Here is a 103721-nt window from a genome sequence, read left to right as displayed (position 1 = left end):
ATAGTGCGAAACGAGAAACAAGCGGTCGGGCGGGTCCGCATGGCACCAGTTTCCCGCGCGCACGTCATGGAAGCGGGCCGCTGTCATTGGTCTCCTTCATCCGCGGCACGCGGCAAACAGCAAGAAATCGGTCCAGGAGCGATAGCTGCCGCGGCAAGAAAAACCCGCTTCGCGGCTGCTTTCGCGGCGCGCGTCTTGCCGCCGGCGGCGCGCCGCGCGCGTTTTTCCTAAAGCCCCTATATTTATAAAAGTAGCGCCATCCACTGCCCTCCTCCTCCGTTCCACTATCGCGCTCGGCGTGACCAGCGCGATCGAGGCGCGATATCGACAGTGGCGCCGCCTGCGTCGGGCCTGCCGTGGCAGACGACAGCTAACGCGCTACCAGAGGAAATCCGAGGAAAACTTCGATCGCGCCCTGCGGAGACGTTTTTGAGGCGTGATTTTGCTTCGTCAGTCAGTAACTGGTCTTAATAATGCCGTTTTGGAAGTAGCAACGCGACGATGCGAGACGGCGCAAATATCAAGTGTGCAGCAAGCGTTTGCGCACGCCGGATGGTAAACAAAAAAAGCCTTTTGCCCTCGCCTTGTCGGTTGCGGCAACTTAAGGCGCAGCAGCATGCCATCACAACGAAGTTCTTGTCCCTAACACGTTTGATCGGTTTGTGCGTACAGCACTTTCGTCGCACAGGCCCGAGAATGGCAGTCGGAGCGCGCTGGAAAGAAAAAAATATACAAAAGCGCGACGCGAACTTCCACGTGACACGGATTGGCCAATGGGGGAGCGGAGGAGGCTGGGGCGACAGGAGGCGGCTAAGAGAGGGCGAGGAGGAAGCGCCGGGGTGAGCGCGGTGGCGGCAAGATCTAAGAATGGCGCTACTTTTATAAATATAGGGGTTTTAGTTTTTCCGCTAGTGTGTACGTGGCATAACAATACCAACGAAGGCGTTGCGGCTATCGCGTTATCGGTTCGACGCCCTGATTTTCTCGGTGCCGTCGACAAGAAAGCCCGTCGCAGTACCAAAGCCAGTCTTACGCTACGCACACTTTCAGTACTGCACTGACGTCGAGCTACCAGTGGAGTTTCAGCGCGGTACACGGCACGAGTTGTCAGTAGCGCGCGTCCGAGCGCTTTTTTTTTTTTTTTTTTTCGGGGGACGTTTCCCCCAGATGGGGCCGCACGGCCGCGCGCGCGACCCTTCCAAAACGTTTCGCGACTAATCCGCCAGGGCAGGGCGCATGCGCCGTCGGGCCGTGAAAAAGGCGGAATCCGTCTGCTAGCAGCTTACGGTTCGACGGACTACTCGGCGGCATCGGCGGCATACCCGGCGCACGTGTTTTCAACTACGTGGTTTCAACTGCCAGTCGTGCGAAGCTTTCCGTCCGCTTTGTCGACCATAAATGTCGTACCATTCATGCAGCTGATTTTTAGGTTTCAGTTTACTCTGGGCGCGACAAAGACGAGCCAAGAAAGGCAAGGATACGCTTTGGTTTTCGGAACTTTGGTTTTCGTTTCGGCGGCCTTTTTTGTTTCTGCCAGGTTTAGCTCTATAGTGACGGTGCGTCCAAGCAACGGAAAATGCCGTATACGGCATTTGCCGTTGCTTGGACGCACCGTCACTGACTGCTGTGCCTGCGGATCAGTCAGACAGGTGAAAAAGTTATCGTTATATATCCGATAATTTATCAAGCGTATAGAAGCATTACTTAGAAAATCAGGTGCTGAGGCTATGGCTACAGCGGTGCATGCTGCTCTGTGATCGTAGTTAACCGATATTGTCGGGTTAACGACGCAGCTAGCGCTGAAAATGATAGCTTTGCGCGCTGCCAACGGAATTTCTTGGTCGAAACTCTATAGGTTCATTTTTAGTGGTACGTAGTTAGACGTTCTCGCTTTTTTTTTGTCAACAATGGCCGTATCGCCGTCATATTACGGCTGCGCATTATCTCTATCTGTGCTGAAGGAGCTAAGGTGGGCTACTTGGTTACGAGTATGTATCTCGCTGTGTCCCGCTTAAGTTCTCGCCGTAAAACCTCGTTTCGTAATACCTCTATATGTGCATGCGAGTACTGAAATAGTTCTGGTTGCCTGAGGCAATGTTAGAGAAATAAATATCTTGGGGAATCATTCCGTGTCGGCCCTTGCACAGCTAATCGCCGCCTGATAAGTGGCACTGTACGTTCATTTTCTTATGGTTCACGGATAGTCTCTGCCTTGTTACAGTTTTGGAAGTGGCAGCCATTCCTCTCGTGCTTGTGCATAGCTGACTCAGCGAGGGTTGCTGCAAGGCAGTAGTTACATGCGTTCACCTTTAACGCTTGAATTTGAGCAGCACGGCTGAACAGCCGACGATGGTTTTGCGAGGCACCTGTAACCACGTAATCTTCGAGTGGGACAAAGCCGGACTGCAAGCGCAAGTGGCTCAGTCAGCTGAGGCGTTGCGCTGCTGAGCACGAGCTCGCAGGATCGAATCCCGGCCACGGCGGCCGCATTTCGATGGAGACGAAATGCCAAAACGCCCGTGTGCTTGCGTTGTAGTGCATGTTAAAGAACTCCAGGTGGTCAGAATTAATCCGGAGCCCTCCACTACGGCATGCCTTACAATCAGAACTGGTTTTGGCACGTAAAACCCCAGAAAGAAGAACCGACTGCAAGCGCATCAATGGGCTTCAACGGCGAAGCGGTGGCGGCGGCGGCTGCGCTGACTCGAACCGGAAACAGCTAGCAGACAACGCATCCCAGAATCCCTCGCTATTTTACGGCTCACCTATTGAATCAGGATTATAGTGTTTTGGTCTTCGTTCTTTATTTAGCAAATATTTTGAATTAGCGGCTTGTCACGTTTCTGACTCGGTAAGGTTCCTCGGTGCGGTCACTATCGGACTATTTTCTGTCTAGCTGCTCGTGGGTGTTCGCAGTTCCGTTAGATTTGTTCTTGTTGCGCACAAGGCTTGAAACGTAGCTGTTAGGCACATAATAATACATTGTAGCAAAGACGCATTATCGCTAGTAACTCGCTTACTCTTATGGACCGGCACGAAACATTCAGCTTCGACCATTCGTGCGCTATCGGTGTAGTACCGTCACTTAATGTGCGTAAATAGCGCGCATATATTTAAGTGCGTGCCCATTCACTGATTCTAACCCGCCGTGGTTGCTTAGTGGCTATGGTGTTGGGCTGCTAAGCACGAGGTCGCGGGATCGAATCCCGGCCACGGCGGCCACATTTCGGTGGGGGTGGGGTGAAATGCCAAAACACCCGTGTTCTTAGATTTAGGCGCACGTTAAGGACACAGGGCAGGGCAAAATTTTTAAAAAAATTGATTTTTGGTTTTTCACTTATTTGGAATGCTCAGGCCTTCCTCAACAATATCCAGTACCCCACATGTTTTTCCGCGTTTTGATTGAGCCAAAAAGACCCGGTTTTCGAAACCAAGTGACGAGCGGCCACGCCCCCTTTTTTCACCTAGCAAAACCTAGCAATCGCTCATGCTTCTTCGAAACGTAAATTTTGTGGAAATCACGAAAGAAGAGTGCATTGATTGGGCACGTACAAAAGAGAGTGGGTGCCAGGCTAAGAAAGTTGAAGAAAGCAAGGGCACAAAGCTATCTGATGGCAAAGGTCTGTCAGGATGGGGGCGGTTGACTGACACTTGCATTGACAAAAGACAAACCTATTATGGCTTAGCCATAAGAAGAAACACTGGAGACTTGGAAAGCATGCGGAAAGCTGTTTGGGCAACATATTTTCACATGTTGGCTACGGATATCGACCCAAGTCACGGGCTCTGCCCAAAAGATGCCGGCACTTGGTGTGCATACAACAAGGCTCAATTGACACAGGAACCTTTTGTGCACAAAGAATACTTGCCTGCACCAGTCCTTCATGCCATTAAGCCAATATTCCAACAGTTCTACCCAGACCTGCTGAAAAAGTGCTTACACGGCAAGACACAAATTGCTAATGAGTCATTTAACCATGTCGTGTGGGAGCGCGCACCGAAAATGTGTTCCTCCTATGGAGATGCTCAAAACTGCCACCTTTGATGCTGTGCTAATGTTCAATGAAGGTTGGATGGCAAGAGTTAACGTCCTGAAGGCATTTGGCATATCACCAGTGCATAACACTGTGATGTGGTTGGGTGAAGTGGACCGTTGTCGACTGTATTTTGCCAAGAGAGAGGCCGAACACATGACAAAACAAGCCAGGGAAACAAGACAACAAGCAGAGAAGCGAAACGCTGTCTGGCAATGACTATGTGGCTGGTGGCTATTAGGCAAATGGTTCAGTGCATCTTGTTTTTGAAAGAAAATGAAGTGAACATGTTTTTTGTCTTTGACCCTCAATATCTCGAAATATTTTTTTTGTTACATTTGCCCCATTTTTATAAAAACTTCAAATGACAGCACGCTGATTTTTAGCCAGCGTAAAGTAGACACCTATGGACAGCTACTGAACTAGAATGGTACACATGTACTCAACAGTTAATTTTCTCTGAATTGTTTTCTTTGGAAAAAACAACAAAAACTGGCTGTGTTAGTAAAAAAAAATTGCGAAACTCTTGATCTTTGACAAATAATCTTAGTTCTAGTTCCACTGCAAGACGACATGATCGCGAATCAAATGAAACAAACCCGAATGCGCTAGCACGCAGTAGTTGCTGAGAAAATGGGTCTCAAATAAGGTTCAATATACATAGGAGGTATAGGGCCTACCCTTTAAAGAACCCCAGATGGTCCAAATTCTCGGAGTCCCCCACTACGGCGTGCGTCATAATCAGATCGTAGTTCTGGCACGTAAAACCATATAATTTAATTTTAATTCACTTATTCTTGACACGTTGCCGAAAGAGTGGGCGTGTTTCCGTGTAAGTTGGCGTAGATGTGTGTAGATAGTGTGCGCGAAACCTACTATAACAGGAAGTGGCGCTACTTCCTTTATCCCTTAATTATTGTTTAACGAGCGGTATTCACTCTTGCCGACTTACCGTGGCTGAAGCTCCTTCTTTGAAGGTGAGCGATACAACGCTGTCGGATGAGCAAATTTCTGTATCCTCGAGGAAAGCCGTACATCTCGAAGTGCCGGACACACGTACGGACACGTACACATATTCATTACATTTCTTAATATGCCAATCACTATTTTTGCAGCCAACTACTGCACACGTCTTCAATCCACATGAGTCAAACCAGCATGATTGGAGCACAGTGCGTTAGCGAAAACTCAGTTGCATTTCCGACAGCTGATCACACAGAAGCAAGGTAGAAGCGGTAATGGTTTCGGATTCGTGCGCGGTCGCTGAGGCGACGTATGGCGCGCCGCCGTAAGCGCCATCTCGTTTCTCTAGAACAAACTGTTCTCCGAAAAGGGTCAATATCGGAAAAGTACCGCCATCTACTCTCTCCTCCGCCGTCTCCTCTCCTAAAACGCTCGCCTACTCGGCCTGGTAGTAGGCGTTAGTTCGACCGCGAGCCTCTATAGGCGCACTGTCAACCGAGGCATCGTTAAGGCATCGCGCCCCTTCTTTTTGCTAGTGAAAATTGCGTCCGCGCGGCAAATAAAATATAACACATATATAATACGGATACTCCAGTGATATGTCGTTTGAACATAGTGCGGCGAAATACAATAAATTCTAGCACACACAAAAGTCGCTGTTTCGCCCGAAAGGCGATGCATCGATTGCGATAGCAAATGAGTGGACGGAGTAAGGATAGTATATAGTTTTATCGGCTGTATTAACTTGTAAACATAGGCATACTAACTCAATGAATAAGCACGGTGCCACGCGCGCACAGGTAAACATGAACACATCTCACTCGATGACCACGGGAACTCGCTTTCAGAACGCTGTAGTGTGTAAGCGCGGCGGCAGCAACGAGCGAATTGACCTTCGTGCCGCCGCTCGCATCAACGCGAACTTAAGCCGCGTAAACACAGCGCAGGGAGGACTATGCACCCGCCGCAGATGGCTTTCAAGATACATCCGACCGGTAGGGCGCGCGCGGAGTAAACCCCCCCCCCCCCCGAGCCTTGTGCGCGACTAGCAGACGGCGCGCTTCCTTCCCGCCCTTGCGTGCGCGAGACTTAGCCGCGATCGCCGGCTCACCCTCGCGCACGCCTTCAGTCGCACATACAGCATACGGCGCGCGGCGACGATTTCATTGCCGGTGGACCTTTCGGTGACGCCGACGGCAGAAATGCGCCTCGAGTGTCCGTATAATTGCTATAGCAATAAAAAAAAAAATATGGTTGATCCCTCTCTCATAGGAATCGGTAGAACACGAAAGTGAAACGTGTCTTCACAGAAGCTGTTGCATGTTTGCTTCTTGAACTCACGGTCCGCTGTAGCGAAAGGCGCACGATTTGCCGGTCGGCGACCGTGTTGCAGGTTTGCTTGGCGCGCGTCGTCCTGTTGGCGAGCGGCGTCCTGCTGCCGAATCGCTTCGGCGTAGGTACGAGCATTTTGGTCTGGTTCCGTAGGGTCTTGGGCAGCCAGTTAACTTCAGGAATGCTAGTGGCCGAGTTCGCAACGTGCGCCGCGAACGCGCGAAGGCGTTCTGCTTCACGCTGGCGTGTCTGGCCGCACCAAAGCCAGATTCGCCCGTCGACGTCGTTGCCTTCCTGCGCCGCTTAGCGCAGCAGTCTTTTTGGTGCCACCACAAGCGAAGCAGTAGGCGCCGTGCAAGCACTGATGATGCATGTTGAAGATGTTGCGATCCGTAGGCGACGAGAAGTCACAGGCTAATCGGACGCGAAAGACAAACCATGTGCGGAAACTGCGTCGTCACTTCAAGGCCTACACCGCTTACACCAGGCTACACCGCCTTGGAGCCTGCGCTGCGCTGAGACTACCGAAGCGCTCACTGTCGGCGCTCGTTAGTGACGCGATGCAGTACTTCGCTTTACCGCTCCTATATGACGGCGCCATCCCTGCCAAGACCGAGCATATTTCACGCGTTGGCGCCGACGTCACATCCATTACAGGAAGTTGATGGTGGACACCGGCATATAACACTTTCGTGTTAAAAAACGGAGCACTTTTTGTTTTGTTTTTTGAACGAGCGTCCTGGTTTTGGTAAAAAACATTACCTGGGAAAATCACACAGATAACGCATTGACAAGATTATAGACTTCGTAAAGTTAACCTGAGCAAATTCTTTTAGCAAAGGTTTTGACAGCACTGCTGTACTTTTCTTTCTTTTAATTGAACGTCCCGTTTTGCAAATATTTTATTTACGTGCACAAATTCCACAAATACCATGTTGACATAATCTCTCATCTATGAGAATGAATCTTGCGATATTGGCAGGGAATCGTCGTACAACATATTTTTGACAGCGCCGGTTCTATTTTTCTCTCTTCTCTCTTTTTGAAGCTGCATTCCAGTTTCGGCCGAGCAATTTGTTCTAGTGAAACGAGATGGCGCTTTTGGCGGCGCGCCGTACGTCGCCTCAGCGACCGCGCACGAATACGAAACCATTACCGCTTCTACCTTGCTTCTGTGCGACCAGCTATCAGAAATACAACCGAGTTTTCGCTCACGCACTGTGCTCCAATCATACGGGATTGAATCATGTGGATCGAAGACGTGTGCAGTAGTTCCCTACAGAAATAGTGACTGGCATATTAAGGAATATAATGAATATGGGTGGCCAAGTTCGCGGACCGCTGCTGCAACTGTCCGTACGTGTTTCCGGCACTTCGAGATGTACGGCTTTCCTCGAGGGTACAGAAATTTGCTCATCCGCCTGCGTTGTGTCACTAGCCTTCAAAGAAATGGCTTCACCCCCGGTACGTCGGCAAGAGTGAGTACCTCTCGTTAAACAATGATAAAGGAAGTAGCGCCGCTTCCTGTCATATAGTATATGTTTCGCGCACAGTATCCTACACACGTCTACCCCAACTGGCACGGAAACTTACGTCCTCTTTCGCCAACGTGTCAAGAATAAGTGAATGGGTGCACATTTGAATATATATGCGCACTATATACGCACTCCAAATGACGGACTACACCGATAGCGCACGAATGGTCGAAGCTGAATGTGTCGTGATGGTCCACAAGAGTAAGCGAGTTACTATAGCGATAATACGTCTTTGCTACAAGGTATTACAATGTACAGAACAGCTACGTTTCAAGCATTGTGCGCAGCAATAACTAATCTAACGGAACTGAGCACATGTACCCGCGTGCGATTAGGCAGAAAATAACTATATATATATATATATATATATATATATATATATATATATATAGTGACCGCACCGTGGAACGTTACTGAGTCAGAAACACGACAAGCCGCAGCTCGAAAATATTTGCCAAATAAAGAAAAAAGAGCAAGCTATCATAGCTTGGAATACATATTTAGCCCCGTGATCAAACATGGCAGCGCCCATGGGATCGCCGCGTAAAGGGTGAATACAAATTATTTATGCGCTCAAATCCAATGGATACCACCGTTCGAATGCATAATCAACAGTTATTTATGACGCAAGAAATTTTTTTATAGCACCGGTGTTTTCTATTTTTTAAAAATAAGCTTTCTGGTTTCAGTACATTTATTTATTTCAATATACTGAGCTCATGCTCCGGCTCAAGCACTAGTGGATTCATGAAGAAAAAATGACACCATTAAGAATAACAACAGTATAGAGACAAGCGCTAAAACAAACAAGCAGAAAGAAAAACATTTTCTGGGAAAAAGTAAGCCCATCGGATTGACAATTACGCCTGTTTCCGCGTGAAGATTCTTTAACAGGTTGCGTGTAGGCTAGTTTAATGAGTTTTTAGTCATATATGCGAAATTGCGCTGAATAGTTCTTAAGGACGCGCACGATGAAAGCATGGCCACACACACCCATCATCTTGTGTTTGTGATCGTGTTTAAAATCTTCGTGTGTTCATTGTTAAAACTATGCAGCGCAACCTAACATTCATGAAGATTATTTGCAGATTTTGTCACCTGAAACATTACCAGACATTTACTTTCAGTTTTCCCATAAAAGACGAAGTAACAGGAGATACACCTTTGGCTGTTTAAAGTAAAAAGAAAAAAAATTAAGCAACTAAAACGGCAGAAGGAACAGCTTAAAAGAAACTGAATAGTATCAAGAGGTGTCGGCTGGTTATGAATAAAAAGAACAAATGGTAAATGAAAGCTTTCAGTAAAAATAGTTGTATTGTCGAAAAATAAGAGAGCGATAACAGAGTTATGATCGAAAAATGAAATACCCCAAGAAATATAAGAAACGCTATGCAATATAATTCAGTTAAACATAAATAAATAATAAAATAAAATACGGCTTGTAAGAAAAACATATTAATGGGTCCGGTGATGAGATTAGTTTTGTGATTTTTAATCAGGTTTCTTTCTAATTTGATGTACTACTTTTGAACAGTCGAAGCCCTACCTCAGGTTAATTCCTGTTTCCCGGGGAAACTAAGCGCGCACCGGATTGACAGCGCCTGCGGCCACGCAAAGGTTTCTTTCAGTTTCGGTCAAATATACTTCTTGGAAGAACCGGCAGGCCATACACTTTTGGTACTGAGGCGCCAAACACTTCTGCCTGAAAGCTTTGTTCTAGTGCGGAGTCGAGCAGCTCATGCTAGCAGCCTTGCTTGACAGTCTCTACGTTAGACTACTTCTGTACGCCGATATTAACAAAGCTCAGCGCAATTAATGTCGTCCAAACTAACAATATACACCGCCGATGTATTTTGTCGTAACAGTTCAAAAGCGCGCGCAAGCTGTTATCTGTCTATATATATAAAAAAAGCCCCAATCTGTGCCCGCGGAGTGTATCCAGCCGCTACACCGGGAGGGGCGACGTTACTAGTCTAGTAACCTTGGGGAGGGGCAACGTTACTAGACTAGCTAGTCTAGTAACGTTGGGGAGGGGGAACTACGCTCTTCGTACGAGTGGGACGGTTCGGAGAAAAAAAAAAGTAAGAGCTCAGGGTGCGCCGCGCGCCGTCCTTTTGTTGGAGGCCATGGTCCGCGAATCTCTTCAGAGCCATGCTTTGCCGGCGTGGTGTTTGCTACGCGGCTATGTTGAAGGTCTATTTTGAGTATTGCGGTATGACTCGGCGATTTACAGTGTTTTAATTAAACGATGCGTTGTTTTCATAACTGGGGCGAGCAAGATAGCGCAGGGGTTACGTCCCAAAGGGCAGCGTGTGCGGCCTCGCTCCGGTGGCCCGGGTAAGCGACGCACCAATTGGGATGTGGGGCAGCAGGCAAGATAATGTAATGCAAAAGCGAGAGCGTAAACAAAATTATTTGCGCCGTATTTTGCTTTCAAGGACAACGACTGAACTGCAGTAATTATGCTCGGCGACTGCTCCGCTTAATGTTATGAGTTGCTGACTGTTACGTAATTTTATTCGCCAGTGTTTTAACTCTGGCTTTGCTTATCACGTGGTGAAGAGCGTAATCAGTGCGCGTAAGGGGCGCACCAGAAATGATTGCGCCACTTCTGCGTGCTCGTGTCGAACTACCCATCCCGGAGCATGAAGATGTTTAGGGTCAACGACTGTGCTTTGCAATGAACTTCGCCGTGCCTGGACGGGGCCCATAATAAATATGTACATTCAACATTGTGTGGAAAAAAAAAAAAAGAGCCAAGGCCTACACAATTTATTTCAGCACACCTCCATGCTTATAGGTTTATTCACTCCGGCGGTAGTCCCATAAAAGTAGAGAATTACAAATAAAGATATAAATACGACATACTCAGCAGCTGTTTATAACATTCATTAGATACATTCTTTCCAGAAGAAGAAAAATTCTACAAAAATGTGGCCAAGCAGTACACATACGCAAACGATAACATGAGATAGGTGCGCCCTTAGCGCGGCATTTGTAAATTTAACTTCAAAAAATTGTCCCCGAATGAAACCTAGCGCATGAATAATAAAGATATGTTATAAAAGAATTCAGTTGCGATTTAGCGGTAAATGAGAGAGAAATGCGTTAGAATCACGTAACACCGCATTAAAGTGACGGATCCATGTTTTAAACCTCGTTCATCACAATGCAAAGTGTTGTTCAGGAGCTTTCTCGACACACGTCCTGCCTACATATACATGTACATGCTCTCTTCTAAGCTCTGCCATCCCCTCTATGCCACGTGACCGGCTTCCCACACTTCAGACACATGTTTATACACACATGTTTATACACTCCTAATGCTACCGCATTAATATAGGACTTTACAAGGTATCAGATCTGACGGGGCTTCTATCCAAATGAGACTTAGTACGTATAGAGCTGTGAGGGCTGCCTTGAGCTGCCGACGAAGGCGCTCGACCATATCGTTAGCATACGGACGGTAGCAGTAGTGCGACAGTGCTTGACGCAAAGAATTAATGCAGAGAAGGGCAGCGAAAAGGGCAGATTCAAAATGCCGTCCGTGGTCTGTCGTGAGGTGATCGAAACGCGAAATCCAGCTGAGACGAAGGCGCATGCCCCCGTCTATAATCTCCACAGTGATGACGATGGGGACCGCGGAGTGGTCCAACTATAGTATGTCAAGATGCATATATGGTCGAAGCGCTGGTCGGGAGGCAGGAAACGCTAGTGCCGCCCAGTGTGAGGGGTCACTTCGGTCGTTTAGTGTACGCAATGCAGGTGTGCAACCATTGACATGAACGAGGCCAGACGTAGCACTGAGTGACGAGGTGTTGAGTGACCCGTGTACCAGGACGAGCAATGGCATGCAGATTGGATGGATGGAAGTAGTAGTTTATTGATTGGAAAATGTAGAGAGGTCGGCCGGAAAATAAACATTATTAAGTCTATTGGAAGGTGGTTGGGCCCCTAGATGTCCGGGAGTGCCCTGGTCAACATCTCCAGACGGGCTGGGAATTTACTCGCTGGAATCTTGCGGGGATAAAATGGCGCGAAATAGACGCTCACACCAATTTATCTATAGGGACCTTAGATGACACGTCACACCACACTACAGTGAGTGGGGGGGGGGGGGGAGGCAGACGGGAGAGGGGCGAGCTCGAGACGCAGGGAGCAAGGGTCTTCTTGCAGTTCAGCATCGTTGGGCTGTGCCTACGCAATGGCATCTCAGTCTGTCATAGTCGATGTGGAATCGACCGCTGCATCTCGGGAGAGGGCATCGGCAGCTCTGTTGTCAGCTCCCTTGACATGCTGCAGCTGTATGCCAGTGGTGAACTCGGAAATTTGTGCGAGATGTCGAATCTCCCCAGCGGCGTTCTTCGAGGTGTTCGTGCTGAACACACAAGGCGAAGGCTTATGATTGGTCAGCACGTGCAACTTACTGGAAGACCAATAAGTAGCGAAAGTGATGGTGGCGTGGATTACCAGCAGCTCGCGATCGAATACGCTGTAGCTTCTCTCGGCAGATTGTAGCGTCCGAGAGTACACCTCAGAACTAATATACTTTTGCAATACAGCTCCGGTGGCAACAATGGAGTTCTCCATCATCGTTGCCATCATCACTCTATATAGCTGGCGCGTCAAACCGGAGATGCACAAGGAGTGATATCCTGGACAGTGTCAAATTCCGCCATACTGTCGAATTCGCCATGTTGTCAGCTCTGACTGGCTCCGAAGGATGCTACGTCCTCTGATTGGCTCAAAATGGCGTCATTAATTATACAGAATTTTACAACATGGCGGAATTTGATGACGTCCAGAATAGTACCCAGGAAGAGTTGCATTGCCGATAGCTTGTTTGGCAGCCAAGGTATTGCCGAAGACGGTCGGCACCCTGGTGCTTTCAATAGGTCCGTGATCGGCTGTATGAAATTTACGAGGCCCAAGAACTGTGAAAATGGCAAAGGGTGTTGGGTTCCAGAAAGTTCTTGACTACCTCGATGTGGGACGGTAACGGAAGGACGCCGAACGCAGAAATGCGATGGCCCAAGAAGTCTTGCTTGGAGGCTCCGAAAAGGCACTTTCGTGCACATGGGTTCATGACGAAGCCGTGCTGTTGTAACATACGAAAAAGCTCACGTATAGGTGACGCTAAATCGTCGTCCTCCGGAGGAGCGCTGGCTATCAGGATGTCGTCGATGTATGCGAAGACCACCGTCAAACTACATGGCACCTCAGCGATGAAAGATTGAAATGTCTGTCCGGCGTTGCGTAACCCAAAGTGCATGTGCGCAAACTCAAAGCGAAGGGTGTCGAGATGGCAGTCGTTGGAATGTCGATGGGCTCAACCGGTATCTGGTGGGAAGCCATGACCAGAACTGAGGCGGCGACATCAGCGAGGACTAAAATCCACCTGTGCATGCGACGCCATCCCAGGCTGATGGTGAGTGAACTACGACGCAATGTTGCAAGGAATGAACGGCACGCAGCAGCGGCTGCCCATGAGGCTGGGAATCGCGGTCAGTCCTAGATGGAGGCACTATGCTGACCTGAGTGCCAGTGTCGGTGAGGAAACGTGTGCCCGAAATCCTGTCCTTAATGGTGAGTATATATAGTCGGCCAGGTCGAGGGGCGAGGTCACATGTGGCCGTGATCTGGCGTGATTAATAAAAGCAGGTCCGCTGGCGCTGACCGGTCCTAGCGCGAGTGTCACTGGACCCCTCAGCGTTGGTGGAACGTTGGCGCTAGCTGTCGAGACGCATGAAGCAAAGTGATGGTCGCGGAGAAGTGCTCAATGCGCGCCTTGAGCTGTGCGACCACTGAGCTCTCATGCGTGTGCCTCAACGGCAGAAACCGAAGTGGCGGCGTCGTGGATCTTGTCGGCCAACTCGGCTAGGTGGCCTAGCGTCGTGCCGTCAGAGGCGGCGAGGACGAGGCGAACAGGCTGGGGTAAGCGCTACAGGAAAAGTACACCGAGCAGAGCGCCGTGAATGTTTGCATTGTGCACACCAAATAGTTGCGGCATCCTGTGGAGCATCTGGGAAGGGCGTCAGTAACTGAGCTGTTCGCTGGTGAAAAGCTGTTGTGGGCGGGTGCGTTCCAAAGGTACGGTACGCGTTGAGATGTTTTCCTTGAGGCGTTCGTACGGGGTTTCGCTCAAAGGCTGGTTTTCGCATTTTTGTTCATGCCGTGCTACGACTAATTAAACTCGATTAGCTTAATTCCGTGAGAGAGGTGGTATAGATGTAGAGTAAAACATTTAATGAGTAGAAAACTGTATTATCTATACCAAGCGCTTTTTAAGTTCCAACATTTTGCATCTTGATAACGACATTTTAGCACCTTGTTTCAGTTAAATTTTTTTTCCGAGTAAAACAAAGGCGTATGTTGAAAAAGTAGTCTTGGTTCCGTTGTGTCGAATGTTTATTCTGCCCAATATAACATATTTGGTGAAAGTGAAAAATATTCGGGATCCTTTTTGCGACTGTCCTGATCTAAACAAATCCACCTGACTCCTCCACTGCAGTGGCGTCATCGCACTTTCCTCCTAGACTGGTGCATTGCTCATATACATGGAAGACATTTCAGATAGCGGGTGTAGTTAGAGAGCAGTGTCAGAGGTAGTTTTCCCAGACCAGCCTTAAACAGCTCGCTGTGCGCGCTCTCGCGTGCTTACTACCTCAACGTACCCTAGGAAAAATACTGACTGAATACAGGCCCTGGAAACCCAAGCCGACTCATTTCGTGGCACAGCAAAGACACAATCTGAGTCACTTTTTTTTACTTCTTCAAAAAGAACGACCACGGAGTGCAATATGAATGTAATTTTGATTTTATTATCAAAACTGCAGTCATCATTGGGATGCCCATACAGAAGTGTGAAAAAAATTCCGCTTAAAAAAATCAATATGAATTGAAAGCTTCTGCTTTCAAAACTTTCAGCTTCGCCGCGCCACCGAAAGGATGTGAATGTACAGTTGTTGCTGTAACTAGTAGCTACAAGTAGGTAAGCTATAGGTAAAGAGTAGCAAGTCGGAATTTGTCAGTATACGCTGGGGGATCAGATTTTCCAAATACATCTTGCAAATCTCAGCACCGTATACCAGTGGCGTAGCCAGGGTGCCTTTCCTTGTAAAGTGGGTGCCCACTCCTCCCTCCCCCCTACCCTTCGGAAAAATTTATGGCTAGTCCACTTCCGCATCGCAGTTGGTTGCAGAGCCTTTCTGAACAGATGATCCACAACAAGACTGAATTTCATTGCAACCTCCCCGTGCAATCAAAGAGCCGATTTCGGCAGTGTCCACTCGCGTTTGTCAGATCCACTGTATGAGTACTTCCGAGTTTCGTGCTACAATCACAGGCCGCGAGGAAACTCATTTCTTTCGTAGTTTCTGCGTACCAATGAACTCTGTAGCAGCAGTCAGGCCCGTAACAAAGGGGAGGGTTATGGGGGTCCTGACACCCTCCGAAATTATTGCTGTGGTGATATACCTCTCAGCACAACTTAATTGCATTGCGTAAGTCACTACATGTATGTACACCCGGCGACAAAATAAGCCGGGGCATGAAATCTGATGAAAAGCTGAATATTTCCGCAGCCTCACAACGAAGCTTGGTATTTGCATTTCGGGCTTCGCCTAGAATATGCTAACAGCATTGTCGTACAGTGTTTTACGGGCTACTTCTACAGGCTGCGGAGATATTCAGCTTTTTCTCATATTTCATGTCCCAGCTTATTTTGTCGCCGGGTGTACATGTAAATATATATGCATTATGCGTATACATTATAACATATGTCAGCGATTTGCTTGATTCACACGTGAGAATAAGTTAATAGGAGTCTTTCAAAATGGCCACTGTTGTTCCCGCAAAACCCCTCTAAAAATAATTCCTGGGTATGGACTTAATTGGTAGCTGCATAACAGTAGTTCTTTTTGGAAGGTTCGAAGACTTGGGAGTAGCCAAGAATCGGGTCGTGCAAACGAAAACTAGTACGAAATCAAGGCTGAAAACAGGAACTATGCGAAATTGAATGTAGAAAAGCTATCATTAGCCTAAGAGAAAATGAAACAGCGACATTTGCGAGATCGCTGCCTTGAATCAAAGTCCGTAACAGCAGCGCGAACGTTCCCGTGACGATGCTCAAGAGTATAGGTTCTCGAAGAAAGGATGATGATGATAAAATGTATTTATTGAGGGATGGATAAAGAGAATGGTGAAGTTTGGTTTTGTTTTGTTTCCTTCTGCTGCATGACACATACCCACTATTGGGTATTGCCGAAGAGTCGGGAGGAATTAAAAAAAAAAAAGTTCTGACCAGTGACCATGTTTTTCTCATTCACGTGGCGCAGCATACTTACGGTGGAGGATTGGACAAACAAAAGTAGTTATATAAATTAAGCTTATGTTTATTTTCGAGAATGCGAACTTGGACGTGATCCCCGGCCGCAAGTAGCAACATCCTTATCCTCATCGCCGTCGTTTGCAAGCGGCACGCGCGTGATTCACAGGGTGCGCCACTCACGCTGAGGGAACGATGTTCCGCGACTTTCTCGGGATCGACGTTTCTGCCGGCCTTGTGTGAGCGTTGAGCACTCCGTGTTTACCTGGGCGCAAGAACCGGGCACCACTTCGTCCCGAATGAGTACGCGGAAGCTGTAAGTCGACGCTTTCTCAAGCGCCTCGATATAGGCTAACTGGTTGTATGCAGAGCACCGTTTTTGACAAACAGCCAGTTTCTCTGGCTTCCCGCTTAGAGACGTCGCTTGTGATATACACTGCGTGCCGCTTACCGGCGCGAATTCGACCGTTTAACGCGTCGTGCTTGTTCACTGCAACCGCGCTATAGGACATGTAAAGCATAGCCGTGAAGGCCGCGAAAAGCAAGAGAGGTTACAAAAAGCGATGCTGCCTTGGACAAAAGAATGGCGACCATGTTCACGCGTCGCAAGCTCGATTATATAGGCGATCTTATATAGGCGGTAGGCAAACGTGAGCACCTGAGACGCATAAAATCCACGCTTTCAAGACCCGAGGGGTGTACCGCGAGCATGAGACGATGCTTAGTTTTAAGAATCGTACGCTTCTTAATGAAGACGTCAGCGATGAATTATCGAGCTCCTAGCTTTCTTGCATTAGCTGCACACCAAGTGGCGGAGTTAGATTATACGCAGAGGCTGCATGCGTATACATATCCTTTAAACGGAGAATATTTTCTAAAAGTTCGAGTATTTGCTTTCTCTCGTTTTTCTGCCTGCTGTTTCTGCAGGTTTATTCGTCCTGGATTCTGCCTAACGCACGCGGGCGCGCGCGAGTTGTTTTAACATGATGTAATTCGTGCAAGCTTCCTGCAGCTATAGTTCAACACACTGTGCAGTATTCTTGAAATGTGGACATCGATCACAAGTCAAAAGATTCCACCTTCTCCTTCGCTTTTTCTCGAACACGATGTTTTACAGCGCGAACTTAGACAAAGGACGGCAAAAGACGCGACAAGCTTTGGCGACACTACATTCCCGTCGAACAACGGGAATGCAGTGTAAACCGCAGTTTCTATGCAAGACCGCCGACTGCAAGCATTGCGTTGTGATTCAATGAGGTCAGCTCGCATATAGTTAAAAAGATTGTTAGCATTGCGGTATGTTTTCACAAGAACATAGCTGAGCGCTTGAAGGTCCCATCTAACCGTTTCTCGTGGTACTTATTCGTGTGACTGAGGTACATTTTTTTGTTGCTTTGTTTTAGCCACGCGAAATCGTTCCTGAGTGAATTTTCGGACGATGACTTCGTCTCCGCTCTTCTCACGGACGACGACGACGACGAACAGAGCAGCACCGTGTGAGTTGAGTAGTTCTGGAGCAATCCGTCACATGGCGCTGCGCGTTGAGTCACTGTTGAATTCACGCTGGAGAACGCATCTTTTTACTGTTATATGCAGACATACGCGTCAGAGCCACGTTGAAAAAAATGTGCTGCCAAATGACGGCTCAACTTTAGTTGCCCGTCTTTTATTTGCCATTATTGCGATGCTGTTAATCGAAAATCGAGAGACGTAAACTGGGGCCGTATTCTGAAACGTTCCACTTCGGCGAAATTTCTTTTTCGCTTTCAGGCGCGCGCTGATTGGCTGGCTGAGCAAAATGGAATGACGTCGGGCTCAACCAGCCAATCAGCTCATCCAAGTTTACTAAAACAGTCAATCATCGCGCGCATGAAAGCGAAAAAGAAATTTCGCCGAAGAGGAACGTTTCAGAATACGGCCCCTGAATTTAATTTGTTGCTCTTAGCGATTTTACGTAAGAATTGCTACACTTAACTCATGTCGCTGAGGCAAAGGTTCATATACATTAAATACATTTGAAGTTATTATTAAACGGTTATAACGAATGCGTGTTCGACTTTAACTCTCAAAACTTCGCGCGGTGGCCTGCATGGTGCTGCTTGCATAACAATGATAGCCTGGACGCCACAAACTAAATTAATGTCATTGCTCCTATCTCTTGATACGACAATTACGCTTGCATTATGGCACTGTGAGACTGGAGAACGCACGCTTACTTCAAGTATATAGTATCCTGTTGGCATTTACCAAATGAGATTATCTCCAAAGATCGGGCGAAGTGTGCATCTCATTGGCTGCCGCTCCCGGATACCTTGGAGGGTCCTCCTACCACCGTACTGAATAGCGAATTACTGAAAAGCAAGTAATTTTGAAAGTTCGACAGAAATCGATAAGAACAGAACCAGGGTTCAGCGTTCCGATTAGCTTTTCATTACCCCGAAATTCCATGCAATTCTTTCGGTTTTTATTTCCACCGGATTTTTTTTTTTGGGGGGGGGGGGGGAGATAAATTTTGCTTGATTACCTTTCGTTGACTCTTTTCGGTGATTATCTGGTCCGCTAGTCGACACTAAGACGTGTTGCATGACTGCACATACTGCTCTTCAACAATGTAGTTGCATCCAATACATAGATTAACACAGTGGTTGAGAAGCACTCTATAGGGGCACAATGCCATACAGTGATACGACTGTGAAAGAATTACTAGGTGCAATATTATTCGAGAATAAATAGACACTTTATTTCTAACATTAAGCGGGTACAAAGTTCCAACAAATGATACAAAAACAGATAACGTATAGGCAGGACCTCGCGTTACCATGGCCGAGCCGTGACGAGACGCATCTTTGCAAAAACTTAATTTATTTACATGATGAGAGTCAGAATGAGAACGAGAGAGAGAGAGAGAGAGAATACGGCGGGACCGCTTATTATATGCCCCTCTGGTAGATGTGGGGGTCAGTCCCTTGCCGGTGTCCGAAAGTCCATTCTTCCGGGCGACCGGGAGCATCTTAGAAGTCCCCACAAAGGTGCAGCAATTGAAATCAGTGAGCATCACGTCACACCTAAGCACACAACGCATGATTCACGCACACCAAATGGTGTCAGCGTATACGCCGAGTCGTAACACTATACGTTATTACTGTTACAACAATACGCGTAACACGTATACACGTAACTTGACCCCAACATTAAAAATATGCAAATGCCACGTAGCTAGACAGAACCACGGTAATGTTGTTTGCCGTCGCTTGGAGGTACTCAGATTATTTTTTGCATTCCGCCTAATTACCTAATATAGTATTAATTAATTAATCAACTTTTCAAATATTATAATTAGGTGAAAAGTGTCAATGAGAGAATTATACAGCAACATGAAAAGCTCCCGATACAGTTTTATCTTGCTCAATACGTGCTACATAAAAGTGTTTTTCAAAGCGTGAAAGAAGCCCGCGAATACACGCAATGTACCTCGAGCGGCCAGTCGCGCGCCAGTTTTGGGTGTATTCGCGAGCTTCTTTCACGCTCGGAAAAACACTTTTATGTAGCACGTATTGAGCAAGAGAAAACTGTATCGGGAGCTTTTCATGTTGCTGTATAATTCTCTCATTGACACTTTTCACCTAATTATAATATTTGAGAAGTTGATTAATTAAGACTATATTAGGTAATTAGGCGGAATGCAAAAAAAAAATAATCTAGTATCTCCAAGCGACGGCGAACAGCATTGCCTTGGTTCTGTCCAGCTACGTGGCATTTGCATATTTTAAAGGTTGGGCTCAAGTTACGTGGGATCGTCTTGCTGCCTCTCGCAGTGGTGGCTGTGGCGTTTCGCTGCTGAGAACGAGGCCGAGCGTGTCGTTATGGCGTATTAAGCTGTCTTATTATTATAAGTGGTAGCTTAGCGCACCAGTCAGAAGATGTAGCACTTAATGACAATACCGCTAAAATGGCGCAGACAGAGGCCATCAAAGTAATTTCTCTGACCGCATGCTTCTGCGTCCCCCGCATTCCCGCTGCTGCTGCCTGTGCCACAGTTTGACACCGTGCGTCCTATTTACCTAAACCCGCTCGCTCGCCAGTGAATTCACGTCACCGAGCCACGCTTCGTTTCCTCCCTCTGTTCATCCTGTCCCGAACGTCAGTTCAGTATCGGTCAAAAGATGAGCTCCGAAACTTCTGAACCCTATCTAAACGCGGTCAATCTCTGGGGACACAGATGACCGTGCAAGCTTGCCCCGCTTGAAACTAGAGGGCATTGCAAACCTTTAACGGGTAGGGTGCCTCAATACCATGTTATATACACATCAATGACACCCACGTATCACTCATCGTGCGACATCGGGCCGCGCACTGAGTAGCAGACTACCAAGCGAGCCGGAGCGAGTGCCATAACATCGCGATGTCCTGCTCCCACGTGACCATCTTCTATGTCACGACGTCACGACACTTACGCCTTCTGGGAAACGAAGCCGAAACTCTTTCGTAGAAAAGCGGTTAAAATATATTTAAAGCGCTCTTGAGGCCTGCATGCCTGAATTTTTGCGGGGATTTCGAGGTACAGGACCTTCACTTCACCTCACAAAGCCCAACGTATTGTTTTTGAGTCGCTGAATTTGATGCCTAAACACTCCGATTTAAGCGCTGAAAACCCAATGTAGAGCCCATACTAGCGTTGTTGGTGTGCTGCAGGGAGTTCTCAGTTGTGGATCGTTCACGAAATTAATTACTAAATAATTAATTACCTACTAATTCATATCTAATCAATTATCATTTCACTCTCTCCTTCGTACCATTAACCCCTTCAACACCATGGATAAATGTAAACCAGTTATTTTAATTTTTCTTTGATGTGAAATGGTGTTTGAGCTTTGTGGGATTAACGTACAAAATGAGAAGTCGAAAATGTCATGTCGGTACTCATTCAAAGTTTAGTACGCTTGTAGCTCCACTACTTGCTGCATGAGCTGCTAAGATGTATCTATTATTAACGGGAGGTCCAACTGACCTGTTAGTGCATTGGAACTGTGTATGCACGCCTTTGTATGCGAATTAATGAATCATAAACCTCCAGTTCAACTCTCACCGCACTCCCTCTCTTCAAAGAAAAAAAAAAATAAAGGAAAAAAAAGGGAAAAAAAAGAAAAAGAGAAACGTGACTGTAGAATGGTCGCCCGTGGGAAGAACAGTGCGGAGTCCTGTTTTAAAAGAGGAAGACAACCGAAACGGGCCACAATGGGCAGCGTGTTACGAGCGGGGATTAACCTCGCGAAAATTCCAGGCCGTGACATTTAGCCTTGCCCCCATGAAGCTGGAATAGGCGGCATCTTTCATTCTGTCATTGCGAGCTACAGTCGGCCGAAGTGATCGCGGGGAGAGAAAGACAGCTTCGTAAATTCGCTGTGCATTTACTGCTTCTGCGGCTTTTGCTAGAATAACTTGCCTTAAAAGACTTGCTTTAAAAGAAAATAAATTAAAATGTACCGACTTTGGGAAGCAGCGCTTTCACAGACCTGCTAGCCTTAGCAGCTGAGAAATACTGCGGTATAGAAGCCAGAAACTACTAATATTTCCTGAAAATGACTAAAATGTGTCTTATTACTCAAGATGTCGACTGTTTGTTAAAGAAATTCGGGAAGTGCGTTCTGTAGAGACTCCCGTGAATAGGCATTCTGCCCTGTATGTCGCAGCAAGGATGATCTGCGTCACCGACAAACGAAAATGTTCATGCTTATTCATGAAGCATTCACGTAACGGTGGCCAATATTTTGGTTCCCATTCTATGAACAAGTGGATGCTGGCTATGTCCGAATAATCCAGCAGGTCCGGAAAATCAGGCTGAGAAATTGCGTTAAAAAATTTTACCCTCAACTGAGCGCAAATGTAAAATAATTTATTATTATCCATAAGCCAGTCGTAAACGAGCTTTAAATATCGGGCAGCTTACGATAAAATCGTAAAATTTAGCAGGTATGATTGATATAGGCCGCCAACTTTTTACAAAAACTGTTTAATATTGCAAATATACCGCTAACTTGTGAATAAAACGTCTACAAAACTTGCGTAAGTATTGTAAGGATTTCACGCAAGCAGTAAATTAAGTCATATATCACATTTGTCCGCTTGAGGTGCTTTTACAAATGCAGTTTACAGAACTGCGATATCTGTTTTTGGTCACAGAGGTACAGTTTTGTGAACTGCGTGCTTCCATTTTTTAAACCCTACCGATTTTTTGGCATTTTTTTAAATAAAAAAAGAAAAGAAAGCACTAAAAAGAGGCTCTAGATCAGAATTTTCCTTCCTATGCTCGGTAAAATTCAGCCTTTTTCTCTTAAATGCAAGAAATGTCATTGAAATCGGTTGAACAGTTTTTCCAATAAGAGCATTTATGCGTTTCACGCGTGTTTGAATAGGGAAATCCAAGTTGACTCCAAGCTAAAGCTTCATCAATTAACTTTCGTTTCTCCTGCATAGAACGCCCAATGCGGTGCTTGATTTGTAAATGAATGCGCTTCCTTTGTCGTTGCCGTTCGTCAATAATACTATTTCTGACAGCTAGTGCCTGGCATGCATAGAAGACGCAGTTCTTACGAAATTTGGTGTTGTCTCAGTGTCATGTGTGAGTAAAGCAAGCTGTGTCGATCTTGCGCGAATAATCTGCGCAGGTCCATTTCGACATTTCTGCTCGAATGTTGTAATCAGAGCGATCTTCCGATGATGACATTCATTGCGGTGTGGCTTCGAGCTCATTGCGCAGTGGTTAAGGTGCTGATGATGGGTGGGCGACGCATCATCAGCAAGCAAGTGATTAAGCGAGCAAACAAACAAACTGATAAGGAGATTTACTGACGGCAAGCGGCAGGCGAAAAACCAGTACAGTCGCAAGAGAGCAACGGTCTCGGCGCCAAGAGCTCGTGATCTGCGCTCACGCCCTACATCTATGAGAGCGCCCCACTACTGCTTGCTCCCTGTTCTTCTTCTTCACTACAAAACAAACAACCAAACAAATAAGTAAAAAAAGTAAATAAGTAAATAAATAAATAAATAAATAAATAAATAAATAAATAAATAAATAAATAAATAGAAGCAAACATGCAAGCACGCACGCGACCAGCGTATGCCGCAAAGCTATGCGCTCGACTATAGCACATACGCATACGCGCTGCCTTTAGGTGATGCAGCGCGGCGGGAACAGCAGCAGCGGTGGCGTTCTGGCAAAGCAAGTATGTAGCAAACTGCAGCCGATCATAACGCAGTAGTACTATGGCCTGTACTGGGCATGTTCAACAGGTAGCGCGGACTGTATTATGGGCCACTCTCTGCGGCTGTTCGCATTCTATTTGTACACTACGGGCACCGGACGCACAAGCTTTCCATACTGATAGCAGTGCCCGATCACATAGCCCATACAACGGAGGAACCATATTCTGCAGGAAACTTTACGCGTTACCGACGCTCTCTAATCAGCGCTGATATCGGGGCAAGTGTTTCCTCGTTCTGCATATTATACGCATATCTGTATATACGTATATCCTCTCGCATGCTTGCTGCCAGGGTTCGTTCGTCATGGCTTTGTCGCCAGCTTCCCCGTCATCAAACGCGTATACTATAGTCCTTGCGTGGGCCGCACCTACAGATGGTGACTGGGGTCGATCTACACGCGCGTGCGAGAGTAAAGAAATTGTGGTCTTAATTACGCAAAAAAAAAGAAAGACTGGTGGTCCAAATGAGCCCGGAGCTCCTGCTTTGAACCCGGAGCTCCTGCTACTCGAAGATGAACCCTTGAGTAGCACGTAGCAGTATGTATACGTAATCAACGGAATACAATCATAGAACACCTATAACCAACTGTATGGTAAACACACTTTGGTTTACGAGTCGGGAATTGTAACCGCTGCACCATGGCGCTTCCGCTGAATTGACGGCTTATTCAGCACCTTCCAGGATGCATCGTAAGAAGTGAGTTGTCTGTAGCGTAATTATAATCTATCACTGCTGAACGACGCTGCAGCATTGTGGAGGCGCAGCATAGGCGTCAAGCGTGGGAGACTATCGAACAGCGCCAGGCTCGCTGAAACAGTGCCGCTGAAGCTAAACGTTTGTCGGACAGTTAAGATGTCTCACTGTCCAACCCGCTGTTATGAAGTACAACTATATAGATTTAGAGCTCTCTAATCGTTAAAACGGATTTTGCGAGTTCATTAAACAGTCAGATTTCGCATACTCCCACGTTTCGTGCTCTGCCTTTGTGCCACCGGATTTGGCGATTTTTAACGATAACGATTGAACGATTTTAACGATATTTTGCGCTCTCGTTGTGCAACTGGATCTGGCGCCCTCACGGCGCCCGCCGTTACGCCTCGTTCGCGTCTTATATGTGAGGAGTCGCGTAGTTTGTCCCTCTCTCTCTCTCTATTACAGTGTATCAAGCTGATTCCTTGTCTGGCACGTCATATCAGAATCCAGCCCGCTTCACTGGTCCGAACGGTTTCGATGAACATTTGTGGATACGGGAAACTGTCTTGCCACCTTTAGAACTTGTCTGCATGGAAGTATCACTACAGCTCGATATTATTGGCGTGGTTCAGTCGATCACCGCTGGCCAATTAAGAGCCTTTGCTTTTCTCGCTGTGGCTCGACGTTGACGGGAAAAAGGAACAACTTTCATCGTTTTCCGACATGAAAAGAAGTGGGGCTTTCCTGGCTTATATTTTTACGCCGCTCTCGTAAGGCCAAATGTCAGTTATGTGTCGCTATGCGTAATTCTAGAGCGACAGGTCATTGCGGTTGCGCTGACCACTCGATCTTGATCGCAGGTCGACGAGCACTCGAGAGCAGCGACGGCGCGAGTGCCCCAAAGCGCTCCTCATTGCTGGCCTGGCCCTCACACTGCTCGTTCTCGCGTTGGCGGCCATCGTCTGGAAGAAGGTCGAGAAACCGGAGTTCGTGCCACCGTCAGGTTGGTCGGCGAACACTGCACGTTTTTGCGACAGGGTGATGAAAATTCGAGCCTGACACGCCTGTGTTATAAGCAAACCTGTCGATTATGTTATCGATAGCCACCACTCGAAAAAACACACACTGCTAAATGAAGAACTGGCCTCGTTCTTTGCGTTGTGCGCTCACGATTGTCCGAAATGTGTTTATTAGTAGACAATCACTATAGCTCGTCAGTGCTTTAAATTGCTGTCATGCCTTGTTCGCTGATGAGTCCGACAGTGCATACGATAGACTGGGGTGAATAAACAAGGAACATGCTGAGAATGACTCGTTTTGCATGTAGTTCAATGTAATTGCTAAAATGTTTGTCTTTAGTAATAGCTTCAAATAACAGAGGAGCAATTTTGTGGTTGGCTTTCAGTTGTCACTTTTGACTTGTATGTCGCGTCCCGAAGCGGAATAAATGTGATGCCCTGCTGAAAAATTAGCAACACTGAGAAATTTGCGCATAATGCGATTTTACGTATGCTCACCCTCTTGAATAGCACCTATTTGAAAAAGGTGGTACAATGCTAAGGCCATCGCAGACTAGTGCGACATCACCTTGACTTGTTAGAATATTCACATTGATACCGTGGCGGCTTGCCAAACATAATGCTGCGAAAGAGAGAGAGAGAGAAAAAAGAAAGAAGAAAGAAACGGTGCTGTTAACTTAGATTTTTTGCCTTATGACCCATTCGAACAGTACGCTTTAAATTTACATTATCGCGTTCATTGTCGGAAATGTCTGCACATTTGTCTGACTGGGATTGCGTTAAAGAACGGATCGCAGTGTCAGAATAAGTTGCGATGAAAACTCAAAGCGGGACTGAATATCGACGACTGTTGTCATTATCGTAGTATTGTATTATACCGTCTCTTTGTTGCGCAGGTGTCGTCGTGCCTCCGTTAAAGGACCCGCCACATCGCCGAGGTTTGTGCATGTTATAGGCATATATTACTCGACTTACCTACTCTTTGAATTGCGAGTTGTTTCGTTCGACGCTTCCTTGATTCGCAGTGTTGGCCGGTCGTCTTGGCGGCGTGGAGTCGGCCCGCAACGCGTCGGCCCTGCCCCGAAACAAGCAGTTCATGGTGCCCGGGAAGCGAGCCTTCGCAGGGGAACCAACCACTGAGTTCTCCATGATAGAAATCGCAGACGTCAACTTCGATTCTCTCCGCACCACGAAGGTCGCCTCCCCGGAGACCCATACACTCGCCGAGCCGGAAGTGCACGAACCGTTCCGGCAGGAGCCCTTCACCATTCATTGGAGATCAGCTGTGGGACGCAAGGACTTTGGTCCAACCACCAAGAGTCCTCGGCTGTGGCTTAAAAATGTTAATGACACCCTGTCGGTCACTCCAAATCTAGTTCGCAGGTTCATTGGAAGAGGTAGATTTCCGGAAGTGTCCACAACACCGGCGGTAGCACCCAACGGCAGTGGTGGTCGTATCTGGGGCATCGAAAACGGCAACATCAGCATCTACGTGATCAGGGTTGGCAGGAATACGAGTGGCGGCGCCAACGCGAGTAGTGCCGGCCCCACATGGAGGATTAGTGGAACTGGCATCACCGCTAGCTCTGCCAAGGCGACCTTCGGCAGTGTGAACTGGAGCTCCTCCGCTGGGGATGCGGCCGAGTCATTCATAAGTTGGGATCGGCTCCCCGATACCTCTCACAAAGAGCAAGCTACGACGAAAGTCGCGACCTCTACTGGTGCGGTCCCTGACGCATCTGTCACCGAACGACGCTCAAAGACAGGGCGCGACGTTTCCGAATTCAGTCGGGGACAAGGGTGTTGGGCCTTTTACAGGAGCTCCTAATGCGCACAACACAAGCAGGTTCGATATGCCGTTGGTCGGCTCCCACGGAGACGGCGCGACAGGGAAGCTTGTAACAACCCAGTCATCTGTCAGTGGCCGTCGGCGGCAGGACAAGATTGACGGAGAGATCGGTCGTATCATACCAGTTTTTGACTTTGACGAGCATAAGAAGAATGACTCTTCCGAGCGCTCAGTCAACTCCAGCTTGGATACACGCTCTGTCCCGTCGCAGAAGGGTCTCAGCCATTCAACGGAGCTCACAGTGTCCCCTGCACGTGACGAGATGCGAGGACTAAACGAGAGCAAGCGGGAGGATGTAACGCCGCTTCATTTCACAGGTGCCGCGGGACAGAAAACAGCTGCTGTCGGCGCCGATGTTAAGACCCGTCGCGTCGAAGTAGATAAACCAGAGTCACTATTTAATGGTAGCGATTCCACCGAGCCTCCGGCAGGCGGTACTAGCACGAACGAAGTTTCCGAATTATCTCGGTCTGTCTCTACGGTTGCTGACGACAGAATGTCCGTCGCCTTGAGTGGAAGTAACATTACAACGCTCACCTCAAACATGTCGATCATCGCATCTCGAAACAACATTTTGAGCTCAGCTTCGTCATTACCCGAGAAATCGACGACAGCAAGTGATAGCATGCCGATTGTCGTGTCATCGTCTCCGATGGATATGGTATCTAATGGTAGCAGGAATTTGCCAACTCTTTCGACCATCGAAAATGAGAAAACGGTAAATAAAGATATTGAAGAAAATGAAGCAATTTCAAGGTCCGCCCAGAATAAGTCGAATGATTTTGGTTCTGCAGACATCGTACCAGAGCCAATCACAGTTACAAAACAGCGCGAGTCTGAAACGCAACCCGTGCCATCGACTGGCGGAAAACTTCAAGATAATATTATCCTTGATATAGGAAATCAGCCTTCGAAAGATGAAGCTGCGCTGAAAAATATTTCTTCAGGTCAACCAGCTAATGGCACACGAACCATGGTTGTGAGAACCAACCGCGAAACCGTTGCATCGGCAGGTAGCAACACCTCATTAGCCGACAACATTACTGAACACAACGAGAATCACGTCGAAACAGAGGTCACGTCAACTACTGACAGCCAGTCCAATAAAAAGTATGGCGGTCTGTTAAATGTAGGATTTGTTCCTGAAAATGCCAGTAGGGCCGATAGTTCACCGCTAAACCTCTTCCCAGATGAGGGCGCACAGCCTTCGGCTCAGCCGTCAAGTTCCTCAAATGACTCATTCAGCGTGGTTCAAATAATGAATGGCGCGAAACATAAAGAGAAGAAAGAAGCACTTGATGCCAAGAATAACTTCACAATTCAGGCGTTAACCACCACGAACGGCATGCACGAAGAAAGAACGTGGACGAAACAAAGAGTGGCAGAAGATCATCGCGTAGAACATATCTCTCGCGAGTATCTTTCCACAGTGAGCAAGGCAACCACAGGATTTGATGCTATGTCCGACGGAGGGAATACGTTAATGTCATCTGGAAGCACTAACACAGTGTCCCGTTTGTTAGGCAGCAAACCATTGACAGAACCGAACGCGAGTGGGAGCCCGCATGACGTTGGTAGATCAGGGGAGGGTGTTGGATCCAAAACAGAAGTACAAGAAACGCCATTCAGCTCACACGAAACACCAGGTTCCTCGCCGAGTGCAGTTGAATCGTCATTAAGCTTGTCCGGCAAAGTAACTCCCAGTCAAATGAGCAGCCATCGCACCAGACGCCGGATACGCATGTCAAGACGAGGTCGTTATCGCAAGCGATTAATCACGAAAACAGCGACTGTAGAAAAGTCTACAGCTCCAACCACATTGGAGAATACTGAACAAACTCGCAACAGATACCCACCTATAAAACATGCGAAGAAAAAGCATCATGCAAAACCTACCCCTGCAGCCAAACTGTCTTCAGAATATGGGAACTCTGAAGCGGACAAGCGGCACCTGCAATCGAAGTCATCAAAAGAAGGATCGTATGACACATCAGAAAACGCTGGCGAAGCTAAACTTAACACTGAACGAGACGGGGAGAACGGCTTATCTACAACCGCAGGATCGTACAAACGCAAAATAAAAGCTGTAGAAATTACGCACCGGCATGGTCTAGACGAAAAACGCGAAGTAACCGTTACAAAAAATCCGAAATCAATATCACCGAGCGAGAACATTCGGATCCCCGTCATAGCAAACAAGAGTAAAAACGATTCAGAACTGTCTTCTGACCGGGTGAACGACACCGACACGTTGGATGACACTTACCAGCACGCTGGAATGAACATTTGGAAGATTCCTAAGGATGTGTCAGGACTGCAGAAAGAGCACCCTGGTCATAAGCGGAAACCGCGACCACGCGATAACCGCAGACTGCCCCCGCGATTGATTCCAAAGCATGCTGCTTTAACCAGGCCGCCGTACAAGGCGCCCATAGAATGGTCTGCAGAACGAAAACGTCCAGCATTTGCAACATCCTCAATTTCTTTACTGAAGACAACGTTAGTGGCTGCGTCTGTCTCCTCACTAAGTTCCATGTCATTGTCACAGGTCAGCATAAAAACCACCGCGAGTCCAGGCATGGCGAATGAAGCTCTAGAAGCCTCAAATAATTCGAGGAACCATGCACCGATGATTCGCACTTTCAGCCACGAGCTCAACGACACCGACTTGAATGCTACAGAAACCTCTGGCGGAAACGTGTCGGCGAACCTCGGGCGCGAGTTAAAGGACCTCCGACCGTTGTCATTTAATTCGTCGATTGAACAAACAAACGAGACCGGAAGTACAACAGTCACATCTTTAGGCAAGGAAGCGAGCGCCCAGACTACCACGGCCACTGTTGTCACCTTGGTGCCAGTGGAAGATTCTGCTACTGCTGTGCGTTGTCCGACTGCGGACTGCATGGAGGAAGGTGAGTGTTTAGGTTTAAAATGGAGCCACGTGGCTGTTGTTTTTGTCATAGTTTGTGTTCTTATCCGTGGTTGACGAGCAAGCTCAATACAATAGGGATAAGCGATAAACTAGGTAGCTACTCTATATGGCTAGCTGTTTATAGTATACCCACTCAGATATAGCTGCGTGCGAGCTGCTGCTGAAATTTTATTAAGACTAGAATAGAGAGGCTGGTGGTATGACTTTGACGTGGTATATTAGCCGAATCAAAGGAAATCTATTTCCAGCCTCTTCTACACTTTGACTTTCCTGAGGGATTTTTTTTTTAAATTATGGGGTTTTACGTGCCAAAACCAGTTCTGATTATGAGGCACGCCGTAGTGGGGGACTCCGGAAATTTGGACCACCTGGGATTCTTTAACGTGCACATAAATCTAAGTACACGGGTGTTTTCGCATTTCGCCCCCATCGAAATGCGGCCGCTGTGGCCGGGATTCGATCCCGCGACCTCGTGCTCAGCAGCCCAACACCATAGCCACTGAGCAACCGCGGCGGGTTCCTGAGGGATGATCGCACGTATAAGACATGTACGACATACATGTACAAATAGGGGCCTTTTTGCGCCATTACAATGTATTTTTAATGCAACTATGTAAAAGAAGTTTTGTGTTGCGAATGAACATAAAGACGTAATTATTTGCGATCCACTTTTCCTGGCATCCAGGTGGGCGACTGCGTGCCTTTACAGACCTGACCCAGAAGCCCTGCACAAATTTCTACGAGTTCGCGTGCAGTGGCTGGGTCCGTAGCCACCCGTACCCACCGAACAGGAAGAAAGTTTCTGTGGATGATCTTGTGGTGCAGGTCACTGAACAGAAAACGATGGAGTTCATCTATGGTAAAGTGACACAGGCTTCTAAATAGAAGTCATTTTGGCACTTTTTTATTGCTACCCGCTTCATAACTTCTGCTTTGCAGAAAATGCTCTCGACCACGCCACGTACACAGACCCTCTTCTTCACAACGTTGTCAAGATATTTCAAGGCTGTAGCGATAAAAGTAAGTGCCGAAAGAGTAGGACCGAATGGGCGCAGTACAGAGCTCGCGGTTCTACGTTGCTCGAAAATACGTGCCAGTTGTATGCACGGCGGCGTTTGAAATCACAAAATGAATATTTGACTTTCTTATAGTAACATAATTATCGCCAAGACAGTAGATAAAATCTCAAGGAAAGGCTATTTAGTATAACACGTTGGACATAAGTAATTATAAATTGCTGCGAGATGCCTGTATCCTGCAGGGAACTTAGCTGTACTGATAATGATTATGGCAAAGCATAACCTGTAGGCAAGATAAAACAAACTGGAACTATGCGCAATACAGAAGCAATGGAAAGTAAGACAAACAGGAGCTATAGGCATAAAAGAAAAGCCAATGACTCGAAGCTGTACGTCCATGTCACTAAAGCGGGTTCTGCTGTTCCTTCCTCCTGGTAACTTAACGAGCACAAATTCTGCGGGAATAAGGTTATTTGCTTTCGTCTTGGGGAAGCATTGCTGGCAAACTGGAGTGCCAGCCGAAGCAAACTTCTATGCAAAGCAAACTTCTGTGCATAAGTGTAATCAACGTCTCCTAGTTTGCTCCTAGTAGACTTATGACTAGAAAATTAATTTTTCTGCTTCAAGGTTTTCTTATGAGAAATCCAGCCATGGCATTGCAAGCAGCGTTGGATGACGTTCGGCTTACGGACTGGCCTTACGACGAAGAACCGATGGACGTGGAAGTTCCCGAGGTCATCGCATTTGCTGCCCGCAAGCTGGCGGTGCACCCGTTCTTCGCTCCATCTCTTGAGACCGACTCCACCACTGGGTCGGGATGGGTGTTTGTGGTACGTGTCATCTGACAAAAACACGACGCGCGCTCGCGGATTCTTTGAGCGTAAGCGAGCCTTGAAGAGGGTACGAGAGTTCTGCCCATGCTTTTTCTCTATTAGTTTCGAGAGCCCAAGGCGGTGATTCCAGAAGACGCCTACGTCGCAGGCGACGTTGTAGTGACGTACCAAAAGCTGGTGACGAAGGCTATGTCGCTCGTGAACAGCGACAAAAATATACAGGCGCTTGCCGAGCCGGTCCTCGACGTAGACCAAGAAGTGTACAAGGTACGTCCGCTCTCTCGTGGCTTTCCTCCGGCTGACGATTTAGGCGGTGCCGTTACAATGACCGCAGATGGCGGAGAAGAGTCGCCGGCTTACTGACTACACCAGAGAGCATCACCGCAAGTCTCTTCCGCATCTCGACAAACGGAGAGAGGTCTGCTTTTGTTGCGTTTCTATACCGGGACTGTTTCCGCTTAGATGCAGCTATCGTGTTTTCTCTCGCAGTTTGACGTTGGATCGTTTCTAAGCACGTTGGTTGATGGAATTACGGTCTTGGATTCGGAAGTGGAGTTTGTCATCCCTACCGCAACGTTTTTGGAGGACGTGCAGAATATCACGATCGCCTTTGAGAAGTAAGAACCATCATTTAAGTTCTTTATTAGATCGCGTTACACCGCTCACTAACATTCCGTCTTTGCCCAGTGACATTTGCGCAGGCTCTTGTTATCAAAGCTAAGTCCACGAGCCTTTTCGCACTCCGCCCTCAGGGAAATGCGTCGCCGTGTTCGGGAATAGAACCTACCACCTCGTACTCTCTGAGCCACCGCGGCTGGTCTGTAGGGCAGATGCTGCCTAAAGACGCAGGCAATCAAATTGTGAAATTGCCGTAACACAGCTTACGATTCTGCAATGGCAGTGTGGCGTTATCGAGAATGCAACCAAGTGGAAATTATTTTAGGGATCTTTCGGGTGCGAAATAATAGCCTTATTCTTCCATGATAGTCTTTCACGCAACTATTTTTTTGTAGCGCTACCGGAGCGAATATACCAGAAACATGTCAGCAAACAATCGCAGCTTTGATGTTTGCGGAGGTTTGCGTTGGTGTTTTGTTTCTGAACACGAGCTAACAAGTTCAATTCCCGGCTGCAGCGGTCGGATTCCGACGCGGACGGACTGCAAAAGTACTCATCGAGTCTTTGGTGCACGTGAAAGAGCTCCGGCCCCCAGGTGGTAACTCTCCACCATGGCGTCCACCACAGCTACATTAAATCTTTGGGACGTAACACCGTATAATATAATTTGATTTATTCACTTTGTTCGGCGCACAAACGACAACACATGGAAGAGACTAATTGTCATACACCAGACCATTTCTTTCCCTTCAAATTTGGAGCTTTCTTTACGCGATTTTTTACGTGGGTTTTTCTGGTAACTTTGTGCTACTGTCGGATAGATGATAATCATTTCGTTTAATGAACCTTCCTCCATTGCGGATAGAACGAATTTGCTAAACAATTAAACATGTATGTTTAAACACGCATGTTGCTTGCGGTGCAGAAGTGTTCTAAGTACCACTTACATTTGGCACTTCATCGAACGAGGGAATCCTCACCTCGAAGCCAACGTTTCGACAAGTCTTCGTCAGCTCAAGTTCCCTTGTCGAAACGTTGGCACCCGGCTTAGACTCCCCTTGCTCGCACGCTGTTGCTCAATTGAAGTCTCCATTTTCCTGCGACCGATAAAGCCTACAAAACTGGGGCCTAATTCGCAAAGCTTTCGGCTAGTAAGAGCTGCTTGCCACTGGCCAGCCATCTGCGCAAATACGGTGCAACATCACGATTCTCTGGCATCTTGTCTTACGAGCAGCTGTAGCGTAAAAACTTTCTTCGTGAATGCGAGCCCCGTCACCATCATGCTTGCGCAGAGATGTGCGCCCAATGTTCGCACCCGAGCCCCTTTCTGCTTTGTTCTTGTAGGAATGTCCTGCTGAACTACATCGGCTTCCGTGCGGTGCTGGCCCTGTCTCCGCTGCTACCGCACAACGACGGCCGCGACCTGGCGCACCTGCAGTTCGCGCGCGAGATACCGACGCGCACGCCGGCCAAGCGCTGGCGCTTCTGCCTGCGCCTGCTCGAGGCCGTCTACAAGCTGCCGCTTCTTCAACTGCAGGTGGACTCGTTCGAGAAGAAGGACAACTTCCACACGGTGAGCCCTGGGGGCCGCAAGTAGCTATGTGGACTCCTCTCAGACTTCTGTCCCCGCAGATCAACAGGACCATGGAGCTCCTCAAGAAGCACCTCTTTCGAACTGTGCGTAACTCCAGCCGCTTCGGACAGAGCCAGAGGCAAGCGATTATCGCCAAGGTTAGTTACAGTGTCTTGTTACTTTTACTGTTGCCTCGTGAGCTTCATCTTGTGCGCACCGCTACCTTCAACGCTAGGCATTTACGTAATGAACTATAGTTACTGCACTATGGGGCACCGTGTTAGCGACCTAGCGACCTTGGAAATTGAGAAAGAAACCTGCTGATTTTTACCGCTCGCAAACTACCCTAATTACGTATGTAATGCATCTATCCGTAGCTTAAAAAGGTGCCAATAGAGAATTTTAGCTTGTCCATAAACGTAATGCCGTTTGCGGAATATCGGATTCCCGGAGAGGTGTATGGCAGATGATGACGAATATGACGATGATGACGAAGATGATTTCTTGGCATCCCTTTTGAAACGGGGCGCTGACAAATAGTCACCTAGCCTGCTTGAGCTGATCAGGTATGCTATACATGCTTATCGTTCTAGCATTTTGCCTACATCTCCTTAATATTTCCAGAGGTGCTCAAAATTCTAAACAATAACAGCGACCGTCACCGCGGGACGATCCAAATTATTTGGGCACCCGCGCACTCCTGTCTCCCCGGCAACGAGGCGGCTCACAACGTAGCTCGAGGACTTACTCGCCGAGCAAGTGAGCCCGCCCAGCCGGGAACGAGAGGAGACCGCATGGTCAGCTACAAAGAAATAACCGATGACTATCGGCTGGGAAGGGCCCGGTACCCACCAGCTCATCCCGCGCTAACCAGGAAACAGGCGGTGGCCTGGCGCCTCCTGCAAACAAACATTTATCCAAACCAGGTGGCCTGCAGCAGATTCTATCCAGGGCAATACAACGATCAATGCAAATTATGTAAAGGTAGGGCGGATCTGCCACATATTCTATGGGCATGCCCGAAGGCGGCTGCTTTCGAGGGCCGCAAAATTCAAAACCGACAGCAGTGGGAGACCTGCTGCTCAGTTAAGACCAGCAAGAACAGGTCTGGGCCGTCCAGCTAGCCGAGGCAGCCGCTGAGACCCAGGGAATCTCGGCCGTCTGCTAGGCGGAGGGAGGCTGCGTCCGCCCTCGTGAATTGCTGGTACCAATAAAAGTTGAATCTCTCTCTCTATCTTCCTTAAAACCTCTATATCTGCCGTGTATAATTGCACATGCCAGTTATAACGGATCCGGTCATATAAATGTCTTTCCTGCTTTTTTTTTAACAGCGGAGCTGTTTAAGCCAGGCGTAATGTGTCAACCGCGAACAGAAAATGTGGGCCGATCCTGGCGGGTGTGCAGAAAGGGTCCAAGCGCAATGACACATACTCATGTGAACTAGCGAAGCTGAGCCTGGCTAAGTCTAGCAAGCATGGTTCGGACTACTTAACCTTAGTCAGTCATCTATAGCCAATCGATAGTCAATCAATAGCTAATCAATAATTGATCAATAATCAGTAAATTCCGGAAAATGCTGGGGATGACTAGGTAGTGCTTAGCCTAGCCCAAAAGCCAGGACTAGCTAGGTGCCCATCAGCTCCGCTGTCTCTTTAGCATTGCGTCCCCAGTGCAAGGTACGCTTTTTTTTTTCGCATTAATACTCTAAGCGTTTCTTGCTTATCTCGACTGCTGAACGATTAAAAGGGGGGGGGGGGGGTGTATATGTTGGGCAATGTAAATATGTGCATCTCTCTGCTCGTACTCCTCACGCATATATAAATAAATAATGCGTACTACATCAGCATAAACCCCCCCCCCCCCCCCCCCCCCCCCACACACACACACACACACACACCATTACCACGCATTCCGCACCACGCTGGCCACCATATAATGCTACACGTATCTTGGACATTTACATTCAGGGAGGTACCGCGTACTTTTTTTGAAGTGAAGTTGAAAGAAGCACCTCGGAAAGAGGGGGGGGGGGGTTGTAACTGAGCCCTCCCCCCCCCTGGCTACGGGGAAGGGGGGGAAGGGCTACGTTCGTGATAAACTTTGTTTATCACGAACGTTTAGAACCAGAAAAATTTAGCGATGACGTAGGTTAGATGCATTTTCGTGCTCGGAAAACTAGGTTATTAGAACGACAGAAAGCTTAGCTAGTTGGTAAGGAATCATAATGCAAAAAAAGGTAAGGCGTGCAGACACGGACACAAGAGAAGAGACGTGGACAACACGAACGCCGACTATGAATTGAAGGCAGCACTAGGGCGAAAAAATAAAAGTCACAAAACTCATCTGCGCATGCTCTGACATGGTAGCACCACGTGTCAATCGGGTACACGTGCCGGTCTACGTGCCGGTCAACTGTTGAGGCATTTGATCTCTTCCTTATGTAAGGTAATCGAAAGCTGACTCACGCACGCACTTCCGCCATTATTGATATGCCAAGCCTCGACCATTAGACTCGTATCTTCATTCTTATGCCTACCCGCCGTGGTTGCTGAGGGGCTATGGTGTTGGGCTGCTGAGCACGAGGTCGCGGGATCGAATCCCGGCCATGGTGGCCGCATTTCGATGGGGGCGAAATGAGAGAAACACCCGTGCACTTATATTTAGGTGCACGTTAAAGAACCCCAGGTGGTCCAAATTTCCGGAGTCTCCCACTACGGCGTGCCTCATAATCAGATCATGGTTTTGGCACGTAAAACCCCACAATTTAATTTTTTCATTCTCATGCCTGTACAATATCGCGCATTCATCGAACTGAGGCGTGCAGTTACAACCTTAGCAGTCTTGGCAATGCAAGGAAAGATTGCAAGGCGATCCACCGGTTAAAGACCTTTTATGTTTCATTAGCCTCCGATTGATACACCGCCCTGTTTGCCCTACGTAGAAATGACCACAGCTAAAGGGAACTTTGTGTACCACACCCATACGACAGTGAGTAAAATTGTTGCTCTTGATGTGCTTCACTGGACAAATATCTGTTCTTTTTTTGCCCTTTCACCTGTTCCTTTTTTCTCTGCACGGCAGAGCATATCTTACCTAGCTTATTGGGAGTAGTAAAAACAACATTAACACCATATCTACTTGCAACTTTCTTAAGCCTGTGCGATACTGAATGAATGTAAGGAACAGCCACGACTCTTTTCTTGCTATTACTGCTTTCTGCAATCATGTCCATCCCCCGCGAAATCTACTTCGTTAGGCGTTCAGCTACAGGTGGCCACTGCCACGCTAAGATAACCTGCTTCTAATAGGCGCCGGACCTGTGCTTTAAAGCTGGCGCTCATTTTGTGCATGCATGATCTGGTGAGAGAAGACTTTAGGCACGACATGGCAATTCCGTTTTTTACTACTTTGGAGTGCTTGGATTGACAGTTTAACAATGGCTTCGACGATCTAGGGGAGTGCTGCCGTCGGAGTACTATTAGATGACATTACATTGCATACTAGATGACATTAAATTGTTCGAAAACACCTACGTTATTTGAAATTAATTTGACAGTTTTATCTAAAATTTACCTTTTTTGTCTCGCTTCAGCAACACGCTTAAGAAAGTTTTGGCGACACTAGACTGTAATGGCTCATACTGTGATTGATAATGAGGTCATATATATATATATATATATATATATATATATATATATATATATTATATCACGGGCAGTGCGTGAAGACATGCGGCAGGGTGAGGGCAACAGCTCACAGCAGGAACCATGCACAGAGCCGCCAAGTTTGTTGTAGGACAAAATGAAGGCAGCTAGTTCTAATGCCCTTTCGTGGGCTTATCGCTCGCTGTGCGGTTGTAGTGAGCAATAAACCTAGAAGCATTGTTCTGAAGTGAAGTAATAAGAGCACTGGAAAATGCCTGATATAGAAGCTGCGTATTCAAGCTTAGCCTGACTCATGTTTTCAGCAATTATAACTTGAGGGAAAAAAGAGCAGACGAAGAAAAGTTATGGTGGAGATAACTTTACATTTTGTAATTTTGCCACGCTTTGTTTCACTTTTTTTTTTCTTGATGACCGCTTTATGAAACTGTCGCTGTTAACAGGTTAGCGCTCTCGCGCATGACACGCTTTCCCTGTCTGAAACTTTGTGAATGTTGTCGCTAATTCGATGATAAGAACGCGTGTTTAATCAGATTGTGACGCGAACAATGTTGTGCATTCTTGAATCTACGTGATCACTAGCGATTGGTATAGAGTTTACGGTGACGCGTGTACAAAAACCGGACCGACTCTTACTGTAAAGTCGGATTCGACCACTGCCGACTGTGCTCACCGCTTTCGTTGTCACTGAAGTGTTCGTTTGCTTGCTGGGAACAAGTTCACAAAATATAGTGTTATATATATGAATGATGATTTCTGGTTGTGTTTTCTGCTTTTTCATTCAACTTATCATGTAACTTATCAGATGTTTCCTGTCAGTCTTAAAGTACCTTTTTTTAAAAAAACTTATTTCCACAGCTACGTGACTTGAAGGTCCAGTCCTTTAGCAGCCACTTTATCGGCGACTCAGAAGTTCGCGAGAGACACTACCATGGGGTAAAGTACACTCACAGAAAACTTTGCTTTCAAGTATCTGGGAGCTTTATTTCTTCGACGTCTTCACTCCCAATCCTGACAGGTGCCTGACGTCGACCCGTCGAATGTTCTTACCGACTATGTTCAAACACTGAACATCTTCCTCAAGAACTACTGGAGCTACTACGGCAGCCTGGGTCCTCAGTTTCGGTCAGTTTGATGAACTCTTTGTAGAAATGGCTTTTTACGAGATTGAGTGGCTCGTCGCTTTACACAAAAGCTTTTTCATACTTTTTCAGATGGCACGGCTCGATCTTTGACACGGCTGCTACTTACAACCACTTCGAAAATACGCTGTGTAAGCTATGCTGCTAAATGTTTAGACGAAGAGTGCCTTCCCAAGTATGTAGTTTTTTTCCTTTCTTTCGTGCTTTTTTTTTTTCAGACATACCTCCGTCATTGTTTATGGAAGACGTCAAGTACAACACCTATCATTCGTAAGTCTTCCTTCCTGGCGACAGCTTAGAGTGAAAGGCATGCACCAGCGCAAATACAAAGAAAATGTTCTGAAACTAAGGCAGAACTTAATTGCTGAGCCTTAATTTGCTGCCATTTCACCCAGAAACGCATGGAAAATCGGAGGTTAATTCTGGGTCCCCCTTTAACGGCGGAAAAAGAAGATAGCTCATACCACACTAAATTAAAGATAATTAATTCTTTTTTTTCTAAACCAGGACAGTCATGTCGGTGTTGTGCGTAATACAAAACGTAGCCCCACAAAACACATGCGAGCCGGATAACTCGATGGCAGGGCTATGACTCTCAAAGCGCACCCTGTTGACAGCTACTGCGTAAATATGCAGACGGTCCGAGCTAACGTTAGCCACGATATCAAAAAGAAAAAAAAAAATAAGTATCCATCAATCGCATTTGCGGGGATAAAGCTTATGAGATGATGTTCGCAATAACCTTGCAAAGTCAATGCTACGTCAATATATATTTAGTATCCTATCTAATGAATTGGCTAGAATTGACCATCCTTTTGAATATTGACTTATTCGGCTATGCTTATATAGAAGTTTTAGACCATCGTCTGAAACACTAAATTAAACTTTTTGTGCAACGCCTCTCTCGTTGTGGGCTTTTCCCGCGTTGAAAAAAAGAAAAAAGAAGAAAAAAAGCTAGTGAAGTGACACATTATCTTACGTCAGCCTTTTTGCGCACTGGGAACGACTGAACCTGGGTCCCAATATACATTGCAGTTCATACTTTGAAGCGGTTCTTGAGAACATGCATTGTCCGATCATGATAACATATTATTATCAGAGGCTGCTGATCAATAAATACTGCTTACGAACGAAACACTTTATCAATTCGACCCTGATTTTGTGTTCGGTTGTCCCATCAATACGACAAGGCATGGCTTATGTTTGCAACCGTGGCATCCTTCCCAGCAAGTTTCCCAGCAAGTTCCCATCGAGTTTCAAAGGAATCCCCTCAAGGAGGAGTGCGCCCAACCGGCGAGTCGGGTGACATCTTTGCCTGTAAAGCGTGCACGGCCTCCAGAAGTATCATTATGCAGAGAAGCTATCTTTACGCGTGACAGAACACACGCTACAGTCAGTGTTGATTGTCCTGCCGCGAGGCTAGATATGAATATGTCTGGGATATGTATGTGAGGCATTTACTTTCAAACAGCAGAATTATTGCTTCTAAGTCTACTTGCGGCTGGCAGCAGACGTCACCGATTGTATGTGCACTGCATGTGGAATGTGTGCAGCGCCTGGGCCGGTATAACGTAAAGATCCCTATCGTTCGGTTCTATTCTTTTCGTATCATGTACCATTCACAATAGGCGTAAACCATTGACGAAGCGAGAAAAAGAAAACATTTGGTATAGAATAGGTATGTCACCCCAGACATGGGCATTGCTGCTCAGTCACGTTTTACGTTTCAGTTGGAATTTTGTGTTTTCTTCATTAAATATCTTACATGTTCACATTACTTGTTTAGGTAGGTGTAATGCGGTATAACATATAGTACTCGCAAAATTACATCGTTCGCATTTTTGACGAATGCAACTTTTCCCTACTGTTGATTACTCTATTAAATGGGCCCCAAGCAGGCTTGAACATACCAAACAAGTACAGCGCATAGAGGACGTGGTTGTAAGGGGATGCTTGTACAGCGTTGCAGCGCTGCATGTTACGAAGAGCCCACAAATAATATATATATATATATATATATATATATATATATATATATATAGTTGTGCGTAAGGAACTCACGCTGGCCCCGGTAGTATAATGACGAAAAGAGAGTACGACATACGCAGTATTTGCACAGTATATCTTGCTAACGTTTCGGCTGGTGGACCAGCCGAATCGTTAGCAAAATATACTGTGCAAATACTGCGTATGTCGTACTCTCTTTTCATAATTATATATATATATATATATATATATATATATATATATATATATATATATATACAGGGTGTTTCAGTTAACTTGGGCCAAACTTTAACAATATGGAAATACTACGTCGCTGGATAGAACCAAGATAATGTTGTTTTCCGTCACTTGGAGATATTATACTCGGATAATTGTTTGCATTCATCCTAATAGTTAATTAGCTTTAATTAATTAATCAACTTCTCAGTTATTATAATTACATGAGAAGTATCAATGATAAAATTGTTGAGCAACATGAGAAACTCCCGATACAGCTTTTTGTTGCTCAATGCGTGCTGCATAAAAGTGTTTTTCCGAGCGTGAAACTTGCCCCCAAATACACGCAAAGTGCCTCGAACGGCCAGTCGCGCGGCAATTTTGCGTGTATTCGCGGGCTTCTTTACTCTGATTCAGACTCACCAAAATTCTACTCAGTCATGCCCTCACTCGGACTTAGACTCACGGGATGGTCTGATTCTGAGTGAGTTTACGGACTTAAGGTCTCGGTCTGTGTTAGCGCGAAGTTATTTGCCTCGATAATTTTCCTACATCTCTTCAGACTGACTAAACACTATTGCGTGCTTCGCCAAATCTTGCGTGCTTTGTGCTGGATGATGATTATTGTCTGAAAAGCGCTCTAAACACCTTACAAAATCTAGTAATCGCTATATTATCTATGAGAATTCCGAGAAAATAGCGTGAAAGACCACACATGTAGGGCGACACGATAAAGAAAAAGCATATAGACGCTTGCTGCGAAAAATGAAGGTGAGCCTGAGACAGGGTTGTGAGAGTTCATCTCGTGCAATTAGTAGCGTTATTGATACGAAAGCATGAAATGGCCCATTGAGCGAAAAAGCCGGCGTCTGTAGTAGGGGAAACGGCGTCTAAATTCCCATTGGGTGTGACGCCATGCCACGTGCGTGCCTCGATGGAGCACAGCGGGTGAAACGGAACACCTGCTGGCTCTATAGCTCGCCAGGTGTTGCGTGAGGGGAGAGGGCATCGCCGCGACGCCACGTAACCAGCGCGCCTCGACGGAGCAGATACGGCTACGCGACGCCGTGCGCCGTGACGGGTTGTCGTCGGCGAGGGAGTCTCGTGACGCGCGCGGTCCGTATCTCTCTCTCACCCCCACTGGCTGCTGCGCGCGCCTTGGCTTGGTGGCCGCTGCTGCTTCCTCGGTCTCTCGTCGCGCAGGACGTCGGTGGCGTTACACCGTCTTTGATCTTTCAGCAATATCGTCCAAATGATTCCGGCCTACAGCCAGCATGCTAACGTAGAAACTGTACAAAATAAATAACTCCCACCAATTTAATCGCCAAAACTCGATAACATACCCTGCAACAAAACTCTGAAACGTTACTTGCAGCGCAAAACTCGAAGGACCGCTGAACGGCGTTCAAATGGACATTAATGCTTACGCATTCACAACTCGTAATGAGTGCTTAGTTGACCTCGGCTTTTTTTTTTTTTTTTTGCAATAAAAGAAGTAATTCGGTAAGAAGAAGTCATGTTTTAGGCCCTAATGTTGTGTAAAATATTGCGAAAACGTTGCGCAGCGTAATGCGAAGCAGCCAGTGGGGCTTGTGTAGACATCATTATTAGTCTGACAGATTTTACTTTTCTCCCTCGCTGATCACAGCGTGTGCTGCTTGTGCAATGTATGTCAAATGTCAACTTTGCAATGTTTGTCTACTTCCGAGGAAAAAAAAATTTAATAGGGAAAGTTTTCCGAAACGTTTGACATGGTCGTCTTTTGCGTGTTCAGTTTCTGTGACTCCAAAAGCAACATTTCCGTGTACTTTCAGTTTCAATATGATGATTATTAGGCGAGCAAAGTAGCTGCAAAATAGGCCGAGCGGCGCAAGACGGCGACAGAAAGCATATTACTAACCTCGGAGCTTTTGCGTTGCACTTGGGCCATACTTACGCTAGACACTTTCATAAAACTGCCGGGCACCATAACTAGACAGGTGACAAGATGAGCGCAGTTTGCGTGTCGTATATTGTGGCGTTTCTGTTCTGGCAGATTGTTTGATTATTCGACTTACTTGACAACGAATGTATCTCGCGCATAACGCCTATTATGTTTACATAAAATGATTATGCAGGGCAGAGTGATATGTGGTGTATTTAATAAATAAATAAATAAATAAATAAATAAATAAATAAATAAATAAATAAATAAATAAATAAATAAATAAATAAATAAATCCTAATTACAAATGCAACAATAATACACTGGAGAATATGCGATGGAGGTTACAAGGTTACAAACCGCAGGCGGAACCTTCTATATCACCTCAGTAAAAAATTATAGCGAACAAATACAAAGAATAAAATCCATATGTTAGCATTTACAAGATCAGCATCACAAATTTCAATGGTTAGCATAAAAATCATCATGAAACACACACTGCTAACAAAGTTAATGTGACGCAGCTGTTAATTACTGAATAAAAACAATTTTAGCTTTCGCTTAAATACATGAGTAAGTATTACTTCTTGAAATTCTAGTGTAATTGTAATTCATAATGTAATTGAAGAAAAATTAATGTTCATATTATTATTGGTATGTGCTGTTGGCAGCAGAAGGTTATTGTTAGGCTGTGGTCTTGACGTCCGCAACAAGGATGCTTTTTTTTAATTGCCGCAAGGGTAAGCATAAGATGCATATGATTTAGATTTTGTCAGGTTCTTTAACCTGCATTTTTTGCAAATTTCCAAAGATTCTCTAGCAGGAAGCGTTGTTTTCTTCAGAGACGAGTTACTGGATCCCCCCTGTTGGATCAATGAAGCAATTTTCTACAAGATAATTTGCGGTCGACTTAGTTAACTGTCTGGCTTTTAGGCTGCCTGCAAGTTTTTTATCAAAATTTGCTTTAAAGAAGGGTCTATTTTCTAGCCGTATCACACCGTGATGTCATCACTAGAGGGATGTTCTTTTTCTCAAATATTTTAACTAGTCCCGCCTAAGAATATCGACCATAAGTTTGCCTTACACTGGGATGTTACAAACTAAACAATCTACATAATGTATGTGATAACAGGTGCAGCTCACCGCCACCGTCGATGGATTGGGCATGGACCCTTGAGGCGCTGTTGGCATTTTTCACACCTCTCTGATTTGATAGTTTGTCCTCAACATCATCGGGAAAGCTGTGCATAGGGCAACAATATTAGTTTACACGGTGTCACATTGTCTATGGGTTGTGTTACCCCTGGACTTTCCAGACGTCACGAATTTTCGTTGTCTGCCATGCTGCTTACATGTGCTCTTCTCCTCTGTTGTTGCTGTTGCTGCTCTACTGTTAAATACCGTGCAGGCCACAACGTTCAACGCCAATTCGTTGTGTCTTACCATTGAACGTGGCCGATGCTAGGGTTTTGTTCAGGTTCGTCCTCCCCGTCGCCGGCCGCAATATCCGAGTCGCTGCTCTCTAGTGGGTCAAATTGAAAATGATGGGCCACGTCTGATACGGCGGCGACTTCCACATGCAGGAAATCATCGCCGCTGGACGACGAAAACGAGGGCGACGACGACGATGATGGCGAGGATAGCGAGGACATGGCAAATCACGTGCAGGCGTAGCAGACGAACTAGCAAAACGAAGCTCGCACGCTGGCTGCGCGTCAGAGCATACGTCATGGCTTTTTGCGATCACGTGCCCACTTTGTTTACAATCCCTCTTCTCCCGTCTCGTTGCTCTCTGAAACCGAAACTGGGACTACAAAGCAGACCAGTGGGGCAACAGCAGCGCAGCCCCAATGCCTGATGCCCATTTCAACCACAGAGAAAAACAGAGAAACTGTTTTGGCACAGACGGTGTACAGTACTGTTTTTTTGTTGTTTCGTTACTGTTATCACATGATCACAACAGATCAGGCGACGTTTTTTTTTTCCAGTTATAACTTGTCTAATACCTCAGCCTTTCCGTTCTGAACAATCGCCCTGACGCATCAAAGGTTACATGAAGCTTCCCTATGCAGTCTCCATCTGTCTCCGTTAAGAAAAAAAGAAGCTTTTAGATTGAAAAATAGTTCGAGTATTTTATTCGACCAACAAATTTTATTATTGTAACACCGGTAGATTAAGGCCCTTGATTTGTTTGCGCCGTGTGACGCTGTGTCTTACTCGCGCTTCTAATTGATTTTTGTGCTCTATCGGACACTTCATAAATGAGGTTAAATAAGTGGAAACAAACAAACAAAGTCGGGAATCGCATACAGCCATTGCTCTTTGCGTTTTTAAACTCGTCATAGAACTCCAAATAATCAGTTGCGCTTGGGTGACTTGAGCTTACATTCTTGCGGTATGCGACGCGTCCTGAAGCATTGCTCCCTGACCGGTGGGCTTCCGCGCAGGCCACTCTACTTCCCTCGGAGCGGCCGGCGTATCATGGAAGGCTTGTACAGTATGCTTGAAAGAGAAGGTAAGATTCGTTTGTGGCACGTTGCCTGTATAGATTCTTGTTTGGGGAGAAGAAAGTTGAGTAATGTGTAGCGCAGTAACTGTCTCTCATAGAGGACACCTGGAACTAATCGGCCGGCACCTCACTCATTGCAAGGGAAAGCTTTTGAGATGTACAAGTTAACTGGAGCGTGCTCGTGACAAGACTACGAAAGAAAAAAAATATATTAAAAGCTACAAGGATTGAAACTTCGCGCTTATATCAGAGCGTTTCCGGGCTTTGGAGAGAACTCGTTGAGCCTGAGAAAGAATTCGTCTCGGCACATGACCCAGCCGGAGTTCTTGATTGCTCGTGAAATCCTCCTAAAAAGCTTGACTGTTCACTGTAACTGCGTGTGTACGCTCAGAAATGATTTCGAAGAAGACTTGGCTATAGTCCGGTGATATTAAGCAGATATGACAGCAGTTTGGCTGTCAGAGGCTTTGTCTGTTATTTAACTCATTGTAATGTAAAGCATGGAGCAATAATAACGCAGACGGCGTAATGTTGTGCTCTTTCCAACGGTCTGATTGAACGTTCTATTTGCTGATCAAAGACAAGGCGAGTGATTACTGTAAAGAATGAAAACTCCCGTGAACGTGACAATCCCGGGCCAATGTGCTGCTCTCCTTTATCCCTTCAAGACATTTTGTAAAGGCCGGATGACGTCGCAGGAAGATGTCTACTTTCTTTCTTTTTTTTTTACTCACTTTTACGTAGAAGAGACAGCATCTGAAAATTCTTCTAGAGCAAACATTAGTTCATGAAGACCTTTCTTCTGTTTTACTTAATAACATACTTTTATTTCATATATTTGGCTGTAACGTAAAAGCCTGTTTTCTTAATTTTTTTAGGCCTACATGCTACTGCCTATAGCAAACATCCGTCTCAGTCATTTTTCTTGTCTGCCTTACGAAACTCTCTGAACTTTATACTTGAAAAAGAAAAAAAGTGAAAGGAAGTGTCTTTCCGTTCGAACGAAACGTCCGCCGTTCCCGTCTTCATATGCTCACAACAAAGAGCCCTCCGGTGTTTCTTTGCTAGGAACTAGCGGGGCTATTGCGAGCCCCGCTATTCCTAGCAAAGATATTGCTTGTTTGTCGTCAGAAATATCTCGTGACGCACGAAGATGGGAGTGGTGGAACGGTAGTGGCAAGAGCGGACGTGGTGCCGGTCGGCGCTTCCGCTGCATTCGGATGCTCGTTCACGTTTCGCCCATTCCTTCCTTCGCTTCGCAGCTTCCTTCTTCGGGCCGCATAACGAGGTGGTCAAGACCTCGAGCTGGGATTACACCACCACCGACGGCTACCTGTCTCTGCGCGGCTGCCTCAAGGAGCAGTTCCGGAAGGCTGCCATGCCGCACCTGGTGCCTGGTTTGACGAGCGTACGCGCTGTGTTTCTCGTTGTATGCGTGGCTCGCACTGATCGTGTTCTGGACGCGTGCGCGAACATGGCGCACGCCTGTCCTCTCGACATGCCTGTCCTTGCTTCCTCCTTTCCCATTCGCTTCCTCTATTCCACGTGAGCTCGTACAGATATGCTAGTTTGGCGCCAGCAGGTCACTCTCGAGAAGGTCACGCGTACCTTATTCTTCAAGGTTAAGGCAACTATATGACGACTCTGCTTAGGCCTCTTCTGTGGCGCTTTCCGCGCAACCCTACTTGATGAATTACGCTTCCAGACCATCTGAGCTCTCCTTAGAGGGCACCGAAGTGGTGAGCACCTGAGCAGTGCGATTATTGGCGCCGAAGGCGCACACATTGAACTAGCCACCCTGCTTGAAATCGAGGTTCACGTGCAAAACACCTGGAGGACGCTTAAGCTTCGCCTTTAAGAGTGGAAATCGATAGCGTTATCGGGCTCCGTTGATGCCGACACAAACACCGGGTTTTCTGCGACACGGGGACCGATAGAAAACAATGGTGGGCCGATCCCGGCGGCTGTGCATGGTAGAGCAATGGCTCGTACCACCGTTAAGGCAGAGGCTTTACGAATTTTATTACGCATTTTACTTTGAGAAATTGAATTAGTTCAGTAACGCCTATGCGCCACGCGGAGGGCCTTCTTGGTTGTGGTTCGGGATGATGTCTCTAACGGACAACGCCACCGGCGGCGGACGCCGAAACCGGATTTCCTGCGACACGGGGCCCTTAACGCTATCGCGTTAAAATATGTGTGACGCACGGCACAGAGGAAGACGACAAGAGAGGCAGTGCATGAACGGAAAGGAGTGAAGAGCAAACTGTTCAGCTGGCCTACTTTTCTAGCATATCATTTTGTAATTACCTATCGATTTCTCTTAAACAATCTTCTTCAGTGTTAGATATCTTTCAATTTCAAGCATTCAATTTTTGTAAAATAGATTATCATTTTTTCACAAAAAACAAAGTCGTTGTATTTTTCCTTTTTTTCGCAGAATATATGTATACTAGATTCTTAGTTGTGCTACGTTGCATCCTATACTAACACACACACAAACACACACACACACACACACACACACACACACACACACACACACACACACACACACACACACACACACACACACACACACACACACACACACACACACACACACACACACACACACACACACACACACACACACACACACACACACACACACACACACACACACACACAACACACACACACACACACACACACACACACACACACACACACACACACACACACACACACACACACACACACACACACACACACACACACACACACACACACACACACACACACACACACACACACACACACACACACACACACACACACACACACACACCACACACACACACACACACACACACACACACACACACACACACACACACACACACACACACACACCACACACACACACACACACACACACACACACACACACACACACACACACACACACACACACACACACACACACACACACACACACACACACACACACACACACACACACACACACACACACACACACACACACACACACACACACACACACACACACACACCACACACACACACACACACACACACACACACACACACACACACACACACACACACACACACACACACACACACACACACACACACACACACACACACACTCACGCACGCACGCACGCACTTGTGTGTGTGTGAATTATTGAAAGACCGACTAAGTTATTATACATAAGTGACTATAAGCACGAGGTCCCGGGTTTGATTCGCGGCGGCGGCGGCAGCTGAGTGCCGTTGAAGCCGGAATGCAAAAACGCTCGTATTCTCAGGTTTAAGTTCACGTTAAGGTGCCAGCAAGTGGTCAAAGTTAATCCGGAGCCCTGCTGTGCGGCGCCCCTCATAACCCACTCACTGTACGTGAGATAAATACAGCAAGCAAAGCAAAGCAAAGCGAAGCACAGCAAAGCACAGCACAGCAAAGCAAAGAAACTACATTGTGACAAAGTGCAAAAAAAAAAAAAAAAGATAACGCAGAGTCATAACGGGACAGAAATAGGCATACGATGTTGCCAGACAGAGAAAGGCAAACCCTTTATTCATGAATCAATTAGAGTACCCCGTACTAAAATGCGGTGCTAAGAAACACTTTCAATGTGCTCTGAAATGAATTAGAATCAAAATCCCAGATTGTGCCCTGAGAATATCTTATTACTGCAGTATTCTCGGTTAGTACGTTCTGTACTATACAGGGTGTTCATTTTTAGGTTTTCGGAATTTTTAGAAATTGCTTGTGGCAGGTAGCATAATTCTTATCATTGAGCTGGGTTATTCGATGAGGCGGACATTAGTAGCATGAGAAATCGAAACACATATTCAACTAATTACCAAAATTTCACTAATTAACTTCTTAGTTAATTACTTTACGACACATATTGCAATTTACAATTGTGGCCGGTGAGCTTGTCAGGCGTATCGACTTGGAATGAATTTCCAAAATGACACCAGTTTGGAGATATGCGCTCAACCTCGCCGTAAAAATGCACTGCTCCACTTAATTTTTTACCAAAATGCTGTTTTATACAATGAAGCACAAAAGTAACTGGAACGCCCATGTATTTCGTCCCACACTTGGGAAATAATATCTCGAAACTGGTGTCAACCTGGAAATTCATTTCAAGTGGATGCGTCTTGCCAACTCACCGGCTACAATTCGTAAATTGCAATATTTGTCGTAAAGTAATTAACTAAGAGGTTCAGTAGTCATTTTTTTGTTAATTAGTTGAATATGTGTTTTGATTTCTCGTGCTACTAATGTCCGCCTCTTCGAATAACCCAGTTCAACGGTAAGAATTACGCTACCTGCCCACAATTAGTGTTGGCAAAACTAATCAGGGGTGACAAAGTTTTACAAAAGCTTTTAAATTCAAGAATTCATGTTAGAACTTCACCTAAATGAACGAATTCTCTGCATTAATCGTTTGTGGGCGACGCGTGCTTTTGAGATGTCGATAAAAATTGCATGAGTAGAAAAGTAGAAAAAAGAATACGGCAGATCCCACGCCCTGTGGGAATCGATGTTATGCGAAGCAGTGTACGGCTACTCTACCAAGTTAACGAAACGACCGTGAGAGCACCAAGACGTAGGCGGCTGTTCACTGACCTACATGACACGCATGTCATAACATTCATGTCATGAGTTCTCAGGAGTCTCTTTATAGCTAAGCCTGTAGACCTTAAGGCGAAAGCCTTAGTCATGCTCATGGCTATGACTTCTACCATCAACCTTTAGTCTTTTCTTTCACTTAGTACCACATACGAACCCATTCCATTGGTTTCTGAGGGTCAATTTTTTTCGCTGAGTCATTGTCATTTTTGCTGAGTCATGCTCATGCCTATGACTGCTTCCATCATTGTTTGGTGTTTCCTTCACTTAGCACCCAAGTCAGAAACCATTTCAGTGGATTTTGAGTGTTAATGTTTTTCGCGGAGTCATTGTCATTTTTGATAAGTCATGCTCATGACTATGACTGCTTCCATCATTCTTTGGTGTTTCCTTCACTTAGCACCCAAGTCAGAAACCATTTCAGTGGATTTTGAGTGTTAATGTTTTTCGCGGAGTCATTGTCATTTTTGATAAGTCATGCTCATGACTATGACTTCTACCGTCATCCTTTAGTGTTTCCTTCACTTAGCACCCAAGTCAGAAACTATTTCAGTGGATTTTGAGTGTTAATGTTTTTCGCGGAGTCATTGTCATTTTTGATAAGTCATGCTCATGACTATGACTTCTACCAGTCATCCTTTAGTGTTTCCTTCACTTAGCACCCAAGTCAGAAACCTATTTCAGTGGATTTTGAGTGTTAATGTTTTTCGCGGAGTCATTGTCATTTTTGATAAGTCATGCTCATGACTATGACTTCTACCATCATCCTTTAGTGTTTCCTTCACTTAGCACCCAAGTCAGAAACCATTTCAGTGGATTTTGAGTGTTAATGTTTTCGCGGAGTCATTGTCATTTTTGATAAGTCATGCTCATGACTATGACTTCTACCATCATCCTTTAGTGTTTCCTTCACTTAGCACCCAAGTCAGAAACCATTTCAGTGGATTTTGAGTGTTAATGTTTTTCGCGGAGTCATTGTCATTTTGATAAGTCATGCTCATGACTATGACTTCTACCATCATCCTTTAGTGTTTCCTTCACTTAGCACCCAAGTCAGAAACCATTTCAGTGGATTTGAGTGTTAATGTTTTTCGCGGAGTCATTGTCATTTTTGATAAGTCATGCTCATGACTATGACTTCTACCATCATCCTTTAGTGTTTCCTTCACTTAGCACCCAAGTCAGAAACCATTTCAGTGGATTTTGAGTGTTAATGTTTTTCGCGGAGTCATTGTCATTTTTGATAAGTCATGCTCATGACTATGACTTCTACCATCATCCTTTAGTGTTTCCTTCACTTAGCACCCAAGTCAGAAACCATTTCAGTGGATTTTGAGTGTTAATGTTTTTCGCGGAGTCATTGTCATTTTTGATAAGTCATGCTCATGACTATGACTTCTACCATCATCCTTTAGTGTTTCCTTCACTTAGCACCCAAGTCAGAAACCATTTCAGTGGATTTTGAGTGTTAATGTTTTTCGCGGAGTCATTGTCATTTTTGATAAGTCATGCTCATGACTATGACTTCTACCATCATCCTTTAGTGTTTCCTTCACTTAGCACCCAAGTCAGAAACCATTTCAGTGGATTTTGAGTGTTAATGTTTTTCGCGGAGTCATTGTCATTTTTGATAAGTCATGCTCATGACTATGACTTCTACCATCATCCTTTAGTGTTTCCTTCACTTGGTACCCAAGTCAGAAACCGTTTCAGGGGTTTTTGAGTGTTAATGTTTTTTTTTTGCGGAGTCATTGTCATTTTTGTGGAGTCATGCTCATCACTATGACTTCTATGATCATCCTTTAGTACTTCCTTCGCTTAGTACCCACGTCCGAATTCATTTCAGTGATTTTTGAGTGTTAATATTTTTTCGTTGGGTCATTGTTATTTTGGGCGGCTGTTTCATGACCTACATGACACGCATGCCATAACATTCATGTCATGACCTATCATTTATGTTCGTCATACATATTTGTCATGCTATGCCAATTTTGGTACATACCGAGTTAACGAAACGACCATGAGAGCGCCAAGACGTAGGCAGCTTGACAGATAGACAGACAGATAGACAGACAGATAGATAGATAGATAGATAGATAGATAGATAGATAGATACTGTCAAAGTGGCAAATGTTCGCTATGAAAGGCTTCGCATTTAAAATGTTTGTGTGTGTATTCATGCATATTGGTATAACGATTTGGAATTAACACGCCACATAATTTTTTCAACTCATGCTGTGTATTTAATGATAAGTTATTTACGTTTAGGTGATCCGTAATGTGTGTGAAGATAATGCGTTCCATAAGTTTACTGCACACTAGACTAAGTTGGATTCTACGATAGTTGGATGACATGTGCGCATTTGCAATCATCAGGAATTAAAGCAGTGTCGACTGTTGGAATATTAGTGCAAGTAAATAATACGACACATCAGAACTTAGTTTTAACCAATTCGAGGTAATAGTACCTGAAACAGGGTTACAGTTAATGGGAACTCTGTCTTTAGCACCGCCAGCATACTCTGTATGCTATACCACACGTGTGGTGCCTCGTCTTGATGGTGCTGCGCTTTCTCGCTTTTCCTTGTTCGCACCCCCCTTGATTATATATGTAGATGCGCTGTCCTGGAACAGATGAAACCTTATTGCGATATACTTTCTTTTTTCTCCAAGCGCCGAAAACAAAGCCTCTCTGAAGAAAGTCCTGGCGCTTTTTGCTACACTTGCTTTGGTCGTCTTTCCACTTTTGCCGTCATTTCTAGAACATCTTGCTTGTGCTTGCTCATCGATTGTTTCTCCCTCGCAGTTGCTTCCGCCGTTTGTGCCGATGTCTGCTTGAACTCCAAGCATTCTTTCTCCAACAGTCGTTGCTGAACTGCGCCGTCAGCGATTTCAACGACCATTCGGTCATGCAGCATTTCTTCAGGAGGCAGCTGCGTTTCCCGAAACCGCAGTTTTTGGCTACCTTCCGTAAAGCAGTCACGTAGCTGGCCACAGATTCGGAGTCTCGCTGGCCCCTATTCGAGAAGACTTACTTCGACTACAGTTCTGATGGCTTTGCACTGACATGTTTGTTCACGGCGTAGACGCTGACTTGCTGCACGTGTTACTCCAAGTTCGGCGGTCCATGAGGCTTAACGAGGGTTGCTTCTCCACTGCAGCTCGGCAACGCTCTCCTGTTTTCGGCGTCTTCCTTAAGCTTGTTCGCTGCGTAGCATGACGCAATATGCTCAACGTATTGCTCCCCCGAAGAATTTCCGCTCAAGTTGAACTCGCCAATGCAACTGCCGAAGGATACGCTGCTGGTAGCGTCCGGTGACACGAACGCGACCGTGCCTCGTCGCAACTTTTATAACTGAGGCGGTCACAGTACCAGGTTGTGCACAAAGGCGCTTATTTTAAGAAATACATGTGTTCATGTACGGTAGTGCCGACCTTTGGCGGCACGGGTCATGACGCCCTAAATGCGAAGGAATGTCACACATACGCACTATATGCGCTTATATATGCGCATATATGCGTTATTATAGGTATATCTCATACGTGTGGGCGAGTGACGCTCATCGGTGCATCGCGATGGTTGTGCACAAATGTGTACAATGTGCACCAAGTGCATCGCGATGTTGGTCGGCGCCAGTTATCAGGCGGAGGACATCAATATAATATGAAGATTTCAGGGGCTTGACACGCGATTCACACCTCCTTATTTTCCACAATTGAAATTCCTCTTTTCATTTCAGTGTCTTCATGTCAAGAAGAATGGAAATAAATATCGTCACTAATAAACGCCGCTCGCGCAAGCGTGAACCGCAATCACGAGCCCAGATAACGAAATAGGGACGCTGCCGCATTATTGGCAGTGAGGCAGTACTCGCGAATACTTGGTGACCGTTGCTTATGGCTAGGCTTCGGTGCCTGTACCAAAAGCCGCTGTTGGCATTTGAATCGATGCTGATAATAACGTCTTATTTTGAACTATCGGGCGTGACATATTAGCATATGGTGCTCAGTAGCCAACTAGCCCAAACCATGGCCCAAACATCAGCTCTGTTTAAGGTTTGTGCACTCACTGTAGGCAGTCTAGATCAAAGGGTAAAGTGTCATCCACGCGACTGTAGCATGAAGCTTCAGCGAATACTCCCTTTGAAGACAAATTTCCCTGCGCTTTTTTCTTTCATAAACCTCTCTCCACATTGCGGGTTTCCGAAGAACTGATTTGTCATGTTATGCAATGTAGACTTCGAACAAACATTTGACTTAGCACACTAATAGCAGTATTTTGTTGTGAAGCAAGAGGTACGAGCATGCGAATATCTTTAGTCCCCGGCATTTCTGGAACACGTGCAAGTAAATTACTTCTACGCAACGAATCAGGCATTTATCGCGCATACAGCTCTTCACACTAAAGATGTTTTTTAATGATGCGTAGTAACGGTCGTATCTTGTTTAAGTCACCACCGCCTTTTCTGCACAGTATTAACTGTGCTCTGCTCTTTGCAAAAACAAAATGCTTTATACGTTGTAAGCGTTTTTAACTCTGTCAGTAGTCCTGTTTACATCCGCATTTACGCATGCGCCAGGGCAACGCCAGGACTTAAAGGACACTTATAAACATGTTTATCATCTCAACTTATTATAATACGTAGTAAATATGCAGTATGCCTCCTCTCAGATGAGGATTTGCTCATGATGGACTTGTACACCACTCCAAAATTTACCCAAAATTTACCACCCTGCATTTATATTTTTATTATGTCGTGAGGTTCGCTGATAACTTTCTTTGATCTTAGGCAGCGCCATGACTGGATAGCGCTGCTGCACGCGTGCATGGATTGCTCTTAGTGTAGGGTGCCTTCGGCGGACGCTGTGCTGTGGGCGGACCTGGCCGCTTTTGAGTCGCACGTGACAACTCTTTGAAGTTTGTGCAGTTCTGCTAATTGAATGGGCAAGGGCGATCGCGACATGAGGCGAAAAATGGAAAGATGACACGCGGGACTGACAGTGCTTTTATGTCAGCCTCTGCCTGTGATGCTCTTACCGCTGCAGAGTAATGGATTGCCGGCTGTTTTGAACCTGCGGATCGTTAAATATTAAGCTTCGCTTCCAGAAATTCCTACTACCTCTTCTAGCCGGTGGGCTCTGCAGGAACGCCACTTACCGCCGTGCTTCGCGTTTGGGCTTAGTGCTGAAAGCAGAACGTTTAGTTTCGAATTATTATTTGTTTTGACGATCTACTCCAGATTACGACCGTGCATCGATGACAAGGAAAAGAAGAACGCTCGTTTAAAGACAGGGACGACATGTCGTTTCGCAGTGTAAACAACGGCGTTCAGTGTCGGAGTTTCTGATGCCACGCCATGATGCACTTTGGAAGCGTCGTGGTGCAGTACGCCCTCTGAACAGAACGACATGCTGCTGCTTGCGCAAACAGCCACCATAGTGAGAAGCGCCCGCCGGAAAAAGTATGCGATACGCCTAGAAGCGCCAAAAGACTTCTTTGAAACCCGCATATGTTAGCACAGTGTCGAGCGGTGGTTTGAAAAATAGGCCGTGAGGCGCAATGGCTTCAAAACAAGACTTCGTTCAGCCATTCGTTCGAACCAGCGTGTTAGCGGACTCTGGAATTCCACTCTTTGCTGTTTAGTTTGTTCAACGCCAAAGCGGCGCCATATCGCAGGCAGACAAAACGGGCGCGCGCGCCGTTCCTCGAAGTACACCTTTTAGTTTACTTTGTAACCTTGTGCCAATGGATACGACAATTTTTGCAACTCACAATTGCATTAGCTGCACATAAGTGAAGCTAACTTTCGTGACTGCATTGAGCGAAGCATGGCGTCATTCTTGTCTCAACTGATGTGAGCTAAGAGCTCATTAATAAATTCCCCCAAAATTATTTCTTATCGGGATGTAGTTGGAGGTAGCTCTAGTTTTGAAATGTACGGCCGCCCTACATTCTAGAAATTCTTGTTGCAGAAGTATTGAATGGCGCGCGTCTCAACTGCCTTTGTTGCTCTCGCAGGCGTTGCAACCCTCGCGACCACTGCGCCAGGACGTCAAGGATAACGCCATAATCAATGTCGTCCTCGAGGTGCGGACAAATTGCTTTTGACTCGAGGCTCCTCGTCGAGTCCGTTTATGCCAACTCACCGTCACACGTTGTGGGAGAACTTGGCCCGCACTGAACATATGCCTAAGCAGGCGTAAGACGCGGAGATGGCACGCAGCATGGCCGTATACTCACGAAGCGAAAGATTACGCTCGCTTTTGCGCAAATAGTGTTTTTCTTACACACATTTATTGAAGCTTCATTTAACAGAAGCACAGCGGAAACTCGCGGCTTAAACCAGCAGTGAATAAAAGATCGTGACCTCTGATAGCAAACACATTTAGGGCATGACGGAGTTGGCGAAAACTAATTATTCATATCAATTCGGGGCTTTGTGGAGGGATACTTGGTTATTACCTTGTTGCGCATGCTTCTCAGAGTTCAACGCCAGCGAGCGGATAACTTAACTCTGCTATGCTCTATAGTTGCCGCATCTACGCGACTGTGAGAGAATTGCACTCGTACAGCCCAAGTTGACGTCATCAGCTAGGTTCTGTATTTTTTAAATAAATAAATAAATAAATAAATAAATAAATAAATAAATAAATAAATAAATAAATAAATAAATAAATAAATAAATAATGATAACTGCAATCCTATACAAGTTAATAGCAGACTGGGAAAAATATTGTAGTTTCCATAAAGAAATACAGACATCAGTAAGCTCAACATCAATAAAAAATACCAACATCAAGTAAGTGCCTTTTCAAACAAAGAAAGAGCCAACCTTGTAGATTGAAAGATTATTCCAATCACTAATAGTTCGAGCAAACAAAAACGAATACCTAAAACAAAGAATTCGGGAAGTGAACTGTGGTATTGACTTAGTGCATCGTTTAGGAATGGCATAACCTGAAGGATACGTAAGAATTTGGGAGGTGTCGACGTTGTAATGTCGAGTAATTAAATGCAAAAAAAAAATGTGGGTTACGAATACGGCTTTTCGGCGTAACAGCTAGTAAACCGCTTCGTGTGCAAGGTTGTTTATAGACTTCCAGCCACAGGAGTTATATATGAATATTGCTTCTTCCTGCTGTACTTTCATAGTTCATTACTATTACGCTTAGTGTAAAGATCCCGTATTATTACTGCATGATCACGGATTGGACTACATGGGGGCGAAATGCGAAAACACCCGTGTACTTAGATTTAGGTGCACGTTAAAGAATCCCAGGTGGTCCAAATTTCCGGAGTCTCCCACTACGGCGTGCCTCATAATCAGATCGTGGTTTTGGCACGTAAAACCCCATAATTTAATTTTTTTAACGGATTGGACTACTAATTGTGCTAGACGAAAATATTTTGTCAAATTTCAATAAATATGAAAAAAGAAAGAATTGGGTGGCGTGAAGTAAAAGAGATGCTTAACTCCGACACTTGTTTAAGGTATCAATGTGCTTGCCGCCAGCAACGCTTAGCAGGCGCTTAACCGGCAAGTAACTTCCTACCAAGGGAACTGCGTTTGTTGTTCAAGTGATATACAGAGACTGTCTTAGAGCACGGCCTATGGAAAGTCACCGGGAAAGGTCCTAATTGAAGTCTGAGCTAGAGCACTGCACGGGCCGATTTTTTCAGTCAGGGCCCGGCCCGGGCCCGTTTTTACGTTGGGCTGCCCGCCCGAGCCCGATCAAAATTTTTATGGCGAGACCCGGGCCCGGCCCGCGCCCGGAAATAATCTACGTTACCCGCCCGGCCCGGCCCGCCACCCCTTTACCTTAGGCCCCAGCCCGGCCCGAGCCCGACTCGAAACCGACCCGAACCCGGCCCGAGACCGAAAAATACATGTTTTTCAGAGTTGAGATGCCCGAGAATAACTCGCTGCACGTTACATGCACACCACCAGAAAGCCAGAGCCCGGCCCGGGCCCGGGTCCAAAAGCACACGCCGTGCCCGAGCCCGGCCCGAGCCCGTGAAAAAACTGCTCTACCTGGCCCAGCCCAGCCCGGCCCACGGGCCGGGCCGGGCCCGGGCTTTCGGGTAAGCCCGAGCCCGTGCAGTGCTCTAGCCTGAGCCCTTTTTGCTTTCGATGTCTTAAGGAGCCTCCGTGAAGCTCTCCTTGACGTCAGTAAAGTCAACCTATAGAATTCGTCGAGTACATGACGACTGTCGTTGGCGCAGGCCTTCAAGGAAACCATGCAGGACTTTGGTTACAAGCCCGGACTGTTCATACTTCCTGGTTTCGCGGAAACATCGATGGATCAACTTTTCTTCCTCCTCTACGGCACGGTGAGCTGTCGTCGCGCCGACCATCACGTGATTTATTTTCTCTTTTCCGTAAGACGAGATCATTCGCGGTATTTTATTATACATGGTGTCCCAACTATCATGCACCAAGATATCATGCGAATGCCACGTAGCTGGACAGAACCAAGGTAATGTTGTTTGCCGTCGCTTGGAAATATTCAGATAATTTTTGGATTTCGCCTAATTACATAATTACTTAATTCATTAATCAACTTTTCAAATATTATAATGAGATAAAAAATGTCAATGAGAAAATTGTAGAGCACAATGAACAACTCCTGATACAGCTTTCTGTTGCTCAATACGTGCTACATAAAAGTGTTTTTCCGAGCGTGAAAGAAGCCCTCGAATACACGCAATATTGCTGCACAAATGGCCACTCGAGGCACTTTGCGTGTATTCGAGGGCTTCATTCACGCTCGGAAAGACCTGCGACTGCGATTTCCGTCGTATGCGACGGAAATCGCACTTCCGGTGCGATCACCATTCGCATCATGTGAAACAGGCCACACTCAACTTTTGGCCGAGGCTTTGCCCTCTTAGTTTCTCTGCTGTGTATCTTCCAGCGCGCTAGCGGAGCCGAAATGAGGGAGAAGTTGGGTATCGGTGCTATAACTCTACTTATAGTTGAAGGATCCGAAGAGAAAATTGCAGCATCAGATTCGCGAGACTACGTCATTTAATACTGAGGTCTTTCTATGATTACTTAGGAAAGTGTTACAGGATCGCTTCACACGTTGATTACTAAAATAGAAAATGAAGCTTAACGTTTCATTATTTTTTTTTTTTAACTTCGCGACGAAGCCCTAGCGCCGGTACGTCAGTGTGACGTCACGGATTTCTAAGTACTTTCCCCTATTTCGGCCGTTGCAGCTCATTAAATGTTCCTGAAACTTGCTAAGTCTTTGGCGCTTTTAGAACACAACTCGTAGTCTATGTTTACCGATAAACGTTTAGCTATAGGTCCGAGCACACGGTGTCAAATTGCGTGACGTCATGGCGAGCTTGGTACGGGAACTTCGAGGCAGCGTCACCAGTTGCTTTTCGTTCTTGCGCTGCTCACTAAGCCTCGTCTCACGAGGGGCTTTTCCGGGATTGTAGCAGGGTGATTTACTAATACCGCTCGAACTATTTTTCTCTATAGAGTCCCGTTAACCCTTTAGGCAAATAAAGGAGGTCGGATATCTTCCTTCCCGCAAGAAAGCGCTACGAAGAAGGAAACATTCCTTGGTTATGTGTCGCGGAGCGTCGGCGCCTTAGTCCAAATGAGTGTCCGTGTGTCAGAGGTATCATACAGTATAAGAAAAGGCATCAGGGCAGGACGGTGAGACACACCTGGACGAACAGAACAAGACGAAAGACTGTAGTCATTTTTGTTTTTTAAGCAAAAACAATTATCCGTGCGAGAACGTTATAGTAAACAATTATTTTATGAGGCTTACGACAAAGGAGTCCATGTGGTGTTAAATATTTTTATTAAAAATTGTTGAAGATTGAAAAAGTTAAAAAAACGAAACTATCACGTGCACAACTCTGTAATTTGGATAGGCGGCATCTGAGTTGTGCCCGAGCTAAAGCTTCTTCTGTAGGACAAAGGAGTCCGTGTCAGAGTACATATGCAGTCACTGCAAACTGATGAAGCTCAAGCTACGAGGAAATCATTGATAAAAGCAACTATAGTCCGATACAAGTCAAGCGAAATGCGGCTTTTCCCCGTCAAGGGACCCCCTTCCAGCCAATGGTGTCACTGCGTGAACGTGACGTCGCGGCCGACCGCTTACACACATATATATATACGAGTAGCGCTGTTGGAGCAACCGCACGCATAAGTAGGTCTGAAGGACGCATTTGTTTTGAGCGAAAATGAAATCTTAGCTCAAGTTCTTTATCTGCCCGTTACTACACATGAGGTGAAAGGGTTTGTCAATTGGAGCAGTGAGTTGAATTCCAGTAAACTACAGCGGCGGCTGTTTCCCGACGGCGCTCAAGTTCAAGTTCAATTTCATTTATTTTACCACATATATGGAGTTTCACATAAGTGGTTGGGACGAGGGAAAAAAAGCTGCATTCTGAGCGGTAACTCAGAAGACGAAACGCCAGAGCTATCGTCGTTACCGAGTGTGTTAGAAACACTGCTCGCAACACCCAAACGAAGCTTTTCCCGGAATTCACCTTGGGATATGACTGAACGGCACTAAAGTCAGCTTGAGAGAGCACGATCTCACTGACGACGCCGATGGGTAGACGCGAACAGCGGAGGCGGTCATTTTGATAAATGTCCGTAAGCGCCGAAGAACACGTTTTTTTTTTTTTCTTTTCGCGACCGTGGCGCAAAAGAAACGTGTCGTCGGCCGCGACGTCTTTTTTTTTTTTTTTTTTCGCGACCGCGGCGCGACAGAAGCGTGACGTCGGCCGCGACGTCACGTTGACACAGCGATACCATTGGTGGGAAGGGGTTGCTTTGACGGGGGAAAAGCCGCATTTCTCTTGACTTGTATCAGACTATAGTTAAGTCCTGTTGTAATATGTCGCACAAAAGCCGTGCTGAAAATGCTTAAACGATGAAATAGCCTTAGTAAAGTTAACTTATGGGAATGAGCAATGCGCTCTAATGTAACTCCCTGCGGCGCTTAATGAAGGTACATCAGAACTATTATAGTTTCTTTATTTTAGGGGGAAGAAATGGCAACTATTGAACTGTCATTATTGTAAAAACGACACTATCACATGTGAAGCTGTAACTATTAAATGAAAAATGAAATCCCAATTCTGTAAAGGGGCACCTAATAATACGTCTAAAGCGGACAAATTGACGTTCCTACTCCTGACGAGTCGGAGAAATAGTTGGAAGTGCCTGGACGTTTTCTCGTGGTTATTTCGAACTCTATGGACCGTCCGTTAAATTTTTCGATCGAATCATCAACGTTATTCTCGAAACGTTGTGCTAACGAAGCAACTGAGATTATCCATTTGATTCCTCTTCATTTCCCAATGTTGCAGCGCGGCGCAGCTGCAGCTATACAGGACATTCATCTTCTCAGATTTGTGTCGTAGCATGACCGGAAAAGTGTACGTTCTGTACAAAAGTCACCTGTGACTACGTTTTCGACAAAAGTTGGACGGCTCCCAATGAGCACGAAACAATCGTATTCTACGTACAGCGTACCGAACGCTGTGCATCGGGCACACTTTATTGCCCCAAACTTCTCGTTTTACCGAATTCGCCAGTTGTTTAGTTATTCGAAAGGTAATGAGAAACGTAACATTTCTTACACCGATGATGTCAGCTACCACATCAAGGCATTGTACGTCGCTGGACAAACACTGGCATTGAATCTCCTAGTCTCATCATTTGCGTACCGTATATGTTACAACCCACCGTACGTTTGGATCACAGATTACAGCCCTGATTAAGTATTGCGTGTATATTGTGTAATCTGCTACCATGCCGGCCTTCAGTGGTATAGCATATCTGGATGCATATCTACGTACTTTGGCTGAAGGCCAGCTTAGGCAGCTAGATTTGACGAGCGCACTGGTTTGCTTTTTCTCCATTTCAGAGCCAATGCGAGGTGACTTCCCAAGAAGCTGCGCTGGCGGATGAAATCATTAGCGCATCCCATCCGCGACGTTATCGGTAAGTCACAATTGTCGGTGAGCCGTATGTGGCGCTGCATTTGGCAGATGTCCTAACGTGATGAGCAGCAGCTTACCAATATCCCCCAGGATATGTAATCAATGTACTCTATCGCGTATGGGTCGAAACCCACTAACAAAAAGCATGAGTAGAAATTGTGAACAGGACAACAATCAGTGGAAATCAAAATGATATACGTTAACAGGAAGTCAAGGAAGCAAAAGACACGCAATTCTGATAAAAACGAAGCGGTGGCTCTTAGAGTAGAAGAATCAATACCAGAAGGAAGAAAACGTAGCTGGCGGTGGTAGAGAATCAGACGGGGTGTTGAAATTAACCAATTCGCTAGCATAGGGCACGTTGAGCTGGCGCAGGGCATGGGAAATCTGTAAGCAGATGCAGGTCTTTCTCGAGAAGTGGCGCAATTACGTCGCGCGGCAGCCTTCGGGCATGATTAGCCCGTAAAGGCTTGTAGTATTGATAAAAAAGTCGCAGTTTCGACCTGATAGGCAAAACATTGAGAACGATAACAGAGTATTAGACTGTTACACGAAGGAAAGCTCGTGGTTTCAGGGTGACGGCGGAAACGCGCCTAACGAATAACAAATTCCATGTGGGTAAGCAGAGAGCGACAATGATAATACGTAATATCTGCATGCGGTGAAGTGTGTTATCAGTTTTGTATGACTGTCATAGCACACCATCATGTTCACGTGTCTTGTTCACTCATGGTGCACTGTTTGAGCATTGTAGTTAGGCATTTAATTGGAGGAATAAACGCTGTGTTTGACGTTGCTGAAGTAAAAGGTTTGAGCAAAGGCATATCGTATGTTGAGTTCTTGGCATTGAAGCAAAAACCAAATGCGTTCGAAAAGGTTGTACCATGCACGTTGTTCCTGCTTGTTGGGAAACGCGGTGTCGTGCCGAAGTACACGAAGGCCAGAGTTATTGCGAGCGGAAATTTCTGCAACTGACTTCCTCAGAGGTGTGTGTAGCTTTTGAGGAAACACATGAAGTACTGGGTAATCAGCTTGCCTTACAAAATCTACATCTGAGACATTGTTTACTGCTGCGCAAATGTTGCGGCTAGTATTTCGTGGGTCTCGTGGGCAAATATTCTGCACCGTGAGGGTAGCTATGTGGCCTTGTTGGTACGGTATTTTCTACTTCGTTGTAGCGCAGGCAGAGCGACCGGACACACATACAGGCACAAAAGACAAGACAAAACGCTTTGTCTTGTCTTATGTGCCTTTCTGTGTATCCGGTTGTTCTCCCTGCTCTACAATGAATTAGGTTCTGCACAAGTGTTTCACTTCTACAGTTATCCAGTTGTTGTTTTTGCACCGCCCTGGCCTCCCGCTTCCTTGCGCTTGCTTGCATGCATAGCGTGACGCGCCTATGATGACGTCATAGATTCCACTATCGCTCCGCGCTATATGCGTTGTGCTCCTCTTTGAGCCTATGGCGTCATATGTCACTTCATCGCCCGGCGCCCTGGCTCGACTACTTTTGCGCCGTTCTGTTCTTAGCAGCTGACGTCATGTTGTCACCTCAGCCAGCGCCGTGCCCAATACGAGACGCGCCATCGCGTACTTCTCTGTGATATGTGCCATTAGTTCCTCCTATTGGTACGAGACAATTTTAAACGCTCGCATGAAAACTTACAGGGACTGAGCTTAATGTACGCGAGTTTTCAGCCGGATGCTTAAATTCTTCTGTCCCGCAGCGACCCCTAACATATTTTGCTTTAGGGGCCGCTCGCCAGGCGCTTAAAATAAACTTATTAATTATTTAGTTTTGTTTCAATAAACCGAGCGAACTTGTAAAATAATATTTGATCCTTCCACAATACACACTATACGCGTACGTATATCTGTACAAAGGTTCAGTACGCTACCCCTAGAGCTCAGACTACAGCGAACGTTTGAAAATTCTAAACACATCTTTTGGAATTTGAAATTTGTTTTGAAGTACAAGGGGCTCGCCGGCCACTTATGACAAAATTAGTAATTATTTGTGCTCTTTATATTTACCTGAGGGCATAAAAAATGAAACTGTCCACAGTATATACACCATATCTGTGCAAATTTTCAGCTAGCTACTTTAATGCCTCTGCACCTAACAATTGTTCGAAATTGGTGAAGAAGTTGTGCAGGCACGGGCCGCATGCGAACGAGGCAGATATGGTGCAAATGTCACAGTAACGGCTGGCGCAGTAAAACGCTTTCCAGATAATGTTGCGGGCGTGCCCGTTTGCATCACAAGTCACACGTGACCAAACTTTACGGGCATGTCCATACGATGGAGCGAGCCGCTCGCTACTGTCTATATGGTAGCACTACCTATGAGACGGTGCTATAAATATCGAGTGTTGTCTAGTACCTGAGGAGGGACCACCAGGAGAGACAAGAGCACCAGGAGTCAGTCGATGGATCACTTGACGTAATTCGACGCTTTCGACTGAAGACCACATGGCTGTGCGACTTACCACGTAATAATGCATTCCACTGGTTCCTTTCGAGCATTTTAGAGCGCTCTGGCGGCGCGCTTTACATTCGGCTGGACGAAATCGAGCGCTTGGAGCACATTCACCTGGTTCATTCCGAGCGCCGCGCTCCAGCTCAGAGCGCTCGAAGGCGCTCTCAGTTTCGAGCTGGAAGCGCTGCCGATATCCGATAGAATTCCGGTCACGTGGCTCCTCCGATTTCTCTGGTAGCAGCTGAACATTCGGCTCGGGCAGGCCTTCTCTGGCTCCAATCTCAAGAGCTCTCGGAATCACTGCAATTTTAGTTGGAGCGTGGTAGGAACTGCTTGAATCTACCCTAAGAACCATTAGATCGCCGTCAAGCTGACGCATGCAGGGACTGAGAGCGGTTGACACGATTGAGCGGGTCCTCGAATTTGCACAACACCGCGTATATAATATATACAAGGCTGAACTTTTCATTGTATTTATTGGAAAGCCTAAAAGCACACTTGTACAGTCAGTCGCACTTCGTTACATTCTGGGGACGGCACAACTTGTAGCAGTACAACATCTCCTTAGACGTGAAGGTTTTGTTCGTATTTGTACATGTGACAAACGGCATTGCGCTCAGGTTTTTATATTTGTCTTTCGACAAGTGAATCGAGAAAAAGGTAGCAGTGAAATGGACGGCTGGAAGCCAAACCAGTTGGAGCAAACTCTAGATAGGCTTGAGAAAGAAACGTTATGGCCCATTTCCTCGAAAGGTTATAGGAGAACTTAAGGGTAGATGAAAATGGCATGGAGAAGATCAGATGGGGCATATCGGCGAAACGAATTTGTGGAAGCTACTTTTACTAGAAGTGAAGCGGGTCTCGTACGCTGTTTAACATGCGAAAAATATGTAAACATTAAATAATGCTCTATTCGAAGACATTAGTCAATGCATACACCACACTAAAATTAGGAAGGCAAATGGTAGAGCTTCCACTCTCGACACTTACTTTCTTTTCCTTCGCACCAGTTTATATTCTTTCTACGCTGGTATAAGGATAGGTCACCGTAACCTATAAATGACTGTAATAAGATACGAGCTCTTCGGGGATCGCTCCTGCCTGCTGCGTTATTGTTCTTATTCAACCGTCACGTTTACCGGCTGCACGCATCGTATACATCGTAACGTCGTGCGTTATAGCGCTCGCTTTATGCCTTCTGTACAGAAATCATCATGAGACGCATAAATATAGCGACTATGAGCTACTTCGAGAAGCTTTAAATGACGTCAATTCGAGAGAACGCGCTCATTTCGCTTAAAAAGCGCGGCTCATTTTCACGTCGGGTACTTAAGGCGATGCCACGCTGTTCGGAGCCCCGGAAACGCAAGATATGGTGCACGTTGCATATTGCATCACGCAGGTCAATGAAGGCAAAGCTACTCGAAGGGATATATTTGCATGCATCATACTGAAGCTCAGGTCTACGGAACGAACCATGACTACCCTTACATGCTGATGAGCAAAACGCCATTTTCTCGCCTCGCCGTATTGCCTTTTCTGCAGGAAGTTGGTGCGTCTTTGCCAGACTTTATGCATACGAGGTCTCATACACATCCATGAAATGTCTCCCAGTTTGCAGTTTAGACCTATTGTAGTGGTGCATTGTACTTCGCATATGTTACATTACGAGCGCCCAAAATTGTAACCGAGCCTGTGCGGTAAGCATTGCCAGTGAATGAAATGGTAGTGTGTACGACGGAAATAGCGACGTTGTATATGGCTACCCCGGCAAATTTTCTGCGTCCGTGCGTGTACACCGTCGCGTCGACAAAGAAAATTTTTCGTCTCCAGAGCTAGCGTAATTTTGAGTTTTCCGCGTAGGAGAATTATGTTTTCTCGTGTGTTCAAATTAGAATCCGATGCTATCATGTCTGCAGGTTGTGTGCGAGTCGTACTTTACAAATTTTGTTGACACACTTTACTTCGAGAAATTGAATTAGTTCAGTAACGCGCTTTAGCAAAGCGGAGGGTGTACTAGAATGAGGATATATGCTGCACTCCGGCACACCTGCGTGCGCGCGTGACGCACACGATGTAACTGTCCATGATGAGTGGGCGCTCTGTCCGTTGCATCGGTCGCGCAGAGTGCGCTGCGACCGTAATCGATATCAGGGCAAGACTGTTAAAAAAGTTACAGTGGCGTTCACTTCGTGAACGCTGGTTACGCGCCAGCGTATGGACGGTAAGTGGTTCTTGAGGAAAGGGAAAGGTTGACGCTATCTTCTGCAGCCCATGAGGGAGCACGGCTCAGCGCGCCGCGAACGCGCACCGCGGCGTCGAAGCGCCAACGGAAAGGGCGCGAACGAGGTCGTGGACGCTACATTGATCTTGACGCGGTGCGACGCCTTGTGGTGGTGGCGCTTGTGTAACGTCGGCAACAGCTTCGCTGTACGTACATCCACTTTCACAGGGTGGAATGGAGGCGGAATTTTTTCTTCTGCTATTAGCCGGTTTTAATATTGCACACGCTAAAGGCTTGAGTGTACACTGTACTAAATGTATGGTGTCTCAAAACTGTTGCCTCAGCACCGCAAACTCCTGAACGGCTGGCAATATTGCCTTTGAAGAAACGCAGTCAGATGCAGCACTTTTACTATATGGCTACAAGCGGCACTTTACGATAATATCAGTAAGGCTCATGAAAAAAAAAGGAGAAACATAAAATAAAGGAAAGGTGAAAACTTGGCATCCTTACGTGAAAGCAGCAAGAAGCTGTAAAGGGAGCCTAATGAATTTTTGAGAAAGGAAGCTTCGCACTTGCAGGAAATTTCATTCTTTTCCGGCGATCGGACCTGCAGGAATGCACCTCTCAGACTTCTCACACGACTCATTTGCGTATCCACAAGGCAAATGAAGCATTATGTAATTAGGTTTTCGATGTGCTATATAGAGCGGAGTCAGCGCGCCAAGTATGCACAAAAGTGGCTGACTCAGTGGCAAAGCGTTAAATAACGGGTTTAAGGTCCCAAAGGCCTATGCCAGACGCAGTAGCGGCGGCTCCTAATTTGTTCTGACCGCCTGGGGGGGGGGGGGGGGTTTAACGTACAGTCGACCTCAAAATTTTACGGACCATGGTATGTGAGAAAAAGCTGAATACCTCCGCAGACCGACAACGCAGCCAGCTGGTATATTCGCATTTCCAGCCTCTACTATATAGTACACGCGAACAACATTGGGATGTATACGTACGGTTTTACTGGCTATACTGTTAGGCTGCTCGGAAATTCAACGTTTTCTGGAATGCCATGGTTCGTAAACTTTTGTGGGGGACTGCACACGCAAAGAACGAGCTTTTGCAACCGCCAGCCTCGGAATGCGGCCACCGCTGCCGGGAAACAAAGCCGCGAGCTGGTGCTCAGCAGCATATCACTATTAGATGACTGAGCAACCGTGAGGGGGAGGGAGGGGGATCTGTCACAGTGTGCGCCTCGCCAATTGGGCAGAATGCCATTCACTGGCAAATTATCACTATACACATTTGCGCTTGCTTTGTCGGAAGACATGAACACTACGGGAAGTGTTTCTAAATTCGTTTCTTTTACAGATATGTGCAAGGTACGTTCAGCTCACCCCTTGCCAGTTGCTTCCTCGGTCCGTACTTATCGTAATACGGAATTAATAACCATCGCGAATTGAAAGGACACCAGCTGGCCTCAGCCTCTTGTGTCGGTGGCTGCATTAGTAGCTTTAGGATTTGATGACATGTAATTAGAACTGTGAAAGCGTCTTACATGGAGGTCTAACAAAAGTTTTCATATGCGTGATTGTGACGACCTCTCATACATTCGGGAACGTAATGGTTGCGCGTCCCTCGTTAAATTTTCTGGTAGAAGCGATGTCCTCTATTACAGACGTAATCATCGCTCTTTACACTATTGAGGGCTCTGCTCACTACGGCTCACTCAACGCGAACTTTAAACGCTTTTTAATTCTTTTGTGTGTAACCTGGGTGCTTATGCGGATTTGTATTTGGCCTTTTCTCACAGGGTTAATCATGCTCTGCAAAACAGCAGAATATTCTCCGACGCCTTCATGTGTGCCAACAACACCGACATGAACCCGAAGAACAAGTGCAAAGTGTGGTGATTCGCAAGGCACAGGCACGCTTGGAAGACGCTACTCTTTCCTTCAAATGCTGAAAGTTTGTGCTTTGAAAACTGAACAGTCGAAGGCAGGCATGGTGACAGAAGCGGCCATGTTGTTCAGATTTGTGCACAGACTTGTGCATCTTTTTTTCCTCGTTTGAGAGTTTCTCTATTTCTTTTTCTTTTTTTAACGCTCAAGAAAACTGCTTTTTTGTGATGTGATGTTTTGTATTTAGTGGTGCAAGAAAAAAAAAAGAAGAAAGCAAAGTGCTCTGTTGACTTCACCTTGACGTTGTCCGAGTATTCGCTCGTAGTATGCAGACGAGTCAAAAGGAGTTTGTGTTGTACACCAACAGTCGAAACTGTTGGTTTTCATTCGTGTTATCAGCTTCTTCTTTCGTGAGCTGGCACAATGGCCTGTATTTTATTGCGATAGCAATTATATGGACACTTCAACCGGATTTCTGCCGTCGCCGTCGCCGTCGCCGTGAGGTTCCGTATAGATAAAATCTTCGCCGCGCGCCGTATGCCCGAGCGGAAGCGTGCGGGGGACGCGCGATATCACGGAGAGCGAACGCCGCGGGGGTATGGGAGGGAGGGAGGGAGGGAGGCGGGGCGACGCTGCGCTCCGGCACCAAAGGCCTATCTTGCAACCGGGCGCAAGGGGAACTTCCCACTCAATCTTCCACGTGCAAGCAAGGAAGCGGGAAGGCAGCGCCGGAGGGAGCGGGGGGGGGGGGGGGGGGGGGGGGCGCACTTCTACTCTACCAACAACCGTGCTCGTCGCTCGCCCGCACCGTCTCTTATCTTCACACGGCTCTGACCTTTGTATGCGCTGTGCATTCGCCGCTAAGTTTCCGTTGAAGCGATAGACCGCACGTACCTCGGCCCGCTACGGCGTATGCGCTTGCTGCCAGCGTTTTGACAGTCGTTGTCTGCAGTCATTCAGTGTGGTCTATTCATGTTTGCTTGTGCGCGCTGACACCATGCTTGTTCATTCAGTTAGTAATAGTCGGGTCACATTTTCCAACGCACGCTACACATGCAATGCTGCCCGGATCGGCAGTGCAGCGCTACAGGTGTGTCCCTTCGCACGCGCTGCCCACGGGAAGCGCTTCTCATCAACACCACCGTTTCACACGCGCCTTCTCGTGGTCATCGAGTCTCTCTTCATGTCGGTCTACTTACGCCGCAGCACACCTGCTTACTTAATCAGCTCATGTTTACTACAATTCATATTGCTACCAAAGCCGCTCACCTTACTTCGTATGACATTGCTATGTTGCTATCGCATTCATTGCTTCGCCCTTAGGGCGAAACTGTGACCTTTTTATTTCTTTGATGAACCAACGCATCTAAGGGGAGGTTCTTGCAGCAAATGAGAAAGATGGATTGCGGGGGTGTGTGACATAACAGGAGCAAAAAGTGACGCAAGGTATCAGTACACACCTCGGTGTTATCATTCTTGTCTACCAACTTGGGGGAAGCGAGGTGGAGGGAATGCCATAAATAATTCCAAATGATGTCTATAGCGACTAATTCCCATCACTTTTCAAGCGCTTTTCACTAAATATGGTAATAACAATGAATACAAGTGCCGCAGAAGCTTGAGCAAGTTTGTTCTCATTGTACCAAGCGGTGGCTAGCGGAGCGTTCACTGTTCGGCGGCGGTTCGATGCAACCGATCTCAACCATCACAGATCGTTTGCGTGGCATTTTTCGATCTCGCACGTAACAATAATGTTTTCGCTGCCGCAAGGTTTATTGCACGTAATGTAAAAGATTCCGCAACCAAGGTTGTCGTTTAACACGGTTGTGGTTATATTTTTGTGATGTTAGCCTTTACAAGAAAGCGAGCCTTATATTAGAGTGGGACCAAACTATTAGACGGTCACTTGTGCTGTAAGAGAACATTCCGAGAGAGAGCTTAAAGAGAGAGATGTTAATAAAGTAATGGGTGTGGTGCAACTGTCTCGCATAAGGTGGACACCTTAGCTGGAGATGAGATAAAGAGGTATATACAGCTCGAATGCGACTGCCAGCGCGGTATAACGATGCGGTCTGCACTCACGCCGAGCTAAAGGAATAAAATTAAGGCAGGAAAGCAAGAAACGATGAATCCCTACTAGAGCACTGCATGGGCTCGGGCTTACCCGAAAGCCCGGGCCCGGCCCGGCCCGTGGGCCGGGCCGGGCCGGGTAGAGCAGTTTTTTCACGGGCTCGGGCCGGGCTCGGGCACGGCGTGTGCTTTTTGACCCGGGCCCGGGCCGGGCTCGGGTTTTCACGCGGGCCCGGGCCGGGCTCGGGCTTTCTGCGAGTTATTTTCGGGCTTCTGAACTCTGAAAAACATGTATTTTTCGGTCTCGGGCCGGGTTCGGGCCGGTTTCGAGCCGGGCTCGGGCCGGGCTCGGGTTTAAGGTAAAGGGGTGGTGGTAACGTAGATTATTTCCGGGCCCGGGCCGGGACCGGGTCTCGCCATAAATGTTTTGATCGGGCTCGGGTGGGCCGCCCAATGTAAAAACGGGCCCGGGCCGGGCCCGGGCCGCAAAAATCGGCCCGTGGAGTGCTCTAATCCCTACCAATCTACTCAGCTTTAGGTCGTTCATGACATTGCGTCCAGCCACAGATGTGACGCTAGGTCTTTACTTTCATGTATTCAAGCACGACTTAATCGGCAGCCCTTAAGAAACCGGTAATTATCTGCATTGGTTGTATTTATGCCAGCGTAGTGGTAGCACTTAAGATGCCTTTCATCTCTTCGTTGAAGAAGCGGTGCTCGCAGGTCAGGTTTCCTATTTTCTTGTCTGTTTGGCGGTGTTGGCATCTAGGCGTGGCAGAAATCTTGAGCCTGTGCTGTCTCCCATTTGTGTATATAATCCCGAGACTTAATAATAAGACAGTTTGCTTTCACAAGTGCACTGTAAGCAGTGTTCTGAAAACACGGCCTCTGCATGGCTATACGGTTATCTTGGTGCTCTGATAGCATATATGTTCCTTGATGAGACGTTTTGCAGCATGAAAGGGCATGAAGTGCTTGGCAAACGGGGTTTTCTTCTTGGTGGGTATTCTTTGTCAATGTGTTCGCTTTTTCGAGGTGTGCTGGAATCCAGACGCGCCTTTGTCAGCACCGTTTTATTGCGATAGCAATTGTATGGACACTCCAGGCGCATTTATGCCGTCGCCGTGAAGCTCCGTATAAAGTCTGAGGGGATTGTACGGATGTTGACTATCACGGACCTCATTGTTCAATTCCGTGCAACGACGTAGCTCCTCTCTAACAATCTGTCTAATGGTCGTCGCGAGATCGACAGATGGGATGTCGTCTTCAATGCTTGCAACAGTTGTTACGTTTGCTAGCCGGCCAAACTTCGGGATTATGCGGCGCAGTTTGAGAGCCTCAAAGGTACGACAATGACGTATTACGTCGGCGACTGAGCCAAGATTCTCTTTACCAATCAGGAAGTTGTAAACGTCCTCCGCGATTCCCTTCAACAAATGGCCAACTTTGTCCTCCTCTGACATACGAGGATTGGCCGTCCTGCATAGCTTGAGCACGTTTTCGATGTAGGTCGTCCACGTCTCGCCCAGAACTTGAGCTCTTTGAAGGAGCGTTTGCTCGGCCTGCTTCTTCTTTGCGATTGAATCGCTGAAACGCGCCCTGATTTCGGACGTGAAACGATCCCACGTTGTCAGTTTCCTCGTGGTTATCGAACCACACGAGCGCCGTGTCCATCAGAAAGAAGACTACGTTGGAGAGTGGCGTTACGCTGTCCCAACGATAGTGCTTGCTCATCCGTTCGTAGTGGTTAAGCCATTCTTCGACGTCCTCGCCGGGCTTCCCTCCGAATGTGCGAGGCTCTACCAGATGTTGGCGCTGCCACGGACTAGCCATCGTTTGGGTCGAAGATGCCGCTGGTTCCGTGCGAGTGTTGGCTTCGGTGTGGGACATCTGAAACACCGGAAGTAATGCGGGCAATCCAGCGATTCGGTGGCTTCGACGCAGATCAGGAGGTTGGAGAACCGTGTTGTCCGTGTTGCGTGGTGGTCGGGGGTACCCAGCACCTCCACCAAAAACTGTTACGGATGATCGATGTTTATTCACAGGTGAAGACCAGGATGGATGAGAGGTCGCCACGATGTCGCCACCGAAATGTAGCCGTGGCTGCTGCTGAGTTCTTCGTTCTCCTCCTCTTCTATCTCCTCTTTTCCACGTTACAATATCGTCGCCGCGCGCCGTATGCTATATGTGCGAGTGAAAGCTTGCGAGGGTGAGCTGGCGATCTCGGCTCAATCTCGCGCACGCAGGGACAAGGAAGAGGGGAGGGGGGGAATAGGGAAGGGGAGTGGGCGCGTTCTACTCCGGCGGGCCCGAGCAGCCGCGCACGCCCGCCGGGCTGCAAGGCTTTGGGGGAGGGTAGGGAAGGGGGTGGGTGCGTTCAATGGGCGCGTTCTACTCCGGGCGGCCGCTGTATCTTGAAAGCCGTCTGCGTCGGGGCAGAGTCCGCCCTGCGCTATGTTTTCGCGGCTTAGTTCGCGTTGATGCGAGCGGCTGAACGAAGGTCAATTCGCTCGTTGCTGCTGCCGCGCTTCCTCATAACAAGGTTTTGACAGCGGGTTTCCTCGGTCATCGAGTGAGATGTGTTCATGTTTGCTTGCGCGCGTGACGCCATGCTTGTCAATTCGGTTAGTATGCCTATGTTTACAAGTTCATACAGCCGACAAAACTACTATCCTTACTTCGTATAGCTTTACACTAATTTGCTATCGAAATCGAGGCTTCGCCTTTCGGGCGAAACTTCCACTCTTTTCTGTAGTTCTACGAGACGCCAAGCCAAGGATTTTAGTGGATTGCCTTTTTTTCTGAGTTTTATAGGTAGTTGAGGGCTTATTTGGGGCCTGTAAAATTGCTGCAGGTGGAATCAATTCAAGTTGTTCTAAGGTTTGCACTGCAAGACAGTTTGCTGCCATTTCGGCCATGGTTGAGTTGACAGGCAAAACGCATGCACTACGCCTGTACCATGGTCTGGTATTGAATGGGGGTAGCGATCTATTCGTCGAAAGGAGGAGTTTTTCGACTAATTCTTTAGTTTGTAATAGTGCTTTGGTTAGGACTACTTAAAAGAATATATTCTGCTTGCTTTGAGTACCTCGCCATTCTATCTGTACTTAAGGTTTCTTGAGATGAGGGGAGGACATCACCAGGCTCTGATATCGTCGGGCTGTGAAGAGGTCATTGAAGAGCTCAAGTGCTCGTGACTGGAGTGCTCGTTTGAGCGACGGACTTATCATCAGCTTTGTGAAGACGGGCTATGTGATGGTCTATCTCCTTCTAGCGCGGACAAGCATTACTCAATGCTCAATGGCTGCCGCGACTGACACGCTGTTTTGCTTTCGGATCCTCTTATAGCGAAACATTTAGTGCCGATTATCAAGATCGCAGACATACTTGAGAAATAAAGTGCGCCTAGTTCACCTGGCTTTACTGGGGAGTGGGGGAGGGGGGGGGTCGTTTTGCAAGATTGCCGCCGTCGGAAGTGGTCTTCAGGCGCAAATGTCATAAAGAAACAAAGGGACAAAAACCAAGCTGGACTCATATAATTAAGCCTGAAAACTCTGGGCTTTTGAGGTACCCAAAAAAAGAAAAGGTTAGAAGGAAACCATTAGGCTTTGACGCAATGAACGGTACACTGAATGCGAGAATTCAGCGATTTTCAATAGCCTATCATTAAGCTCTAGGTTTGAAAGGAAAAGCCCACGCTTTGCCCAGAAATCATCCTTAACTTCAAAACATCGTAAAGTGCCATTTCAGGTGTCGGTAGAATATTATATTTTAACGTGGAACGTTTTATAGACTCCCCCCCCCCTTTTTTTTTGCCGTTCAAAGAAAGTATGAAATAAACGCAGGAGTCATTTCTAGTCTGCAGTCTTGCTATTCACAGAATGCCAAGAGGAGCACTTAACGTGATCATTAAACCTTATCGATATTATTTTTGTTAAAGGGAGTTTGCGATGGCAGAAAGAAAAAAAGTCGCAGTTTCACCCGAAAGGCGAAGCATTGATTGCAATAGCAAATTAGTAGATAGCTATACGAAGTAAGGATAGTAGTTTTATCTGCCGTATAAATTTGTAAATATTCGCTTACTAACTAAATAAAGAAGCACGGTGTCATGCGCGCACAGTTAAACAGGAACACATCTTGCTCGATGACCGCGGAAACTCGTCAAAACGCTGGAGTGAGAAAGCGCGCCAGCAGCAGTGGGCAAATAGACCTTCGCGCTGTCTCTCATCTCGCTTCAACGCGAACTAAACGTCGAAAGCACATCGCATAAGAAGCGCATGCACTTTGTACTCATCGCTGATCGCTCTGAAGATGAGGCCCCCGCCGGCGCACACTTCGGCCACATAGTAGATCCCTTTCAAGATACGGTGTCCGCGCGGCAACTCCGTCAGCAGCAGCCCCAAGAGCAGAACGCACCCTCCACCCCTACCGTCTCCATCGCCTCCTCCCCGTGCCCCGCGAGCGAACGAAGAGCGCGCGCTTCCGGCCGCCTTCCTGTCTGGCGTGCGCGAGATTAAGCTGCGGTTGCCGGCTTACCCTCGCACGCTTTCACTCGCACACACAGCGTACGGCGCGCGGCGACGGTTTTATCGCGGTTGAACTTTATACGGAACCTCACGGCGACGACGACGACGACGGCAAAAATGCGCTTGGAGTGTCCATATAATTGCTATCGCAATAAAAAGGAAGTGTAGAACTTGACCGGCTCGTGGTCCCTACTCGAGAGCCAGTCAATCTCTGTGGAGCTTTTCCGCTCGACCACCGCCTGAGACAGTGCTGTAAGCTGGAGAGATTGGGACGATACGCGACGGAAAGCTCAGTTTTCTTTTTCTTTTTTTGCGAAATAAAACATGACAAATTTCTTCAATATCATCCTGAAATACCATATACACTCGTGTAAGGGCCGCACTTTTCTCTCCCAATCTACACAACCTGCGGCCATTGTACCATTTCGATTCATTTTTACGGCCATGCGCAACCCTTCCGATCCCTTTGCACCTAAAGCGTGTAGGCCATTGTTTTCATAATGGATTCATTTGTTCACGCAAGCGTGCCACGCTCTCAACGCTGTGACTGTCGCCGCTGCTAAGGCTGGTTCGTTGGCACACTCGTGGTTACAGGTGTCATACAAGAATTAAAATTTGGGCGAGTTGTTAAGAATTCATACTTCACTTAAAGCGCAAACAACTAGGACACAAAAACTAAAAGCGCTCGTCTTGTCTGCTTTTACTTTTTGTGTCCTCGTTTATTGCGCGTTAAGTCATGAGTACAAATCATGCATGACGTTAGATATGCTTCTGACTTTAGAGCTTTTCACAACAATGCCCGAAGTACGCCATGTCTCCAGACACCGAGAGGAAACAAGCTTTTTTTCGAATTTAGGTCTGCCAAGTTGGGCGTTGTTGCGAAGTCCAAAGGTCCGAGCGGCCACAAATGATCCATGGGTGGTGTCGTGCCAAGTGCCGGAAGAAGGAGATATCCAGAGAGTTGAGAAAACGTTTTATATACATATGTTCATATTTTCATACAAGGGCTCCATGATTATCGGAGCTTACTATATGCGAAGTCGTCCCACGGGAAAGCTGGACGTTCGACCCGTGCAAATATTAGTGGCCTCTCGGTGACGGTCAGTTTGACAGGGCCCGGAGACTGGCCTTCGCGAAAACTACCGTTTCTAGGGAAGGCGGAACGTCCTGTTGTCTCGGAACGGGGGACTCCTGACTTGCGCGTCATCGTCGGCGCCGGGCCCTTTCGTAGTCCGCAAACACCCCAAAAGCGACGTTGTCGCTTGAACCCCGCACGAGGCCGACGACTCTTTGCTGCCGGGGGTTCCTGAACTCGTCTCACCCATCAGCTCTGGGCGGTCGAACAGCCGGAGATCATCATCATCATCATCATCAGCAGCAGCAGCAGCAGCTGCTGCTAGTTGCCCCACAGCAGCTGCTGCTGCCCCACGAAAAGCGCAGCAGCAGCAGCAGCAGCAGCAGCCGCCGCCGCCGCCGCCGCCACAGCAGCAGCAGCGGGCAGCAGCGGCAGCAGCGGCAGCAGCAGCGGCAGCAGCAGCGGCAGCAGCAGCAGCAGCAGCTGCTGCTGTTGCCCCACGCAGCTGCTGCTGCCCCACGAGAAGCGCAGCAGCAGCAGCAGCCGCCGCCGCCGCAGCAGCAGCAGCAGCAGCAGCGGCAGCAGCAGCAGCAGCAGCAGCAGCAGCAGCACGGCAGCAGCAGCAGCGGCAGCAGCGGCAGCGGCAGCAGCAGCGGCAGCAGCAGCAGCAGCAGCGGCAGCGGCAGCAGCAGCAGCAGCAGCGGCAGCAGCAGCAGCGGCGCAGCACAGCAGCAGCACGGCAGCGCAGGCAGCGCAGCAGCGGCAGCAGCAGCGGCAGCAGCGCAGCAGCAGCAGCGGCAGCGGGCAGGCAGCAGCAGCAGCAGCAGCGGCAGCGGCAGTGGCAGCAGCAGCGTGCAGCAGCAGCAGCAGCAGCAGCAGCAGCGGCAGCTGCAGCAGCAGCGGCAGCAGCAGCAGCAGCGGCAGCAGCAGCAGCGGCAGCAGGGCAGCAGCAGCAGCAGCAGCAGCAGCAGCGGCAGCAGCAGCAAGCAGCGGCAGCAGCAGCAGCGGCAGCAGCAGCAGCAGCAGCAGCGGCAGCGGCAGCATCATCGGCAGCAGCAGCAGCAGCGGCAGCAGCAGCGGCAGCAGCAGCAGCGGCAGCAGCGGCAGCAAGCAGCAGCAGCAGCGGCAGCAGCAGCAGCGGCAGCAGCAGCGGCAGCAGCAGCGGCAGCAGCGGCAGCAGCAGCCAGCAGCCGCGCAGCGGCAGCAGCAGCAGCGGCAGCGGCAGCAGCAGCAGCGGCAGCGGCAGCAGCTAGCAGCAGCAGCAGCGCGCACAGCCAGCAGCAGCGGCAGCGGCAGGGCAGCAGCAGCAGCTGCTGCTGTTGCCCCACGCAGCTGCTGCTGCCCCACGAGAAGGGAAGTGCGCAGCAGCAGCAGCATCATCAGCATCAGCATCAGCAGCAGCAGCAGCAGCATCATCAGCAGCAGCAGCAGCAGCAGCTGCTGCGCTTCCCTTCTCGTGGGGCGCGATCTTGTACGCGTTCCAAAATGGAACGGAGGCGGTCCGTTCCATCGAGCAGCACACGATTGGTCAATTTGAACCGTGACGATCAAATTGACCAATCGTGTGCGGCTCGATGGAACGGACCGCCTCCGTTCCATTTTGGAACGCGTACAAGATCGCACCCTTGGTGTCCATTCTGTAACTCTAACGGTCCACCGGTTATCCATCCTACGCATTACACGGCCTGCCCAGCTCAATTTTTTTCCGTTCAATGTCAAATAGAATATCGGTTATCCCCGTTTGTTGTCTGATCCACACCGCTCTCTTCCTGTGTCTTAACGTTGGTCCTAAGATTTTTCGTTCCATCGCTCTTTATGTGGTCCTTAACTTGTTCTTGAGCTTTTTTGTTAACCTCCAAGTTTCTGCCTGATATGTTAGTACCGGTAGAATCCAACGATTGTATACTTTTCTTTTCAACGACAGTGGTAAGCTCCCAGTCAGGATTTGGAAATGCCTGCCGGATGTACTGCAACCCAATTTTATTCTTCTGTAAATTTCTTCCTCATGATCAGGGTCTCCTGTGAGTAATTGACCCAGATATAAACGTACTCCTTTACAGACTCTAGAGGCTGACTGGCGATCCTGAATTCTTGTTCCCTTGCCAGGCTACTGAACATTGTGTTTGTCTTCTGCATATTAAACTTCGACCCCACTCTTACACTTTCTCGGTTAAGGGCGTCAGTCATTAGCTGTAATTCGTCCCCATTGTTGCTGAATAGGACACTAGCATCTGCAAACCGAAGGTTGTTAAGATATTCGCCGTTGATCCTCACTCCTAAGCCTTCCTTGTCCAAGAGCTTGAATACTTCTTCTAAGCATGCAGTGAATAGCATTGGCGAGATTGTGTCTCCTTGGCTGTCCCCTTTCTTGATAGGTACATTTCTATTTTCTTGTGGAGAGCCAAGGTTGCTGTGCAATCCTTGCAGATATTTGCCAAGATATTCACGTATGTCTCCTGTACTCCTTGATTTCGCAGTGCCTCTATGACTGTTGGTATCTATACTGAATCAAATGTTTTTTCATCATCTATGAAATTCATATAGAGAGGTTGATTGTACTCTGCAGATTTCTCTATTACCTGATTGATATGGATATGATCTATCGTAGAATATTCCTTCCCGAAGCCAGCCTGTTTGTTCCCTTGGTTGGCTGAAGTCAAGTGTTGCCCTGATTCTATTCGAAATTATCTTGGTGCATATTTTATATAATACTGAAAGCAAGCTAATGGGTCTATAATACTTCAATTATTTAACGTCTCCCTTCTTATGGATGAGCTAGTATAATGTTGGCGTTCTTCCAGCTTTCTGGTACGCTTGAAGTCGTGAAGCATTGCGTATATTTCTACTTTTCTTGTGGAGAGCCACAAGCTTTTCAAGCATGATATCTCCTACATCTTTGATTAAATCGACTGTTATTGCATCTTCTCCGGCAGCTTTTCCCCTGGTCATGTCTTTCAAGGCCCTTCTAACTTCATCGCTAGTTATAGAAGGAGCCTCTGTATCCTGTCCATCACTACTTCTAATGAAAGTAGCTTGGCTGCCCTGGGCACTGTACAGGTCAGTATAGAATTCTTCTGCTGCTTTTACTATACCATCGATATTGCTGACGATATTGCCCTGCTTATCTTTCAGTGCATACATTTTGCTTTGTCCTGTGCCAAGTTTTCTTCTCACTGATTGCATGCTGCGTCCATATTTTACTGCTTCCTCAATTTTTTCCTCGTTATAATTTCGGATATCCTTTACTTTCTTCTTGTTGATCAGTTTGAACAGTCAGCGAATTCTATCTGATCTCTTGAATTAGACACTTTCATGTTTTGCCGTTTCTTTATTAGGTCCTTTGTTACTTGGGAGAGCTTACCTACTGGTTGCCTTGGTGCCTTACCTCCCACTTAAATTGCTGCTTCTGAGATCATCCTAGTTACGGTTTCCTTCATTACCTCTATGTTGTCTTCATCTTCTATTTCTAAAGCTGCATATTTGTTTGCGAACACCAGCCTGAATTGGTCTGCTTTTACCCTCACTGCGTCTAGGTTGGCCTGTTTCTTCTTGACTAATTTTGTTCTTCCTCTCTTCAAATTGAGAGAAATCCTAGGCCACAATAACCTATGGTCACTGCACTTTATCCTACCTAACACTTCTACATCCTGCACTACGCTGGGATCAGCGGAGAGTATGAAATCTATTTCATTCCTTGTGTCTCCATTAGGGCTTTTCCAGGTCGACTTCCTGTTGCTGCGCTTCCTGAAGAAGGTATTCATTATTCGGAGCCTATTCCTTTCCGCGAATTCTACCAACATCTCTCCTCTAGTGTTCCTAGAAGCGATGCCGTAGTTGCCAATTGCTTGCTCACCAGCCTGCTTTTTCCCCACTTTTGCATTGAAGTGGCCCATTCCTACAGTATACGGAGTTGGAACCTTCCTCATTGCTAATTCAACATCTCCATAAAATTGTTCTATTCTTCATCATCGTGACTGGAGGTTGGGGCGTAGGCTTGTACTACCTTCATTCTATAACTCCTATTAAGCTTTATTACGTCGACTGCTACCCTCTCATTATTGCTGTAGAATTCACCAATTTTGCCTGCTATGCCCTTATGGACTAGAAATCCTACCCCGAATTCTATCTTATATGGAAGACCTCTGTAGCAGAGGACGTGGCCATTAGTCAGCACTGTATAAGCCTCACCAGGTCTTCTAAGCTCACTAAGGCCACTAATATCCCAGAAATACCTGTTAATTCTTCAAATAGCCCTGCTAAATTAGCCTCACTCGATAGGGTGCGAGTGTTGCACGTTGTCAGGTTCACTTTCCAGTGGCGGCCTGTCTGGACCCAGAGATTCTTAGCACCCTCTGCGGCGTCGCAGGTCTGACCGCCGCCTTGGTCAGGTGCACCGCAGCCTCTGGGGACTGAGGACCATGGGTAGATTGTAGGAGTCGTGAGGGAGGTAGTGGCCGAATACTGCACCAGGGAGGCCAATTCCTGTTCTGGTGAGGGAGTGACTTTGTTGAAGCTTAGTGGGCCTTCCTAATTTGGTTGCACCTTGACTAGTACAGCCCCACTAACTCTTGGCGATATTTCTTCTTTTTTTTGCCGGTTCAGGTGCCACCCTATGCCTGAAAATGAAGTGAACTGAAAAAAAACTAACAGAACACCACATGTCTATGCATACAACACCAAAATCCTGCAACTGCAGAATGACCCTAAATCATTGAGAATTGAAGTGCCATATGTTCGTACTCTACATTCGTTATTAACGCACGTAATAGTGCCACTGAGAGCCTCGTTGACTTCACGGATATACTATCAGACTCGCTTCCATTTTGCGGTCAAAACTATTCTGTGCTACTCACGCATTAAAGAAACAAAAAATCAAAATGCTTGCGCAAATTACGCATTCAAGACTACAAGAAAATTCGCGCTTATTTATAAGTACTTAGACGCACTAGATGAAACTGAAATGCTGCCGTCTTCTAAATACACGTGCGAGACACACACAGCCTTAGACATACCCTTACATAATACGTCGAATAGAACAGAAATCTGTAGAGTATACCATTACTAAAAGCGATCCGCGCAGCCCGTTTCTAAGGCGCGGTAGTCTCTACGTGCGTGCGAGATCAACCATCCGGCGATTTCTAAAATCAGCTGAAGTAGTCTGCAGAATAACCAGTATCTAACCTGATACAGCATTATTTTCAGAACTTGCGAAATCTGAAAACAATGTCTTTGTTTAACGGAAGCTCACGCGAACTATTTACATATCTCTGCGAAAAAAACACTGACGCTATTCTTTCTCGAGCGTTCAGCTGTCACGTTTTCCTGAAAGCAAACATCAAATTAACTCGAAAATTTATCTGCCTCACCACGATCAGAAGAGACAAACAGTGCCCTCTGCCTAAAGGAACGTCCCTAAAGCTAAAAGTTGTTCCAATGTATCTTCAGAGAAATGAATAATAATGAATGCAACTTACCAAACGTGCCTCTAAAGAAAAGCACTACTGTCAAACAAAACACGACTTGTCACGAACTCGCGCAGAAACGTCGCTCCTGAACTGGCGCAACTTGCGCGTGACCTTCCAAACTATATGCCGTTGATCAGCACAGAAGCATACACGAGACCTAATTGCTCGTGCATTCGCCCCAGGTGACGCTGAATTAGTCGTCATCTCCTTGGCCTTGAGAAAACGACGAAGCGTGAACAGCACTTCCCAGCTGCATGTCTGCCGGCGAAGCATTCTTTGTCCCTAGAGACCGCCAGGCATAACAGCGTGTCGCATTTATACACGAGTGCGGCTCTTATTCGTGTGCATACGATAAGCTCCCAAAACACACAACCACAGAGGCATCTAATGCCCGAATCTACGTGAGCTAAATATTTTACAGTGATAACGTTAGAACTTTGTGGCTACTTCTTTTTTTGTTGAAATCAAAATATGAGGAAAGTCTTCATCGAGTGGCTACTGCTACGCCTTTTCGCTTGCGGATCCAGAGAACACAAGCATTTGTTTAATTAAAAGAGAATACAATGAAATAAACATAAACGTGCAACCGCACATAACGCGCAGGGCAGGCGCATATTACTTGCGCTGCATTGAATTGGCGCAGCTTCAGTGCCTTCGTAGGTTCTTGCGACAATTAAATGGGCGTGCTTGCTTAAGTTGTCTCGCAGAACAGCCGCAGTGTCCTAGTGTCTATGGCTATCTGTAGCCAAGCACGAAGTGGCGGATTCGATTCCCAACCGTGGCGACCATATTTCGACGGGGGGCGGAATGCTAAATTTCTCGTGCATCGTGCTCTGGGTGCACGCTGAAGAACCCCGAAAGTGGTCGAAATTAATCTCGAGCCTCCCACTATGGCGTACTTCATAGCCTGTGAGCTCCTTTCGGGCTTTAAATCACTCATATGCGCCCAGTTTTTCTCATTTATCTCTGTGCCACTTGAATTTTCGGCGCTGTTCAAGTGGTAAGATACTGCAGTAGTCAGGCTACTGGTGCACCAGCCCCTGAAACCATAGGTTGAGTCACGACCGTGTGCTCACGCTCATCGCGGGCGGCATGTTTCTTGCGGTGTCTTATGGGGCGATTGAAGAAAGCCCACATAATATATGCAGCGGTGGTCGTTAACTCCACGTGCTTGTGAAGCCGCAAATTCATCTCTTTTGTTTAGCCGCTTTGTTCCGCTGAGTGCGGTGGTCGTTGCCCGTTGACGCACCGAGGCTGGGCCTAAAATTTAAACCAGCTGCGTCTAATAGAAGCTTTTTTTTAAATTTTTGAATAGCGGACACTTCTGAGAAATGCATTAATTTTCCGCTCGAGAAGAGTGGCTCCGTGCTCGGGCAGAACGAGCAAGGCTGGCCTGTAGACTCCGCTCTGTAAGCAGGTGCGCGAAAGGAAACGGCGACGAACCTTCCGCGAAAGAGAACACAGATGGCGGATAAAACAAAATTTGCTCTCGGCCGTCGAGGCTCCGGCACACGGAACAACAATCGGATTGCTCGCAATTCTGACTGAGTGAATTGTAGCGTACTATTATATTTCGTATGCTTTCGCATGAGCCAGTGTATTCCCACAAAGTTTATTTACTATACGACGCTGTCTATGGTGCGCCTGTGACTGCCTTAGCACATTTAGATGTTTTTATCTTTGGAGTTATTGAAATTCGGCGCGGATGTTGAAGATTAGAACCACGTTTCGCTCTTGGATCGGGCTCAGTGGAGTCAGTCACAATAGCTCTTACAGAAACACGGAACACAACAAAAGAACGAGCAAAATATAAGCGTAACTTTTTTCCCCCCTGCAGTACGCAAAATATGTAGCCCGGCTCGCATCGCGAAGAGCTGTGGCGGCACGCATCATTGATACGACACTGACTGATGCGTGTATAGCCAGTTACATTGTTTTCGCAAGAGAGCGCTTCGATAAAATATAATTTCATAGACATCCATTTTACGAGCGCTAAGAATCGAAGCAGTGGGAATACCGCAAAAGCTTGATATAAAGGAATCTTATCGCGTAGACTAGCTAGTGACACTTTTTCATGAATGCGGTAAACATCGCTGACATCACACGGCACGTAGGGGAGGAGATGCATACGTAGGACTACGGGATAACAATATGCTTTGATTTCTTGCATCCTACTGAGCACATGAACGCACTAAAGCGACAGAGGAACGAAAGACAAAGGAAGCATGCGCATGCGTCTCTAGTTTATAAAGTGACAAACAAATAATATTTCGTACCGAACAAAATCAGGCTCTACAGGCTTGCTTACTCTGCATTTTGTACGTGGCATGCACATATGGTATTCGCAATCCTTGTTTGTTGCTTAGCGATAGATTCGCTACCGGTCGCTTCTTGAATAGCATTGTGCAGTATAACCCCAGAATAAGGGCTTTTTAAAGCTTCATAATATGCCTATATGCTAGACCACGTGTCCGAGATTTATAGCTGCCTTATGACACAATTGTTGCAAATACCGCTGTGACACTACCGAAAGAAAAAAAAAAAGTTCCGCGCATGGTTGCGTGGACTCGTAATAACATGACTTCTAGAAAAACTCTGACCATGCACGCCAGTGTAGGTGGTCAATGTACGGTCACCATTCTTTCAGAGTTATGACAATTTGAATATCGGAATAGCGAACACGCGTCGTTCTCAGAAAGAAACAAAAACCTTCGCAGATGCACACAAATCATTGCAACTCATACATCAAAGACAGCGAAGCTGTGTAAAGGAGTTCCCATACTCTTGGGGTTCCAGGGTTGTGGCCCTAGGTTACTGAGACCTAGGGTTACTAAGTCCAAAATCCTTTAGTTCTGGTTTTCCACTGCCAAAATGTGCTAAAACCTTGGCAAACGCTTTGCCATGTCCGGTGAAATTCATTCGTTATATCCGAGTCCTTTAAAACAGTTCACTATTGTTCATGTGTGCTGCGCTGGCTCTACTGCGCCAGTGCCACTCTGCGCAATGCGCCTGTGCTTCCTCAATACTGACCAAGCCGCCAGACACACAAAAACTATATTGTTGCAAAAGAAAGCAGTACGCATGATCGTTAGTGAAAAATACGACGCCCACACCCAACCTATATTTAGACGTTTAGATTTGCTTCCGATAAAACAATATTATAGCATATTACAAGTCAAACGGTATCAAACTTACTTTGCGCACGATAACACATTCTTTCAGGAGTTACCGCTACGACAACCGAAACAACAAGTCCGCGTCTTACGAATCAAAGAACGGTGGGAAATTCTCCGCTTAAGAACCAGTTATGGCCACGAAATGCAGCGTTACCGGTTACCAAGTCTTCGAAACAAAATAAGCGAGTAGCGGCATCTTGAAATTTTTTGCATTGCAAGTGTATAAGATGCAGAACTGTTATTGTATAAATATCGTGAAATATTAGCTAATCATAATAAATAGTTTGATTGCGTAATGACTTACTTTGCCCACTTTGCTGATACGCGAGTAATGACACGTCATAGCTGGTTGGTTGGTTGGTTAGGGTCTTTACGGGGGGTTAGCTATCACTGTTAGCAAAGTGTTTCAATCGTAGTATTGGCTGTGCAAACTGTTTATATTTTCTTCGGTGCCTTGCACTGTTATTTTGCTACCTAGTTTCTATGAGGCATCGCGTGGGACATCGCATGTTGTGTCCGGAGCTTTCATAGAATTGTCTAGTGTTCTTTTGCCGTTGTTTAGTGTTTCTTCGTATTTTTTGTACTTTACACTTGCGTAACAGAACAAGAATCGACGCCTATGTAGTTGTTCATTTAGTTTATTAACCTACAAAAAAGAGAACGTGTTGTATTTTTTCCCCACGTGTCTAAAGGTTGTTTTCGTACATCGCATCATTCTCATATGTATATCCTGCTTGCCATGTATCATGAGGCACACACTTTCTCAAGCATTTGTTATTTTTGTCTGCTTCCACTTCAGTGTCTCCGGTACTGAAATAAACTTGAAACTTGAACTATAACTCGAACGTTGCCGCCGCCGCACGGTAACCGTTATGGAACTCCCCTATACAGGGTGTTTCATTTTAGCTGCACCAAATTTTTAAAAATTGCCTGTGGCAGATAGCACAATTATAATCCTTGATCTAAACTATTCGATGAGGCGGCCATTACTTCCACGATAAATCAAAACACCTAATTGAATAATTAACATAATTACACCAATTAACTTTTTAATAAATTATTTTACGCCATATCTTTCAATCTATGAATTATAGCCGGTGAGTTCGCAAGGCGTATCCACTTGGAACGAATTCTCAGGACTGAACTAGTTTCCAGATATTAATTTTCAAAGTGTCCGACGAAATGCGTAGGCGTTCCAGTTAACTTTGTGCTTCAATGCATAAAACAGCGTTTCGCTCAAAAAGTGGTATGCCAAAGTGGGGTATCCACATTCCCCTAACTTCATGCGCTTCACGTCAGTCGATTTTGTTGCTCTTATCCTCTGACCAACGTGTTCTGCAGCAGCTTCTATGAGCGTTCCTTTAATTACCTGTGCCGCTTCACCATAAAAATTCTCGTAAGTCCCGTAAATTTCTATGCGTGGCAGTTCGTAAATAAAAAAAAAAGAAAACCACCACGCACGGTTTCAGAGACTCAACTGCATTTTTGCTCCAGCTTTTTGCATGGTTACGCGAAGCACAGGGCACCCTGTCGACGAGAATGAAATATGATATTTCAAAAGAACGCCCGGATTTCAGCAACTTTCAGTAAGCAACGTCGAGAGAGTACACCCTTCTAACAACATGCGTATTTACCGCACTCATTCCTAGCTTTCCTGCAGCGTCATAGCAGTGCTTTAAGCATGATTACGACTAAATGCCGTAAAACATCTTAATAAAAGGGCGTACCCTCTCGACGTCGCTAATTGAAAGTTGTTCAATTTGGATGGCCTTCTGAAATATAAATTTTTCTACATATGGTGTCCATTGGGTTAAGCTGGTGCACTGGGGTGAAGTTCGACAGATATACGAAGGGCCAATGTTCAAAATTATTTCTACAGTTCCCGCGGGGGTTTGATGATGCATTGACTGCGCGCTGACATGACGATTTGTGCAAATCTATAGAACTTAGCATGTTTCGAAAGGAATTCAATCAACATATCGCAATTGACGTAGTAAGTGATTGGTCTTGGATCTCATAGCTGTCTCGTATTTGGGACGTCGCTATAGACATAATTTTATATATGATACTTACATATTTGCTACATTTTATTTTGTTTATTGCTGAATTTTTCTATAGCTGGTTGAAACCAGTGGATATTGAATGCTGTTTCAACACCAACTATGCAAGAAAAAAACAGAAATCCCGTTGAAGTGTCCATATAATTGCTATCGCAATAAAAAAACAAGAAAGGAAGAAAAGAAAAGGCAACACTAGTTGTAACGCCCCGTATTTCGCAAGCGAACTCCGTAGCGTGGGAATTGGGGTCCCTTTGAGAGCGCTGAAATTACTTCGCGAGCCTGGCTGCCGTAAACAGATGGCGTTGCTTTCAAATCCGCTTTTATGCAATAGTGGTGTGGCGAGGCGACGCGCCTGCATATGCATGAGCCGAATAATGTCGTGGAAAAAGCGCTAAGAGCATGCGTTCGCGATTCCTGCAGCCGTGGCTGGTGGTAATGAGGGGCCTAGAGGACAGGGGCCGGCAGAAAGCTAAACGCTGCCGCATAATCTCGCCATAGGTTTCTGGGTGCATCACAAGAAATGATTCAAGGAACACTTTTACACATTTCTGACGCGCGAGACGGGACATCAATCGAAAAGAAAACGTTTGCTCGCTCGTAAAGGCAAAATAACGCAACAAGGAACATAACAATTTGCCGCTCTTAAATACTTGTTCAGTGGTAGACGCGTGCACAATCGCATAAACAATTCGCGACTGTTTTGATGCTTATTGCAGTCTGCCCCTGCATCTATCTATCTATCTATCTATCTATCTATCTATCTATCTATCTATCTATCTATCTATCTATCTATCTATCTATCTATCTATCTATCTATCTATCTATCTATCTATCTATCTATCTATCTATCTATCTATCTATCTATCTATCTATCTATCTATCTATCTATCTATCTATCTATCTATCTATCTATCTATCTATCTATCTATCTATCTATCTATCTATCTATCTATCTATCTATCTATCTATCTATTTTTTGTGAGTAAGGATATAAAGCGAGCAAGGACTATACAGCTGCTGCCGCGGTCTTTATTCACCCGTGTCTTTTGAATGTCACGCACATGTTCATAATTTTTCCAGAATGCACGCGGACCGCTAATGCATATTTAAAGAACCTTCTTCCGAGAAATGGGGGGAGCAGAATTGGTTACAAAGGCAGAGGTGCGATTCAGAGCGTTTCGCACGTCATGCTACACTGCAAAAGAAGCACACAAAGCAGCTCGGCGATGCAGCAACGTAGGCGAAAGACTCGCGCTGTCTTTGCGTTTTTCTTTTTTCTTTTTGCACTGGACAAGAAATGACCGTTGCAAGAAAGTGGACAAGAAAGTGGCCGTTGCAACGGCCTCTTGTGCCACAGTATGCGTCAGGTGCGAAGGCCGTATGTTGCCAGGGTCAGGCGAAAAGACAACGCGCCTTTCCGCGTATTTCTTCAGTTATACTCGCGTTGTTCCATGAGTTATTCTGCCGCAGCTTACACGAGCTTGCTTTCGCCGGTACACTTTGTACATAGTATGCACTATAGCGAGCAAAACTTCTCTTCGCCGCTGATACGATCTCGGCTGTACGGGGCGACTTCCACCGCAGAAGGAGGACGATGACGACGAAGGCTGGCATAAATGACAAAAAACATGGAAGCATTATTATTTACTAGATATTTACAAGCTCTTGGCTTCTAGAGTCTCTTGGGCCTTGGGGGTCCCAAATATAGGGTGTGGCCGCGGTAGTGACCAATCAGCGGGTGTGTTTTGTTGCGCAGTAAGCGTATCATGAACACCGCCCACGCACGCAGCCGGAAACCGCGTGGTACAGTGCACCCGTGCTTGGTCGACCAACGCAATGCATGCACATATTCCAGGTTGTGCGGTGGCGCCAGAAGAAAATTGGAATTTATCGCCGCTGCTGTAGTCTTCAAACATTTGATCGCACGACGGTGCATGTGACTCTCGCGCACAGAAGCAGGGAGACGAACAAGATTTGACAAATACATCGGTCAATCGGCAATCTGCAATCATGCGCTAACCAAGTGTTGGCCTAATGAGATACCTTCATTTATGTTAGCCTCAGCTCGCCTGGTTTCACCAGTCAAGGTGGTGGTCTTGATGTTTCCCTCGATCACCAAGGCACTCGTCGTGGCCGTGGGGAGCATTATAAAGTGTGACCCGATAGCTGGGCCAGCGTTCCTCCGGAACTGGTGAGGAGAGCGGCTGAACACTGAAGTCGCGTACTTGGTGCTTGGCGCTTGTCGCACCGTTCACTACGACTCGGTAACGCATGCAGCGACTGTCATCGGCAAGTCCACGGACTGTACCACAGACCTGTTGTTGCTCTTCTCGTCTTCTCCACTTTATTTTACACCTGTGTCATGAGCGCGTGTCAGATTCACTCAAACCACAGCTGTCAATGATATGTAGAGACATCTCCTCACAAACGATCGGGTTGCCCACGGACCCAGTTCTACGCCTGTCACATTCGGCTCACATCCTTTCTTCTCAAACGACTTCTTTCTCGCTTGGTGCTCCAAAGTAACACGCGGCGCCAGTGCAAGGCCCGAGATTATTCATGTGAATTAACGCCTGCTGTACCATCACGTTCCACTTTTGATCATAGGCAGCCAAAATATTTAGGTCGCTCCCAACTAGTTTTCTTTTTTTTTTTGAAGAGCTCCATAGCTGCAGCCCCCTCCGCGTGTTCTGCAATCCAACCACTGCCACTATATGTAACGTGGCCAAACCGTTTTGCTTGCACACTGCTTCATTACACCCGCTCAATAGCCATATTCACTCCACTCTCGCTTAGTTTTCCTCGTTGTCTGCACAAACGCACACGCTTGTTCATCACTGCATGGATGTCTCTTCCACACGTAGGATACGCCCCTTTGGAAACCTTTGCTAACCGGGACAGACAGCAAAGACTACCATTGCAGGTTTAGGTCAATGCACGGTGAAAGATTGCAGAGGGCGGCGTAACGTTAGGTTGAACACAGTGGTCGGTCCTTGAGATGAAGAACGGGCTTGTCGCGCAGAATACAAATGATGTGAGTCTTGTGCTGAAAGCTGGAGACAGTACTGTACACATCTTGGACGTTTTGCTTCAACGTACACCCAAGGGTGTCTAGTGGGGTTTCGACACTCCTGCACAATACTATAATGCAATTTGATGACGCTGTTTCTCAAAAGGCGCAGTTCTTGGTCATCTCGTCCTTGGCCATGATAAGCTGCATGAGACGGCTGCTGAAAGAATTTGCCTGAGCGAAGGCATTCTTTAGAGACCGGGTGTCATGCAGCTTTGGAGGTTGCCTCCAAATTGTCATGGAGCTTTGGAATTGCCTCCTAGTTTTTGTTGACACAGTGTGTCGTTTCCCACGCCTTTCCCACGTCCAGGGTTTTGCGCACGTCAGTTGACATGGAGATGGCTACGACCTGGTAGAAAATGGAAGACGATGGCTTTATTGACTGGAACTGGTTTTTTCGTCTCGTCCCTGTCGGTAGCTTGCTGATCAAGGGCCGCTGCTCGGGTTTTCTGGCGAGGCACATGGGATGTACGTCTTCCACTGCCAGGTCCGTGTTCTGCGCTACCATCTCAGGCAGGTGTGGTCCGCATAGTTGTGAGAGGGGCCTCGTTGCCTACTACCGTCGATGCATCCACAGAGCCTCTGGAGACGTGCTAGATCTTGATCTGAAAGCAGGGTTTGCCATGTTCCGGCCTAAGTGCTGAGTCTGGTCAACCTGCACGGCTGCTAGTTTGGTACTCGCGTCGGGTTATGGTGGTTAAGATGAAAAGCCAGCGAGTACAGCGGCTGTTAACGGCGAGTGAATCGGATTTCCTGCTTTCATTTGTTGTCACGTGCTTTTTTTTTCCGGCTTCCTACGTTGTCTTCCTTCAATCCCTCCGATACACAAGTCGACTGCGCTGACATCACAGGGGTGGAAAGGAGACGGGTGCATGAGCCTGGCTATGCACCTCTTTGTTGTGGCAGTGAAAATACAAAACAAGATAGGCAGTCAAGGGGCGACGTACATAATTAACGAGGGCTGTTTATTGGGCGAACGCTCAACCTCATTTAAGTACTGATAAGGTATCATATTACGCATCAGTGACGACCCGACAGTCATCGTGCCAAATAGTGAACATATATGTTCTGTAACTGCAGTATACTGCAAGTATCTCGACGATCGCACGATCTGACTCGAAGGGCAGAAAAAAGAAAGACAAAAAAGTATGCATAGAGTTGCTGAATGTCGAACTCGCGGGTGGCAAACAGAAAACCAGAAGAAAAAGAAAGTGTACACACATTTGCTGGACGTGCGAAACTGGTACAAGCAAGATACATGTAGCAATAATGGTACCCAAATCTTGTCACATGCCTGGCTAATACCCTACACCTCCAAAGTTGCAAAATGGTGCTCTCAGCAATGCAAAAAAAAAAAAATCCTGCAGAACCCATCTCACGATGAATGTCACCATTAATGCGATTACCATTGATTCAATTTAGCGACACACCGTATTGCCAAATTCTTCGCGACTTCTTCGACGTGTTGTTACCGACATCTTCACACCTGGTTGTCCGACACAGTGAACGTCGAGCACAGATACAGCGTCACAAGCTCGAGGAAACCTTCCAAGTGCATGCCCTGTAGATGACGCGCCGTACATATATTATGCATTCCTTGGCGCACTTCAAAATCTCGTCTTGGGGGCACGTAGAATAGTAAAAATTATTTATATCTATAGACAGCACATTAAAAGTGACTTGCCGTTTCGAGAAAGAGGCTACGCTTTCGGAACTACTAGTTAAAAACTGGTCTTCATGCTTAAGCAGATTTAGCTTTTCCTGTAGATACAGAGCGACTGCCTTGCATCAGGTGCCTCGCTCTGAAACAATCACGTGTAGTGGGCACTCCTCTTTGTGAGGTTTTGCTGCGAATAACATTTATAAACCGGTGGCATTGCTTCTCGCAATCGAGTTAGACAACTTATTCGAGCCTAGCTTATCACAAATATGTTTAGCTTTTCATTTTACTTTAGGCAACGGAATATCCGGGCATTCTTTGAAGGTATACCTAAGGGCGTCCATGGCTATTGTTCGAAACGTCCCGTTGTAGGCATAACCCGCCCTTTTTGTCTGCAGGCAAAACACTTAAATCACTGTGCTGCAGAAAAGAAAACCGCTAGCCTCAGCGGAAGACTTGTGATCGGCGGCTTTCCACGTAACAACACGTCCACGTCTTTCAGCTGTCACATTAACCGTCCGCAGCATGCTTGGAAATCTGCCGGAAAGTTATTCGCAGTCTTTGGGCGTGTCGTTTCGACTTCACAGCGTGCTGAATCGGCGGCGGTGTCGGTGCGCATGTTGAGCTCATGGAGCTTGCTCCGTCTGAATGGAGGACGGAGATGATCGTTATTGATCTGGGCTCTCAGTGAGTCTCTGTACTTGCCGAAGCCGCTCAGACCTGATAATTTTGCAGTCTTGTTCCGTGTCTGCTGGCTGAGATGAAGCCTCCGCATAGTGCTCGAACCTAGGCATATAGGAACGCGATGATTCCTGATGCAGTAGACGAAGGTCGCGACAGGAATTAGTGCAATAAGCAGGCAGGAAGGAAGGTAAACTCATCAACATGGACCCGCTCTACTGGAAATATCCTCAGCCGGAAACTGGCCTGGGCCAGTTGGTTATTCATGATGGCAGGTTTTGCGCACAATTTAGGGGGCAATAACACGTGACGAGATGGATGTAAGCGCAAATGTTCAAGGGAATTTCATTCGTGAGCATGGTGCAGCTTATACATACGCATGATATGGTATAGTACATCCGGTTAGTCAAAAAGCAAGTACCTTTAAAACACAGCTAAGGCACCAGTTCCTGACCGAACACACGGATCAGATAACTTCTGCTCAACAATGCCCTGTGTTTCAATATGCGCGCGTTGCTTTTAGGCAGTCTATATACGAATTTGTTGTATGAATTTAGGCAGAGTGATTCATATTTTACCCAGTCTCATATTTGCATCTCTTTAAAACAAAGCGCTATGCTACAGTATTGGGATTTTCTCGTTCAACAAACACAACACTCTACGGGAGTTTGATGACGTGCTGTTCCTTTGTTTCTTTGTCTTGGTGTGCCAGATAACTGAAATGGGTCGTTTCTCATTTACAATCTCCTCAGTTGAGCTGACTCACAGTTGCGCACTTTATTACACGCATATTTCTATTAATGGAAATAAGCCTGATTCTTAACCGGAACAAACTTCACGCTAACTTTATATTTCACTTTGTTTAGAGATGAGAAAATATTCGATTCGATATTCGAATGTCATTTTTCTCGAATATTCGTATTTGATTCGAATCGGAAATTCTACTATTCGAGAAAATTTACAAAATATCCTTTAACAGTACTATTCGACCTGTTTAAGCGGATTACCTGAAGAGGTGAACGTTATTTGCACGACAAATTGCAGTGTCACCTTAGCTAATAAAGGAGATTTCAGTAATTTCTATTTATGTATTTATTTTCAATACTGCCACTCTCAGTTGAGAGCATAGCAGGTGGGCATTACAAAGAGACAATCATGTTTAAAAGAAAAAAAAAAACAGAAAAAAGAATCGACATTTTGCAAACATGCGCTCTGTAGAAACACACACACACACACACACAAAATAAAAATATCGAAGCACATCCGCCAGGGTAGCATTAAAGCAATAAATGTGGTCTTAGCAGTTTTTCAAGCAAGACATCTATATTATAATAGCGTTTAACAGTGCACAATCAAGCACATTGTGCTTATAAGAGAAAAAATATTATTCAAGAAAAAGAAAAGAAAGCAAGCTTGTATACAGGGTATATTTAAAGCAAAGATCACCCACAAATTCAAACTAACATTTCAAAAACATGCATGCTGCGCACATGAAATGAAGCACAACCACGAAGAAGGATTACAACCATTAACTTTCTTATGGCGTTTTTCACTGGTCGAGCTGGAGCGGGTTCGCGCTTTCCAATGGTCGTTTCGGATCAACTCGCTCCGCGCCGGATCACTCTCACTTGCTCCGCTGCCGAGGCGCGGATTCGGGCGGAAATAGGACGAGAAGCATACGTCACTTCCGCTCGCTGGGGGACGGCGATCTTGGTGGCCATGGAAACATGCAGAGCGGAAGTCGATTTTTGTGACGTGTGTGCGCAGACTTCGGGTACGATCTAGCGCGGAGCATTTTTGCTCTCCGCTGGTAGATTAGGGTTCGTGAATTGCGAGCACTCGCTCCAGGATTTCGGCGGCCGCTCCAGATCGACCAGTGAAAAACCCCATTATTATTTGCATTAGGCCCCATGCCGATCCCGATCGATAATGGAAGGCGCGAAATATCGAGCCTTATTTATTTAGCAAATATCCTGCGCTGCGCCAGTTTCAATAATTATGCCCTCAACACCTGTGGTGAAATATATCGATGTTTCGAATAACACTTATTGGCATTTCATTTTTCCCACTACCGATAAATGTTAGCTGGAACATCAGCACATTTTGATCAGTACTTCCGCGTCGCAGCGCCTGATTCCAACGGCAAACGCCGAAGAGAATACATTCGCGTTATGCGTGCTTGACGAATGGTCCGAACAGTCTTTGGCTTGCAGTACATGGAAGTTTTGTTGGCAAGATGTGAGCTCACTGTCAACATTGTGTTCCAACAGCACGGAAGCAGTTTCGTGCGTTGTGTATGGTCTAGCTACGTTACGACTCTGTAGCCAACGGTCGCAGAGTCCGCTCCGATCAATTGTAGAGTTTAACCTAAAGGGGCGTGTTACATAGTCTGAAGGAGGATCATGGTGAATGGGCGCTGTAATTTTTTTCGTCAATAACAAGCATGCATTATGACGATAATTGTGGCGCGAAGGTGTATTGAACTAACTGCAGTAGTGTCCGAGTTGGCCAAATAAAGGACAAGCTTTCTTGCATTTAAAGGCTTCCTGTGCAACAGATATTGAGAGTTCAGGTTATACGGGTGGCTCCATAAACTCGGTACACAACTGAAATTTTGAATAAGCATTCGAGGAGTTGATATCAAAGATTTATTACGGGGTCATCAAATCTTAAGTGCTCTAGACGACTAAGTGTTAAAAAAAAAAAGATGGTGACACACGCGGTGTTGCAAAAGAACACGACAACATGAAGTGCATTTTTTTTTTTGCAACTCTTTTTAGATATTTATGCACTGCGCTTAGTGCTTTTATAAAAAGATAATTACGAAAAACTACCCGCACAAGTTTTTTCGGAAGTAATCATTGGTGCCATAAATATCGCAGCCAAGAGTGTGAAATTAATGTCTCGGTGTTCTCTCTTCTTTCTCAGCGTCTTGAACCGTGACCTTCTTGTAGCCGCGCCTTGTGCGGACCACGGGCTCTCAGACACCTGGGGCGCCAAACAAAGGGGTAGAGTGCGCGTGGCGCAAATGACCCTTGACGCCACCTCCTACGCAGGCCGGGAGGGGAAAAAAAAAAAAAGATCACTCATTTTCCCTGCTGTCCTTTGTTACATTTAGTTTCTGCGCTGCCGCACGCACTGACAGTGAGTGGGCTTAGGCAAGTTCGGCTATCCTCGTCGACCAACCTTGGAAGAACTCACACTAAGACGCCAAGTGCACACGTTGCGTACACGCGCAACTATTTTGTAGAAAATGCGCTTCATTGAGAGGCGGACTTTTGAATGTCGCCTGGAGAATGCGGCAGTGGGGGCGCAAAGAGCGCCTGTCGTGTTCGGACTGCTCCATTGTGAGCCCGCTAGAGGAGCCTAGAGGAACACACACAAACACGCGATCTCTTTCTCTCTCTCTCTCTCTTTTTTTTCCACGGCGTCGTTCATAGCCCATGTGTAACCTTCGAAGGTTAAACATTAATCATCATCGCCATCAGAAAAAAAGCCGCAAGATTTACTAAACGTCATGCATTAGTTTTTCTCCAGACATCAGCGTCTGGTATTACATCTGTTGCTACCTGTGATCTGTATTGATGCGTTAGAAGATTGGGCTTTTAATACTTTATTTTGTTGTTCATAGTAAAACATGTCATTTGCGCTCCGCCCTGCTATGGTTTCCACATCATCGTTACTTCAATGACGAAATACACGCACTTGCAAGGAGAAGGGAGATATAAGAAAAAGGAGGAAAATGTCCTAAGTGCCGCAAGGAAGGAAACTCGTTATCCACCAAAGCCTTCCTTTCTTTTCGTGAATGTTCTTCCGTCCCACCGACTTTGCTATAAAGCGCCTGTAGAGAGTACTTTCAGCGCTCGTTTCCTGATTGGGCACTTTCCGTTTTGTTTTCTTTCCACTGTACGAAAAGCGGGAACCTGGCATTACAGATACATTAGTGCTTTGAATGACGTATTTCGCTGCACGTTGGGAAGGTTGTCTGCAGTAATTTTAGGCGTAGTTCACTGCGCGAAATTTTTACTTTGTTTCATATTGTTTTCACGTCGTCAAACCACCATGAATAAACCGTTGTTCCCGTCGTTTATGTGTAGTATTCGGACACATTATTCGGTCTTAAATGGAGCGCTAGGTAATCCGTCTTAACGTTTAACGTAAATATCTTACGAGCCCGTTAAAGCAATCAAACTGAATAATTAAGATACTTTGAGAATATTACAGACGTACATTCATTAATAGTGATAAACTTGGTTGATGCTTTCGTCTGTGGAGGCGCGTTCTTCGGCCTACCGAACTATAATGATTTTTTCCTGGCATTTCGAGCAGAAGCATTTGTGGCTGTGGCGTGTTATTTATCACTTTCACGAAGCATAGTAGGGGAATATTTTTTTTTTGCAAAGGGATTAACTTGGACGACCTTTACTATTTCATTTCGTTTCATTTTCATTTCATTTATTTCTGAAAGTGCCCAAGAACAGCTCCTTAGTCTTGATGCACTGGTGCTACACAAAGAACAGCAAACAGAAAAACAAAACAGCAAACCCGAAAAAACAATGGTACAAAATGCAACAAAACATTGAATTGAATCGAAGGCAGAAGGACTCGCCGTGGTTGCTTAGTGGCTGTGGTGTTGCGCTGCTAAGGACGAGGTCGCGGGATCGAATCCTGGACGCGGCAGCCGCATTTCGATGGTGGTGAAATGCAGAAACACCCGCGTACCGTGCTTTGAGTGCAAGTTAAAGAACCCCAGGTGGTCGAAATGAATCCGGAGTCCCCCACTACTGCGTGCCTCATAATCAAATCGTGGTTTGGGCACGCAAAACCCCAGAATATATTTTTTAAAGACAGAAGTCAGATAAAGAGCAAATACAAGAGCTGAAAATATCATGATCATACCGCAAGGTTTTTTTTTTTCATTTTGCAAGACGTGTATAGCGTTAGAAGTGCAAGCTGAATTCGCGTAGAAAATGCTGGGATTACGCAAGTTTGGGCGAGGCACGCAGAACGTTACAGCCGACAGTAACCACGGACAAAGTGGTAATGAATTAGTTTATACAAGAATAAGTAATCAGGATATTTCACCTAATTTCTAGAAGTCTAATATTAAACATGCGCAGTCCAGGCTCATAGGCATAAAATACACGGTGTTCCCGAAATCGATGGTACCGGATAAGAATGAAACGTCGCTGAACACATTGAATTTTTGCCCCATTGGTCATATGAATTAATACAGTTCTATGCAACAGAACTAAACTCTAACTTGGTGCCTACAAAAAAAAAGGATTAAAAGAGAACAACGCAGTTGACTTTCATAAAATTTTTTGTCATTCCAGATATGAGACCTAACTTTCTGTAGGATGCATTAAGAATGCTTGAAACGTGTTCTTCGAACGTTAGTCGTGAGTCAAGCAATATTTCTAACTCGCGCCTACAACTCGCTCTGTTCAAAGGAATGTTACCAACTGTGTATACCGACAGTTAAGTGGACATTTTGCGACTAAATTAAACTACAAGTGTTTTAGTTGGATTAATACACAAAAAGTTGGAAGCACACCACTCCCCGACAGAATTCAGATCTTACTGTAATAATTCGCAATCCTGCAGGGATTCCATTTCACGGTAAATTTTAATATCGTCGGTGTACAAAAAGAGACGCGAATGACTCAAACATTCCTGAAGATTATTAACAAAGATATTCAAAAATAATGGGCCTAAGATAGGCCCTTGCTGAACACGGGAAGTTGATTCATAGGGTAAAGAGTACTAAGCGCCAACGCGAACGTAATTTAATCGAGTGGACAGGTAGTCTTTAATCAGCGTGCACAGGCTGGAACTAACGCCTAACTCAAGAGTTTATGTATAAGAAGGTCATGGCAAACAACATCAAATGCCTTTGACAGGTCGAAGGATAACTGTTTCTAACTGTATCCGGTTAGCAACAGCGGGTCCTGCAGCATCAAGAAAAGAAAGAAGGTTTGTTTCCACAGGCCTACCATGAACAAAAAAAATGTTGGCATATGCTAATGTTATGCTTAACGAAAAACGAAAGATGTGGAAACAGTGCTATTTCAAACACTTTTGCAAAAGGAGACAAGAGGGCACGGGGCGATAATTTTTTATGTCGCTCATGCTGCCACTTGTATGAACTGGCACAACGATTGCATTCTTCCAACAAGAAGAAAAAACACTCGTACACAAAGCAAGATTAAAATGTGCGTAAGGAGAGGAACAAAAATAGAAGAACAAAGAACAGCCTTTGATAACAAAACTTGGTATTCGGTCGTAAGCAAGAGAATGCTTCGGTTTCAACTTACTTACGGCCACGGCGATATCGTGGTTTGAAAACATGAGATGTTGAAATGGTCACTGACGCTATACTGCCAGCCACCAGAGCTAGGAGCATGCGCTGAATTCAAGAAAATGTTCAGCGAATGCATTGGCGATATATCGCAGTTTATGCCACGAGAAGGACGATTTATGACCTTAATCTCAGCCCGCTCAGAACTGTAATCTTTTACATGGGTCCAGAAACGTTTTGGATCTCATTTTACGCGCTCTTCGACAAACGTGATGTATACCTCACTGTCTCTACGCATTACGCGTTTCAGCTGGCTTCGCAAGACACTAAATATTTCGTACCACCAGGATGATTCTGTTTTCTTGAACATCCAATGGTACCTTCGCTTTTTACGAAGTAAACCGCGTAGTTCCTTAGAAAAATACGCGGGATTGCGCGTAAGACGAAACTCTTTGACGGGAATGAAAGCTTCCAAAGAACTTTTTACAGTATGAGTAAGCATGCTAACCGCTTTGTTAATACCTGTGGCGCGATACAATTCAGACCAATCAGCATCATTCAAATAGGGATAAAGACCTAGATAGTGGCCGTTCGGAAAAACAAATGAGCGAACAGGCTCACTCAACACGTGAATCGCCTCTAGAAAAATTGCTAATTCGAGCGGAACATGCCATTGGTCAACAGGAACTAAACCGCTAACAGCAACAGAAAACTCAGCAACACAGAAATTAGCCAGAATCAGAGCTAAAACATTTCCAGCCCCATTTGAAACCGTGTTAAATTGTGGTAATCCGAAAAATTCGATAAAGAATTACTGCGTATTACAGCGAGGGGATGATAAAGATACGGACGTTGCGCGTGAAGAAGCCCAAACAATAGACGGAACATTGAAATCGCCAGCTACCAGGACATTGTATTTTGCAACATCAATAACTTCAACTAAGTAATTCATAGAAAACTGTACGCTACTTACGTTAGGAGGGAAGTAGGCTGCGCAGAGCAACAAACTTTTGCCGCTCTTAACAGGAATTTGAACCCAGACAGCTTCTGGTATAATCTCAAGGTCCGCACGCCTTGTAACGCTAAGATTGTTCTGCACGACAATTAGCACACCACCGCCGTATTTAACACGCGCATCATGCACGCGGTCACATCTCTAAACTGTGTATTCCAGGTGAAATTAATTCTTAGACAGTAAGTCGTTGCCAAGCCCAGTTTCAGTTAAGCAAATAACATGTTATGAGCAGGCTAGCACGTTCTCGTAGAAATAGGAGGATTTGGTGCGTAGACCACGAACATTTTGGTAAAAAACGAAGCACTTCATTAATGAGGCTAGAAAAGAAATTACGTTATTTTGTCGCTGGCGTCCCCGGATGCACCATGCCTGCCGTAAGAAGTCCTAAACAGGCAATACTTTGGTCAAATGTCTTCCGTTTTTTTTTTTTTTTGAAAAAGTCCTCGTTCACTGTGACGCGGAAGGAAGCGTAACTTTCGTGCTTCGCTTTTAGCTTGTGGCAGTCGACATTGCTGCTATCAACAACTTTTTCCAGCATATCACAGATTTCCCCGCAAGTCGTCGAAGGGGCCAAGCGCGACACAGAAGCCGAACGCCTTCCTGGCGCAGAAACCAGAGTGCTGGAAGTGCTTGCTCGCAAGCGACGGCTTCACCCTCATGTTGCTCCGGAACTGAATTGGTAGATAGGCCTGGACGCGCATTTGCTGCCTGCGATGGCCCACCCACAGGAGCCGATGACTATTTGATGCTGTTGTTGTCGAAATTGTCGGCCGAAGAAGGACTGCGAGCACGAATAGCACTTGTCCTTTGAACCCGTCATGGCATCTAAGCTGAGAAACGGCCGCACATGCGCAAGGTTCGCGGAATCGGGGAGCGCGGCATCAAGAACGTGTCCGCGCTCAATCAGTGCGCGCTGAAGGAGGGGAGCGCGTGAAGAACTAACAACGTGACTTTTGTTCCTACCTGACCAATGGTTATTTCCGTTTGGACGATGTACTCATGTTAGTGCAAAAAGACTGACCATCTTTGGGAATGAAATTTTCCATATCCAGCTTGTGGTTTATTACAGTAATGCCGACTTTCTGGCTGCCCCTCTGGCGTTCTCTGTTGAGACCTAACTGGCATAAATAAAGATAAAAGAAACCGGTACTTCTTTCCTTGCAAATAAATATGATGTTGCAAGTGAATATAATAAAGAAAACCACCTAGAAATAAGAAAACTCCACATTAGGCCCCAGCCACCTTTGCCGCCTTTTGTGTGTGTGTGTTTCAATTGGCAGGTTCTCACTGACCGAAGTGATTCTTCACGTGATCTGCGAACCGTGCGCACCATCATCTGCTTGCACTCTCATATTTTCCCTTCGACTTCCTGCTTTTAAAGCGAAACTTTATTTTCCTCTTCGCCCTAATTTGCGGGTGCTGGTTGCTGACTCGCACGACGGGCCGGTCCTGGATAAAGCGCCAACCGACGTGGCCTGCAACAACTAGAGGCATCATACACAGATCGCGCACGCAAGCTCCAGCATAAACATAGTTGGGTCGAAGCGCGTATTGAGTGCGGAGTAGACAGCGGCTCGGAAGATGATGATATACTTCATTAAATAAAAGATAAGAGTAGCAGTTGTGTAGAAGCGTCGAGCGGAGCAGTAACGTCTTCGATGTACGCAATGAAGCGTGGTTTGGTACCCGAGCCCATGCTGGCTCGTAAACGCCAAGTAGAACAGCATCGAGCGGTGGCGCTGTTGTTGCGTGGACTAATCTTTATGGGATCCGACTTAGAGTGCGCTTAGTGAATATGGTTTTTGTATATGGGAGATGTTTTATAAAGTTAGACGTAAATAAGCCGCACGATCAGTGGCGTCGTCTGTTAAAGTACGCATATTTAACAGTTGCTCTGATGCGCACGGCATGTTGTGGCTTCGATTGAAGCCTCCGCTGTGAGAATTCAACGCTACTTGTCTGCACGGGGCTTGAATTTTTCGACATTGGAATGCTTGTACCGACAGTTCATGGCTTTATTCCCATGTATCGCTAGCTTTTCTTTGTAAGAATTGATGTATTCATTGCCGTAATGAATTCCTAGCTGGCCCACAAGAAACGCGAACACGACCCTGCTATCTACTTTATTCATGTGACAAAAGCAACTTATTTAAACTGGCGGCAACGAAATCAATGTCGTCAGTTTCCTGCTGCGGAGCATTGGTTTTTATTTTTTGCCGAATAAGTCTTACTGCCTACGACGAAAATAGGATCTCTGTGCCGAATTGTGAACATTTCGCAGTCCATGCGGGTCTGGGACTTGCATGTTGACTTTCTGAGGGGGACAACGTTTGAACGCAATGCGACGCTTTATTCAGAATAACGCACGTCTATTTGCGCAAGAATGTCGAAAGAGAGTGACAACTCGCACACGCAGCACGAGAAGCTGCCCACGCGTAAGAACGATGTTTGTTCTCTCGCAGCGCCACCTGCGTCTCGCGCTTTGCATGTCTACAGATATAGAGTTTATGCTAACCAGACTTCCAAGCTCTCAGACGTGTTTTTCATTCACTTCTGCTTTTTTCATACTTGTAGGTCGAACCGTCTTTTGTAATGCACATGTTTCGGTGTTCTAAATTAAATTACGGGGTTTTACATGCCAAAGTCACACTCTAGTTGCGAGTGGAGGGCCCTGGATTATATTCGACCATCTGAGGCTTTTTTAGCGCGCGCCCAAAGCACGGCACAAGAGCGCTGCTACGTGCTGCCATCGTAATGAGGCCACCACTGCTGGCAATCGAAACCGCGACCGCGTGCTCGAAGCAGAAAGTCACAGCCATTGAACCACTGCCCGGCGGGTATTTTCGTGTTCTGCTAAAATGAACCCGCTTAGCATGCAAACCTGAGTGATTAGCGTCGCGCAACACTTTGTATGCTGCTAGTTTGTCTCAATACGTTGTTGCATTTTGTATTCAGCATTCTACTGTGGCGGATTAATGCACAGCAGAAGCACATTGAATCGCTGTTTTCACAGATGACTCTGCAGAACGTCGAAAGGCTAAAGCAAGGCTGGACCATTAGAGGAAATTTTAGACTAAGTCGGTTTGAAGATCGGCCGAAGCGGAGCAGAATACACGACCTGCAACACGGCAAGTATAAGCAGATGTTTCAATGACGACTACTTCGAATTAGTAAATATGGGGTATCCGGAACTAAATGACAATTTTTGTTCGCCAAAACTTTATGAAGCAGGGGCGGAAATAAAAATTGATTATCGCCCAAAAGTCAAACGAACTTCATTAAATAAGTTATTAAATATGAGCTTAGTGAACACGGTGAGGGATGTGTTAGTCTAATTGAATGGTCACATTTAAAGTCAGTGGTACAAGCAACTGTACAATCGAAACGATTGCGCTGAAGAATTTCAACATACAGACGCTTCTGATCTGGTGAAGTGAGGACGTCTGGAGGGGCGTGTGAAGTGGCAAGGATAAAGCTCGGAGCAACTACATCCAAGGAGCGGCCCCGGGCATCAAATCAAAAATTCAAACAGGAAGGCTGATGGGGCCAGGACAATTAAGCCATCAGAAAAGGAGAGTGCTATATCGGTCACAAGGGAAAGATGATCGACTTTGTTGGCGAGACGAAACGTGATCGGCATATTAAGAGGACTCAAGAGGAATACGTTAATGGGAAATTTGAGGAAGCAGCGCATCATTCACAGGCAGAAGTGAACGAAATTCCTCAAAACAGTGACCTCATGTCAAGATGAGATTGGCTAACATGAAGCTATAAATGAGAAGTCTCCGAGGAGCCGAAGGACTCAATCTTTAGTCACAACCATCCCAAGCCAATAGACAAAGAGTGCAAGGAAAGCACAGCGGAAATTAACTGTCTGTTTCTTATTGAATTGTAAACTGTCCCCTATGTTTCAATTGCCTTCACTGTCTGTTGCTTCTGTT

General features: G+C 46.4%; 2 protein-coding genes and 1 pseudogene across 2 annotated transcripts; all 3 read left to right on the top strand.

Moving 5' to 3' along the window:
* Positions 1-13311: 13311 nt before the first annotated feature.
* Positions 13312-29762, top strand: LOC125944684 (uncharacterized). The gene is made up of 5 exons (XM_049665624.1): positions 13312-13424; positions 17567-17686; positions 25007-25149; positions 26062-26103; positions 26191-29762. The coding sequence occupies exons 1-5, from the start codon at positions 13312-13314 to the stop codon at positions 26991-26993; spliced, it is 1221 nt and encodes a 406-aa protein (XP_049521581.1). The 3' UTR covers positions 26994-29762.
* Positions 29763-30851: 1089 nt separating this feature from the next.
* On the top strand, positions 30852-68947 carry LOC119458950 (neprilysin-21). The gene is made up of 17 exons (XM_037720809.2): positions 30852-30966; positions 31593-31795; positions 31901-32065; positions 32133-32216; positions 32288-32415; positions 33761-33989; positions 34049-34147; positions 38510-38587; positions 38670-38776; positions 38866-38924; positions 39012-39063; positions 45388-45455; positions 46712-46857; positions 56120-56188; positions 58325-58432; positions 62011-62087; positions 68594-68947. Exons 2-17 carry the CDS (start codon positions 31601-31603, stop codon positions 68691-68693), a joined length of 1764 nt encoding a protein of 587 aa, XP_037576737.1. The 5' UTR covers positions 30852-30966; positions 31593-31600; the 3' UTR covers positions 68694-68947.
* A 2488-nt stretch (positions 68948-71435) lies between these two features.
* On the top strand, positions 71436-80972 carry LOC119448271 (putative mediator of RNA polymerase II transcription subunit 26; annotated as a pseudogene).
* The last annotated feature ends 22749 nt before the right edge of the window (positions 80973-103721 follow it).

The sequence above is a fragment of the Dermacentor silvarum genome, chromosome 1 (genome assembly GCF_013339745.2).
Source record: "Dermacentor silvarum isolate Dsil-2018 chromosome 1, BIME_Dsil_1.4, whole genome shotgun sequence".
Classification (NCBI taxonomy): Eukaryota; Metazoa; Arthropoda; class Arachnida; order Ixodida; family Ixodidae; genus Dermacentor; species Dermacentor silvarum.
Note: the sequence above shows the minus strand (reverse complement) of the source record. Positions and strands in the feature narration are given on the sequence as shown.

Coding starts and splice junctions, on each gene's coding strand:
- LOC125944684 (XM_049665624.1), top strand. CDS start 13,312: ATGTTGCAAGGAATGAACGGCACGCAGCAGCGGCTGCCCATGAGGCTG. Junction 25,150..26,061: donor GGAGTTCGTGCCACCGTCAG/GTTGGTCGGCGA, acceptor TTTGTTGCGCAG/GTGTCGTCGTGCCTCCGTTA. Junction 26,104..26,190: donor GGACCCGCCACATCGCCGAG/GTTTGTGCATGT, acceptor CTTGATTCGCAG/TGTTGGCCGGTCGTCTTGGC.
- LOC119458950 (XM_037720809.2), top strand. CDS start 31,601: ATGAGAAATCCAGCCATGGCATTGCAAGCAGCGTTGGATGACGTTCGG. Junction 32,416..33,760: donor ATCACGATCGCCTTTGAGAA/GTAAGAACCATC, acceptor TTGTTCTTGTAG/GAATGTCCTGCTGAACTACA. Junction 39,064..45,387: donor AAGTACAACACCTATCATTC/GTAAGTCTTCCT, acceptor GCTTCCGCGCAG/GCCACTCTACTTCCCTCGGA.